Here is a 123,143-nt window from a genome sequence, read left to right as displayed (position 1 = left end):
GTAAGTGACTGTTTTGCAAAGACAGGCACAGATCCTTTCTGCTCCTGGAATCCGTGACCTCTCATTTTTGCCCCCTTACTCCCATCTATAAACAAACCTTTCTAGTCTGGGGATGACACAGGCTCTCTTTCTTTAATCTCCCCCACAATGCCACACCCTGAGGATTTCCTAAGGGCTTAAGATTTCGGAACAAGGAGCAAAATTACTTTCAAACTGTATCTCTTTTCTTCCTTGCTACATCCGTTCCCCAAGGCAATGAGATCAGAGCCTCCTGGGATGGAAGGAAGAGAAAGGGGCCCTACAGAGGAAAAGGAAGAAATCCACATTTTCAAAATGTTATGTGGCCATATATTTTATTTGCCTTACTTCCCCTAGTATATTTTAAGCTATCTGATAGTATGTTCTCTTGTGTCCTCCACAATACCCGTGGAGTGAGAAGGTGTGTCCTCTGACAATCTCTTACTGTTCTTCCTTAAACCTTCGCCAGTTTTGAGGAAAGCTCTCGAGCAATCCTGTAGGGTCATGATGGTCACATCCCTGCTGCTAAATCGTAAGACTTCCCTTCTCAGTCGATGCCAACTATTACATTTTTGGTTCACCTTTGGAGATATTGGGTATATCTGAACATAGTTCATCAGAATGGATGGAATTTTAAAACTGTTTTTCATCAAGTGGAACAGTTTTGGTCCAAATCATTAAATAGGGCGGGAATAGAAATCATCATATTACTACTACTGTGCTGGGGGTGGGGGTGGAGAAGAGGCAGAAACCTTAATGCATTGAGGCTGCTACACCAAAATGCCACATCCAAAATTTTCACATCCAAAAACCTTTAGGCTGAGGCAACAAAGTCTATCTTAAAATGTAAATGTGCTATTTGGTGATGTCTTAGATTACCTTGGTAGTTACTCAGCAGAGTGCAAACCCTGAAGGAATGAGATACTAGACAGTTAAGTTTTGATGGAAAAAATTGAAAATTGGAAAAGGAAAAGATCATAATCTCCCAAGGGAAATTAGAATTAGAAATGAAGTATAAGAGGTGTCTGTGTGGCTTAGCTGGTTAAGCATCCGACTCTTGGTTTGGCTCACGTCATGATCCTGTTATTTGTGAGATCAAGCCCCACATCGGGCTTTATGCTGATGGTGTGGAGACTGATTGGGATTCTCTCTCTCCTTCTTTCTCTGCCCCTCCCCCGCTTGCATGCTCTTTTTCTCTCTCTCTCAAAATAAAGTTAAAAAAATAAAGTATGAAAGGGCCTCAGAAACCGGTACAAAAGTTCATAATTTTGTCCAGGATACATAGGCCCTATTTCTGTGGAAATGGTATTGTATGAGCCTATCAACTTTCTTTTGTTGTGTTTTTTTTTAAGTTTATTTATTTATTGAGAGAGAGAGAGAACAAGCAGGGGAGGGACAGAGAGAGGGGGACAGAGGATCTGAAGCAGGCTCTGTGCTGACAGCACAGAGACAGATGTGGGGCTTGAATCCATGAGCCATGAGATCATGACCTAAGCTGAAGTCAGATGCTCAACTGACTGAGCCACCCAGGTGCCCCATATCAACTTTCTTTATGGGAGTTGTTCAATGAGAGCTTTTTTCATTCTCCACCCAATCCAGTAGGGGTATCTTCCCCAGTGTTACAGCTGGCTGGGCTGGAGTCCCAGGGCCCCTGGTGGCTGGCTCACCACTGGAAGGTGCCATGCTGATGAAGAAGGGAGAATAAGCTCTTTGCTTCGGCTGTCCACTCTTCTACCAGTTCTCTCCTGCTTCCACCAGCAGGGACTGAAGGTGTTCTCTATCACCCCCTGCAGCCCTAAATCTTGTCAAGGCCATTAACCCGTTCATTCTAAACTTTTCTATTCCTCTTGCATTTTCTCTCTAAAGAGGGGTCCATACTGCCACAGTTGGATCACAACAAGATATTTTGGTAGCCAGCCTTCTGTTGTGTGCTGAAAATGGAGAACTGGGTACTTGGAATGATCACCTTCCCCTCTCCAATTCCCATTTAAGTAGCTCTGGGGTGATCCCTGATCCCAAATGAGCTGTAGAGCAGCCAAGAAGATCTTGCTGGGACATCTCACAATGGGGTGAGCTTGTACACTTTGCACCTCTTAAAATCAAGGAAGGCAAAGACCTTATTGAAACCCTATCTGAGCTTCTGTCTGATCCTGAAGCTGAGTTCGGTTCTGAAGGTGCATGCAGACTTGGCGGGGGGGTGCAATTGTACTGTATGAGGTTTGAGTACATGGCCCTTGGGAGTTCAGCTGCAATGCTGGGGCTGGATGCTGGGCAATCTACCAAGGGAGAGCAGGTCCAGGATCATTCATTCCTGCACCCCAGTTTCCAGCCTTGTGTCTGCCACCTCACAGCCACTCAGTCAATGCTTACTGTGCTGAAACAAAACTGCCTTTAGTCCACATTTATGGAACCGGGTTCTACCTTACCAAGCTTTTTAACATCCCCAAATAACGTTCCGGCTCTGAAAAGACAGATTAATTTTAATTGACTCAAGGTTCAAATTCCTGTCTCTCCGTTTCTAATTGCTCTCCACTCCCCCCTCCCCCCCACACCTCCACCAAGCATTAAAGAGCGCATGGTACAAAGAAGCAGAAAGTGAAAGGAAAGGCCCCTTCTTATTGCCAGACCAGACACTCATGTGCTTTTTTGGAATAAGTATTTTGCATCAGGACTGGACAACATAGCAGATTCCTTATGAGAGAAGATGAAAGGAACAACAGTTGTCAAGGACAGGAATGCCAAAGGTTTTCTGTTCTCTTCAGCCAGCAGCTCAGCTCCTCAAAGGAAAACAACCCATCTGTCTGGGATTTGTGTTAGAAGTGACCCTGCTTTGGCTTTTCCCTCAGACAGTGTAAGGCAAGTTCCTTATTATCCTTATTTAGACTCAGCTAAATCCATACACAGAACCTCTTAAGTTGCTGCTCCTGTTTTGGAACTTTCTGGGCTTTGAAGATGGTCTATGATTTATTTATTAATTACAGCATCTCAAATTCTTGGTAAAGTTTTCACTCAGTAACCCTCACAGCTCCCAATTGTTGGTGCAAACGAAATGACTTAGTTGAAATAGAAGTGAAGTATATAAACCTGTAAGAGATTCCAAATAGTTACTGTTTGACCTCACGGTATATATGTGGTAGCCCTGTTTTCTGAACCCCAAACAGGACACATTCACACCATGAGAAAGATTTGAAATCAAGACTGCCATGGGAGCGAGTGATATAGTCACGTTATTTATTGTGTATATTATTTAGATAACTAAGTTATTTCTCTAACCTGGTCTTGCTTATGTAGATATAATTACTTGTATTCAGTAACTTCACAGTTTGAAGTAGTGAAAACAGCTGTGAATAAGGGGAAGAAGGGAAGAGAGAAAATGGTTCAGATGTTCTGAATGAGTGTTTCAGAGATACAGGTGTTTACTGAACTAAAATTAGTTACATGTAGTTTATTATATCATTCTATCATGCATATCATACATTATATTAAATATATGTTATATATCTTTTTGGTTGGAAATCCCATTAGTAAATAACACCACTTGTGTAGTGATGGCTCAGTGAATACTATTTGGCTGATCAGCTGAATTCCATTCACTTTAACTTTACAGGCAAGAGTGCTTTGCTGCTAGGTCTTTAGCTTAGTAATTTCCCTCATTTTGCCTTTGCAAAAAGTCATTGTTTGAGGTTTCTATTGCTATGTAACAAATTACCCCAAAACTCAGTGGCTTAAAATAAGTATTTATCATCTCAGCTTCTGGGAGTCTGGAATCGGGGTACAGCTTAGGTGGGTGATTTAGCTCCTGGTGATTTAGCTGTTGGCCAGAGACTTCCCTCAGTCCTTTGGTAGGTGGGCCTCTCCAGAGGGCAGCTCACAACATAGCAGCAGCCTCCCTCAGAGTGAGTAAGAGAGTGAGCAAAAGAGAGCAAGACAGTCATAGTCTTTTTGTAACCTAATCTTCAAAGTGACATCCCATCACTTTTGTGATAGGGTCCTGTCCACAGTCAAGGGAAGGGGTTTCCACAACAGCATGAACATCCGGTGACAGGGATCATTGGAGCCATCTTAGATGCTGCCTAAAACAGCTAAAGAAAAAGAAGTGACCATTTTACGTGTTATCAAAATTCATGTGACCTAGATATGACACAAAATACACAAGCAATGAAAGAAAAGGTGGGTGAATTTGACTTATCAAAACTGAAGACTTTTATGCATTAAGAAAGTGAAAACACGGGGCACCTGGGTGGCTCAGTTGGTTGCGTGTCTGACTTTGGCTTAGGTCATGATCTCATGGTTTGTGGGTTAGAGCCCCGCGTTGGGCTCTGTGCTGACAGCTCAGAGCCTGAAGCCTGCTTCAGAGTCTGTGTCTCCCTCTCTCTCTGCCCCTCCCCCACTCAAGCTCTGTCTTTCTCTCTCTCTCAAAGATAAATAAACATTTAAAAAAAATTTTTTTAAAAGAAAGTGAAAAGACAACTCACAGAATGGGAGAAAAAAAATTACAAACCATATATATGATAGGGTGTAGAATCCAGAATATGTAGCGTTCTTACAACTCAACAATAGAAAGACAAATAACCTCATATAAAAATATGCAAAGGATTTAAATAGTCATTTCTTTTTTTAAATAGACATTTGTAAAGAAGGTGTACACCTGGCCAATAAGTCCATTAAAAGGTGCTTGACAGCATTAATCATTAGGAAAAGGCAAATCAAAACCGCAATGAATACCACTCCATTCATATTATATTTACAAAAAATGGAAAATAGCAAGTTTTGTCAAGGCTCTGGAAAAATTGGAATCCTTATACACTGCTAGTGTAAAATGGTATAGCCACTGCGGTGGTTCCTCAAAAAAGTTAAATATAGAACTACCACATGGCACAGCAAAGCTACTCCTGGGTATATACCCAAGAAAAATGAAGCTATACACTTGCAAAAATACTTGTATGTGAATGTCCATAGCCATATTATTCATAATAGCCAAAAAGTAGAAGTAGTGCAACTGTCCCTCACCTGATGAATGCAAAAACAAAATGTATTTTACCTGTACAATGGAAAATTATTCAGCCATAAAAAGGGGTGAAGTCCCAGTATGTGCTACAACATGGATGAACTTTGAAAACATTATGATGAGTGAAAAAAGCCTAACAAAAAAGCTACATATTATATGATTCCATTTAGATGAAACATCTAGTATAAGTAAATCCATAAAAACAGAAAATTCACATTTTCCAGGAGAAACACTGAAGGAAGGGGGAATAGGCACTGAATAGATACTGAGGCTCTTTTTGAGGTAATGGGAATGTTCTGAAATTATATAGTGGTGCTGGTTGCTCAACTCTTTATATACGAAGATCCACTGAATTGTATGCCTTTAAAGTGGTGAATTTTATAGGTAAATTATATCTCATTGGTTTGTATATGTCTACATATCATTGGTTTTCAACTTCGGCAGCATATTAAAGCCAGGTGGGAGATTTGAAACATCCAGATGCTCAGGTCACACCCCAGAATCTCTGGGGTAGGATCCAGGCCTCGGAGCTTTTCAAAAATCCACACATAATTCCAGTGTGCAGCCAGGGTGGAGAACCAGCAGCCTAGAGGATCATGACTCCTTAGCAAGTTGCCTTCACTCAAAAAGTGACTGTTTGCCCTCTCTATCTTCCTTCCAGTAACGGGAATCGGCAAAGAAAGCTGCCTGCCCTTAAGGACAGGTCTTCTTCCAAATCAAGATGGTTCCTTAATCTCTCTTCTAATTCACTGCTATTTTCCTTTCTGTGGGTGACTCGGAATGTTCAGTACTTTAAAGAGGGCATACTTTAGGCTTAACATATTTTTTTCTCTCTCTGGGTTAGGTTACTGTGATTCAACTGTGGGCAGACAATCATTTTTCCACTTTGGAACAAAAGTTGGATTCTGTCCAAATGGGTTGGCACTTTTGCCCTGAAAAACCTGGATTTTATAGTTTGTGAAGTTCTGAGCAAAAAATTCAGATGCAAGGAGCTAGAAATGTGAGGCCTTTTACACTGGGCCTATGCTCTATTTTTTGTGTTTATTCTCTGACTGTAACACTCAGGTTTATTTAACCGGCTTTAATCTTGGCCTTCCGGAGTCCCAGCCTTTGGTATTGTAAATCCTCCACTGCTAGTGGATCACCAAGTTCCTCTGGCACCACAATCACTCTGTTTGGCAAACCTATCTGGGCTTGTGTCCCAAATCACAGTGGTCCTGATTAAATTCACCAACCAAAGCATTGGTATTTTTTTTTTCATTCACCCCGAAAAGCTATAGGCAATTTGTGAAAAAGATACAAATTGGTGAAGAAATAAAAATTAGAAGATTTAAAAGAACTATTGAAAAAAAAGATCAGCAACAGCTACTTTAGGCTATAAAGGCCAAGTCTGTGCTGTTCTAGCTGGTAACCTACTCTTGTGGGGGGGGGCGGGTGATGCCAGTAAACACCCAGGACCATCAGCCTTGGCACCATTCACGACAATAGCAATGACAGGCAACTCTAGAAAGGAGACTAAGCAGGGACTGACTACTTCAAGAAGCTTCCAGTAAGTAAGAACACAAAAAATTGCAGAGGCCTGTGGAGTGCAGGAAGGGTAGACAAGAATGGGTAGGGAAGTGGAAAGTGCAGATGTGTGGATCTGCTCCTGGAGAGCCATGGAAACCATCTATCTTTCTGGAATTAAATAAAGTAGAATGCACAAGTCTTAAAAAAAATAGCTGAGTGATTTACATATATAAAAATCTGTGAAACCACAGGCAAAATCAATATTTAGAATGTTTCCCTCTTTCCAGAGAAATTCTCTCATAACCCTTCCAGGTCAATAGCCCCCTTCCCTCACTCAGAAGTAGCCCTGTTCTTATTTATATTACCGTAGATTAGTTTTGTCTGTTCTTGAACTTTATATGAATGGGATTATACAGCATTTATTGGTTTGTGTATGGCTTCTTTTGCATAGGGTAATGTTTTGGGGAGCTATGTGTATTGTTATATGTATCTGTAGTTTGTTCTTATGATATTGCTGTGTAGTAGTTCATGATATAAATATGCCATAATGTTTATCCATTGTCCTGTTAATGGACATTTGAGTTGTTTTCGTTTGGGGGCTATTATATATAAAGCTGCTACGAACATTGGTATACATGCCTTTTTGTGGACAAAACATTCCCTTTTCTTGGGATGTGTCTAGGAGTAGAATTGCTGGGAGATAGGTCACTTATATGTTTAACTTTAGCAGACACTGCCAGATGGTTTTTCTGAAGTGGTTGTATCATTTTTCACTCTTACCAACAGTGAGAATTCCAGTGGTCATTTTTGAGATGAAAAAGCAGTCAGCAACTACCTAACCTGAGCCAAACTCCTTGCGGCATGAAATTTGTGAAGATCTGTAAGATAGCGGACCAGCAATGCTTTGCAGCTGAGGGATGAAAGAAAACGAATAAAAACAGAGGCCAGAGAGGGTGCCTGTAACTGTCCCACCCCAACCACTGCCAGCAGGAAGGAAATCCAGTAGCTGGTTTTGGGTCTTTTCCTAGCATGGACATTAGCTAGTTAAAGGGATTTGATGGAATGGAATGGGAGATGCTAAATTTTTTTTCCAATTAACATAGTGAAAAACAATAATACAAGAAAGAAAAAGCAGGGTAGGTAGCAATGTTTCTCCTGCTTCTCTGAGCAGGAGAGCTGGTTTAAAAATACAGAATTTACACTTTTATTTTTTATTTATTTATTTTTTTTCAGAATTTACACTTTTAAAGAGATACTCTAGTTGATATCATTGGTATTTCAAAAGCCACTAACAAATACTGTTTAGAGGTTCAGCAATGCCAGCACATATGTGTGCCTGGAATAACAGCAGGAATATTCCCTTCTCACTTGACTTTACATTAGGGCACCTTGTCGACATTGTCCGTTTGATCTTTAATGTTTTGAGTGTCCTTTTCAACACATAAGGGGCACCTGGGTAGCTCAGTCAGTTAAGGTTATGCATCTGACTCTTCATTTCTGCTCAGGTCATGATCCCAGAGTCATGGGATGGAGCCCAAGTTGGGCTCTATGCTGAGCATGGAGCCTGCTTAAGATTCTCACTCTTTTCCTCTGCCTCTCCCCTGCTCACACTCTTTAAATAAATACATACATACATACATACATACATGCATACATAAATTTTTTAAAAATTGAAGAAAAGCTTCCACCATTCACTTTATCCCAGGGTGGGGGTAGGGGGTGTCTTCTTCCCAGTAATGCAGTTTCAAAAGTTGACAGGCAGCTTTTTCTCTCCCTCTGTTGCTGCCAAGGAGGACGATCACCTCAGGTAACTCCATCCCCTTTTAAAGAGATTTACCATTAAGTTTCAATGTTGAGCTAGGAGGAGATACAAAAAATTACTAAGATAACATTACAAAGTTAAAGCAATTTTGGCACATAGTGGCCCCTTGATAACAAGTCGAAAGAATTATATTAATTTCATTTAAAAATGTACTAAGTGCCAATTACGTGACAGACGCTATTCTAGGCCAAGGAATACCCATATAAAGTGCATACAAAGTCCATGCAAAAAGTAGGAGACAAACACCCCTCTACCCCAGCTAGCTGAAACCTGCACAAAGCTATCTTCCTCTTCCCACCTCACGTTGACCTTCTGCCCCCAAGGCCCCTGGAGGCCCTTCTCTGGCCCTCTTCAGCCACCTGACTCGCTGCCACTAACTCCTCCCTGTGGATCACAGCCCACTTCATCCCACCTCTTTCCCCTCATCTCTCCCCATCCCCCTCCGCTTCATCCCACCTCTTGAGCCAAACAAAAAAATCAAGATGGCAAAGGCTTCTATTTTCAAGAAGCTTTCATTCTAATTGGTAATTGTATTTGTCGGGGGTGGGGGGTAAGTGCTGTAACAAAAGCACACACACACTCATGAGCACCTAATTCTTAGTGGCTTTAGCACAGTAATAAACCATACTCTTCAGCATTTCATCTCAGTCTGATTCAGGTTGGAAAGAGGACAGGTATTCCACTCCAGGCAGCTATTCCTTGTCCCACATTCCTCTGTGCCCACAGAGCCCTCTCCCTTCAGCCAGCAGGTGGGAAGGAAAGAACTAGGAGATCACATGGCTAATTTTTATGGCCAAGCCTGCAAGTGGCTCACACCACTTTACCCACATTGCCTCCACCAGACTGAGTCAGTGACCACACCCAACTGCAAAGGAGGTTGGGAAATGTAGCTGGGTGCAAAAGAAAGGAAACAGAGTTTGGTGTACCTATCATAGCTGCTACTGCAGGGGTGAAAAATAAACAGGAAGTATAATTGGTGTGGTAAGTGCTGTACTATGAGGAGGTAAGCAGTACTTGATAATACACAGGAAATACACCTAACCTAGCCTGGGTTTGGGTGGGCCAAGAGAGAATATGCTGAAGGAATTGAGGCCTAAGGTGGGGCAAAAAATAGAAAACCAATTTCCCTTTAGAATATGGTAACTTTTCTGCTAATGAGGTACCTCCTTGCATGAATGATTTGTTTAAATCCAAAAACAGTTGTTTTTTTTTCAAAGTAACCATTAGAAAATAATAAGCCCTTTCCTGGGTTGCTCTTATTCCCTGCTTTAAGAAGAAATGGCCCAATGTGGCATTCGCTATTGGCTTACTGCCCAAGAGTCATTCGTTCCCTCTTCCTTGATAAGAAAATGACACTTTTCTTGAGCCATCAAGTGACAATGTATGCTGCAAAAATGGATTCCAGGAGATGGACTGTAATTAGTCTAAGGCAACCATGGTAATCCAGTTCACCTTTCATTCATTCAACAAATATTTAATAAGCTCCTGCTATGTGTCATTCTGTTCTAAGTGCTGTTTTCACCAATTATAGGCATGGGGTTCATGGAGCATGTGGCCCAATTCTAGATAATGAGGGGAAAGGGGGCTTCTGGGAAAAGGCTTTCCTCTCTGATAAAGTAAAATGAGAGTTGTCTAAGGAGAAAACCAGGGCTTTTCCTTCTTGCGTTTGGATGATATTATGTGGGACATGATGCCTGGAACTAGATCAGTGTCTTGGGACCATGAGGTGATGGAGAAAAGATCCAAGAGAGGATAACCTAGAGCTCTAGCCAACTTCAGCTATTGAATTAAGCAAACCTGGAATCACCTGCCTTTTTAATACGAGACAATAGAAAGCCTGATAAACCACTTTCAACTGGATATTCAGTCACCTATAGCCAGAAGCATTTAAAGAAATACACATGATTTTGTTGGCGTTGTTTTGGATTAGAATAGGAAAATGTTTTTTTTAAGTTTATTTATTTATTTTTAGAGAGAGCGAGAACATGTGCACATGCAAATGGGGGAGGGGCAGAGAGAGAGAGGGAAAGAGAATCCCAAGTAGGCTCCTTGCTGTCAGCACAGAGCCCAACATGGGGCTCCATCCCATGAACTGTGAGATCATGACTTAAGCCAAAATCAAGAAGAGTTGGTCGCTTAACCGACCGAGCCACCCAGGCGCCCCGGAAAATATTTAATGAATGGATGAAGAATCTGATATTTTTCATTTTCTTCTCAACTGTGTTGTTCAATCATAGAGGAGTTTCTATCCCAGATCTCTTTCTGAATAAAAACCATCTTCCATAATCTTATTGGCTCCTCCTTTGGCCACTGCAGATGCCCCATTGGAAGTAGATGTGTTTGAAAGCAAAACCACTTTTTCTTCTAGGTCCCCTACCTTTGTGCCCTTGAGATGGGGCACATGAGAGGATTTTTTGGGGGGTAGGGGTTGGTTTTTTAATTTGGAAGAGGAAGCTCCTTATTTGCTGATGATGAAATTGATAGGCAGATTTCTTGCTTCCTTCTTCTCTTCCTCTTTCTTTGTGCCTTTTCCTTTCTCTCTCTCTCCCCCTTCCTTCCTTCCTTCCTTCCTTCCTTCCTTCCTTCCTTCCTTCCTTCCTTCCTTTTCTTCCTTCCTTTTCCCCTTCCCTCTTTCTCTTCCTCTCTCCCTCCCTCCATCCCTTTCTCTCTCTCTCTCTCTCTCTCTCTCTCTTTATTTTCTTCTCTCACCATGGAATAAGTTGGGCTGCAAGCAGTGTTCTTTGTGGCCTGTGGGATTTTGGAGGCTCCCTGGATCTTGTTGAAACAGAAACCTGGCAAATTCCATGTTCTAATTCAGAGCTTCCTGGCTGAACTCAATGGAACTCCAACTAAGGAATTAAGTTGGTAAGTCAGTGATATTTGAAATGAATAATGGAGATATTTGGGGATAAGCTTTAATTTTAGAATAAGTATGTCACATAGCTTTTTGCTAGAATGATTTGGGATAGTCACAAATATTTAAGATGCCACTTGGCTTTCACTGTGTTGATGATGTCAATAAAGGGGCTATCTCTCCCATGCACTGTAAGATTTGAGTGCTAATGTCTGTTTGCTTTGACTATTATGTCGTTGATCCAAAAGATAATCATCCTTTTGAGACTTTCATGTCTGTCCATTTCTTATGTCATTGGCTGTTTTGACTAATAGCTATAATTTGAGGGAAAAATGTATTGTATTGGTTGGGGTACTGGCAGGAAAAAGATGGCAGAAGTTATTGCAGATGATTAATGAAAGGGTTCTACAAAGATGTGAGAGTATCAAGAGAAACCAACAAGGGGCAGTGAAACATTAAGTCTAATAACACTATTTCTAGGGGTCAAATGAGTCAAAGGGAGAGAGACATTATTGGAAACTGGAGAGATTGATAGCTTTGGAGAGAGCCTCCTGCCAGCAGCTGTGGCCTTTGCTAGAAGAACATAGTCACTGTCAAACTGTGACTCTGGATATATAGGGAAAAAATACCCTGACATTACTCTACTCTTATACTCTGATCTTCCTACTAGTGACTATCATTGGCTAAACTCTACCAATAGTCAGAGGGAAAGGAGCTTGGCTGAGACAGTCAGTGAATGTCACCCTCCTTGGCCACAGAATAAGGTAGAAAAGGATGGACAGTAGATCTGGAAGAGCAAATAGGGCTACCCATTTGTGTGCCTTCATTTTCCTTGTCAATAACTTTAGAACCAGTTAATATGTAGGCAGGTCCTAGATCCATTCTTTAATAGCTATATGCTTTTATGTTTAGGATATTGCCCAGGCTCTGCAATAAGAGATCCCCAAACACTGCAACTTAACCAAACAAATGTTTATTTCTCTATTAGGCTCCTTCCTGGATAGGAGTCCAGGGCTGATGTGATTGATGGTGTTGAGGGCTTTGGTAGATATTAGTTCTGTTGAAAAAATATTCCCAGCCTCCTTTCTCTGGAAATAAGGGAGGATTGTACTTCTCTGCCCCCTTGGGGTTAGATGGTGTCATGCAACTTGCTTTGGTCAGTGAAATGTAAGTGTGGGATGTGCCAGAATCATTTACTTGCCCATGTTTTCCCTGTCCCTGAAATTTGCATGGAAGCATTATTAATATGAAGGACAGCCATCCTGAAAAACTTCTCAGAGCTGTAGCATATTTGTGGGAGTGAGAAATAAAACACTGCTTTTAAGCCACTGAGATTGGAGGTTGATTGTTAATGCAGCTGTACCAGATATTTTTGAGTAATATGGAGACTCAGGCTCCTTTTGTTTTGTTGCCTTCCAAACTCTAAGGTGCTGCTGCCACCTACACAATCTGAGACAGCTCATTACCATAGTGACATTCTAGTTCAGGGAAGTGGGAAGAGAACAAGAGGGCACACATATTATTTTTAGAGGCATTAACCAGAAATAGCACACATCACTTCCTTTGGCATACCTAGTGCTTTAGTTATCTGTTGCTGCAAAACCAATGATCCAAAATATTAGCATTTTAGAACAACAAATAGTTTTCAGGGGCAGCTTAGCTGGGTAGTTATATTTTAAGGGCTGCTGTTATCTGAAGGCTCGAAAGGGGCTGGTGGATGCACTTCCAAGCTCACTCACATAGTTGTTGGCAGACCTCTGTCCTCACTTGCTGTTGTCAGGAGGCCTTAATTGCTTGCCATATGGGCCTCTCCACAGGGCTGCTTCACATGGCAGCTGGCTTCCCCCAGAGCAAATAATCCCAAAGACAGACAGACACAGAGAGAAGCTGCAGTGTCTTTTAACCTAATCTCGGAAGTGACACATCATCACACAGACCAACACTGGTACAATGTGGGAAGGGACTATGCAAAGGAGTGAATACCAGGAGGCAGAAATTGTTAGAGGCATCTTGGAGGATGGCTAAAAAAACCTAACAGTAAGAGAGGTGAGAAAAGTTCATCTATAGCTGGGCGGCCATCTCCTCAGATAAAACTGGAAGGGGAGAAGGGTAAAGGGGACACACAGAATTCTCCACACTCTCTTCTAGCCACACAAGTATACATGTGCACTTGCCTTCTCATACATGAATATACAGTCTGTATCCTAAAAAAATTCTAGGCTTCTGGATCGTAGTTCCTATGCTCCAGAGGATTCTTATCCTTAGGGTCACTAGCCCCAGAAATTTGTCTTCTTCACTCCCAGACAAGGCCAAATTCCCATGTAAAAAGCTTTTTAAGAAACAAGTGGGGAGAGGGAGCCTCCATCTGGAAGAAAGAATAGGAAAATCCTTCTGCATTGCTAATCTGGAACTCTAAGAATGAGTCATATGAACTATGAGTCATTTTGCCATTATATGTAAGTAGTTGGAAGAGTTACATAAATTGAGATTCAAATCTAATGTTTCTTATGTTTTTCCAAGTTAAGGTGGTAAACTCATAAAAAGACACAATGAAATTTAAAAAATTTTATTTAACATTTGTATATTGTTGAGAGACAGAGACAGACAGAGAATGAGCAAGAGACGGGCAGAGAGTGAGGGAGACACAGAATCTGAAGCAGGCTGCTCCAGGCTCTGAGCTGTCAGCACAGAGCCTGGCACGGGGCTCAAACCCATGAACTGCGAGATTATGACCTAAGCCCTGAGCCAAAGTCAGATGCTCAACCGACTGAGACACCCAGGTACCCCGCTACACTGAAATCTTTTTAAAAATTTTTTTTAGTTTATTTATTTATTTTGAGAGAGCGTGGGGGGCAGAGAGAGGGAGAGAGAGAGAATCCCATGCAGGCAGGCTCTGTGCTGTCAGCACAGAGCCCAACATGGGGCTTGAACCCACGAACTGTGAGACCATGACCTGAGCTGAAATCAAGAGTTGGATGCTTAACCAACTAAGCCACCCAGGTACCCCCACACTGAAAATTATATTCATAGGAGCACATCCCCAGTGTGGCAGCACTTAAATATCTGTAAGCATACAAATGATGGTGAAGGAGAAAGGAGAAGGTCTCTAGAAACCAATACTTCTTCATGCCTATAATTGTTTATGAAGAGCACAACAACATAGCACCAGGCTTCATAAAACCCCAAATCTTATTCTGCTGCCTTGCCAACATAAGCAGTGGCTGATGTCCCAGATCCTTGCCTGACTTATGTCCACTTCACTACCTCTCAGTACTTCCATCATGGGAAAAGAATGTGAAGTTTCAAATTATTTTTCTTATTGCCATTGTTATGACTAGCTACTTTGGCATTGAATTTGGACAGGGACACATTTGGAACAGTTGGTATCAGGTTTTAAAGTGACCGTTTAGTGGACAGTGGAATATGTGGAGCAAAATTTCTATGTGGAGATGGCAAGGGTTAAGAGAGAGTAGCAAATTGTCCCCACGAAGGTGACTAACTCCTGTCTAATATACATTTGCACTTAGTTCAAAAAGCTATGTTCTGATGTCCATAAATTATCTACTTGTCATCTTGTCCTTTAATGTGCAAAACTATTTTTTTTCTCAAGTCCCCATCAATTGAGAATAATCTGGTACTCTGCCCAATTATTTTCAAGGTTTATTGGACTATATATTCCTGGTTAGTTTTTTACTTTGATTTCCTGTTTCTCCTGGACTCTTGATTATTCTAGTAGCAGATATTCCTTCTCCTATACACTCCTCTCTCCCTTTCTTCACTCTGGCATTAGTCAGGATTCTTTTTGCTGCAAATGACAGATATACTGCAAGAAGAGAATTCGTTAGTTCACAGAGCCAGGAAGGCTGGGTAGCCCAGGGGAAGAGTGGGAAACCAGGGCCTCAGGACCTGATCTCCCTCTTGCCTTCTCTTTGAAACTCCCATCTCTGCCTGGTTTCATTCTCTTCCACTACAGAGTGCCCTTCTCATATTGTTGGGTAGATGACTGCTTGCAACCCTAGGCCTCTATCCTCATAACTCTCCATGCAAGAGCATAATAGAGAACTACCCCTCCAGATCCAATTGGGAAAACTCTGGTGAAGGACTTTGGCCCACATGAGGTCAAGAGCCCATACCTTGTTTGGGTCCCGGTGTGCACTGGGGTATGGCATTGTGATGGGCCAACCTGGGTCACATGTCTGATTCTGAGTAGAGTGGGGATTCTGTGGTGCTGTGAGTAATTGGTCTACCAGGACCATATGAAGTAGGAGGAGTTCCCCAAATGTAAAGGGGTTCAAGAAGAAGAGAGCAGATAGAAGCAAATGTTTCTTCAGTCCACTGTGTGCCAAAAACACAGCTCAAGCAGCTCCTTCCTCATCCCCTAAGGGATCACCATTGCAAGGTCGTTTGTGTAATGGAGCTTTCTTGAAGGTTGATGATTTAATCAATCGTGCCTACATAGTGAAGCCTCCATAAAATCCCAAAAGTACAGGATTCACAGAGCTTCAGGATTGGTGACCACGTGGAGGTGCTGGGAAGTATAGTGTGCCCAGAATGGTCATGGAAGCTCAGCACCCCTACCTTCTATATCCTCCATATGGCTGCTCCTGAGATATATTCTTTACAACAGACTGGACATCTAGTGAGTAAACTGTTTTCCTGAGTTCTGTGGACTATTCTAGGAAATTAATCACATCCAAGGAGGTGACCCTGGGAACTTCTGATATAAAACATCAAAAACTTGGGGCGCTGAGGTGGCTCAGTCAGTTAACAGACAACTCTTGGTTTCGGCTCAGGTCATGATCTCATGGTTTGTGAGTCTGAACCCCATGTCAGGCTCTGTGCTGTGAGTGAGGAGCCAGCTTGGGATTCTCTCCATCTCTGTCTGTCTGTCTGTCTGTCTCTCTGCCCCTCCTCTACTGGTGCCCTTTTTCTCTCTCTCTCTCTCAAAACAAACAAACAATTTTTTTTTAATTTTTTTTCAACGTTTATTTATTTTTTTGGGGACAGAGAGAGACAGAGCATGAACGGGGGAGGGGCAGAGAGAGAGGGAGACACAGAATCGGAAACAGGCTCCAGGCTCTGAGCCATCAGCCCAGAGCCTGACGCGGGGCTCGAACTCACGGACCGCGAGATCGTGACCTGGCTGAAGTCAGACGCTCAACCGACTGCGCCACCCAGGTGCCCCACAAACAAACAATTTTTAAAAAACCACGTTAAAAACATGTCTCCCCTCAATATACCATAATATTGAAGTTAATAAGAGGTTACCTCTGGGTAGAGGAATCATGGGTAAATTTTATGGATTTTGTTGGTTTTATTATATGTTTCTGTTTTTTACTTATCTCTACTTCCACAATTAACAATTAAAATTGGTTCAAGGCAAACAAGGAAAAACAGAGCCTGCTGCCCCTGTGCTCTTTACCAAGAAATGCAAAACTCTTCCCACAAGCTTCCCACCTTCCCAACCGCACCCAAATCTTCATCCTAAGCCTCACTGGCCAGAGGGTATCACATGACCACCACAGCTCCAAGTGAGGTTAGAAAAATGAGTATTTCAATTTTCCAGCCTCTACAGCCTTGCCAGAGAAAGGTGGTAAAAGAGAAAGGTGTTTGGAGTATTACTGGTCTAAGCAGCCAACACTATATGCAATAGCAGAACTGGGACACCAGGTGAAGAAAGAGGGGTTGTGCAGTTTTTCTCAGTCTGGGGTGGGTGTTATCACTTTGGTGTGTGGCCCTGGGTGTCCCCATACAGGGGACACATACAGGTCTGGGTTCTCATTAAGACTTCTCTCAGGCATCAAAATGATCCTTGCCCCATTCTTGTTAGCACTTTATAGCAATAGTAATTATTATTACTATTTACAAAATGCTTTTTTTGAAGCAGAGTATTTCCATCCTTATATTACAGTTGAAAGAGTAAACTCAGGAAGGTTAGTATTATTAACAAATCTGTATTTAAAAGGGCACTGACTTTCCCTGTCACTGCTGAGCCTCCAAAGCAGAGGCTCTAGTACATTCAAGATTCACCTCTACCTCTTCCCCACCACCAGGGGCAAGGAAGGCATTGCAGCTGGTGGTATAATAGAGGTTGATACTGCTTTACCAGAAGTGCTGAAGACTGGCCTCATCTATGATGGCCTAGCACAGGGAATTCCCAAGCTGCCGAAGCCTTAGACAAGCACCAAGCCCATCTGGTGTGCTTGCATCCGACTGTGATGAGCCAATGTATGTCAAGTTGGTGGAGGCCCTTTGTGCTGAACACCAAATCCACCTAATTAAGGTTGATGACAACACAAAACTAAGGGAATGGGTAGGCCTCTATAAAACTGTTGGAGAGGGAGAACCAGAAAACGGTTGCAGTTGTGTGGTAGCTCAGGACTACGGCAAAGACTCTCAAGCCAAGGATACCATTAAGGAGTACTTCAAATGCAAGAAATGAGTAAATAAAAAACTTGGCACTTGTTTAAACAAACTAGTTAATTAATTAAAAGGACACAGAATTTCATTTTCTCCCAGCATTTGCCATTCTTGACTCTTGGGCCTGGTGAACACAGGAAGTGATCCTTCTGTCACAAATGGTGCTTCTTGGTGCCAAGGTATACTCTCTGCCCAACTGGTTAACACCTCTTGTCTTGGGTGCATTGTTCTTGAATCATGTCTCTGGTGTGTTAGAAAGACTTCTGACGTGGGTCTTAGACATGGTTTAGTGTCTCTTTCGGGACCTGACATGGGTAAATCACTATGCTCTGCATCTGCTTTGCCCAGAGTCATTTTTTTCCTCTCTGTTAGCCACTGTCTGTGAAAGTAAAGAAAGTTCTCTCTATGCAGGTATTTATTATGTGCACACATCCTTGCCTCATCTCCACCTTCTCCTTTTATTCTTTCCAGAAAGTGATGTCAGCATCCAGCCCTGGTGCTGAGAGATGCTGAGGGCACCACTAATTAGGTTGCAGGGGAACATGCCAGATGAGGCTATTCTTTCAGACCCTGGGTTGCTGTGTGTTGTTTACAGAAGAAATGTCTTAAGGTAAAGGGAGAGGAAGCTTGCCAAGGACGTTTAATGGGATCTTGTAAACATTTGTATATTGAATGACTGTTAGTGTTTCTTATTCTGGGCTCTTTATTTTAAAGATCGAAAAAAAATTGTGCCTGCATTGTGGGTAAGAGTTCAGAAGTGTAGACTACTGTCACTCCAGGTTGGGTTGGCCGACCCTGCTAGTGGTCTTTCTAATATCTACCCTCTCCTTCTTTCTAACCAACAGAACCCTGTTTTGTTCAAGGCAGCAATATGCCCAGTTAAAAATGTTCACTTTCCTAGCCTCCCTTGCATTTAGGCATGGCCATGTGACTCAATTCTGGCCAATGAGATGTAGGTGAAAGTTGCTAAGTGGGGGCCTCCAAGAAACCTTTTGTAAAGGGCAGAGACTTAGCTGGCATTTGCCCCTCCCCCTCTTTTTTTTTTTTTGTTTGAAATGCAGACTCAATGGCCAACCATCCACCTGGTATCCATGAACACAAAAGCTACATGTTAAAGATGACAAAGTAGGAAGAAAGAATGACCATAGGTCCTTGACAACATCAGGGAGTCACTTACCTGCTGCTGTCCCATATAAAAACAATCATGTAATCAATTAAATAAAAAAGCCTATTTGGTTAATACATCGTAATTGAGTTACTGGTCCATGTAATCAAATACACTCTTAACTGATAGACTATTTAGGTATTTAATGTGCTGTAATAGAAAATGGACACAAATTGCCTGTAGGGTCTGTGAGAGAATGTGCTGCTCACCCTCACGTGTGCATATACACCACTTGGGGACCTTGTTAAAAATGCGGGTCCAGATTCAGTAGGTCTGGATTGAAGTCTGAGATTCTGCATTTCTCAGAAGTTTGCAGCTAATGCTGATGATGCCAGGCCTGGACCACACTTTGAGTAGCAAGGACTTAGAAAATGACAGCTCTTTTGTCAGTCTGCTCCTGTGTTGGAGCTATTCTGTTTCTCTTTGATATGCTTATTTGGTTAAGAATCTGGAGAGGACTCAATGCATTTTCAACAAAAAGGCTTTTATTTAGAATATCATTTCAGAGACAAAAAGCAGTTCATTTTGTTTAGTAAAATACATTTAACAAATGCATTTAAATAAGGTAAATTCAAGACTTTTGTGGATTTTTTTTCTTACTTGATCTTCTGCCAGGTGGAGTTTCTGTCTTCCAGCCTAACTGGGTTCTTTCCAAGTTAATGCAGCTATAATCCAAGGAAGTGCTTTATGAAATCCAAATGACTCAAATCTCCCTCTGTATTCTCACTTAATTTCAATGTATTAAATGCAACATAAGGAAAACCACTTAGGAAAGCAGAATTGGAAGGAAATGCTCCCCCTCCTTGGTCATGTTATCTTTTCAACAGAGGCCTTGCCTACTCTGAAATGGATGGCAAAAATAAATTGGTACTGGGAGGTGATGGTCGGAAGCAAACCAGATGATTTTCACACCATCTATCATCAAGACCCAAAGGGAAATGCAAGCCCCACCACTTTCCAGCCAAGACACTTCTTTACACAGAAGCTACATATAGCTTCCTATTGTCATTTTCTTTTCTAGTTATGTACATTTAAAAAATACAACATTGTGTTAAATAGCAGGACAGCTAACAATGGAACACAGCACTACACTGAAAAACCAAAAAAGGTTGGTTAAGCTGAGGAGAGAGCTTAAGCGGATGGTCTTCATGGAGGGAAGCTGCTGGTGCCCACCATCTCCTTAGTCTGTCACGGATCTGCACTCTGAGGGTAGGCCTTCCGACCGCCGCCACTGAGCCAGGCGCTGCTTAAACCATTTCTAGAGGAGGGAAATGTATAAAATTACTTGTCACATACTAAACAAGTGAAACATCCCTTCCCTTTCTACAAGGTAGCCTCTGTGGTCTAGCTGGAAAGGAGGAGCAAGGAATGTGTCCGTGGGAATGGTTTTTCTCATTGTGATACTTGTCTTCCCTGCTTTGGGACCTTTGCACATGCTATTTCCTATGCTTAGCATGTTCTGTCTTCATGCTTTACCTGATGATCTCCCTCTCATCCTCAGGTCTCTATTTAAATAGAACCTGCTCGACAAAGGCTTCCCTAACCACCTGATCTAAAATGGGTTCTCCACTCATCTCCTTATTCTCTATTTTAATACTTTGTTACCTTCACAGAATTTTTAATATCTGGAATTACTATGTTTATTCACTTGTTTGCAGTCTACATTTCCTTCTAGAAGATCCATGAAAGCAGAGACTGTATTCATCTTATCATTGATTGCATACTTAGGCCCTTAGCACAAGGGCTTAACAGAGATTAGTGTTTCTTGAATGAAAGAAAGAAATTGAAGCATCTCCTTGATGCCCCAGATAAATCTCTATAGCCACTATGTCTCAGCCATGTGTGGTGATCTCATCAAGGACCCTGGTCATTAGAGGTGCTTAGTAAGTACTTGTTAAATAAAATGAATGGAAAGCAGAGTACTGGGCAACCTCAGGGCACTTCTTGGGGATCCATGGAATAGATTAGCCCAAACTTTCCTGCTGCAGGGCTGCTGAGCAGTGAGAGTAGAGTGGGCCCTCCCAGCTTACTCAGAATCTTCTAGCTCTGTGTGACCCAGATACTCTCATCTCACACAAGAGACCATGGATTTAGGGAAGGCCCCAGATGGGATGCTTCTAGACATGATACCCTGTGAGGGCTAAAACACTTAAATAAGTTTTTTTAATGTTTATTTTTTGAGAGACAGAGACAGAGTGTGAGTAGGGGAGAGACAGACAGAGAGGGAGACACAGAATCTGAAGCAAGCTCCAGGCTCTGAGCTATCAGCACAGAGCCCGATGCGGGGCTCAAACTCACAAACCGTGAGATCATGACCTAAGCCAAAGTCGGACGTTTAACCGACTGAACCACCCAGGTGCCCCTAAAACACTTTTTTATGTTGTGGGGCTGCCTTTTATTATGCTACTGAGGGGTGGAGGGTTCTGCAAAGAGAAGAAAAGGAGATAAGAGGAGATAAGAGTTGGGAATAGGCTAGGGTATGGATCAGGTTGTCCAGGAGGAAACTGGGATTTCTGAAAAACAACGTTGAAGAGGAACTAGTGAGGAAACAAGCAGCATGTACTGATCCTCATGGGAGAGGATGAATCAGAGGGCCCTGTGGGAAGTCAGACCACCAGGCTTTATTCTTCTGTCTCCCAGCCTTTCACACATCATGGCATACATTGAGAATGATGATATTTTCATGTCACGCTGGTATAAACAGGCAAGTTGCTTGGGTAGGTGACCACTGGGGGCTCTGTAGTCCCGAGTCCTATCAATAGGAAGCTCTATAGTGATCAACTGGCTATGAGAACTTGAGGAAGCTCCTTAAAAACAGTGCCAGTCAGTTCAACTCGAGAGGTAAGCTTAGAGGGTCTTTACTGTCCCTTCTGGGGTTTTTTAAATTCACCTATTCTAGAGGTAAGCACATGAAGGCACAGAAAAGAATCAGAAAGAACACAGCTATACGATGGACACCAGACCTGTGCTGTGCTGATGGAGATGGTATGGTAAGAAATATCCAGAGGGCTCAGACTTAGTATGGCCAGATGCAGATTCAACCTCAGGACAAATAGGGTGGGCTCTAGGGTCATGCTGGGGAAGGTCTCATCTCCGCAGAGATCTAGGGAACTGAAAGGCAGTTCAGCATAAGCCCAAGATCAGAAGAAAGGGTGAGAACCACTGGGGAAGGAGTGCTGCTAGGTGTCAAGGCCTGTAGAGCTAGAGGGAGTGGGGCCACAGAACCATTTAGGGCTCTGCACTAAAGCTAAGCTGGCTGAAGAGCATGGGATCATACTTATAACTTGCCCTAACTGTACAACAGAGTTTACACACTAAAATGCCTTACAAGGCTATCAAGACCAGTTGTCTTATACTTTGTACTGTGGGGTGGCAGCAGGGAAAAGTAATCTAAAACCAGGGGCAGCAGACTACCTGTAGGGGAGACTTCTCTTTGAAGGTTGCTCTCCAGGTGCCATTTTCTGTTCCTGGAGATCACTAACTTTAGGGAGAAGAGAACTCGTGTAACTTTGGTGGCTTTAACCAAAGTTCTATTGCTAATGGTAGGTGCATTTTCTTCTGTAATCTGCGTGTGTTTAGTTAACTCTGGAATCTGATGTGGGAGCAGCATGGCTCTAGTTTCACTAATGAGGTAGCTCTGTGGGGGTTTGGAGGCTACAAGGTCTGATTCAATAGGATTTCCAGTTACTAGGGCTGAATAAATGGCCACGTTTTCAAGACTGACTAATTAAAACTTGGAGGAGGAAAGTTTCATTTTCTATCAGGATTCATTTAAGACAAAATGATTGAGCTGGCCTTATTCAGAAGAGCCACCCATACCTTTCTACTAGTAATGAATATTAATGTACAGTTACCAAAAATAACTTCAGCAAGGACCACATTTGTCAATTGTAGAGTTGGCATCCAAATGCCTAACAAAGTGAACCCTAGTGTTGGGGCATGGGACGAGGTTCAAGAAAAGCTCAATGCTTTTCTAAAGATTTTATATTTTAAATCAAGTATGTTTATTATAATTTAGCAAGCCAGCTGCTCTCCAACAAAAACCACTAAACACCTTGCTTGCTTCTTTTCCCCTTAAGAGCTGAACCTTATCACATCTCACTCGCATCAATACTAATTTTCCACCTGGCTTTATCCTTCTCTTCCTTGTTTCAGTCATCCCCTGGGAAAGACATTCATCCCTCACTGGCTTATAAATGAATGCCCTCATTACCTCACCCCATTGATGGAGATTTATTTACTCTGAGTGAAGAGATGATAATTAGACACTGTGATTGGGAGGGGTTGAGGCAAAATAATATTGTTCCTGTCCTTTTCTCTAGTAACTAACATTTTCTTCTTTTCACGGGGAGACCTTTAGAGGTTTTTATTCCACTGATAAAATGGCCAACAACTAAAACCACTGAGTTCTGGGAATAGTCCCAGGGCATTAAGAGGAGATAAAAAATACTGGAAACCTCTCTAAGAACCAACGCCAACTACACTAGCTTGAATCAGTGATAATAGAAAATGGCAGATCTTCCCGACCTCCCACGGGACTGATAGAAGAGCTTTCCCAGCCCCTTCTCACACTGACTTAAAAATAATAGAGGCACAGGGGTTAGGATTCTGTAAGGTTTATCTAATTTAAATGTAGGAGATATCTTTTTACTATCATGAGAAAAACCGATCCTAGGATCCCAGCAAATGCAACTTAAAAAGTTAAACATCAGAGCACCATTCACCTCACTCTCCATTCCTACAGGTATCTCCCCATAGCAGAGAACATTGTCCTAGGATGGGACAGTCATACAGAGGTCATCAGAGCCCCCAGAGAATGGTTCAAACTTCTAGTCCCTCTTGCCCCTGCCAAAGTATTAGCAATGTGAATCAGCTTTACTTAACTACCTCACAGAAGCATCTCATGCTTCTTTGTCTTCTACTGAAGTAGTACTTGTTCTATGAAATTGAAGAATATGATTCCAATTCTGGAGGTGGGTGGTGTTAGGGGTGAGGGATCAGGCATGAGAAATAAATATTATTTTGGCTTTGGTGATCTTTCCCTGTGGAAAGGGGCAATACAGATAAAGAATAGAAATAGGGGATGTGCTGATACCAGACACAGCTTATATGTAAGCCCAGTAGACCCTGGCCTTCATGGAGTTATTTAAAGAGTCCCTGCAAAACCTTCCAGAAATAAAAATAATTTTATATACACCTGGAAGTTCACCATTCGGCATTATATCTCCAGAAGACACTTTTCAAAGTATAAGTGTTGTTTGAGAAGATTAAAGAAGAAACCATTCTTACCAACCAGTGCACACGGGGGTGGGGTGAGCTGGGAAAGAGTTTGGGTGGAAAGGATGGGAAGTTGGAAAATGAGACCCAACCAAGGAAGGAGTGACAGAGGGCAGACACCCCGAGGAAGACTCTTCCCCTGAACTTGCTAAATTTTATCTCCCTCTGAGCTCTGGGGTCTCAGATGCTTTGTGCATCTACACAGGAAGGCTGTTGGGGGGGTGGGGGTGGGGCAAGCAGAACTGTGGCAGCCTCAGGGAGGAAGAAGGTGGTGGCCCTATGGCAGGAAAAGGAAGCCAGAGGCCCTGCTCTGAGGTGACTCACCTCACACCCATTCATTTCAGGGTTGCATCTACCATTTGCTCATCTGAGGAGGGCAGAAGAGAGGCAATGGAGAAAAGCTGCCCAAGGGGGCAGGTGAACCTTCCATCACAAGTCTGAATTGACCTCAATCACAGAAAGAATCAGGTGCCCTTTCTTTCTTCCTGCCCCTCACCTGATTTCATTTCAGTTCTTTCATATAAGGTGAATCTCAAGAAAAGATTGAACATAGCCAGGATGACTGTGGTGTAATGTATGGTTTCCCACACCCCACCCCATCCCCCTGGCAAGAAATACAATGTAAATTGAATTTTCAGTCCTCCCCTCCCTCTCCAAGTTGGTTCTCCTCTCTCTCTCTCTCTCTCAAGACAACAAGGTAGTCAGGAGTCTGGATTGTGACTCAGACTGCCATGGTTCAAATTGTAGTTACTTCCTAGTTGTGGCCTTGGGCCAGTTTCTTCACCTTTCTGTGCCCTGGTTCTCTTATCTGTCCAACTGAGCTAATACTACCTACCATATAGCACTGTTGTGACAAGTGATTTAATACTTGGAGGGTGACTGGAACAATACCTGGCAAGTATCAGTCATCACAAAGGGCAACATAATTATTCTGCCTTACAGGTAAGGGTGATCTGTGGTGGAATTAGAGGCTGAGAAGAGCTCAGACCCCTAGTTGGTACAGTGCCCACAATAAATCCGCAGCCTTCTTTTTAATAGATGAGTTCTTATCTCTGTGATCACTCTTCTTTTCTACATATAGTGTGGGATTTTAAATGATAAAGCTTCAGCAGGCTGCCTCCTCAGGGGGTTCCAAGAAACATGAACTGTTAGACTTGGGTTACAGTAAGTCACCTTCCATTAAGTTCTGGTTAGTCAGACAGCTATTCCCTTTGCTAAAAACAGATACACTTGACTTTCTATCTGACCTAGGAACAGCCGGATTTTCTATGGGCAATTTCTCCAAAGTGCATCTGGCTTAATTAGTAAAAGTCATTTTAGACTTGGGGTCCAGGGTCTTGGTTTGATGATACACTGAAGCACCCTTTACAAGCTTTAAAGCCTCACCTAAGTATGGTTCGATATGAGGAGAGGTCAAAGTGCTTGATGCTCTAATCTATAAAATGGGAAGAATGAGAATGTCTCTAGAGTTGAGACTAGGAGTGTGGAAGTGCTTTGGGCTCCCGTGGGAGAGATGCTAGAGTGGTTCCAAGTAGTAGTATCTTCATGCATAACTAATTGTCTTTCCATGACCAAAGGGAAAATAGAAATCAGATAAACTCTGGACAGGGTTTTAAAAAACAGGCAGCTGAAGGGGTCAACATTGCACCTGAAGGTTAATAATCATGGGCATTATTGCATTCACCATCTACCCTAAACAAATTTCCCAATAACACAGGTGCTTTTAAAAATAGATACATCAATCTAATGCACTTAAGGGGACATCTGCTTCCACTCCCTTCAGTCGTGATGTCAGATGCTTAGCTTCTTGGAAAACTCCAGAAAAAAGACTGGAATTTTTTAAAATGTGAAATCTCCCTCGATATATGCAATGTTAGCTCTGCAGCTAAGGGGAAGCTGCAGTGTGACGGGGTAGAAAGAGCAAGCTTAAAGACCCTTGCCATCCTAGCGGTTCTCTCCCTCTTGGCCTTAGTTTCCTGGGTTGCCAAAGCCAGGACGGAGTTTATAGCTGATCGTTTAAGGTCCCTTCCAGCTTTGAGACTCTGGCCGAGAATACATTTGAGGGCGCTGGGCTCAGAGAGCGCAAGCAGGCACCTCTTCCGAAAGTTGCGCCCACAGCCCAGGGGAGAAGTTGAGTGGCGGTGCCGGGTTGGGGGGGCGGGGGGCGGTGAGAGTGGACCAGGGACGCAGCTCCTAACCTGGAGAGAGAAGAGCGCGTTTCTCCCGGGCTGTGGGGAGAGTGGAAACGCACGGAGAAGGAAGGGTGATCGTGAGGTTTCTGAATGGTTCCTGGGGGAGCTGGGACTGGGGGGCAGACGGGGCGCCCCCGGAGCCGGGAAGCTGGGATGCGGCGGTGGAGCGCAGCGGGGTTTGAACTCCCGGGGTGCCGGCAGAAGCGACGGAAGATAGGGGAAGGGCGGCGAGGTGGGAGTCGAGCGCGAGGGGGACCCCGCATTCGCGAGACGGCCGCGGCGGGCAGGGGGTCGCGGCGGGCAGGGGGTCGGGGCGCGTGCGGGGCTCACCTGGGTCTCCTCCTCGGAAAGGCCGGCCTCGGCCGCGATGAGGCACAGCGTGGTTGGGTCCGGGTGCTTGTTGACCTTGTTGAAGTTGTACTCCAGGATCTCCACCTGGTCCTCGGTGGGGCCGCTCGCGGTCTCCGCCGACATGGTCTCGGCGCGCCTGCGGGGACGGAAGGAGCGGCGGCGGTGAGCGAGGCCGCGGGCGGACGGGTAGTGCGGAGGGACGGGGATCCCGGGCGCGGCCGGCCCGGCACCTCTGCGCGCGGGGCTGTCCCCTTCCGCGGGCGCACGGTCGCGCGGGTCCCCGGGCTCCTGGCCGGGCGCGCCGAAGGGTCCCACCGCAGAGCCGCGCGTCCTCCGGCCTCCGGGCCTGCCCGGCGGTTCTCACGGCAACTTTCCGCGGGGCCCGGGGCCGGGGCGGCGGAGGACGATGACGCGCCCTCCTGGCCCGGAGGCTCCCAGGAACGAGCGGAGGAGGCTCGGCGGCGGTTTTGAAAATCGCCTTCAAAGGGACAGCCCTGACAGATCGCGGGGGTGGGGACACACCTCACCGGAACGCGTCCTTCTGTCTCTAACGTGGTTTAGCCTAGGAGGGCTGTACACCCCACCCCTACTACAAAGAAATGACCCGGACAGCAGTTACTTCTTAAAGGGCGGGGGGGGGGGGGCGCCTGGAGCAGCACTTTTCATCTCCCCCTTTCACGTCGTTCCCTCCTGGAGTTCTCAAGGCCGGTAGCTGAGAACATCAGGAGAAATGCTCACCTGAGGGCTTGTGTGAGTCACTCTGCAGTCTGCAGCCTACTTCGCCATCCCTCCCACCCCTCCACCCCCGTTTTTCTAACTAAAGCCGAGAATCCACAGCCTCCCCTCAACGCGCGGTTCACTGCCTAGCGCTGTCTGGACATTGTAGCAGGGCGTACGTGGTCGAGAGCCCGCTTCATTACCAACTTCAAAGTCTCTCGTATTTTCCTTACTTCAGAGCCAAACATCGCTTTAGCAAATTCTGGGTACCACGACTTCCTGCTGCACCCTTTCCATACTTAAATGGCCTCTGAGCTGGGGCAAAACGAAACCAAACCAAACAAACAAACAAGGCAGATGTGCACCCCTCCTCCCCCTTCTCACAATTTAAGATGTAGGGAGGTGTAGGAAGTTACAGTCTTGAAGACCTTGACTGAGGGTTTGGTGCAAACAGGTCAGGACTTAACTTTGCTGACAGTAAAAGACATGCACAAGTGTGGGAATCACGTTGGTTTGTTGTTTAAACAAACAATTGCAAAATCATCCAGCATAATCCTGAGTAGGTTTTGATGTGGTTGGTGCCTGGAGAGGAGCCACACTTCACTGATCTACCTGCATAGTGTACCTGATGCTGTTACAACCTTCTCTACTGTGACCTGCAGCTTGTGCTCCCTAATAAATGTCTTTACCTCTCCTCTGGGCCACTTGAAGAGGCTTTCAGGTAGGACAAGAAGCCATTCTACTGTAAGAGAGTCTTGGGCTCAAGGCACTTGTCCTATTACAGTGAAATCTTCCTGTTTTTAGGGTGTTATGTGCCCTCCCATTGAAAAATCTGTACCAATGGCTCCCGTCACAGTGCTCACAGGCTTAAGCCAGGTCAGACATGCCTCCTCTCCTGTTGGCACCTATCTCCCCTTTTCTTTGACCCAGAAGTTCAGTACTGGAGAGAACCTTGGAGATTAACTTCTCTGGTCCTCTCCTGGAACAGCCCAGGATGTTGGCACAGGGAGACTGAGGCACAGGAAGACTCACTATCCCAGCGTTGCCCAGTGAGTGACCAGCACCCTGGAGTTTGAAAAGCCTTAGCTTCAGTGTCAGTCCTGTGCTCTGCGAGACCCTTCTCAGCAGCCCATTATATCTTTAGTTTGGCAGAAAAAATCAGGAGGGCAACAGTTTAAAGGCAGGGGCTTTTGAATGAGCATTGACTGTCTTCTAGAATACCAGTTCCAGCCAAAGCTGCCCACTGGAACCACTCACCACTGTTCATTTTGCCTAAAAGAACACAGGAGAGGGGAAATGACAGCCTCTGATTTCTTACCCCAGAAAGTTTCCAGCTAATTCCATTGACACAATGATACTGCCTCTTCTCCGTGAAATTTTTGCTTCTTTGTAGGATCCTCAGTCCTTCAGAAGTATTAACCAAAGGTATGGATTTCTAAACTGGACTCAGGTTCAAGGACTGTTCTGCATGTACTTCTTTCTCTCTGTTACATATTTGCTATTAGATAACTCAAGGGCTGCTACTGTCCTTACATTTAAGCAGGTGCATTTTCTCTTATATTTTTGTGACTTCCTATTACAGGACTTTGTATGAGGTTTCATGGGTAGCTTCCGGTTGACTTTGAAGTACTCCTTGGGTTACTTGGCTGAGGGCCACTGGACTTGCTCGGCTGCTAAGGAGACTCGTGGGCAGTCCGTTTGAAAGTACGTATTTCTCCAAGGTACACCAAACAAACAAGCTTGATTTCTAGAAATGAGGACGAAAGATCTGACCTCTATAGTCAGATCTATCTACTGTTTCTCCACAAAACTCAGTTTCTGTTATCTCAGTCCTCTTTGGTGGACAAGTGTTTGCAGCCGGTACTGGTTTCTTCTCTCCCTCTCTTTTAAAGGAAATTTAAAAACCAAATCACCCCAGTAACCTTGGCTTTATAAAACTTCTCAACTCTTTCCAGTGAGGAAACTGTTGAAAAGCTTCTCTGAAGGTAGTCTAAACACTTGCAGATGAAAAGAACTAAAAATATTTTAAAGCTTCTTAAACTTTAATCTCTGCATAAGTTCTATTGTTGCTGTGATTATAGTTCTATCTTCTGAAACATTCAAGAGTAATTTGTCCTGTGGTTGTGTTTTCTTTTGTGGTTGGAAAGGCCATGCATAAATCTTTTCAAGAGGTTAAATGAAAACTGCTGGCTCTTTCCTAAATGAATTCCAACACCTGGTTAGACAGTTTTACCCTTGTCCCCTAAGCCTGTAGTTATTTATTTTAAAGGTATTTATTATATGAACTAGCTCACAGAGAGTGCTACAAACTGGTAACCTTCTGACATTGCTGTGGGCTCATATTTACCATTTTCTCCCTCTCCCAGCCATCTGGTCTCTTTGTAAAGCCATTAATATCAAACCAAATGGTTATCAGTGGTAGATACTCCTCAGAAACAGTCCCATGGTGAGCTGGCCAAAAGAGAAAAAAAGCCGTTGAATCATTTTTTAGGGCCATCTCCCAATTTTCTTTAGCCCAAATCCCCTTTATATTCACTGTGGACTTTCAGGAAGCAATGGGCTCTTGAAGCATTTAGTATTTTTGTAAGTGAGAAAAATAATGTGCTCTTCTATCCACAAGAGAATTGGAGGGTCTTTGGATGGGGTTAGAGTCTCCCATATTCATCAGTTACAGAACTACTCTGGACAGGGTGCAAGGGACATCATCCAAGCTGTCAGTGTCTCCCAGAAGTTGACAGATAGGAGTGGAATATTGATCTGCCTCCCAGGCTAACATGAGGGCTGCTTTCAAAAGAGAATTTTAGTTTGAGTATTTGTTTTTGTTTTTTGTTTGATTAATGTCCTTAAGCATGGAGCAGTAGTGCTCATGTCTGGTGGGGACTCAGAGTCACCTGTAAAAATGTCCAGGGTCATGGGGCGCCTGGGTGGCACAGTCGGTTGAGCAACTGACTTCTGCTCAGGTTATGAGCTCATGGTTTGTGAGTTCGAGCCCCACATTGGGCTCTGTGCTGACAGCTCGGAACCTGGAGCCTGTTTCAGATTCTGTGTCTCCCTCTCTCCCTGCCCCTCCCCCACTCATGCTCTGTCTCTGTCTCAGAAATAATAAATATTAAAAAAAATTTTTTTTAATGTCCAGTGTCACCACAGTCCTTCTGAATCAGAACAATTTTAGGAATCCAGGGTGGGAGAGATATAAAGAGTATTTCAGCTCCTATAAGATTTCACAATTCCATCATTAAAATCAATGATAAGTGTTTAGAACTTCTTATACTTTATAGCTGTAAAAATGCATTAAAATATCTTCTACCTCTGATGCTGTCAATCATCTCAACACTTGAGTGTAGGTTGAGGTAGTTTTAAAGGAATAAAGTTTTAAAAATAAAAAATATATACCTTGGGAAAAAAACATTTAGACACCATGCTATTAATCTTTTGTACGTATGGTCAGGAAAGGGGAAAATGCCTTTCAAATTATGAATTATCATGAGAAATTTTTCCCTGTTTTCAAAACTTTAGAAATAATATGAAACCATTTTAAAAATATTTCAGAAAAACGTATTTTTACATTGAAATCAGAGTCTAAGACAACAGATCATCGAAAGAAAGATTCCTTCCGTCTTTTCATATAAATATCTGTAATTGATTTAGAAGTTAAAAATTATAGTGGAAAGGACTGGGAAAACTTGACAAATGATTATCCTTCTCTAATTTCTTAAAGTTTCCAATCAGAAAAATGCTAAAATTAAGTTATCATTTATATGGATGAATTGTGTACTAGAACTTAAAACCGAACATTAGACTACAAATACACCAAATGTATATTTGTATACACAAAGCATCACTACTGTGTTCAGGGAAACAGGATTCCAAATAGAAATAGGAAAATGTATATTTTTAAGTGGTATATCATATTTAAAAAAACTAGAGGAAAATATAACAAAACGTTAAAAGTGATTATACCTAGATTGTGGGTCTACAGATGCTATACCTTTTTTTCTTTATGTTTCTCTGGTTTTCCCCATTTTCTATAATAAGCATTTAGTATGTTGAAATTAGAAACTTTTTTTTTCTTAAAAAGACATCCCTGATCAGACTAATGATCCATCTTGCCCAGAGTTTTATCTGTATTGGTACCAAATTACATTTTCAGGGAAAAGATGGAAGTTTTCCATCAAGTCTACCCAGAAGATTAGGGAAGTGTACACTTTTATTTTCCACTCAAAGATCATTTAGGTATCAAAAGGGTATTTGTAATATACATTTGAGTTATGAAGCACAAATTAACCCTAATAAACCCTGCTCAATTTAAGAATTAAATCATTACCAAGACTATGGAAGCTACTTGCATTGCCTTCCCAATCCCACCCTCTGGCTTATTTGCCCCTGGAGGAAATCAAAATTCTGATTTTTGTATTAATCATTCGTCTGACTTTTAAACTAGATTCTATCACTTATGTATGGATCCCTAAAAGAACATATTTGTTTTAGCTTTGTATATTTTTGAGTTGTATAAAAGTAGTATAAACTATGCTATATATATTTTTTATATATACTATATTTTATATATACCATATATTTTTTATATAGTGTATATATACTATATGTAATATAGTATATAGTGTATATATATACTATATACTGTATGTAATATAGTATATAGTATATATAATATAAAATATAGTATATTTTATAGTATGTATATAATATAAAATATAGTATATTTTATATTATATAACTATATATATTATTTTTTTAGAGAGAGAGAGCAAGTGGGGGAGAGAGGCAAGGAGAGAGAGAGAAGGAGGGAAGGAGGAAGAGAGAGAGAGAGGGAGAGGGAGGGAGAGAGAGAGAGAGAGAGAGAGAGAGAGAGAGAGAGAGAGAGTCTTAAGCAGGCTCCATGCTCAGTATGGAGCCTGATGTGGGGCTCGATACCATGATCCTGGATAGTGACCTGAGCCGAAATCAAGAGTCAGACACTCAACCCACTGAGCCACCTAGGCACCCCTATACTATACATAGTTATTCTGTGAATTGCTTTTTTCATCAACATGTTTTCAAGATGCATCCATATTTCTGCATGTAGAGAAGTTCATTCATATTCAGTAGTGTTTCCATCTTGTGAATATACTATATTTAGGCCCTTTCCTGCTGGTGGATATTTGGATTGTTTTCAGTTTTTTAATATTATGAACATTGCCTCTCGGAACATTTTTTCATATGCCTTCTGAAGCACATCCAAGAGGTTTCTCTAGGGTATACATGAGTGAAACAGGTCATAAGATACGTGGCTTTTAACTTTTCAACAGGATATCAACTTCTTTTCCAAAGTTGTTGAACAAGATTGTGCTCCTACAAACAGTGTCTAGCATTTCCTTTGGTCTACATCCTCATTGATACGTGTGCTGTCAAACTTATTTTTTGCCAAAATTGTTATGTATTCTTTTTATCCATGAGTAATATCTAAACCTCTCACAGCTATTTATGTTTTCATTTGCATAAGTTCTTGGGGCTAAAAGGTTCCATATGTTTACTGTTTACTGTTTAAAAGCATTTCCTGTTCCAGCCCAGCAGGAGATTTGAAGTATTTTTTGAGAGTTTACACTCTGTCTCCAGACTAGTTTATTTCCATGGGTCACAAAAAACAATACAAAAGATGTATGGAAAACCAATTATGGTAGATCTTTTGTCTGTCTTATGCTAGAAATGTTCCTATTTTCCCTTCTACAGAGCTCCTGGAAGTCAGGACTTGATTCTGAACTTAATACAAAACAAACCAAAACAAAACAAAATAAAACATGTTAACCATATCAATTATCCACTCCCCCACCGCCACCCAAAGTGAATATCAAAGTGTCTGAATGGAAACAACAGATATGGATTTTAAATGACTGAGTAGAAGAAGAAGAAAGGATGAAGGGATAGACAGGAAGTGTTAAAAAAGACTACTAGGGGGTGGATTTAAAATAGGTATAAACCTGTAAAACCAAATAATGTGCTCAAGTGTTTGGACTGCCATACCATGAGCATGGAATGCTGAGCTCCAGTTCAAAAGCAATTTGTTCTTTTGGTTTCTCTCACAATCCTCTCCTAGTAATCAGAATGGAATTAGTCCTCTTTTGCTGCTGAGAAAGGTTAACTAACTTGTCTGCAGCATTGGAGGAAGACTCAGAATTCTACTTTTAATTCTGGCTCTAGCAGTAAAGGCAGTTTGTGGGGTTGTGAGTAACAAGATTGATTTATGCCTTTAAAATATATTCTCCTTATGCTCTACTGATGTCACAGATTCTAAGATATCACTGAATCAACTATTTGCATCATTGAGTTCTAATGTGAGTCATTGTCTGTTATTTACTGAAGAACTGGAGCTGGCAGCAGCCAGTCTTTCCCAGCGTGGGACAGGCACTGCTGACCTGTTGTGGTCTCTCCAGCGTCATCCCCTTTGCTGCTACTGCAGCCTTCATGCAGACCTCCACGTGCCTCCTGGGAAAGCCTTAGTGTCTACTTAACACCAAGGTAACTCACCCCCCTCAACTTTTGTTCTGACTCCATTGTTTGAGGTGCAGATAAATTGGGGAGATTTGTTCAAGTTTGTCCATAAGATCGGAGCTCTTAAATTTTGACTCAGGGTAACAGCTTCGGGCACATGCAGAACCACCTGCCAGCTCACAATGACAAGCACGCTGTTCTCCCAGAACATGCTGCACTTGACTCAATGAGGCAGGAAGACTGAGATGCCAACTTGTACTTGAGTTCCTGCCATTCCAGCTAGTGGCCAGGGGCCACACCATCCCAAGTAACTCTTATCCCTACCAAGGTTTGTCAGGCAAAGGGGTCATCAGTTTGGTTTTCGATGTTTCAGCCCTGCTCTGGGATTACATCTCTCTTGGGAGCTGGAAACCCAAGGCTTAAAAATATGAAGGGCTGCCTTCTTTTAAGTTCTGTATATCTGATGTGTGCTTTTTAAAAAAATTTTTTTAACATGTTTATTTGTTTTTGAGAGACAGAGCACGAGCAGGGGAGGGACAGAGAGAGAGGGAGACACAGAACCCAAAGCAGGCTCCAGGCTCCGAGCTGTCAGCACAGAGCTAGATGCGGGGCTCGAACCACAAACTGTGAGACCATGACCTGAGCTGAAGTCAGATGCTCAACCGACTGAGCCATCCAGGCGCCCCTGATGTGTCCTTTTATGTGTGCTTTGTGTAGTTGCTAATTCAGCTTACAACTTTCCAGGCATTCCTCTTAATTCTCTTTCTTCTTGCCTTAGAAGCCCCTCTCTTCCAGGAAACCCAGCAGAATTAAGAGCAGAATGAAATTTGAGTTAATATAGTCCTGAGGACAAGCAGTTAGAAATCCCAAATACTGACTGATGTGGGAAACAAAGGCAAAAGAAAAAATTAAATTTTCTTGCTACTTACAGCCCACTGACAAGTCTTTGAAACTGGCATAGTGACCTTCCTCTAGGAACTCAGCTGCCTGGATGTTAATACTTTGCTCAGGGCCAAAGGCAATATTAGCTTAACATTATCCCGACCTCCAAGATCCTATAAGTCTCCTTTAATATATAAAAATTCCTTTGGAAACTTCCTTTATCTCTACCCCCCAAATATATGTTAGCAATCATCCTCCAAGCATATGGCCCCCTGATATATATCTGAAGGGTCTCATGACTAAGGTTTTTATTTTTATTTACTTTTGAGAGAGAGAGACAGAGCATGAGTGGGGGAGGAGCAGAGAGAGAGGGAGACACAGACTCCAAAGCAGGGTCTAGGCTCTGAGCTATCAGCACAGAGCCTGACACAGGGCTCGAACCCACACTGTGAGATCATGACCTGAGCCGAAGTCGGACACCCAACCAACGGAGCCACCCAGGCGCCCCTCATGACTAAGGTTTTATTAAACAGTAATAAATGACCTTTTCTTAACAACAGCTAACTCCCTCAAGGTCCTGAACAACTTGCTTCCAAAATTTCTTAGAGACCTAATGCTATCCCTAACCCCCTCCCAACTTGAAAGTATATAATTAATCATTTGTCACAACCCCAGTACAGCTTTTTCTGCCCACAGGTCCTGTCCCTGTGCTTTAATAAAACTGTGTTTTTGAACACAAGACATCTCAAGAATTCTTTCTTGGCCATCGGTTCTGAACCCCAACATTTCCACATCACTGATCATTCAAAACATCACTTTGCCGAGCCTCCATTTATTTCATGTAAAGAAGGGATATAGTAACACACACCTTCACCTAGCTCACAGCTTTGTTGTAAAGTTCATATGATATTATTGTAGGGAAGTATTCCTAAACTATAAAGTGCTTGCTTATGGAAGATATTGTTCTTTAAATAACTGTGAGCTAGGCATTCAGTGGAGTGTCTCTTGGGTGGCAAGTTGGTAAGAACAGTTTATAAGTTTCACTCTTTCTGAGTTGCAATTTCTTTTTATTTTTTTAAAGTTTATTTTGAGAGAGAGAGCACATTCATGAGTGAGTGGGGGAGAGGGAGAGAGAGTGAGAGAGAGGAAATCACAAGCAGGCTCTGCACTGACAGCCCAATGCTGGGCTTGAACTCACAAACTGTGAGAGCTCACAACTGAGCCAAAGTTGAACACTTAACCTATTGAGCCAATTTCTTTTAAAAATTTTTCTGGAATGGTAAAGCACAAGGGTTGAAATCCGAACCTTAAACACACACACACACACACACACACACACACACACACGCGCGCAAAGCAAAACCTGTCTATATTGCTCCATCATAAGATGTATCTCTGGATGGAACTTTTCAAAACTAACGAGGTGGGGATAGAAGGGTGGAGGATGTCATATCTTAAGCATGTTTTCTCATTAGCACTTCTACATTGTGCGTTGATTTGAATTTAGTTGTTGGTATTTTTTTTTTTTTTTTGCTCATTTCTCACCACCACTTCTCGATTTATCCTTTCATCTATTAATGAGGAAGCATTAATAGATCAGAAGATGAGTAGCGAGGAGTTAAATATAAGTAGGAACAAATACTCTATGAGTTGGTGGGTAGATTTTTCTAGGCTGTGTTGGTGTAAGAGAATAATGACTAAATTGAAATCATTTTAAAATAATTTGAGGGCACCTGGGTGGCTCAGTCAGTTAAGTATCTGACTCTTGATTTCTGCTCACCTCATGATTTCACAGTTCATGAGTTTGAGTCCTGCGTCGTGCTGTGTGCTGACATCATGGAGCCTGCTTGGGATTTTCTCTCTCTCTTCTGCCCTTTCCCCATGTGCACATGCTCTGTCTCTCTCGAAATAGATAAATAAACTTAAAAAAAATAATTTGTTCCTGGGCCTGTCTTCCCCACTAAATTATATGCTCTTCTGTGGGGGGGGGGGGGTATGTCATCTCTTAAACATTTATATCTCTCCAGCATTCATTAGGAGTATCTGGCACTTAATAGGGCTCATTATTTGCTGACCTGAACTTAACCAATTGGCATCTGGCATGACTTGATTTAGGACATAAGTTGGAAAAACACTGTTTTGTATTTTCAACAACCAGGACTGACCATGTTCAAAACCAAAACATTACATTGGAAAAAATAACTTTCCAGCCTTCTAATCTTTTGGTCCTTACTGCCTGAAATAGCATGGAGTAGAGTCCTATCTTTTGAATTGCATACAGAAATCTCATCCCTGCTACAACAATAACAACATATTTATTGATCAATTACTATGTGCCTGGCATAGTCCTACATCTTAGATGCATTAACTCATATAATCATCAGAGGAAGCAGCATTATGGGATAGGCACTCTTACTGTCTCCATTTTATACATGTAGAAACTGATGTAAATGGAAACTTCTATACCTTTCCCAAGGAGATGTATATAACTTTCCCCAAATACAAATGTAGTGAGTGGTAGAGCAGGGATTCAAACCCAGAATGTCTAGCTTCTGCATCTGTGTTCTTAGCCACTACACTGTATTTCCTCTCTGCATTAAGTAGCCATGTAGACCAAAGAACCTTGATGGTGGTTGTGGAAAGAGGAGCAGTAAAGCCAGGTGGTACCTCCTGGGACAAAAGTAAGGCAGTGCCCTGTGTCTACCCTGGCTTCCTGTGGGGTGGAGCCAGCCTGGAAGCAATGTCTCCCTCCCTGTGACATGTTTCGAAACCTTGGTGACCAACATGGCTCTGACCCAGTTAAATGGATTAGTGATTTCAGTTAATACCAGCAGCACCACCAACCAGGCTGGCTTTCTTTTCCACACATGCTCTTCTTTAATTGGTACAGACATAAATTGAAAGATGACATTATGTGAATAATATAGTGTACAAATGAATAGTTTTCGGCATCTGACAGGATGGAATATAAAGGTTGGCTTCAACCAGGCCAGCTGGATCTTAGTGACTATTGCTGCTACCTAATTGCTAGATTTACAGTATCACATTGAATTGATTAAGGAATCTCCTGAAGCTGTTGTTGAAACAAGTTCCTCAGTTGTCTAGACTTTCTACAGCTACTTACAGAAAATAGCAAGATATTATAAAGAGATATTGGAGGCAGTAGTGGGGGCAGGTGTGGGGAGTGTCTGTGAATGACTTCCAGCAGTGAATTAATCATTAACCCTGCACATACAATTCTTTGTGTACACATTGACTTCTTTTCATTGGTAGCCCAACTCATACTCTAAGTCAAAGCTTTGTATGTAGAAACATGGGGAAATAGTTCAAGATAATAATAAAACCTCAGACTTTTTTGTGATATGAAATAAGCAGAATATTGGTCTACCTCCTTCTAAATAAATGGGCAGAGGGCCTGGGTGGCTTAGTCAGTTGAGCATCTGACTCTTGATTTTGGCTCAGGTCATGATCTCATGGTTCATGGGATCAAACCCTGTGACGGGCTCTATGCTGACAGCATGGAGCTTGCTTGGAGTCCTCTCTCTCTCTCTCTCCCCCCACCCCAATAAATAAATAAGCTTTAAAAAGAAAGAAAGAAAGAAATGGGCAAATGAAAGAAGGCAACCCCATTTCTGTAATCTCCTTATAGAAGATCTCCATATTGTAAACAGATTGCTTTTCCAAAAGTCAATCTCTACCATGATTGTTACAAACTCAGAAGAAATTTTCTCTAGACAGAACATGAAAAATTGTAGGTAGAACTCCAGGCTAACCCACAAGAGTGAGTGTAACTAAAATGCTACATATTTGTTACAGAAGAAAAGTAGAAAATAATCCTGTTGAAATATCTTCAAGAAGTTTCATAAGATATCATTTCACTTTGAAAGCAAATACTTAAGAAAAAGCAGTTTTAATTAAGATTTGGCTTACAGAAATGAGGTTCTGTGCAGATACCGAAGGGGTTTTCAGGAAACTTTGAGGAAGTTAGAGGTTTATAGCACAACCCTGATGTATCTCAAGTATCCAGAATAGTCCCAGACACATTGTTGGATGTGCAGTGAATACATATTGAGTGCCTGCTGGTTGAACTTTATTTTCACTTCAGGAACTATGACTTTCCCATCTCTTATAAAGGCACAGTCATTAGAGCTATATTCATGTCATAGATGAAATAAAGAAGGGGAAAGAGGACAAAGGGGAATGTTGAGAAGCACTGATGTGACATGTAGGTTACCTGAAACATAATTAATGATCAATAAAGAAAAACCCAGAGATTACTTTGCATGGTCCTCTCCTCATCCTTTTACCCAAGGCAAAATAAAGAAGGGGATAGGAAAAGTTTTGTGCCTTGCATTTCCTGGGCCAGCCACCAAGAGGTGCTGGCCAGAGCTCTTTGCAGGTGGGAGAAGAGAGAAGCCGAAATAAGATTCTTTTGAGTGTATAGCCTTAGTTAGAGAGGGAGTGTTGTATATCTTTAATGGATTATATGTAGAGGATATATTTTAAATCTTCATTAATGAATGAAAATATTAAACTGGTATAGGATATTGGAAAGAGCACTGGGCAAAGAGTCAGACCTGCATTTCAACTTTTAGCTCCTCTACTTAATAGTCACATCACCTTGGCTGAGTTTCATTTTTTTAAAACTTACTTCTCTTTTCTGCAAAATGTGGTGAAAAACTTTCTTCCTTTTCTATTTACTGTAATTGTGATTCAGTGAGATTCTGCTCAAGAAACAACTTAGAAGACTGTAAAATGACATTTATATTTCCAAAAGTGTAATGATTTATTCACCCAGGAAAGTGAAGATGTTGGGCCAGGTGACCTCTGAGATCATTTCTCCTCTGAAATTCTGATGATCAGCACGGCCTGGGTTTAAATTATCATGTTATTCCTCATCAACAGTTTACTAATGTCACTGACCCAAGAAAGAGGAATGCTGTGGCCCATTACAGGCTATGCCCCTGGTTTGCTGAACAGTTTGTGCCTGGATTCTACTTCAAAGGACAACTGAGGAGCCCATGAAACATTTTGAACCAAGGTGCTTTTTTAATATTCAGCCTATCTGTTAAATTAACGTGACCACATAATTTGCCATCTAACCTAGAACACACATGTGTAAAAGGAGTGCTGTGAGTAATTACATCAAGGCAACAGCATACCTCAAGTGTCCCAGGCAAACCTGGATACTGGTCCCCTTATATGTAAAATGTTAAACTTCTTACTTAAGTGAGGGATAGTAAAAACATTCCTGTTGAATTTAGGTATCTGTACTGCTGTTACAGATAAGCAAGATGCAGTTCTGTTAGAATCTTAGAAGACAGAAACATACATACCTAACCATGGTAATGAACAGAAGGCTGCGTTTTGCTCTTAAGAAAACCTATTGTTGCAGCTTTGTGGTTAAAAATAAGAGGATACACTACAGTTTCAAATTTCCTGACATTTCCTTTTTATTCCAGTTTGAATGGGTAGGATACAAATTTGTCTGATGGGGTGAATATGCTGGGGCCTCTGCCTGCTTTGGGTATTGTTACTATGGTTGTGCTAATGCTTAGTAAGTGTGAATGTTCATTACATCTCAAACAAAGTTTGGCCCTATGATCAAATATAAACAAAGGAACAAATACGGCTTGCACTAGAGATTTCCACCAGGCACAGCCATGTGCTCAGAGCTTTTCAAACCAGATAATCCAGGAGGGGAGAGACTTGTGAAGTAAATTGAATTATCAAATCTCTTTGAAAATGTCTGATGCCCTAATGCACCAGAAATCAGACAAATAGATTTCTGCTAAGGCAGTGGGCAGAGGGAATCTCAATGTTTTCTAAAGAAAACTATTAAACATAAAGAGAAAGTTACACTACTAAGGTTAGAAGCAAATAACAAAAAGATTAACTTTCTAAACAGTTTGTGGACAGGAAAAATGGCACAAGTAAGTCAAAATGGAAGATAATAAATATGCTTTTTATGTGTTAAGTTATTTTACTCATTTGTGGTAACTTATTTGGCTTCCTAATTCTGTTTGATTTAGAACATTAATTAAATTAATTAGATGAATAGGCTTCAGGGTAGGGAGATGTATGTTTGTTACATAGAAGAGGAGGGGTGCTCAAAAATTTAAACACTGATGATAAAAATCATTCTGGTATTTTGTTTATTTATTTTGAGAGAGAGAGAGAGAGTGAGAGAGCATGCGTGTGTACAAGTGGGGGAGGGACAGTGAGAGAGAATCCCAAGCAAATTTCACAAACCAGGAGATCATGACCTGAGCTAAAATCAAGAGTCTGACACTTGACCAACTGAGCCACGTAGGTACCCTGAAATCAGTCCGGTATTTAAAATATCTAATACAGTGAAGGGCACCTGGGTGGCTCAGTTGGTTAAGCATTGGACTCTTGATTTCAGCTCAGGTCTTGATCTCAGGGTCATGAGTTCAAGCTCTGTGTTGGACTCTGTGCTGAGTGTTAAGCCTATTTAAAACACACACACACACACACACACACACACACACACACACACACACACACAAAGGTTCATACTGCAAAGCCACACACAGATAACTGAGAATCAAGTAGAATTGTCCTATTGCTCTGTAGCCATTTAGTCACTTTAGATTTTTTTTTTTCTGAAGAGGTTCTTATTTCTAGTGCCTGACTCTGAAAAGGGGCTGTCCATTTGTAATTCTGGGGACATTTCACCATGATTAATTTTTTGAAAATGTGCACCAGGTTCTACGATATTTTTGCCTGAGCCCTAATTACATAACAAGGAACAATAATTAGGGAGTTTCATGGTATTGCACATGTAGGCCTCTGTAACCTGTCTAATGCAAGCAGCTATAACTTCCTCAGGTTATTTGTACATTTTGAAATGTCTAGAAAAGACTCTGAAGAATGGAATTATCTCCTTGTGCAAACCTACTGGAATCAATTATTTTTTTAATGGTCCAACCGCCATTCTTATTTTATGACTGTAATTAGGTAATGAATAAAATGACATGCACTTGGTACTTTCTGGAGCTCCAAAGTATGCCAAAGTCCAACCATTCATGCTGCTTGTTGCCATGCAACTCAATTATATAGCCCTTATTTTTTTACCCAGTTGAGTTGTTTTTATGAACAGGTGTTCAACTAATGGGACAAACAGAGGGTGTGCGGCTACAGCCTTCTCATTAACATCACAAAATAATTGAAAAAAACAGATACTCCAGAAAGCCCACCTCAGGGGATAACTCTGAATCTAAAGTAGATCGTTTCTCTGAGCATTAGACATGATGATGCAGAAAGGCTGGATGGAACTTCAGAAGACCCACATTCTGCTTCCAGCAATGTCACTTAAATCACCAAGTGACTTTGGATAACTCGGTTGCTTTGAACCTCCATTTCTTCGTCTACAATTGAAGCTCTCCCTACCTACCTATAATAATCCTACCCCTACCTATCTCACAGGTTTTTTTGTAGGATTCAATCAGATGGATTATGTTTATGAATAGCACTATAAATTATAAACACTATATAAATACAATGTATCATTATTAAGGTTCTAATCCCTATCCTGGTGATTCAGGATCTAATGTCTGGCAACTGTGTTTTGCCGGATCTAATGTCCGGCAACTGAGTGCCATCAGGTTTTGCAATCATTAAAATATCAAGATTGAGCCCTGCAAGGGGCTCCTTACTGACAGCATGGAGTCTACTCGGGATTCTCTCTCTCCCTCTTTCTCTGCTCCTCCCCTGCTCATGCTCTCTTTCTCTCTCTCTCTCAAAAAAAAATAAACATTTAAAATATCAAACCATTTTAGGGGTGCCTGGGTGGCTTAGTCGGTTGAGCATTCAATTCTTGATCTTGGCTCAGGTCATGATCTCGAAGTTTGTGGGTTTGAGCCCGACATCTGTGCTGTCAGCATGGAGCCTGCGTGGGATTCTGTCTTTTCCCCACCCTGCCCCTCTCCTACTTACACATGTGTGCCGGCTCTCTCTCTCTCTCAAAATAAATAAATAAACTTTAAAAAATAGCAAAACAGTTTAGAAACTTTACTCAACCTTATGACTAATATGATTTCTTAGAACATTGCATTTGCTTTGTCCAGGTAATCAATGACCAATATAGAGAAATAAAATGCTCCCAGAATTGACTAGCCCAAGTTGAAGAAAATGACATTGAGAAGGGGAGATCACTGAAGATCAAACTCTTTAAGTTCCAGAATATTATTTCAGTCTCTTATTAAAGTCTTAGCAAATTACTAAGGAACTCAGAAAAGCTTCTAAATATTTGAAATACTAGATTAGACCTCGTGAGATCATGTGTCTCCATATCTTATGGACAATTCAGTATAGGTCATCTAGCCTACCCCTTTCCCTTCCCCTGCTCCCCGTCAACCAGATCTAAAGGGTGTTCAACTATATATATGAGTATATTCATTATGGCATGCTTTGTGAGAACTGGAGACAACAGAAATGTCCAGAGGATTCGATAAGCAAAGAGTGCATATAAATAAGAAACCAATAAAAAGCAGTTAGAAACAATGCATTAGAAATATTAGAAATATAACCGGCAACATAGGTAGATCTTAAGAATATGGTGTCAAGAGCAAGAAAGAGGGTGAATGAGAGAAAAAATAGAAGGAGATGTAAAACCTAAGAACCTAAGAAGGGTCTTGCGTGTACTACGAATTAAGGAATACGTTAACATGAGCCTCAAAACAAAACAAAGACTTTAAAAATTAAAGGGTTATTTGACTGCCCCATCTTTCAGACCTTACCTGTATAATTCTTTCTAAGGTATTTTTTTGCATAATGAGGGACTACTTCCTGACTCACTCAATACCCTTCATGCTGCAGCCCCCACCAATATCTGGGCTTGGTTTGTCTACTCTCAGCTGTCCAGGTGATGGTTGACCTCCATGACCACCCTCCATGCTTTTCAACACCATCATCAAATCGGTTTCTAGTCTTGTCCAAGTTAAATAACATCAGACCCTTTTGCCCCTCCTTATGGATTTGGTTTTATTATTATTTAGTCATCTAGGAGTTTTTCTGAGCTAGTTCCAAGGACTCTCCTCCTTTTTAAATTGTGGAACCTGAACCGGATATAATGTTAATGAAAGAGGAGAGGACCTCCCACTTTCTCCAGTCCTGCTTCATACACCCCAGTGCCAGCCATCTCCAAAGGATGCTGTTCTACCCCCCAGAAAGAGCACGAAGAATACATAATAAAGGGTTAGACACTTACAGGCATAAGTAAAATTAAATTAAAGTTCTTTTCTAAAATATATTTCACTCCTGGGAACCAGTAGACTAGAAATTTGGAAAGGAGTGAGGGGATATAAGAGCTAGGGACATTGTTTATATACGTTTTCTTAGGGAGAAACCACACAGGAAGGAAATGAAAGTACATCAGTGAAGACTAGACTATCTAAGCAGATCTGTCATTTCCTTAAGAATTCCAGGAAACTTCCATCGTGATCCTCTAGATCTACTGGCTAGAATGACAGCTATTAGTTTCGTGCCCAGTATATACTAAGAGATTAGAACAGATCAGTGTCTGCTTTAGATTGTTTCTGGTTTTGTTTTAACATCAAAGTACAGAGTAGTTCTGAAAGATCTGGCTGGGTTTTCATGTTTGGTCACATTGTATCAAAACTTCCAGAAACAAATTATAATAAGTTATATGAGGTTGGGTAAAAATTAACTTCTCTATTTTTAAAAGAGCTTCTATCATTATCCAAACATGGCCATAAGCTAACATTAGACCCTGAAGCAAATAGAGTAACTTGACCTTGTGATGAACAATCCCCTGAACCCCTAGCATTCATGTTGAACTTCTCTTTGGCAAGCCAGTATAAATCTACCAGCTCTCCGTCTGGGCTGTACAGATACAGTGCTTCCCACAGGGAACCTGAGTCACAGAGGGAGTGAGTGACTTGGCAGAGAGGCCAGAATGAGGTGTGGGGAGGCCTGGGTTCCAGACCCAGCTCAGCCACCAACTAATCCTGAGATGCAGGACAACTCACTTTACTCTTGATCTTTCATGTATTGTATTCACATATAGTTTATTGCTCAGGCCAAGTCTTTTTTAAAGTGAAAGGGGTGTTATTAATAATCCACTGGGACAACTGATATTTCCGGCTCCCTCTGGCTTTAAAATTCCATTACAGCTGAATTAGAGCTGAAAATAGGACCCAGGTTCCTGAACATGAGACCCGTCTTCTGCTCCCCAGGCCAGGCTGTCCTCTGCAGGACTTGTTTACACAGGGATTCTGTGAAAGAGTGTTCAACATATCGCTTGAAGATTGATGAAGGGAGTTTCCCAGCAAATAGAAAGGATGGGCTGACTTGTACCTGTTTGGTCATGTATCCACACATGTATGTTCAGAAACAACAGTACTGGATGCCAAATCCACATCAGGGGCATTGAAAGGTAGAGTGGTCAAGGGAGCCAGGGCCAGGAAGAGAGCAGGTGCACCACCCCCCTGCATCAGGAGAAGCCCTCTTTTTGCAGCCTCAAGCCAGGTCTCCACCAGCCTGCCCAAGGCGAGCAGACAGGATGGGGGACGGGTGTGGTCCAGGGGCTGCCTCAGGATCCTCAGGTGCTGGTTTTTAAGTAGACAGGATAGTACTTTATAAATCACTGTGGGCCATATGCCACCCTTCTGCCAACAACTTCATGTTTGCATACTTCTGTTGACCATCCCCATTCACTTGGCTTTTTAAAAGTTTGAGGAAGCCATCGACAGCATCTAAAAATTAATCTGGGTTAGGTCATGACACAGGCTTAAAAAAAATGTCCAAGTGAACTAAGCCATTCCACACTAAGAGGATTTGTGAAAACAAAGGTGAAATGTTCAAAGAAAACCCATCCAATGAAGCCAAAAATTCTGTCACTGTTATACAAAGCTATTTTACCAGTTGTGCAATCATGCCACTCATTTAAAAAAAAAATTATTTTTGGTGAAACTCTGAATGGCAAGAGGAGGAAACATCAGGCTTCCAAACAACAGCATTGGACCAGTGTTGGCGGCCACCCTGATGCCAATAGCCTAATCCTTTCCCCTGAGCTTGAGTGCCCCGTGTCTCCCCGTCTCCCAGGAGTCAGGATGGTGCTTAACCTTCTCCCTCCTCACCTTGCTGCTTCACTCACAGATGAAGCCAGAGGGCTCTGGACTCCTGGCTGCCTGCAGACTCTGCTTCCCCAGAGGAAGGTTAATTACATACCTGGCCACACCCCTCTTTAGGGACAAGACGTACCACATGCAGCTGCCACTTGCCAGCAAGAGCTTTCCAATTTCAGCTTTCCTAATGGAAGAAAGGGCTATGGAGGACCCAGAGTTACAGGAACTGAGGGCACCTCTTGCCTCAAGCTGCAGTACTGAGTCCCCAAGGAAGGAGGCCCTTGTCCCTAAGGCTAGGCAAGCTGCCCTGCCAGTGCCAGCCTTCCATGCAGAAGAGGAACTAGGTAATAATTATAAAGCCCTGTGAGCAGAATTTCTTGACATTTTATCTCCACTGTAGTGTCTTTAAGGTGGCTCTCTGTTTCCCAGAAAGATAAATGCTACCATCTCCAATGAGCACAAAATGCAGTGAACAAAGAATAGACAAATTCAGGAAAAGCATTCTGTGAGGCCCCACAGTCTGTAGGGAATTCCCTAAGGGATGTGATTTGAGGAATTCTACGGCAAACCCCCAATCTTGGTATATTTTCCCCCATCAGGTTGCTTGGAAATTTTTAGGGATTATATATTTCGCCTAAAACTTTGATTCTCCTGATTGCCCCAAATGGTAATTATGTTTATATAACATTTCAAAGAATTCCCAGATATGTTATCTTGCTAGAATCTAGTTAATATACTGGGCGGTGAGGAGGACATAACTCATTAAAACAATTATTGTGTATTAACATCATAACTTTAGTTAGTTTTCCAGAGATGGATAAGCAAAGCCCCAAGGGGATGAGACCCTGGAAATCAGACATGTTTGGATGAGAAGAGAGCTGAGAAACCACCTAAAACCTGGCTAGCTGGCCCAGGCAGAGCAGGTGAGATGTGTGGTCCCATGGGCACCCCTGCACCCACACAGGAACCAAGGTGAGAGACAGACAGAACAGCAGTAGCCACGAAGACAAACTTCACCCACTCACGCTTCTGCCTGGGGCCAACCTGGAAACCACAATGAAGAGCCCCTGTAGTGCCAGATAGACTTGTCCCAATGCTGAGAACTGTGCCAGTTTCTAAAGTAACAACTTGCCCCTGTCCCCCACAGAGCGCCTGGTGCCATCTGCTGAGATTCTTTCAGTAAGTATTATCTGGCTTATACCAGATATTTTTGAGGGAACAAAAGGAAGCTTTCGTTTTGAAACATCCCTTCTCACGTGTTAGCACAGTCCTTAAATAATGCACCTTTGAGGTTCTGAGTAATTCTTCCTGCTGTCAGCCCTGAGCGTGTCTGGATGCCAAGAATTTGCTTGAAATGCACGGGATGCCCTATCCTAGCTTGAGCTGAAAATGTGGTTTTGAGGACCCAGTAGCGTTGAGATCCTGTTGCTGTCCTCCCTGGGTTCTGGGACCCAGTGGCTGTGTGGTCAGGGGCAAACCCACCCTCTCTCTGGGCTTCTCTGTCCTCCTGTGTCAGGGAGGAGTTTGGATTTGACTGCTTCTCATTCCTGGCTGCACATTAGAATCACTTTAAAAAACAATGCCAGGACTGCGCACCCAGGAATCCTTACTTAATTGGTTGGGGTGTGGCCAGTCCTGAGTATTTTTAAAAACAGTTTTCCAGGTCTGCAATTGCTGAGTTAAATGATCTCTGGAACCTTCCAGGTTCTATAAAAGTCCAAAATCCTGATAGTCTTGTCCTCCATTGTATTTATTGAATTAATTTTTTCCCAGACATATTTTTTTTTAATTTTCAGTATGTTACATAGGCTAATTTTTAGAAATACCTTTAATCATATACAAATGATATATTATTAAAGTATTGTTTGTTGGGGTATAATGGCATATAATACTGCATGTGTCTAAAATATACGATCTGATATATTTTCACATATAAGTAATAGTTACCACAATCACAATAGTGAACATACCCATCACCCCCAAAGTTTTCCATGCCCCTTGGTGATCCTCTTACCCCTTTTCTCTCCCATCCTCTTCCCCAGGTAACCACTGATCTGCTTTCTGTTACTATAGTTTGCATTTTCTATCATTTCATACCAGTGGAATCATACAATATGTACTATTTTTCACTTGGCTTCTTTTTTAAAAATATTTTTTTTATATTTTAGATAGAGAGAGACTGAGCACAAGTGGGTGAGGGGCAGAGAGAGAAGGAGACACAGAATCCGAAGCAGGCTCCAGGCTCTGAACTGTCAGCACAGAGCCTGACACCGGGCTCAAACTCACAAATTGTGAGATCATGACCTGAGCTGAAGTCAGACGCTCAACCAACAGAGCCACCCAGGCGCCCCTCGCCTGGCTTCTTATTATGTCCTTATACTTCAGATATCAAGCTTTTTGAGAACAGGATCCACCTTTTATTTCTTTTCTCTTCCTCCAGGACCCCAGCTTATCTTTGCCCCAAGAAACCCTTTAGCCATTATTTGCTTGATGGGAATCAGACCTTTATGACCTTAGAAGTGAGCTTCAGTTTGGTGTCCAACCCCCTGCTGCTTCTCTGTAGGTTCCTAGTCAGCAGCTTCAGCTCAGTGTAAAAATAATGCATTAGCTTAAATGCATTCATTTGGGGTGCGTGGCGTTCTAGGGCTCCAGAAAATGAGTGTTGTGTGTCAAGGTATGTGTTGAGGCAGGGGCAACTACCTGGGCAAGGTCCTTGGCTTTCACCGATTCTTAATCACTAGATTTTTTTTTTTTTTCAGAGAGAGAAGAGAAAGAGAGAGAGAGACCGGGGTGGGGAGGGGCAGAAAGAGAGTGGAGCTTGACTTGGGGCTCGATCTCACTACCCCGAGATCATGATCCCAAGATCACCTGAAATTGGACACCCAACTGACTGTGCCACCCAGGCGCCCCACCAGATTCTTGACCCAAAAGGAGGAACTATAGAATTTATGTCATGCTTTAGTTCTATTATAATCCTATATATATTTTACAAATATGATGTCTAATCGTAACTCCTCTACGTCTGTCCCCTCTCCTCCCTAGCCCCTCTCCTTTGTTTTGTTCTCTGCCTGCTCTGATTATACTCTCCCTCCTTTGCTAAAGATCCAATAGGCCTGTTGAGTGGCAGTGCGGCTCCACAGGAACTTTTTGCCTGGCCCTTCTCTTTAAGACCTTCTCACCTAAGTCATGTGGAGTGTTGTGCCTCTTTAGTCAATGATTCTTATTCCCCTTTGTTTAGCGCATTCCCCGAATACCTGGATACCCATTGTGCTCAAATATCACAAACCTATATTTCCTCAAAACCCAGAGCATGGGATTCCTTTTTACCTTAAGCAAGATCAGTGTTTGCATTGTTGTAAATTAGTATTATAAGAACCGGACCTAACAAGAAATAGCACTGCAAATTCACAATTGAACCACCTCTACTTAATCCAGAGATAGCCCCTCTTATCCCCCTATATAAAACACACAAAAAAATTTTAATAATACTGTGTCTGATTTTAGACTGAGATGAATAATAGCAACATCAGCTTCTAAATGATAAATCCCTATGTATCTGGCACAGTCACACAAACAGTGGTTTCCAAGTGGCTTCCAGAGATAGGAGAGAGCAAGAAAAACATCTTACCTTCTGGCCAAAAGGCCAAAATAGACTCTACCTTGCTCCAAGTCCACCTCAACCCCTTGCATGTTTGCAAGGGTCTGATATACTACACCCAGCAATGTTCTCTGGCTCCCTGCTTGGGACTAACTCTTAACTTTTATTCTCCCTTTCACCTCTATGCTTCCCCAGCAGAATAGTGGCTATGGGAACTATAACATTTCAGTCCAGTTTCTACACAATCTCATTCCTCTGCAATAAAGGCAAACCTCTGAAAGTTACTTACGTGGCAGTGGCAAAGACAAGCCCTGGATTTGGAAGCTGAGTTTGCTGATGCCAGCCCGCTTAAATAGCTGGGTTGGCTGACGCAGGCTGTTGATAGCACGTTTATTTACGCCTGTGAGTGCACGCTCAAGCAAGGACCTGAAAAACCTGCGGTGTGGGCAGGAGGAAGGCAGCTGAAAGTATGCCGAAGTTACATCTCTCCTGGTTATTCAAGTTTGATATGCAGGCGGTGACTTCTGAGTTTTCATGGAACTTTCTCAGCACCACCTTCTTGTGCCTGATCTCTTTCTTAGCCAAGTAAGACTCTTCAACCAAGATTAGATGGGAGATGCTGCTGAGTGAGGAAGGAAGCAACAAAGGACCCTGAACCCCTGCACCAAGTTCCTTATTTTGAATGGGCTTCCAGTTAGATGTTGCCTCATTTTAAACCATAGGCTTGGTGAGGTTGATTTCACAGCCCTGTGGGCTGGATGCCAAGCTAAGAGCTTGGACAATTGCCCAATTGATGAAAAGTTGTTTTGTTGTGTTTTGTCTCCAGGCACAGAATGCACAAATAAAGAACAGTTATAGGGGAGGTTCAGCCTGGGATGATACAATTTTAGGTCCCCTTCAGAAACTATTTTGATTTCTTTCTTCTGCATCTGTACTTTCCTCCTGACTTCCCCTCCCCTTCCTTTGTTAATGAAATTCCTATCTAAGAGTTGAAAGATTCCCCATGAGAGCTCAAATAAAAAGCCAGTGTGTGAACAAGCCTGTGGGAAGATGCACTCCAAATGGGAGAGAGTGTGCAGTGGTTCGTGTGACCATCAGTGGAAATGTTTCTGAAGGTGAGGGTATGTGTGTGGGTGTGGGGACCTGGTTAGTCGATGTTTACCTGTATTTTTATAGCTAGATATGGCAGTTAATAGTCAATTTCAGCATGCTAAACACATTAGGTGGGTATGATTTTGAGAGGATGAAGGAAAGGAGACAGGGTTTGGTGAGATCATTTATGGGAGTATCTGTGTGTATTTGCTGGTACGTAGCACAGACTATAAGTGCCATCCAGATTTACACAGCCTATCTTCTTCACTTCACTGGAGAAAGAAAAAGCCTACTTGATTCTCTTGGGAACAGCAGCCGAATGTGAAAGAAGAACAGCAATCATTAAGAAAATTTCTTTCTCTCTTGAAAAAGGGGGTAATGGTGATAAAACATGTGTGGGAGAATAGTGGAGACAGGGGGCCTAGCCTATCCTAACCCTGGTTACCGGAAGAATTCTTTTGTTTCCTGCCTAATTCATTGCCTAACTTTTGACTGTTCTATGGCCAAATCTGGATTCTTGCCTCCCAGATTTCTTGAATGTAGTGTTTATCTCTTGTTCATCTTTTGACACCCATAGAGCCTGGCACAAATTATTATGACAGTGACAATGACGATAATGATGATGGTGTCCGGGTTTACACTTGGGGCTGATTTGTATCAATATTTAAAAAGTTGCTTCAGAATGTTTGCAACTATCCTTATTTATTTGTTTATCATTAATCTTCCAGAATGTGATTTCCATGACCTCAATGTCCTTGCCTGTCTTGCCCACTCTTGTAACCCCAACACCCAGCACTGTGTCTGGTGCATAGTAGGTGCTCAACAGATCTGTGCTGTTTGCTTAGTTTCTAAATTCTTTTGAAGGCTGTGCCACCCAAAAGACAGAAGTTCTGGAATTGGCAGTCTCATCTTGAGCCACACATTTTTCTTTTGCTCTTGCATAATGTGTTGGCTTTAAGCTATTCCTCTTTATCCAGTGTATCATGGAGATGAAACTAAAAGTGGCAGAAACCATAGGGCAGTTTTTACATCACTAAGAACTCTGCAGGTATGTGGTTTCAGGTTGCTCAGTGGTGCAGTGAGGTCACCAAGAACCCAGGCTTTTTCTGTATTTCATTTTGTAGTCTTCAGTGTGAGAGCATTGCCTCCCACCATGGTGGCAAGGTTGATACAGCAGCTTGGTGTATCACATCATTAAATGAAAAAAAAAAAAAAATCAAAGACAGGTAGGAAGGGAAATGAGCTTTCTCCTTAGTATCCCTCTATGTTTGTTAAAGAGAAAAATCTTTCCAGAAGCCATTAGCAGACTTCCAGTTATGTCTCCTTGTGGAGAACTGGGTCAGATGTCCACTACATGGGCTAAATCCATCATCTGCAAAGAGGAAATGAATCAGGCTGACCGTTGTTCATTTTATGGGCCCCAGGGAAGGACCTACCTTTTCCAGAAAAATTCCTGGTATCTGAACAAAATCAGGATTCAGTTAACAGGGTAGAAGTAGAACAGTGCTACCAACAATACTGCCAGTCTAAGAAATCCTTGAAAGTCTGATAAGCTGAACTGCATTGGTGCGTGGGTGCCAGTCCTGGCTGTGGCAATTGTGCTTCATTCTATTGGTTCTCTATCTCCGTGTGCTTTTTTTTTTCTTTAATGAGAAAAGCTAACTTTGACTCTTAGCAAAATTGAAGCTATTTCAACAACTCCAAATAAGGGAAGTAGCTGGTCACAGTGATTTTTTGTCTACAGGGTTAGATTATCAGTCTGTGTCACCACTGATTTTCTCCATAACCAAGGAATTGCATATAATCTAGCAGCCTCTTCTCCCATGTCAGATGGGATTGATGATGTTGTTGATTTCTTAGAAACATTGAGTCTAATACTACAACTCATCATAAAAAGGTTGCCACACAGTCTATGAGGGTTTAAGATTCATTTCCTGTTCCTCTTCTTGTCTATTATATTTCTGTGGGATTTCCACACGTTTGCATCTATCTCTGCCTGGGAGCTCCAGCTCCTGCTTCAGGTTTGTAAACTAGAAACATATGGCTGATATTGCAATTCTCACATAATTTTTTTTTCTCTCTCTCCTGGTGATTAGCAAACTTCAAATTGACACCTGCATGTGGATAATTTTGTTTTCCTGTTCTTCACTGTTCTAGACGTTTTCCTTGGTGGGCTTCAGGAACTCTTGTGTCCATTGTCACAGATCAAGAGAATTAGGACAGAGGATGCCGTGAGCTAGATGTTAAGCTCCAAGAAAAGAACAATGTATGGGAAATGGTAGGTGCTCCATAAGTGTTTGTTGAGTGACTGGAAGAATGGTGGAAAGGAAAAAGGATGGTCTTCTGAATCATGCAGGCTTAGATTCCAGTCCCACCTCTGCTACTTACCATCTCTATGAGCCAGAGCAAGTTATAAAACTTCTCTCAGACTCAGTTTCCTCATCTATAAAATAGGAATGATGATGCTTAACTCATAGGTTTGCCATAAGGACTAGAGATATTACATGTAGAGCACTTAGCATAATGCCTAGAACATAGCATATGCTTAATAAATGGTAATGGTTACACTATGAAGCCCAAGTCATTTGTAAGACCTACACATGGTAGGCACAAAATAGTGAACCTAAACCCCCAAGTGCTACAGCAAACAGGAGTGTTTGGAAGAGCTACATAGAAGGCAGTGATACCTGGACAGTGAGGCAACTACTCTTTTTCTACTCAAAACCACAGATCACCAAAGTGCACAGGCCCATTTGATGACTGAGGAGCATACAATGGTAGAGGGAGAGAAAAGCGATTCCCTGGGGAATAGAAAACTACCAAAGACATTTAAGAAAATTTGTCATAAGGGATATAAACCTCCCAAGGGCCAAAACTGACTTGTACAGAAACAAGTTAGGAACAGGGGTAACCAGAGCATAGAAGCATACCTGCTGAAAGTTCTGCCCCCAAGGTGTGAACTTGCAGACAGAGAGACTGAGAATCTCATCCCATGTGCAGATGGTGTGGAAGTGCCGACTCCCAGCCCCTTCCTGGGTCTAGCCTAGCTGGGAGGCAAATAGGGGAAGTAGCAGAGGATCAGCAATGACAGATAACTTGGATGCAGAAAAGGATGTCGGCTAACCTAGGTAGGAGATGTTTCCCTTGGCTGCTCCTGACAGGAAGTTCCACAAGTTCCCTGGTGAGGAGGGACTGGGAGTTCTAGCACAACCACACTCTGTAGTCTTTATAGTTTGCTGTAGACTGGTCATGATTACATCACTCTTTCAGTGAGCTGTAGGTATTTCATTCCAAGTGTGGGTTCCATCATCTTACCTAATCCACCTGTTGTCCTTGTGGAGTCCCGAGTCAGTGGATGGCTAGGACTTAGGATGCTGTGGCCCATTCACAGCACCCACTGCAGAAGGTGCCTGGGGAAGGCTGTTTCGACTGGTGTGGTCCATGTCACCTTTGCTCTTTGATTTGAAAATCACAATTTTTTTCACTCGAATTTGTTTCACCCAGAGTCTAATGAACAGGGAGGTCACAAGCACTGTTTCCCCTAGAAACCCCATTTATGCTATTGGTCAGAAGAGGGGAAGGCCCTTGTAATGGGGAGCATTGACCATCTATGGAAGGAGGGGGAGGGGGCATCAGTCCTCACCCACCAAAGCTCTGAATGCCTCTACCTCAGCTCCTTTCCCTCAGCATTAGGACTCACTGCTGCCAGCAGGAGCTGTGGGGTGACATTCTCAAGAGGGGTGGGGGTGGAGCCTCACCTAAGAGGCAGCTCTTCCATGAGTGACAGGAAGGTATTGCAGGTTGGGGCCACCTCAGCCTGATTGTCATCCCCTAACATACAGAGTGAGGAAAGAGAGTCCCCACGCCCATGAAGTTTCAGGGATGGGCCTTGTGCTTTTAGAAAGCAGCGGGTGGGGAGCTAGGGTGAAAAAAAAAAATCAGTCGGTAAAAACTTGCCTGACTGGGCATCAAACACAGGCACAGTCCATGCTACCAAGCACCACACAGCAAGACCTTTGTGGCCACTTCTCAGGGTGAAGACCTAAGCAGGAGGGGAAGAGTAGGTCCCACCTCCCCATGGGTACCCCCATGCCAAGTTCCATCTATGTGAGATACTTGAGTTCTGTGAATGATTTTACCTGGAAACAAAGAGGAAGAAGAAAGGAGAAAGGGGAACTAACAAAAATATAGAGCTTGAGGACAAACCAAAAAACAACCAAAAATTCATGTTTGACACAGTGGAGTAAGGGTTTGAAAAATACTTTGGGCTAACATTGTGGATTAGCTGAAGAAGGGAGAGAAGAGGTTTGATTAGCAGCTACAGACCTTTTCCTTCCTGCACCCTCCTCTCCACCTCAGAGGTGCCAGAGTGGACTCGGCATGTGACTCCAGAAGTTCTCATCTCCTCTCCATGCCTCAGCCCTTGTCTGTGTGAGGAGGGAGTCGAACTAGATGATCCCTCTGAGGTCCTTTCTGTTTTAATCTTCTGCCCTCCAAGGGGAGATAGTCAGGGGCCACTGGGTGGAGAGGAGGGACCCCTAGCAGCCACAGGGAAGGATGGATCCCGCCACTTAGGGCTGAGAGAAATAAAGGAAAGCATCAGTGGATAGGTAAAACCTGAGAAACTGTTAGGACACTGAAATACTCCACTCACTAACATTCAGAGACTCCCTAGTCCTCCTCCTCAACAACCTGGGCCTCCCCAAACCTGCTGGGATCCAGCAATTAGAGGGTATCATCTGGCACTATGTGTGTGTGTGTGTGTGTGTGTGTGTATCACGGGAACAACCAGAACTCAGTTCCAGCTACAATGCTTCAAGCATGTGTTTGGTTTTCCAATGCAGTCCAGGGAGTCATTCTGAAAGAGAACGCCCCAAGGTAGGGGAGATTTGGGAGATGGGGTTAGGCAGGTGGGTGAAGAAGGGAAGGAGGGAGGGAGGAAGGAACTGTATGTATATCATCCCTGAAAAAAAAATGTCAAAAGGTGTTGATTTCTGCTTTTGGCAAAATTATGCTATAGTCTGAGTTTGTTCACGAATTCAGCCCAGTTCTACTCTGCACATTTCAGCAATGCTCCTCCCTCCTCCATGGCCTTCTCTGAGGTTTCCATAATGAGGCCCTGGCAGGGCAGTGGGCAATGATTTAAGGCCACTTGTAAAATGGCTTCTGATGTGGTGAATTACATAAATGGTGATGTGCACTCTTGAATCTGACTTTTACCTCTCTGGAGAGTCAGCTCCTGGACTAGTCTGTCCAGTGGGTTCTGAGTGACCTGCAAGAGAGCCTGGTTTCCTGAGTTGATTTCCCAAAGATGACACTGATGAGGGAGCAAAAGGCAAGCTGAGGGTAAAACACAAGCTAACATCCTGCAACACCCCCTCAGCCTCCCATGGGGGTACGTGTGACATTCCTCAGGCACTCCTGGCTGCCCAAGAAAAAAGGAAAGGGAAAAACAAATGGTCAACCAATAGACATCACAGTCATGTGGGACATGAATCTCTATCAGTTTGCAACTGTCTTAATGACTTAGAAGAAAAAAAAAGCAATCTTATCAAGAGCCAGACCTCCAGAAACCTATAGATTCAATTCCCTGGGGCCCTAACGCCATCCTCCCCTTCATAGGATAGAAAACCTTACGTAATCAGTCACTGCTCACAACCCCAGTGCAGCTCTTTCTGCCCACAGGTCCTGTCTCTGTGCTTTAATAAAACCACTTTTTTGTACTGAAGAATTCTTTGACCGTTAGCTCCCAAACCCCAACATTTCACATCAATACCAATGACTTTGTTCTCTGACTCAAAGAGAAATAAACTCTGCATTTTTCATGGTGCTGCCAGTAGATTGCCCATTTGTCCCAAGGCCAAATCTCAGTCTGAGAAGAATTTAGGGTGGTACTAGGGTTCAGAGGGAAGGCTCTGGAGACAGTGTGGATCTAACTCAGCCTATGGTGACCAATTTTCCTGGTTTTCCTAGAACTGTCCTGGTTTAGCACTGGAAGTCCCATGTCCTGGAAAACCCCCAGTCCTGGGCAAACAAGGATGGTTTGTCAACCTATCCTAGTTTTCTCACATCGTCGCCAGTAATTTAACCTCTTTGAACCTTAGTTTCCTCATATGTGAAATGAAAATAATGATCACAACCTCATGCAATATTTGAGGAGTAGGATTGATACCCACTCAAAGATTGTTCAGGAAGAAAAGAGAGGATTAGGTGACAAAAGTAATGTGTTTCTGTCTCTGTTCCAAGGAGTAGATGTCTCCTCTCCCCAATGTGTTTTGACTTTTCCAAGTGAAGGTGTGAGCACAACACTTGAGGATTCTGTAACAATCCAGAAAGCCTTGCAGGTCTTAGCTAATGCAGAAATCCCAGCTAATGCAGAAGGCTGGATTAAGGCCTCTTCTAGCTAGCTCTGTGATTATCTGATTAAGTGTAAATGGCAGAGGCAGCTGCCTACTTGCAGAAGTCACCTTTAGCAGCTACCACTTAGGAGTCACAAATAAGGGATTATGAAGCCTTTTCTTTTCAGCTTCCTTGTTACCCCTCAGCTATTGTGTGCAGAGATTCTTAACTAATAGCCATTTTCTGAGTGACTATTTCCCAGTAACTACTCTTTCAGGGCTGAAAAAGGAAAAGAAGTTAATATTTTCAAAAGACTCCCTTGCAAGGCATTTTGCAGCCGAAGAGTGAATTTCACAGGCATCTTATTCCCTGGCAGTAAAGCCTGAAGGCTGTCTTGGAGACCAGAAGCAGCAAGTAAGAACTCTGATAACAAAGAGAGGCAAGGGAATTATTTATTCAAATGCCCTGATAGAAGAAGGCTTTAGTCAAAGACACCATAGAAAACAAGCTGCAGGCTGATAGGGAGTGTTTGGAACATGAAGGTGTCAAAAGGATCCAGTATTTTTCTGAACAGAAGGAAATGACTGGGGTAAATGGTCCTTCATAGTTGAGCAGAGCTATGTCAGCACTAAGGACAGGAGGGGGCTCTTATTAGGAAGATGCCAAAAGCTGGAGATTATTCAAAGTGCAAATATCTTTACCATCCCAGCCCTCCCATCCCACCACAAATGAAGTCAGATTCATTTAGAATTAGTGCCAGATTCTGGTTGAAACTAGAAGTTTGCAGAAGTTGGAAAATTCAGCATGCCAGACTCTGGCGCCAGTGATAACTAACTAGTTCATGTCCAAGGCAGTTGATGGCACAATTTTACATAATTAGGACATGTTTGGGAGGAGAGGAAAAAAAGACTCTCCGATCAGGAATTTACTGACTTACATAAACATTAGTGTGATCGCTGGCTTCAAATTCTATGGTACCACCTTCATATTTACATTCTAAATTAATGAGGGGCAGAATGCCAAGGACAGCAATACTGCCGGCTTTCACAAAACTGCCCACCAGACTCTGGGGAAACCTGCCAACTAGATGGTTCTAGGTTACCAAGCTGTCTTTTCTCCTGCGTTTTCTAACCCTTAAAGAAAATTAAATTCTGAAACAGTTAATTCAAAAGTCAAGAAATTTGATTATCTGAATAATGCATTAAGGTAGGACTGTTAAACCATTGCTGCATAATAAATCACTCCAAAGCTTAGTGACTTAAATTAACCATTATCATTTTATTACCTCTTCCAGTTTCCATGGTCAGGAATTCAGGGAGGGCTCAGTGGGGAGATTCTGGCCTGAGGTCCTTTATATGGTTGCAGTCAGACAGTGGCTGGAGCTTGAATAGCAGAGGAGTTGGGAGAAGCTACAGTCTTGCTGAGTATCTCTCTCAGTAGTCTCAGGGTCTCTCCATGCAGGCTCTCCACAAGCATTGGTTGAGCTTCCTCACAACATGGCAGCCTCCGGGCAGCTAAGTTCTTCAGTGCAAGTAGTTCAGCCCCTAAGGCAGCAGAATCAACTTTTATGACATGGCCTTAGAAGTCATGTAGCATCACTCCTACCACATTCTGTTGGTTCCAAGTGAGTCACAAACCCACCTAGACTCAAGGGGAATTAGTGGAGAATTGTTAATTCTTAATGGAGAAATGGCAAGGTTCCAGAAGAGCAATGTGGGATGGGGGATATTGTGGCCATCTTTGAAAAATACAACATGCCATAAGATATGAATAACTGATGATCATAATCTTTAAATTTTTATATTTTAAGAAAATAATGTTAACTCAATAAATCTCTTAATTAGTGAAATATATACTGAAGAACATAGTGTTAACTACCTTCAACCCCTTCTTCTCCACATTACTTCTTATTCTATAGGGTCAAACAACTGGGTGTAATGATGTACTAGTTTTCTGGGGGGGGGGGGCACCATAATAAAATACCATAAACTAGGGAGCTTACACAACAGAAATTTATTGTCTCCCAGTTCTGGAGGCTAGAAGTTTCAGATAATGGTGTCAGTAGGGTTGATTCTTCCTGAGGACTCTAACAGAATAACTGTTTCATGCCTCTCCCTTAGCTTCTGGTGGTTTGCTAGAACTCATTGGTGTTCCTTGCCTCATAGAAGTGCCTCTCCCATCTCTGCCTTCATCTTCACATGGTATTCTCTCTGATGCATATGTCTCTGTCCAAATTTCCCTTTAAAAAATGTTTATTTATTTGTTTGTTTGTTTATTCATTTATTTATTTTGAGAGAGAGCAAGAGAAACAGTGTGAGTTGGGGAGAGGCAGAGAGAGAGGGAGACCCAGAATCCCAAGAAGGCTCTACATTCAACATGAAGCCTGACATGGGGCTCAATCCCACAACTGTGAGATCATGACCTGAGCTGAAATCAAGAGTCAGATGCTTAACTGACTGAGCCACCCAGGTGCCCCCAAATTTCCTCTTTTTATAAGGACACCAGTCCTATAGGATTAGGGGCTCACCCTACTGTAGTGTGGCTTCATCTTAACTAATTATATCTACAATGACCTTATTTCCAAATAAGGTTACCTGCTGAGGCACTGGGGTTAGGACTTCAACATGAATTTGGGGGAGCAATTCAACCCACAGCATGTCTCTTATTTTTTGAAGGGAGGAGCTTCTTTTGATATGGTTTCTAATAGTATCAATTGGAGAGTAGAACCCAATCACAGGTACAATTTTCAAACTTTATATCTAGCTTCTCCTTTCCATGGCCCTTGCCATTCTCTCCTATCTCCTAAACACCTTCTTCAAATTTTAAGTAAAGGTTTCCATTAAAGCTATTAATGCCATTAGAGTATTTTAGGATTAAATGTGTTTTTTATTAAAATGTCATTAAATAAATAAATAAATAAATTTAAATGTCATGATCAGATGTTGGTTATGAAGTCTCATTCCCTCCCAAATTTTCTATAATTCTAATGCCACTTGTTATATAACTTCAAATTGCATAGGATTTTTCAAAACTTTATTCTCCTTGGAGCCTGGGCCTCACCTATGCAGCAACTTAGTTCATTTAAGGAGGTTCAAAGAGCAATTTATTGACTTGGGGAATTTGAGATTGTTCTCTGTCAGTATTGTGCAGACATTTAAAAATGTATTTCCTTTGGATATTTAAAGCAAAAAGAAAGACAGGCACATCCCGCTACCTCATTAGAGAAGCCACATGTCTTTGGCTTTCTTGACCTAGCACTTATCTTGTACTTGATGTTTTCAAAATACCATCCAATCATTAAACAGCCAGTTCCCACAACATCTTTGTGAGATGTGAGGATTGTTTCCATTTTTAGTAAAGGAATTTGAAACAAAAAGAAAAGGTGACCTGTGCAAGGCAGTATAACAAATCAGGACTGGACCCAAACGTCTGCCATTTCATGAACTAAAACTTTGTTTTTGAAAACCGAGGGACAGATTTTCATGACCACATCCCTTTCACCTCTTCCCAGAAGCCAAATGCCCTCTTTCCCCTTTGCTGTGAAGTCACTGGAGGAGCATCAGGTGAGGCAGGAGTTAGCAAACACAAGGATACCCCGTGGAGAGTCTCAGAAATCATAAGGGGAACCTTTGGGATATGAAGCCCCAGTCAGCAGGTGGGCATATCAATGCAATCTCTTTTGTGCCTGCTGGGTGGTGAGATCAGGGAGATTCAGGATATATATCAATAATAAAAATGGTATGGAAGGTGTTCCTTCTAGTCTTAGAAAACTGTAATCTTCTTGATCAGAGTCTCTATTGGAAACAAGCCCTCTGAAATTCTTTGGTCTAGTCTTAAGCCAACAAACCATAACAGCAAACTTGGAGGACTTTCCCAAATTCTAGGAAGGTGCTGCAGGACAGAATCCCAGACCTCTTATATGGCTGCCTCCCCAGGAAGACTGGTAACCACCATAATGTCCTCTAGTATTTCCAGAGTTCTCTGATGAAAGAAGATTGCAGATCATCGGCTGGTCCTATATCTGAGTGAAGGGAAATCAATGGCATGCAAATTAGCTTATTTAAGAAAATTCAAGACCCCACCTAGACTAGCATTTTGCTCTTAGGCAGGCCATTGAAGCAAAAAGCAAATCCAAATCACATTCTCCTCTCCCAAGATACCAAGCATACCCTTCCCCCCCCCCTTTTTTTTAAGTCTTTCATTTAAAAGCTGTGATTGCCTGTTTACTTGGTAGAAGTATAGCTACTAAGATATGTTTTGCCTTGATTATGGGATACTCAGGTGGAATAGTATATGACGTGGGCCTCTTCCTAAGCAAGAATAGAAGTTGAGGCTTCCCATCTTCATACCAAATGCCATGCTGGTCCTGCACACCTGAATTCTAAGCACAAGGATCTAAGCATTTAGGTCTATTTTCATAATCCATACTAGGAAATGCATTCTATTTCTCATTTCATCTTAGTTTAGATTTTCAGGTATAAAACTTCTACATTCACAATGTTTATTATTTATACATATCTTAATGATTTTTTAAAGAGTTTTTTACTATGAGGTACTTCAAATCTTTTTTTGAAAATAATGTAAACATGGTAGTAATAACAAATAAAATACATTTAAAAATCAGTATAATATTCAACACTGAGAATTTCCTTAAAAATCAGTGTGTTTTGGGGTACCTGGGTGGCTTGGCTCAGGTCATAATCTCACAGTTTGTGGGTTTGAGCCTGCTTGGAATTCTCTCTGCCTCTCTCTCTCTTCCCCTCCCCTACATTCTCTCTCTCTCTCTCTTTCAAAATAAATAAATAAACATTTTTTAAAAATCAGTGTGTTTGGGGACACCTGGGTGGCTCAGTCATTTGCCCACTCCCACTCTGTCTCTCTCTCAAAAATAAACATTTAAAAGAAATCAGTGTGGCGGCACCTGGGTGGTTCAGTCAGTTAAGTGTCCGACTTTGGCTCAGGTCATGATCTCATGGGTTGGAGCCCCACGTCAGGCTCTGTGCTGACAGCTCAGAGCCTGGAGGCCTGCTTCGAACTCTGTGTCTTCCTCTCTCTCTGCTCCTCCCCCACTCACTCTGTCTCTTTGTCTCTCTCAAAAATAAATAAACATTAAAAAAAATTTTTTAAAGAAAAGAAAAGAAATCAGCATGTTTGTCCACAGGTTGACTAGAAAACACTGGTAAAAGATAACTAGTTCTGATATTTTTCTGGGACACACTATACTGCCATACTGGAAATTAAGATACTGAAATCTCTGTATGAATTGTTTAAAGTCACTGCCCTGAACCTCCTGAGGACCTACCACAGGCACTGAACTCTGCACATCCCTCTGGGACCTCTCCCTCATTCACCTTCTCCAGGATCTAGCTACCAAAGGGGCCCTAAAGGACCAACTTCAAGCTATGACCAGTAGCCATTCTCTCATATTGGTAGTCTAGCCATTCTGGCTATGTAGTTTTATATTCCCCTTACAGGGACTGTTTTTGCTACTCTGGCATCCTTTCAGTGTATATAATAGCTTTACATTAATTGTTTGCAAACAATATTCTTTTAAGGTCCAGGTAGTGGTGAAGAATACAGATTCTGAAGCTGGACTGCTTGGGTTCAAGCTCTGGTTTAGCCTTATATTGGTCCCTGGGACGTTAGCAAGTTCTGCATCTACTTCATACCTCATTTCCTCATCCATGAGTTGGAGGTAATCGTGGTATCTCTCTCATAGGATTGTTGTGAGGAATGAATAGTGAATGTAACTCAAGCAGTTAGAAGGGTGTCCATAGTAAGCTCAACACATTAGCCATATTACTAAGCACCTACTATGAGCCAGGCGCAGTACTAAATGCTTTGTGTTTGTTATCTTATCCCCCCAGTACCCCCATCAAATAGGTATTTTCATACCTATTTTAAAGAGAACTGAATCTGGGCACCTGGGCAGCTCAATCAGTTAAACGTTTGACTCTTGAATTCAGCTCAAGTCATGATCTCACAGTCTGTAAGTTTGAGCCCTGCATCGGGCTCCGTGCTGCAGGTGTGTATCTTGCTTGGGAATCTCTCTCCCTGGCTCTCTGCCCCTCCCCCACTCATGTGTGTGTACTTTCTCTCTTTCTCTCAAAATAATTAAATAAACTTAAAAAAATTTTTAATTTAAAAAGAGAACTGAATCTCAAAGTACTGAGAAATGTACTTAATGTTACCATGCTGGTGATGGATACAGCAGATTTAAATTCCTAGCTCTTTGACCCAAAGTCTATGCTTTCTCTTCTGACCTAGAGTCTTCCCTGATGGAAGTAACACTTGGCAGCAAAGAAGAAAAAGAAGATGGCTGTCTGGTCCAGGTAGCTTTGGTGAATACCAACTATGTGGAGATGCTCAGTGGATACAGAGATCTTGCAAAGGATGGATAGCAAATGGAGTCCTCTCTGACTGGAAGTCCCAGAGCTTTGATTTACAACAATGTTCTCCCATCACCCCAGCTTTGGCAGGCATCCCTGACCCCTCCCATTCCCTGGCTCTCAGACCTAGTCACCAAGCCCCTCAATTCTGCTCCAGTGGTATCTCTCACATCCCTGCTGTTCCATCCATGCCTTGTGCTAACACTCCATTTCAAGTTCTCATTACCTCATGTCTAGATCATTTCAAAAGCTTAACTAGAGTCCCAGCCTCCGAGTCTGTAAGTCACCCCTCCCACAATCACCACATTATTCCTAAAGAAACTGCTTCCATCACATGATTTCACCGTTCAACCCCCTCCTTCCCCACACATCCCCTGTGACTACCCAGTGTCTGCCGATTATAGTTCAGCTATTCAGAAGGAAGTTCAAACTCCTTCTTAATCTAATTCTAATCTTCATTTCCAAAGTGCTTTCTCAGGATTCCTCTGTAAGAATCCTATGATTTAGCCAAGATTGCTTTCTTATTATTCCTTTATCATGCTATTTCCTTTCCCACCTCCAAGCCTTACCCACTCCATTCCTCATGCCTGGCACATCCTCCTCTACTCTTCTAAATCCTGTGTGTCCATCATAACCCAACTTGGACACCCTCTCCAGTGTGACACCTTCTGTGCCCACTCCAGGGAAGTTGATGTTCTCTTTTATCTTACACCTCTCATTTGACACCTAGACCCCATTGCTTTACATTACAAATTTGCTCTTTGGTGATACATGCTCTGTTTTCCCAGCTACCTTGTGACCATCTCACAGTGAAGGGAGTGAAGGAGATGAATGGTGGGAGGGTTTTGACAGGGAGGTGATGATGGTAGAGTCTGGTGGTTAGGCCTTTGGGCTGGGTTTGAATCACAGCTCTGCACTAACTAACTAGGCAATCATTGCCAAGACCCCTAATCTCTCAATGTCCCCATCTATGAAATAAGGACAACGACTGTCCCTTCCTCATAGAACTATTGTGAAAATTAAATGAGTTGATATTTCGAGAGCCCTTATCCAGGGCCTGACACATAGATAAAGCTCAACTAATATTATTTATTATTACTTTCATTATTGAACCAAAAGAATTTATAATGTGCTAGACTCCAAATAAATGACCTTCTTTAATATGTATGGGCCCCCTATGAGGTAATAGATCATGCCCTAGCTATGGAGCCTGCTGAGCAGCCCTGAACTGTATTTCCATGAGAGAGAAATACACCCCAGTAATGTTTAAGCCATGTTTATTTATTTTTTAAGTTTATTTATTTTTATTTATTTTAAGAGAGAGAGAGAGAGAGCATGAGAGTGGGGAAGGGGCAGAGAGAGGGGGGGAGAGAGAATCCCAAGCAGGCTCTGCACTGTCAGCACAAAGCAGGGCACAGGACTTGAAATCACAAACCGTGAGGTCATTATCTAAGCCAAAATTTAGAGTCGGATGCTTAACCATTTGAGCCAGGTGCTGCTAAGCCATGTTTAATGTCCCTGTTGCAACAGAACCTAATTCTAACAGGTACAATTCCTGTTATTCTGGTGCTGGAATTAGAAGTGCTTCTCTCTGGTGGCCCTTAGGAACTTTATTTCTAGTATTCAAAAAATTCTATTAGGAGGGAATGACCCAATTTAAGTCTTTCTCACATTGGTCGGCTTTCTCTTTAGAAGAAGCAGGATATGACACTGAAGAATAAAGAAAGAGAAACAGATACAGATTCTTTATAAACAGGTGGGGAGGAGGAAGGCTAGGACTAAACTCAGGGATCCTAGGCTGACACCACCCATAACACCTGGGGGATGCTGGGGCAGGTGCAATTTCACTGTTAGCAAAGTCTCTTCAGAAAATCACATGGATGTTTCGAGCTGTGTAGATCCTGAGTCCAGCCTCAAGCCAGAAACATGTCTGGAGCTAGCTCTGTGTTTTGTTTTTTTTTTTTTTTTGGTTACGATTTAGTAATTTGCTTTAGTCATGACCTTGATTTGTCCTTTATGCATTTACAGCTAAGAAATGAAGAAAAATAAAACATAAAAAGACTAGGTAGGTGCCCAAGTCAGTGGCTCAACACCACCTCATCCCACCTCCCTCTTGCTTGTTGGAAGAGTTTGTCCTTTCAACAGAGCTGTGAGTTCCAGCTACTCACATTCTCAAATTCCCTGTAGCTACAGCATAGACATGAGATCTAATTTAGTCTAATTGACCTGTATAGCCTGCTAAGGGTCTGATAGGAAATTCCTTCTCCACTGAATATAATCTTGTTAACACGGGATGTCAACTACTACAGCCATCTTATTAGTGTGAGGTAGACAGGGTTAAAATACTAAGGAAGGCAAACTCAAGAGATGGAAAATATCTTGATCCTGATGACATCATTGATCCAACCTTTTAAAATTAGACTGAGTCTGGAGTGCTTGGGTGGCTCAGTCAGTTGAGCATACAAGTCTTGATTTCTGCTAAGTCATGATCTCAGTGTTGTGGGATCAAGCCCAGCATCGGGCTCTGCACTGAGCATGGAGCCTGCTTGGGTGTCTCTCTCCCTCTCTCTCTCTCTCTCTCTCTCTCTCTCTCTCTCTCTCTCTCCCCCCCCACCTCCCCTACTCATATGCTCTCTCCCTCTCTAAAAAAAATAAATCTTAAAAAAATGGACTTAAAAAAACAAATCTTAAAAAAAATAAATATAAAAAATCTAAAAAAATATCTTAAAAAAATGGACTGAATCCAACTTATTGACATATGAAGTAATAAATGTCTTTATTGTTTAATTAATTATGGTTAGATATTCTGTTACTTGTAGCAAAAAGCATCCTTACTGATGCAGTGGCCAAAAACATTTTAACATTCAAAGCTGTAATGCTCTATCTCTATAGGTTATCCTAGTCAAAACAAATATATCTCACCCTTGCTAGCATGTTATTTCCCCATTTTTTAACTGGAGACAGGCTAGGGAAATATACTATCTCCACTTTATGGAAGATTATGAAGTTAGGTAATCTGCATTTGAAACCTGGCTTTACCTCTGTGACCTTTGTCAAATTAACATTTCCATGCCTCAGTTATGTCATCCATTAAATGGGAAAAATAATCATCCTGCCTCATAGAACTGGATCAAATGAGCTAATACATAGAAAATACTTAGAACAGTGCCTGGCCCACAGCAAGTCATTGATCACTTTATATTAGCTTTGCTTTCATCCCCCCAGCAATGTGCCCTTCCATAGGTTTCCAAAGCATTTTGCTGTCACACTGTCACCTACATTTTCCTTTGCCAAGCATTTCTGGGAATAGCTGAAATGTGGGACAGATAGCTCAATCCTCTTTTAGCATGCATACCACAAGATCATCAGAAAAGAAGTTTGACTAGCAGAAAGTAACAAATATCTTGTCTGGAAACACTATGGAGAATCCCAAATTCCCTTCACTCCCCAAATCCCATGCTCTGGATGTACTTGACCGCATGCACTGAGACAGAGGTGGCAAGGACTCCTTGGGTTTGATTTTCCCACAGGCCTCTGGGGTGTGCCCTTAGCACTGAACATGTCTCTCATAGATCTATAGCTCTAGTGAATAGAAATAGGAACCCCCCCCCCATGCTCTTATATCACTATCATTTTTACTTTTTTACCTGCCATTTCTTCCCTTCTTGAGCTTTTTTTTTTTTTTTTTTTTTTTTTTGCTGGACCAAGAATCTCATTTTGTCTTTTTCTCTTGGGAGACTTTTTCCCCATCAACCCATGATTGTACATCCCTTGTCTGGCTACCACCTACCAGGGACTCAGAGTCTGTTTCAGCTTCTTACATCTGCATTATGCTTGTCAATGGAGGTCGGCTTTCAGCCAGTACTTCTGTATATCTAATCTGTAGAGCCCTTGGCAGCTTCCAAAATACTTGGGCCCAAGTTATTTAATCCTCACAAATATCTTGTGTGGTGCATGTTTTTACTCCAAACCTGACTCCTTGCGCCTTTATCCTCTTCCTGTAGAGATCAAGGGCAGGGGGGAGATGAGACAAAAATATTTCACTTTTTTTGCAGTATAGGTTTGGAGTGATAAGGACTTCACCCAGGTTTACCGCAGCCAGGAGTGATTCAGGAGGAGAGAAATCCTGTGAAGTCCACCAGAAACTCGAAAACTTGGCTTTTGAAGGAACAACAAACACCTGATACTTCTTTGGGGAGAAGGATCAGTTTCTGACATCTAACTGGTGGTCCAATACGGAATTGAGGGAGAAGGAGGAAGAGGCTCCGGAAACTTGTTGGCATACCAAAGTACTTCCTGACATGAAATCTTTTACCTTTTGTAGGAGACCAAAGAAGCACAATGTTTGACCCCCTTCAGATTCAAGATGTTCTATTGATTTATTTATCAGAGAGCCCCTCAAACATTTATATTGGCAATGACTAGGCTAGAAACTGACCCACCCTGTCTCCTTGGGGGGGTGGTTCAGATTCTCTGTGAACAGTTGATGCCCAGGTGAGGTTTCCCTGAACAGGACTGCAGGTTTGTTGAGCTCTGGTTGCTGCGTTCCAGAAGGTAGGAGGAAATGGAGGCCTCTTGTGTGTGGCCTGGTACCACACAGCTCTGCCATCTCAGTATCTGTCTGAGCTGCCAGACTCTTGGAAAAGTTCCTTTGATTTCTTCAATTGTATTCAGTGCCAGGTTGGGAGGCCTAGAGAGGGGCCTGGGGCCCAACCATTGTGCTAACCAGAGCAGTACCAAGTGACAAATCTATGCTGTTCTTTCTTTCTTTTTTTTCTTTTTCTTTTCTGCCTTCCAGGAAGATTACTACAAAAAAAAACAAAAAACAAAAAAACTCATTTTTTTTATTTTCAAGCACACCCTGTTCCTTCACAAGGAAAAAAGAAGACCACAGAGCAACATTTATTCATAAAGTCTCTATTCAGCTCTCCTTGCTTATTATTGGCTCAGGGTTCAGCTAACTGGTTCCCACAGAGCACAGACCAGCAGGGGAGGTGGGGTTCAGAGTAGAGAACAGTAAAGAGACCTGCTCTTCCAGAATGCAATGGAAAGCCGCAATATTCTGGATGAGTGGCATGAACACAGTGGTGACTTTATTCTCTATTTCCCCCTTTGGACTGGAGCCTGCCTACCTCAGGGCTGGCCAGACTCACCCACCCGTTCCTGCCTGTGTACACTCTGTCTCTGAAAGGGGCTTCCTTGCAGGGGAAACTGAATGTGCTCTTCGAGTGGCTTTCATGGTAGAGCAATTCCCAATCTTAGAAGGAGACAAGTGAGCCATCCTTCTAGCAGCTCAGGAAGAAAACTTTGGAATCATCCCTGATCCCTCTCTTTCTCCCATCCTACTTCCAGTCTGCTGCTACATCCTGTTGGCTTCACGTTCAAAATTTCTTTAATATCTATATCAATCAGTATCTATATCAATAACAATCAAAACTATAAAATTAAGTCAGTATCTATACATATATGTGGTTTAACAAGAGAAACAACCAGTGGCAGATGCTTATTAAGAGATTCATTGCAAAGAATTGGCTTACACAATTGTGGGCTGGTTAGGTGAGTCTGAAGTCCCTAGGGCGGGAGGGGGTCCTTAGGAAAGGCAAGCAGAAATGCCGAGGCAGGAGATGAAGCTGCTATCCACAGGCAGATCTGCTTCCTCATCCAGGAACCCTCAGTTCCGCTCAGAAGGCTTTTAACTGATTGAATCAGGCCCACCTGAATCTACCATAATTTCACTTACTTAAAGTCAACCCTCTAGGGATCTTAATCACATCTACAAAATATCTTTACAGCAACACCCAGATCAGTGTTTGATTGAATAGCTGCTGACAGTAGCCTAGCCAACTTGACCTACAAGACCTACCATCACATTATCGAAGCCACCATCACATCTCCTCTGAATTACTACTGCTTTAGCCTCTTTACCAGTTTCCCTGTCTCTTTTCTGATCCTCCCTGTCCCTCCCCCTTCCCCAACTGTTTTCAACAGAGCAACTAGAGGGATCATTGCTCCATTAACCAAAGCCTCCGTGATGGCAGAAGGATGGCCCCCCAAAGATGGCCATGTCCTAATCCCCAGAACCTGTGAGTGTGTTATCTTGCTTGGCAAAAGGGACTTGGAAGCTATGCTTAGGGTGTGGGTGTGGAGGTGGTCCTGGATTACCAGGTGGGCCCAATCTAATCACATAAAGCAGAAGAGGCAAGCAGAAGAGTGAGAGATCTGCTGTTGAGGACTTGACCCTCTACTACTGGCTTTGAAAATGCAGGAAGGGGCCACAAGCCCACAGCAAAGAGCAGAGGACCTCAGTCGTACAACTGCATGGAACTGAATTCTGCTGGCAAACCCAGTGAGCAGGGAAACAGATTCTTCCCCCCAGGAGTTTCCGGTAAGGAATATAGCTCTGACGATAGCAGAGCTATATTTTGTTGGGCTTCTGATCTATAGAACTGTGAGACACAAATTTATGTTTTTTAAGGTACTACATTTGTGGTAATTTGTTTTGGCAGCAACTTCCCACCCCACAGTGTAAAAGCCAAGCTGCTCAGAATCCCCATCTCCCTTTGTCTCTGACGTCATTTCCTACTACTCTCCCCTGGGCTCCCCTCACCCCCTCCATCAACTCCAGGGCCTGGACCAGAGTGAAACTTGTGAGGCATGGACCTTCAGATGCCAAAACATTCAGTAATCAAGATAAATAATATTTTAATGACATATCATCATTAATACAAAAGAAAAAGACAAAACTTTGGAAGAAAGGCAGGATCCAACCCTGCGTTTGTACGCCTCGCCTTTGGCTAATCCTAGACCTGATCTTTGTTGCTCTGAACCCTCCAGGCACACTCAACCCCCAGTGCTTTGCCGTTTGCTTTTGCCCTAAATATCTGCAAGCCTTTCTCCCTCACCTGCTTCAGTCTTTGCTCAAATTTCCCCCTTCTTAATGAGCCTTCCCTGACCCTCTATATAAAGTTGCAGTGCCTCACGCCAGCACACCTGGGCCCCCCTTGCTTTGTATTTCCCCTAACATGTTACATGTCTAATATTCTATTTTATTAATTTACTACTGTAGGGGAGATAACATTTCTTCAATACCCATTGAGGGTTTCTGGCAGGGATGTCTTAACAGGTGAAGAGGAGGAGAGAATACAAATTTCATTTAATAAAAGTTTGCCCATACATAGGAGTCTTCACAGGAAAAGAAAGATCCAAAGAAGCATCTAGGCCCCAGGGCTTATGTACAACGTTGAAAGGAGGGTGACGATTGTGGAGAAGTAACTAAAATATATGGGGAGACTAGAAAAAGATAAAAGTTATTTTAATAAGGTCTGTTTGTACAAATTTCCCTCGACCTTGACTCCCCATCTCTGGTGATAAAAATGTTATTTTCCTCCTGGTGTTAGGAGGGCATCTTTCACATTCGGAGTTTCATCTCCTGTTTTCAGGAAGAAGAGGAAAGGTCAAAGTGCTTTCTTTGCACCTGTTGGTTTTCAAGTGACTTTAGCTCAAAATAATATGTCAAAGCAGCATGTTTTGAGGTGGCATGTTCTGAGCCCCTTTATTTCTTATTGTTTGTTGCTGTTTCACCAAGGCCTAACAGTATGTGGCGGGTGTAGGCCTTCAATTGGGAAGGAATGAAGGAGGCAGGGAGAGAGGGGGAGGGCAAGAGAGGAAGGAAGGAGAAGGAAGAACAAAAGTGTGGCTAGTGTCAGTGGGGGAACAGGGCGGGTATATGTATTCAAGGAAGAACTTTCCCCTCGGTTTATTGAAACCTAAAATCCCTGAAGAACTGTAGTAAATTTCAATCTGTCTAAGGAAATATTGATTTATAAGCAGGGTTATTTTTTCCTCTCCCAAAGGGGAAAGCCATCCAGAGCCAGTATAGTCTATTAGGTTAATTAGCAGATTTGGATTAGCTGTGTGCTTTCTTTTCTAGGACATTAGCTAAATTCTGTTTCCACTGAAATTCTGGGAAATGTTTGAATCCCATGCAGTTTGCCCCAAGTCCTTTGAGACAGAGTCTCTGCAAGCTATATTTAATGATCCCTAGAGGTTTTATTCTTGTCTAGTTTACTCTCAACAAATAAAAATTCAATTTTGATGATCCCTTTCTCCTATTTTTCAGTGGCTTCTAATGAATCTATTGTCAAAGATTAGTGATAACTTGCATTATAAATTGGTCTTTATGCCATAGTAACAAAGAACATTGTAACAAATGTATCACAAGGTTGATTAGGTTGGAAAAGAAACCCGAGCTTTACCACCATTTTCACTGACTGACTGACTACACCCATGAAAGTCAGGGGTTGACTAGAATATCTGAGCTGGGAGTAAAACGGAGTGAGGTTACAATTGGTGGCACATGCTGACTTATGAGGATTGTGGACCAAGGTGGCCAATGTGGGCATTTGTAGGACAATTAAGCTAAGGAAATAGGTTAGGAGAGAGAAGAGAGGTGCAGAAGGAGGCAAAGAAGGGCAGGTGGGGAGTAGAAGGGAGAGACTCAGAGACAAACTGGAAATAACAGACTCCATTCCTGACAGCTCTTCCATTTCCCATCCTAGAGTCTTTACTTCCTGCCCATGAATTCCCATGGGCTCTCCCCACATCTTACTTGAACCAAGTTGAGGGGTTCTTTGTTCCTCATACTTGGACTGTATATTCTTGAGGATGGCCGTTGAAAAAGCAAAAATTTCCTTGAGTGCACTTGGAAACCACAGCCAGATTTGTGCAGTCTTTTCCACTGGAATTAAAGAGTGGGTTTTCATGTTTTTAGTGTATGAAAGAAAAATGAGTTTCAACTAAATGTAGTCTCTTGGATTGGATCCTGGAACAGAAAAAATGATCTTGGTGAGGGAAACTGGTGAAATCTGAATAAAGTCTGGAGTTTGGTTAATAATCATAGTCATTGTGATTTCTTAAATTTGACATGTATCATGGTTATGAAAGATGTTAACATTAAAGCAAACTGGGAAGAGCATACAGAACCTGTACTATCTTTGCAGCTTTCTTATAGGTCCAAATTTATTCCAAAATAAAAAGTATGTTTCAGGGCACCTGGGTGGCTCAGTCGGTTAAGTGTCCAACTTTGGCTCAGGTCATGATCTCGCAGTTCTTGGGTTTAAGCCCTGCCTCAGGCTCTGTGCTGACTGCATAGAGCCTGGAGCTCACTTCCAGTTCTGTGTCTCTCTCTCTGCCCCTCCCCTGCTCATGCTCTGTCTCTCTCTGTCTCTGTCTCTCTCTGTCTCTCTCTCAAAAATAAACATTAAAAAAATTTAATAAAAAAAAATAAGTATATTCTTAAAAATAGGTTTCAATTCCTAGATAGAGAAGAAAATAGAATGGTGGAATGGAAATAGCAACAATAATAGGGGTCAGGAAAACTAGGGTCAAACCTGGAGAAGCTTAGTTTAAGTCCATGTTTGGCTTCTTCCTAGCTTCGCAGCCTTGGCCAAAACACATCAACTCTCTGATCTTCAGTTCCCTCACAAATTCATAGTGCCATTTGCAGAAGCAAACGACGACACTGACAATGACAGCACAGCAGGATGAGCCAGGGCAGTGGTGTAGGAGGTAGAGGGAGCTGGTCTAGCCTGGACACCTGGACTGCATATGAATGAGTTCAACCCTTGGCTTGTTGTACTTACTTTATGCACTTTGACAAATAAAAAGATCACTGTCATCCATGCCATGACTATAACCCCTTCAGGGATACACATTATATATATAGAAAATTACATATCACTGTGTACACACATTTCCTGGCTCACCTTTCAGGTAATATTCTGTCACTGGCACTTTTAGTGTTTGTAATCATCATAAATATTTTAACTGCAAATTAAAACACATATATATGCTTACATTTATGTCTCCAGTGCTTACAGTAGGTTATATATAAATATAAATATATAAATATATACTTTTATATATTATATATATATAACATATACATATAAAACATACTATGGTAAATGTGGTGGTTTGGCATATGTAATAGATGCCAATATAACATACTGGTCAAGATGGAGGCTACAGAGTCAGGCTCTGGGTATGAATTCTAACTCCACCACTTACTGTGTGATGCCCTGTGCCTCATTTTTCTCACACAGGGAAAAGATGGAATGTACTTCAAAAGACAATTGTCTTTTGTCAAAAGACAACCTGCATGGCTCAGTTGGTTAAGCTCCAGCTTTGGCTCAGGTCAAGATCTTAAGGTTCTTGACTTCAAGCCCTGTATCCGGCTCTGTGCTGACAGCTCAGAGCCTGGAGCCTGCTTTGATTCTGTGTCTCCCCCTCTCTTTGGCCCTCCCCTGCTTGCACTCTCTCTCTCTCTCTCAAAAATAAATAAACATTAAAAAAAATTTTTTTAGGACAATTGAGATAAACTGATATAATTTATGCAAATAGCAGAGTATAATGTCTGACTGCAAATACTCAATAAAATATTGGCTTTTAGGGGCACCTAGGTAGCTCAGTTGGTTAAGCATTCTGACTTTGGCTCAGGTCATGATCTCATGCTTTGTGGGTTCGAGCCCTGCATCAGGCTCTGTGCTGTGGTGATGGCTTAGAGCCTGGATCCTGCTTCGGATTCTGTGTCTCCCTCTCTCTCTCTGTCCCTTCCCTGCTTGAGCTGTCTCTTTCTCTCTCTCTCAAAAATAAATAAACATTAAATGTTAAAAGAAACTCTTAAAAATTGAGAACAAACTGAGGGTTGATGAGGGATGGGAGGGAGGGGAGGGCGGGTGATGGGTATTGAGGGCACCTGTTGGGATGAGCATGGGGGTTATATGGAAACCAATTTGACAATAAATTTCATATTAAAATAATAATAATAATAAAAACTATATCAAATAAGTGCAAAAAAAGGTTAAAAGAATAAAGATAAAATATTGGCTTTTATTAACCTAATTTTTAGTTTGTAATAATTTAAACATTACAGGAATGTGAAAATCCTCCAGAATTCCACCCAAATTATTCACTATAACAGTTTGGTGCCTATTTCTCCTTTCCCCCTTCCCGTTTGGGGTCTTTGTATTTTTCTAGTCCATTTATGTGGACTCCTTGTGTTAAAAATAGTAGTCTTTTGTCTTTATATTTGTTGAATATTTCCCCCAATCTGTTGCTTATTTTTTGTTTTGACTATTGGCTTGGAAGTTGCATGGAGGTTTGATAAACATGATTTCATAGCCTATGTGAGTGAGATTTCTGTCCATTCCCAGCCTGATTTCCTTTTCTTGAGGAAGCTGAGGGGCAGTGTAGATAGTATCAAGACCTCAAGGAAAAGGGCTGGATTTGGGTGCTCAGTGTCCTGTCCATCATGGTGGCACCTTCTGGGATGTCCTTATTCCCATCTGATCTGTAGTTGTGAGTCCATGCAGGTCCCATCCTGAGGCCTCTTCAGATCCGCTCTCTGCCAGTGCCACGACTGGCCACTTCCTGGTCACATCAGTGATCCTGTACTGTTCTGGCAGGTGTTTGGACCTGCGGGAAATGCTTAGGCCAGCTTGGGCCTTCTCAACCCGTATAAGCCCCACACTATTTCTCCTCTACTCTCCTGCACTAGGCTAAATTTCAGGAACTCTGGGGTCTTCTTGAGGTTCCTTCCAATTCTTTAGTTTACAGATGCATCTTCCCAGGAAGTACCAGGCCCTGTCTGAACAACCTTTTTAAGTAGATGAATATTTGTATGCAAGAAGCTGGTGGGGGTAGGGAGCCATTCAGAATGACCAACAACTATGATGGAGCAGAGGGAAAGATTGAACCAGGGCTCAAGTGCAGCAGAGGCTTCTACCAGTTCCTAAGGGGGCTCTGAAGCTGGATGGCCCCTCAGAGTCCTTCTAAGGTAAAGCAAGTGGGCCATACCTATGTTCTTTCACATAGAAGAATCGTTATTATTGGTTGTCTCTAGGGAGGGAGTGTACTCTTGTTCTGGGCAGCCTTTTGCACATCCTGGGGAGGGACTCAGGTGAGAGCCATCAGATGTCAATACTCCAGGAAGCTGGAGGGAATGAGCATTCAGTCCTGGAGGGGGGATGTGGGCAGTGATCACAGTGTTCCCCATGGTGCCTCACTGGCCTTTGAGCTTTCTTTGTGCCCCTGGCTCCTCTCTCTTCTCATTCCTCAGGCTACAGAATCTTTATCCAGTCTAGAGGGATAGCCTGGCTTTTTTATAGTCTTACTAATTTATTGTTTGCCCTGAGGCCTTGGATTTTGAAACTCTAAAGCCAAAAATGAGCGTCCTTTGTTATTCACATTCTGCTGTGTCATCCTTTCCTGAGCCAACAGAACAAAATGCCTAGCCACCTAAATGTGGGGCTGGGAAAGAGTGACAGGAAATACCAGAACAAAGTTTCAATATATTACCCCGCATCATGTGGAACACAATACACAACGTGTATTTAATATTTACATGATGCAAACGACCCAAAATGATGCTCCACAGATTCTTCTTACCTGGCGAGGACATAAGAGAGGGATTCTTAAAAGGGTACCAAAGCACACCTTGCTAGGGAAAACCTTCCAGAATCTTCAGGGGATGGGATGAGAAGGGATGGGTAAGGTCTTTATATTTAGCCAAAGGGAGCACAGATTTATTTATAAATTTTAGAACATTGCAAAAGAGTGAGATCTTTTCAGAGGCCAGAAGACATGGGATCCAGAGAACAGGATAATTCTTGACAGAAGGAGGGAAGCCTTTTCCATTTGAATTAGAGGGGAGGAGGAGAGTGAGAGGTAGATGGGGGTAATGGCAGGGCATGGTGGAGTCTCCTTCAAATGGTGTCTTTTCACTAAGAAGCTGGAGGCAAGGTTATTCCATGCAAGCAAAGGAGGAAATGCTCTCCTGCAATGAATTTTGACAAGAGAACTTTGAAATAGCTCCAGGAGAGCATAAGAAAGTCCTTCCCTGGGACAGGGAAGGAAGTGTCACTGAGCAACACAAGAGCTAAACATAAAGGCATTACTCACTGAGGTTGGGAGTTTTTCTCAAGCAGCACTGACCAGAAGAGATGTGGACCCAGATAAGGAAGAGTGATGATTGATAAATTAGTGGATTTTTTTTACTTCAAAATTGAAATATTGGGGCGCCTGGGTGGCTCGGTCGGTTAAGCTTCCGACTCTTGGTTTCAACTCAGGTCATGATCTCACAGTTGGTGAGTTCGAGCCCCAAATTGGGATCTGTGCTGACAGCACGGAGCCTGCTTGGGATTCTCTCTCTCCCTTTATCTCTGCCCCTCCCCTGCCCCCTCTGTCTCTCTCAAAATAAATAAACAAACTTAAAATTTTTTTTGCATTTGAGTTATAATTGACATATGTTAGTTTCAGGTAGACAACATAATGATTCTATATTTGTATATGTTGCAAAATATTTTTTACTTTAATTGAAGTATAACACTTATGGAAGATTGCATACATCATGTATAGCTTGATGAATTCACACAGTGAAGGCACCTGTGTACCCAGCATCCCAGAACGCCCTATATTTATTTTCTAGGCTGCTTCAACAAATAACCATAAATGGGGTGGCTTCAAACAACAGAAACTTCTCTCAGTTTGGAGGCTAGAAGTCTGAAATCAGGGTATCTGCTCTGGAGGAGAATCCTTCCTTGTCTCTTCCTGGCTTCTGGTGATTCCCAGCAGTCCTTGGGGCTCCTTGGCTTATAGTTGCTTTGGTCTGTGCCTCCAACTTCACATGGCCTTCTTGCCTCTGTGTGCTTCTGTGCCTCTATGTCTCCCTGACTTCACATGGCCTTCTTATAGGGCACTAGTCTTTGAAATTAGGACCCATCCTCACCTGGTATGCACTTAGCTAATTACATATGCAAAGACTGTATTTCTGAGGTTCTGGTGAGGTTTTGAATTTGAGGAGGACACTGTGCAACCTAGTATACCCTCTTTGTGTACCTTTCCAGTCACCAGATCCAAATTTATTTTGATTGTTGTGGGTTTTTACCACATGGCATAATGGAAGGCAAATGGAGTGAGAAAATTGGAAGTATAAGCAAAGAATTGTGAAGCATGGACTCTAAGTGAGGTTCAGAATAAAACAAAGACAAGAGATAAACAGGTAGATGCAGTAAGAAGCAGAGGGGTCAGGATTCAAGGTTTTGAGAAGGTCAAGGAAACAGGCCTACTGGGCTAACAAAAGAAGACACACAGAAGAATAGGGGATTGTGCCAAGTGAATGGCCATTTGAGTTTGACTGTTTTCGCTCCAGATGGCTCCAGTAAACTACCTGTTCCAGAGTTATTTGTACATTGTTTTAATCACTAGAACTTTAAAATATTTTTACTCTTAAAAATGCCTAGGCCCTTAGGGTTATCTTTTTTCAGAGCTTTCCTTGATATTCTGAAATATCAAAGTTAAACTTCCAGATTACTTTAAAATTGTGTTATGTTGGGATGCCTGGGTGGCTCAGTCGGTTAGGTGTCTGACTCTTGGTTTCAGCTCAGGTCATGATCTCACAGTTCATGGGTTCAAGCCTGGCATTGGGCTCTGTGCTGGCAGCACAGAGACTGCTTGGGATACTCTCTCTCCTTCCCTCTCTGCCCCTCCCCTGCTCGCTTGCATGCATGCACACATACGTGCTCTCTCTCTCTCTCTCTCAAAATAAATAAACTTTAAAAAAACATATAAAGACAAGGCTGTGAACATAAAAAGAAATCAAGGCTGATACATGCTACAACATGGATGTACCTTGAGAATATTATGCCAAGTGAGAAAGACCAGATGAGAAAGGCCACATATGTTATGATTCTATTAATGTGAAATGTTTAGAATAGGCAGATCCATAGAGAAAAAGCAGTGGTTGCCAGGAGCTGGAGGAAGAGGGGTATGAAGAGGTACTTCTTAATGGGTATAAAGCTTCCTTTCGGCAAGATGAAAACGTATTGGAGCTAGATAGTAATGATGGTTGCACAACATTGTAAATATACTAAATGCCACTGAATTGTACACTTAACAATGGTTAAAATGGTGAATTCTGTTATGTGTATTTGTGTGCAAGTGTACACATACACACATAACACGCTCAAGGCTGTGAAAACAGGGAAAGCAGGTGCAGGGTGTTCATTATAATTGCCCCCTGCCCAGGACATAGGCCAGGCCCCACACCCTGGCCAGGCTCATTCCTCTGATTCTTTTTTTTTTTTTTTTTTTAACATTTATCTATTATTGAGAGACAAAGCATGAGCATGGGAGAAGCAGAGAGAGGAAGAGACACAGAATCTGAAGCAGGCTCCAGGCTCTGAGCTGTCAGCACATAACCCGACACAGGGCCCGAACTCACAAACCGTGAGATCATGACCTGAGCCAAAGTCGGATGCCTAACTGACTGAGCCACCCAGGCGCCCCTCATTCCCCTGATTCTTGACCAGCTGTACCTCTGCAGGAGGGACTCATGTGTCCTATCCACAGGTATGGAGTGATGGCCTCTAAGTTTCCTTCGGAATCTGAGATCCTCTGATCTTATGATTCATTTGTGAGACACTCCTTCCCCTTCTCCTTCCCAAAGACTCTCCTACTTAGAGACATAACAGTATGATATACAAAAGAAGGAGCAAGAAATATGGAATCAACTGGATCCACAGTCAAGTCTCTGCTTTGTCAATGCACTTGCTGTGTGACTTTGGGCCCGTGATGTCACAGAGGTTCTCTGAGCTTCCTGCTTCCTTGGCTATAGAGAGAAGATTATGACTACTGCCTTGCCAGGGTGCTGCAGGGATTAGCAATGTGAGTGTGGCTGGCACAGAATAAAAACTAAATACATATTTCTAAACACTGACTTTTTTTTAATCAGAGAAATTTAGAAATCCCTATCAAAAAGTAGCTATTTAACTATTACTGACGTAGTGGGATCTAAATTTACAAATCAACTTGGTGAAGTCCAGAATCTTCTCAGCCCTATCAGATACTTATGGGACCAGAATTACCTTTGAGGCATACCTTGGCAAAGTTAGATAACAGCGAGGTAATAATAATTAAACTTTGTATATGTCAACCAGATTTGCCATAGATTAGAGCTGAAATGAGGGCATAATCTTATGTAAAAATCAAAGCCACACAATCACATCATCTCATCATAAAAGAAAAGCAATGGAATTACAAAATGCCACTGCCATTTACTTGAAGGCACTAAGCACTGGGCTGCCCTCTCAGCAAAACTCTGCTTTAACATAAGCCATAAAACAATAAATGGGAATGAAAAATAACTGGAGTAAAATCCAAGATGTATCCAGGAAGGAAGGAAACAAAGATGTTCTGGGACTCCAACCTATCCCAAGGGCTATTTGTAAAACCCCTGAGGCCTTAACTTGTAATTCTGTAATAGGTTCTCACACCTTCAAGTCTTTCCTTACCTCATGTTGACAAAGCCCTACAGCCTGCTGTTTGAGAACAATTAGTGTTCCCCAGATTTTCTATGAACTCTTGTCTCAGTTTGAACTCCCCACAAAGCAGAGTCTGCTAAGGAGACATCACCTGAAGGAGGAGTGAGGAAGCAGGGAGGGTGATGTCAAGAAGGAAAGTGTGTTACCAAGATGAGAAAGGTACAGAAGGCTTCCTACCACTATCAACCTAAAGATTAGAGCCTTTATCAGCCAGCTTCCATCTCACAGTGATTGGAAGTTACAGAGAGGGACATTGACTCCCCTGTATCTTTGGGTATTCTTACCTGTGGACTGAGCAAGTTCTCATGGTATTGGAGAAGGCCCTGGGGGGAGACTGCTAAGGAAAAGACCTCACACTTATAGGAGGGATGCTGTCAGTGAGAATTGCATCTGGGTTCACATAGGATGACTGTCCGCTGTAGCTGTGACTAAGATCAGAGGTGGCCAAGGCAATGTAATGTGAGCCACCAAATGTGTTTGTTTCAGCACTCCTACATTGCCCAGCCTCTGTTGAGTCATGTGGTCATGTGATCCTTGAGTCTTCATGGAGGCATCTGACAAACCCAAAACCATACTCTTTCTACTCCTATCCACTTCACCAGGGAGGCAGCAAACTCCAGGTAAGAGAAGGATGGGCAGAGGAACAGGTTTCTCAAAGTCAGGCAAGAGCTTCTCCATGGGAACTGTGAGGATAGGAGATCTTTTTTCTGTTCTTTTTCCTCTGAGGAGTTTGATCTAACAGCAGGCAGTTGACATGGGCCCATAGAACCTCTCATCTTCTTGTAAATGTACATGTGAGTTTAGGATTTGTTTAAAAAGTTCTGAATTTGAATTTCATTCATTTGGTTAAAATCACATGTCTATCCCTGAACTAATTACTGTGGCCAGAGTGTGGACAATTCTGGATCCTATGACATCTATATCAGTCTTGTCTACAGTCCCTGAAGGTGAAGGCCAGTGATAAATCAGGGTGAAATTACTTTAAGGAAAGGAGAAATAAACACTGGCTAGCAAAAGCAACAGATATCTACAGCATACTCTTCCTGTTTTTTAACTATTGTGGAATCACTTAAAGATCGGGAAGTATACCAATCTTAACCATAGAGCTTGATAACTTTTTATGTACACACTTGGGTAATGACCACCCAAATCAGTATTGCTTTCAGAACCCTCAAAATCTCCCTCGTGCCCCTTCCCAGTCATAACTTCCCAAAGATAACCACTGTTCTGACCTCTAAGACCATAGATTATTTTGCCTGTGCTTAAACTTCATATAAATAGAATCTTTTCTATTTGGCTTCTTCACTCAACATTATGCCTGTGAATATACAATGGAATATTAGACCAAAAAAAAGAAAAAAGTGAGATCTTGCCATTTGCAACAACATGGATGGACTAGAGGGTATTATGCTAAGTGAATAAATCAGAGAAAGACAAATACCATATGATTTCACTTATACATGGAACGTAAAAAAGAAAAACAAATGAACAAATACAAAACAGAAACAGATTCATAAATACAGAGAAAAAACTGATGGTTGCCAGAGAGGAGGAGCATGAGAAGGATGGGCAAAAAGGGGTTACGAAGAGTGGCAGATACAGGCTTCCAGTTATGGAATGAATAAGCCATGGAGATGAAAGTTACAGCATAGGGAATATAGTCAGTGGTATTGTAATAGCATTGCATGATAACAGATGGTAGCTACACTTCTGAACATTTAGCATAACAAATAGACTTGTCAAATCACTGTTGTATACCTGAAACTAATGTAATGTGTCAACTGTACTTAATTTTAAAAAATGGTTAAGGGCACCTGGCTGACACAGTTGGTTGAGTGTCCAACTCTTGATTTCAGTTCAGGTCATGATCCCAGGGTCATAGGATCACTCCCCACATTGGGCTCCACACTAAGAGTGGAGCCTGCTTGGGATTCTCTCCCCCACCCCCTGCTCTGCACCTCCCCTGCTCTCACACTCTCTCTCTAAAATAAAATAAAAATCTAAGATGAAAATAAATAGAATACGTGCATAATTGGGCCACCTAAAAATAATTACATTTAAAGACAAAAATTATGTCTGTGAGAGTCCTCCATGTTCTTGTGTATAGCAGTAGCTTGTTCTTTTTCATTGCTGTGTAACATTCTATTCTATAGAATATTATCCAATCCACTATTGACAGACATTTTAATTGTTTGCAATTTTTGGCTATTAAGAAAGTTGGCATGGACATGCTTGTACATGGCTTTTAGTGGACAGGAGCACTCCTTTCTCTTGGATGTGTATACCCAAGAATGGCATTTCTGGGTCAAAGGATATATAAATATTTAGCTTTAATAGGTATTGCAGAATAGTTTTCACTCCTAGCAGTGTACAAGAGTTTCAGTTGCTGCATAGTCTTGCCAACACTGAGTGTTGTCAGTCCTTGTAATTCTCTTTTCTTCTTGATTTGTCAAATCCCCTTCTTAGATACAGATATTTGCTAATGGACTGTAAGACTCCAGCCTTGGAAAAGCTTCCATAGGCCAACAGTTAAAGTCTGAACTTCAGGGGTGCCTGGGTGGCTCAGTCAGTTAAGCGTCCAACGTCGGCTCAGGTCATGATCTCACAGTTTGTGAGTTTGAGCCCATGTTGGGCTCTGTGCTGGCAGCTCAGAGCCTGGAGCCTGCTTCAGATTCTGTGTCTCCCTCTCTCTATGCCCCTCTCTCACTCATATCCTGCCTCTCTCTTCCTCTCTCTTTTTCTCTCTCTCAAAAATAAATAAAACATTTATTTTTTTTAAAAAAATCTGAACTTCAATGCTCAGCCCTGACCCTAAGGACACTAGGAACTCAGAAATGGGAGAGATTAGTATGGACACTGGAGAGATAAAACTTGGGAGAGGCTGAAATGTGGGGTTTTGACCTGTTGGTGGGACCTGAATAAAGGAAGGGTAACAAGAAGGGTTCTGTCAGAGTGCACAGCTTGAGCAAAGACAGAAAGATAGGAAAGAGCTTTGAGAGAGATCAGGGAGAAAGGTGACCTCACTTGAACAGAGAGTACTTCTTGAGAGAAGCAGTTCATGTGGCTGGATCAGTCAGAAGGAGCCAGGATTAGGCAGGGGCTTTGAGGTCAAGAACCACTTCTTGGGACCTGAAGTAGGGATGGTGAGTGGGGTGCTACAAATACATGAAGTCCTGAGTCCAGGCAAGATACATTGAATGAGGGTCAGCTTGTGTCTCATTCAGTCTCCATTTTCTCCTATTTCTCACAGTGAGGAGCATCTCACCATCATGAGTAGGATAATCATTTATCTTTCAACAAGGCCCCTGAATGTGAGCCAACTACTTCATTTGATTCTCAACTAAAGAGAGAGATCTATTCCTGTGCTGGAGAGAAAACCAGATGTACTGGATTGAGAAACAGTATATCTGCACAATGTACTTTAGAAACATTTTTTAAGAGATTCTCAAGGGGCTAATTTTGACTTCATGTGCTTCATACCATATGGGCTGAATTCACTAAATTAGAGAAGAATTTGGCAGGTGTATTTGTATAGGGTGATGAACATATGCCTGGGCTAAAGGCCCTGTGAATAGAGAGGAATAGCTGCACTTCCTCGGCTCTCCTTCTAGAACTCCCCATGGCTCAGCCCATTTATCTCCCACCTGCAGACTCAGCTCTGCACTGATCTGTTGATTCATTTGTTCATTCATTCACTTATTCATCAGCAAACTTTCGCTAGATGCCTAGCAGAAACCAGGTACTGGAGTTAAAAGTGAAAACACAGGGTTTCTGCCTTCAAGGAGCTCACAAGCAAGCAGGGAACACTGACATGAAATAATTGAATGCAAATGAGATGTGAAAAGAGCTATAGTAAAGGTAATGCAGAGGATAGTAGGAGACATTAATTCTACCTGAAGAAGTCAAAGAAATGTTTGAATTTGAGTCTCAAAGGATGACTTGGAGTTCATCTGATAAACAAGATCAGAGCATAGCCTCCCAAGCCAAAGAGAGTGAGCCACAGCATGGCAGAAGACTGCAAATTGTGTGGCCAGAATGTAGAGTTTGTGTGCAGAAGTAGCTGGACATGAGGCTGGAAAGTAGCTGCAATCAGACCATGAAGGTATGCAAACACCAAGCTAATGAATATGAACTTCACCCTGTGGATAATAGGGAATTGTTGTAGGGTTTGAGTCAGAATTATATAGCCCAGCAATTAGAAGCATCATACAGGCACTAGTGTGAAAGATGAAGCAGAAGGAGTGAGCACAAAGACAAAAATCAGTGTAAAGGTTAGTGTATCAGATCTACTAAAAAAAGTTACAAGCTTAAAATGAGCCCATCACACACATGATAGAGAACAGGAAATGACTATTTAGGAGGTAAAATCTATAAGACTTAGTGAGATTGGAGGAGGAAGAAGGAGGCCAGGTGGAAAGAATTTGGATTATTCCCATATTCATTCTGGGTGGATGATGGTGCTGTTATTTAGGAAAGGGAATATTGGAGAAAAAGAAGGTTTGGACAGGACAGGAAACATAAGGGGTAAAGGAAATCAATTTAATTTTGGTCATTTGTGAGCTTGAAGTGTCTGTGAGTCTGTGGGATAGAAGTAGCACATACAGCTGGATGTACGGTCTGGCACTCAGAGTTCTGAGCTAGATATGAAGATTTAAGGTCATCAACACACAAGTGATAGAAATCATTCAGGGGACATGTAAGATGGGAAGAAAAGAGACATGAGGACAATGCCATGGATAACACTATACTTTAAGAGGTATGTGATCAGAAGTCGCCCAAGTGAAGGAGACAAAGGTGCAGTTTAAAAGATAGGAATAAAGCTAAAAGAAACTGTAAAGTGTGTGAGGACCATTTCTTCTTGTCCATGGTGTATCTATATCACATAGACCTGTCCAGCTCATAATTGTTGCATGAATGAACACACAAATGGAGTGGTGTTATAAGGAGGTCTTTCCAGAAGAGTCCCCACTCAAGTGCTGTGAAGAGGTCACTGATGCAAGATGAGAACTAAGTGTTCCCAGACTGATGTACACTTGAAGCAGGAAAGATAGGACACCGCTAGCCACCCCATCCAGAAGAGCTCAGCCTGAGTCACTCTCCTCCACATGTAACTAGGGTGTGGGTTCTCCAGTGCTGACCATAGGATGCTCCTTCTTTTATGGCAGTCATCCTCAAGATCTCCTGAACTTCCACCCAATGTCCTACAGCTGGATTGCTGCCCTTGACTCAGTTCCCAAGTTTCTACTTTGGCACATTGCTATATTAGTTATCTATTGCTATGTAACAAATTACTCTAAAACTTAATGGTTTAAAACAAATATTTATTATCTCACAGTTTCTGGGTGTATGATTCTGGACATAGCTCAGCTGAGATCTTTGCTTCAGGATCTCTCGAAGACCGCAACCAAGTTTCAACAGATCCATTTCCAACTCACTCAATGGATATTGGCAGTTCCTTACAGACTATTGGATTGACAGCCTTACAGGCTGTTGGCCACAGGCTTCCCTCATTTACTTGCCATATGTGCCATTTGTGCTTGTCCCACAAGGCATCTGACATCATCAAAAGCAGCAAGAGAGAGAGTCTGCTAGCAAGACCCAAATCATAACCCTTTGTAACCTAATCACAGAAATGGCATCCCATCATTGTTGCCATATTCTGTGAGTTACAGACAAGTCACCAGGTCCAGCCCACCATCAAAGGGAGTGGTTTACACAAGAGTGTGAATTCCCAGAGATGGGAATCATTGGGGGTCATTTTAGAAATCTGCTTATCACAACCACCTAAACCTTCATTCTTTCCCAAAACTTAGAATCTGTTTGCTGAGATAATTCTCTGGTAGTCTTCACCATCTTGGTTGAACTGAAGCAGAAAAATCTCATAACCTTAAATTTCCTGTACTATTAATAGTGAATGCTTATATAGTGCTAACTACATGCCAGGATTTACATGAGCTTTCTACGAGCTTTACAAATATTAACTTGTTTAATCCTTACAACAACCCTCTGAAGTGGACCCTCTTGTTAACATGTTTTTCAAAAAAGCACCTAAGTTACAGAGAAGTAAGTGTCTAGCCAAAGGTCACATAGCTATTAAGTGGTAGAAATGGCATCTGAGATTCAAGAGTTTGGTTCCAGAATTCCTGCTCTTAACCATTCTGCTATTCTACAACCTGAATATAACTGGGATACAATGTTGTCCAGTCGCAGCATGTTATGACATTAAAACAAACATTAAAAACATTGAGCAACCAAAACAGAAATTCCAACATTTATTTAGCATTAAAAGATTCTGTCGAAACCCTACAGCAACATGTTTTGTGTCTCCAAGTCTTTTATGTGCCAAGTCTTCCCTTCAAATGTTCTCTGAAACCCAGCCCAGACTATTTTTCATTTTCTTTTTCCCTATTTCTCTCTTAGCTCCTTATTATATAGGTTGGCTTGGTCTTCTGGCTTCACTCTTTAGTGTATTTAGCCCATGACCTGAATGTTCCAGAGCAAAGAGTAATCCTGGAATTGGCCAAGCCACCAGGAATTTACCCCTTTTCCTCCTAACTGTCCAGTCTGGTTTCTCTCTCCCTGTTTCTATGTCATAAGGAGAGCATAGAACTCATAGACATAACTCTCCTTCAAGTGATGAGGGGAGAGGAAGAAACTGAGCAATCGAGAAAATTCTTGTTAGATGGTGGGGGGTGTGGAGGGTAGGAACACATAAGCTGATAATTCTTATCTTTGTCACATTCCAAAAGATGCATGACTGTTATATAATGTTCTGTCACAGATGAGGCTGCCAAGTGGAGAAGATTCCTTCTCAGATCTTGCTCATCTAGCTCTTTCCTCTGAGGTTGTGAATTGGGGTAAAGCACATGAATAACCAGGGAGAATGAGAGATGCTTCTAGTTCTCCAAGTCCCTCTGCCAACCAACAGACCCAGGGTCCACACTTTGCTTCCAAGCCTGGGGTCTGTTCACTGGAAGGTTGTGAGAGCTGGTCCAGGAAAGATGAAAGAGCCATGCTTCATTTTCTCTCAAACGACAGAACTGACAGTTAAATCCTGTAGTAGCTACCTCTCTGCAAAGCCCCTCCAATGGTCCCTCTTCTCCGTTCCTGCTGCCAACACCCCCATTCATAATTTCTGCTCTGATCTCTTCAACTGTCCTCCAAGTTATCCCCCACTTCGTTTTTTTCCACCTCAATCAAGTTCACATACCACTGCTGGTTTAACCTTCCCCAGTGCCTTGCTCAAAATCTCAGTTGCTCCCCTTTCTCTATAAATTCTCATCAAAACCTTCAAAACCCCAAAAGCCCTCTTTCCAGACATATTCTTCCACATGTAATGTATGACCCATCTAAAATAGATGACTCACTGATTGCCAAGGACTCTGCATTTCTCGGCCGCACGCCTCCTACCCCCATTATTCCTCCTGCCTCTGAACCCCCCTCACCATGGTAACAAATTCAAAGACCATCAGAAAAGACCACCTCCACTGAGAAATATATCCAGATAATTACAACCGAGTGTGGTTTCTCCCTTCTTTCATTCCCTATATCATTCATTTGATCTATATGGCATTTTCCTTATACTACTATATCCACATGCTACTCAATTATTAGAAAGTACATGCTTTGAGAGAAGAGGTGTTTCTTGCTGAACTTCAAAGATCCTACAGTGTCCAGCAAAAAGTCTTAAACATGTACATGTTAAACATTCAGTAAGTCATATCTGAATTGATTATCTAATTTATCATTTTACATCTTTTGCTAGAATAAGCAAGACATATTCCTTTGAAGAAGGAGGGCATGAAGAAAAGCACAGCAGTGGCCCTTGACCTGGGAGGTCATAGTCTTGTATATTACACAGCTTGAATTTCATCAAAGTTCATGAGCATTTAGTCTCTGGGTGTTACCTAGTGAGCAATGCTTTTAACTAACCTGACCTCATGCTTTTCAACCCTGTCACCTACCACTGTCAGAGAGAGAGTGGCACAGGGCATGTCAAACAGGAAAGACAGTTACATCAATTCAAGTCTGCAAATACCCATTCAACACCTACTATGAGCCAGCATTCTGCTAAGTGCTAGGGACATAGAAATGAACAAGAAAAATGTGGCATGGACATCCCTTAAATATAATTCCAGTAAGAGTAGCTACCATGTACTGATAGCTTATATACCAGGCCCTAGACTCAGTGTCTGACATGCTTTGTCTCACTTAATCCTCATGGCAATCCCTAGCATCACCCTCATTTATAGTTAGGAAAATGGAGGCTTAATGAGGTCAAGTATTTTGCCCTGGATTATCAGGCAGTGGACCTAGGATTTAAACCTGGGGTTTATGACATGAGTTCATTCTTAGAAGTACTTGCTTCGCTTCCTCAACACGTTTCTGTTCTGCTAAAAATAGATTCTTGCTCTTTTTATTCTTTGAGTCTTGCAGTGTAGCTTTAGGTGAGGGTATGTATAACATAAACAATTTTGCCTTGCTTTTCCCTTGGAGATTCCACATGTCCATAGAGCAGTCTACCCCTGGATTTCTCCAACATTCCTTCATCTGCAATACTCAGACTGAGAGAGCCTGTGGGCAGAGGCAATGTAGGTTCATACAGCTTAAAGATATCCCTCCCACCTTTCTCTGCCCTGATACCCTTGACTATGTGCTTTATCCTTTTCTATTGTATGAGTTTTTGCAAATCTCTTCAAATTCTTTGTGGAACAGGTAGTGTATAAGTAAATCAAATATGCCTTACACCTGTTCAGTATGTCACATGAATATAGGCTAATAGATGCTTGATGCGTGAAGAAGCCTGAAAGAATGTCTTACCTAGTTTTTATTTTGTTCCATAGAAATGCTTCCTTGGGGTTATTGGGACCCTCACTCCCCACTGCTTCTGGAGCACTCCCCCATAACTCTTTTGCATATAGAGCTTCCTGGAACATTTCGTCTGAAAAATGGATTCTCTAACCAATGAATGTGTAGTTTCTCATTGGAACCCTGTACATTGCTGATAGAATGTAAAATTGTACAACCCCTATGGAAAATGATATGGTGACTTCTCAAGACGTTAAACATAGAATTACCATATGATCCAACAATTTCACTTCTGGCTATATACCCAAAATAAGTGAAAGCAGGGACTCCAATACTTGCATACTCATGTTCGTAATAACATTATTCACAATAGCCAAAAGATAGAAGCAACCCAAGTGTCCATCAATGGATAAATGGATAACCAAAATGTATGTGTGTATACACACACACACACACACACACACACACATAAAATTCAGGCTTAAAAAGGAAATTCTGACACATGCTACAATAAGGATGAACCTTGAAGATATTATGCTGAGTGAAATGAACCTGACACAAAAGGACAAATATAATGTGACTCCATGTATATGAGATACCTATAATAGTCAAATTCATAGAGTAAGAAAGTAGAATGGTGAGTGTCAGGGGCTGAGGAATGAGGAGTTACTGTTTAATAGGTATGTAATTTCAATTTGGGAAAATGAAGAAGTCCTGGAGATGGATGGTGCTGATGGTTGGACAGCAGTGTGAATACATTTAATGCCACTGAATGATATATACTTAAAAGTAGTTAAAGTGGTAAATTTTATATAATATATATTGTACCACATATTTTTTTAAAGTTCCATTTCTTGGGGCACCTGGGTGGCTCAGTTGGTTGAGCTTCCAACTTCGACTCAGGTCATGATCTCGCGGTTCATGAATTTGAGTCCCACGTCGGGCTCTGTGCTGACAGCTCAGAGCCTGGAGCCTGTTTCAGATTGTGTGTGTGTGTGTGTGTGTGTGCATGTGTGTGCCCCTCCCCCACTCACGCTCTGTCTCTGTCTCTCAAAAATGAATAAATGTTAAAAAAAATTTTTTTAAGTTCAATTTCTCATTTAATGGAAGAGGAATCTGAGTTTCAAGGTGAACTGGCTTGTCCAAGTGAATGGCACAGTTGAGAATAGTAGAACTCAGGGCTACAGGCCATCAGACTGTGGCTTTCCCTGTTGTGACAGATGTCTCCTCCTGGGAATGAGGTGTCCAGAGGATACTCCTGGGGAACTCCAGAAATCAACATTCTCTAGAGTCAGGAAGTATTTCCACAGCAACCCACTTTCCTCCTCTGTGGCCTTGCTATCTTCATTCCATCTTTTGCTTTGTCCCATTTTTGTCTCCTTTTTCTCTCTGAACAAAATGCTCTTGATGGTCAAAGCAAGCAAGGTCCTCCTGGCAAGGCCCTGGAGAAACAAATGCAGATGGAATGGCCTCCGGTGGAAAATGTATGTATAGAAAGCAGTTTTTCTGTTTTCCCCAACTCTCTTGGCTCTGAACTGTTGGTATTTTACTCAAAGTGGAATTTTCAGCCCTAGCTAGGCTCCTAATGCAAGAGTTTTGTTTTTCCATGTGCGTCCCTCCTGAGCATGGATGCTCCTGCTGCTCTGCCTGTTGAGCTTGAACAGTGCCTCCATTATTGGAAAAGCATGCCCTGACAAGCTCTGAGGGCACATCCTATCCAACCTGAGAGAGGGCACACCCTTGGGAAACAGGTTGTTTCACCCACTGAGGACACATCTGCTCCCTTAAGAATGCTCAGGATACCAGGAGAGAGGCCTCAGTGTGACTCAAGTCAAGATTTTATTTGGTCTTTGGATAGACCAAAGGCTTAACCTAGGGTAGGAAGGCAAAGAAAGGTGTTGAGAGTTTGAAAACCACTCAGATAGCTAAGGTGAACCTTCCACAAGTAGATCAGCTAGTGCCATGAAGGGAAACAGTTTTTTAACTGTTAGTCAATAAATATTTACTGAGCATCTATCATGGGCTAGACATTATATTAGAAGCTGAGGACATCTGATGAATGACAAATAATCCTTTGCCCTCATGGATCTTATAGTGTAGTGGAGGAAGGAGATAAGTAAGGACACAACTAAATAAGAACATTATAGTGAAGTGCTGAGGAGGAAACAGTGAGATGATGGGGGGTAAGGAGTTATACTGCTGCTTTAGATGAGGTGATTGGAGAAGGCCACCATGAGAAAGCAAATCAAAGCTGAGGCCTGAAAGATAATAGGTATATATGAAAAGCCAGAACAACGTATGCAAAGGCTACAAGAAAGAGGGTGGCATGTGTGAATACCGGAGAGGCCACTGTTGTGGCAGGACGATGGATAGTGAAGGAAGTAAGAGACCAGGACTTATGGGTCTTGGTGGGGACCCTAGAGTAAGGAGTTTAGCTTTTTTCAAAGGGCAGCAGGAAGCCTTTGATGGTTTAAACATAGATGGAAATGATTCTTAACAGACCTCACATCCTTGTCTGAGACCTTCCTACTGTGATCATTCAATTCCCCAAATTACTGGGTCCCAGTTTTAAATAAGCCCTTCTCCACTCTCATGCTGAAGAGTAGAAATTGGGCTGTCAAATTCCAGAAACCCACAAGATTCCTGAATGGACTGGCCATGTTAAATCAACTTGCATATGTTTCCATCTCTTCATCTGCTTTCAAGGTGTTGGAATTCAGCATTAAAAGCCTCCTCCTGTCTGAGGCGTGACAAAGCAGAAAGAAGCTCAAGGGCGTATCATTGATCTCACTACATCTGGAGTAAAGATCAGTCCAGCTGATCTTTAAATTAAAAGTACAGATTTCCTTTCATGCCTCCTCGAACTTAACAACTAAAATTAAGCAACAGGCATTGAACTGGTGAACAACACATTCATCAAAATCTATCTGGGCATATTTATTTATCAAAGCTACAATTAACCTTAATGGAGTCTCACCCATCTCATCCCTGTGGCCCCACCCTCACCCCCACCTGTAACCCAGAAAAATAGAAACTGTTTTATGGGAGCATATGGACCCAGAGCCCTTTTACAGAGTAATCATCTATGTCCTGCTCCCTAAAACACTGGACTGGACTATGGGGCATGGAAAACAGGTTGACATCTGGAAGAAATGTAGGGAAAGTATATGTTCCAGCTGGAAAGGTGGGATTCTGGCCCATTTTTCTTTCCACTGAAGGACTGTCTTAACTTGGTCACTTACAGTATTCCTGGCTCCTGCTTGACTTCTTTCTTTTCTTTCATTTGTCCCACAGATATTTTTTGAGCAGTTAATACACATCATGCAGAAATGTCTTTATGAATCTTTTCTGGAATGATATAGTAGAAGAGCTTGAATTCTGAAGTCAGGAGACCTCAGTTTTGAGTCCAGGAAGATGTTGCTTGTCTGGAGCAAATAATTTTAGGGTTCCCAAAATTTTAGTATCTGTTTTGGCGATCTAAAACCTATTCTGAGGATCAAGTATAATAATGAGTATGAGAGTTCTGTAAATCATAAAGTGTTCAAAATGATAGTTGGTTTTTGAGGATATTGCATTTTCATCCTTGTGGTCACTCATTACCTCTCCAGAGGAAGCTAACAGAGGTTCAAAGTTTCATTTGTACATGCTCCATCCAAGGTCCACTGAGCATTCCTAACAATGTATTCTGATGGTCATATATATGTCTTTGTAAAATTTGGGAAATAATGATATTTTAATAGCAACTGGTTAAGATCACTATGTCTTTCCTTTGTGACTTTTCACCATCAATCTTTACCTATTAAACAGTGATGAATGACAATAGGCATTTTTGGTATCTGGTCAAACAGAAGTTGAGTTGGGGATGCATGACGTTTGGGCTGTGTGGCACATGTTTCTGTAGTTTGCAGCCACTTCCATGTTTAGGGTTAGGTCAGGTTATCACCAGGCCTATTGTAGGAATGGTTTCCATGAATATTTCTGACTCTACAAGGTCAACTCATTTGGCACCATAACATAAAGTGCAGGGCCAAGGGCAAAATTGTGATATGAACATGTCCCATGGTATCCAGCACCCAGTAATGGAAGAGCAATAAGGTTTGGAACATATGGGAACAAAAGATAGTCTTCAGAATGTTCTTTGAATCATTAGATACGTACAATTCTAAGTGGAAGTTTCAGTTCTCATTGACACCTGGTTAAAAGTTTGCTGCTATCAGAAATATACTTGAAAAAAAAGAAATATAGTTGATAGTATAGTGTACACAATTATTAAACCATCATATTTTTTTCTTTTTTGATGGGAATCTTGCAAAATATAATTGATCACAATCCCTAGGTTTATAGGTCATGAACTTGTGGCAGTATTACCAATGGAAGGCATATGTGTGTGTGAAGTCTGATTTTATGCATCATCACATCAAATAAGATCACCTCTTAGAATATCTGATACTCCTTGTGCTAACAAAAATCTGTTGGTTGATGAAAATGCATACAACGTTGCCTCAGATACAGCAAAATGGCCTGAAGAAGTAAATGTTCTATGTCAAAACTCCCATACATATTCATTAATATATCAATGTAAGTAATATAAAAATAATTTGATTACATGATTTTGCAGATCAATATAACAAGAAGCAAGTTAAAATTGCTCTTCTGTATGCCTTAATTTCAGAATAATTTTGTATGTTTTTTAGAATTACTGATCATATAAAAATTACCCCAAAACTTTATAGAGGCATGTTGGGTAGTGAATAAAGAAGATAATGTTACTTTTTTGAATTTGATGTTTGTAACATTTGCCAGCTTTTTTACAGTTGAAAATTACTATGATTTCTTTTCTCATTCTAAATATTTAATGTTTTTTATACATACTTAATTTTGTACTCTTTTTTTAAAGAGGGCCCCCAAATTGTATAAATTTCAGGCCCATCAAAGTCTGGATCCAACCTGCCTGATTTGGTGAAAAATGTGGTTCCTCCCACCCTGCTGTAAACAGAAGTCTAGTATCCCTGCCCCACTTACAGCTCCATCCTTCATGTAAGAGCTCTAAAGCCAAGAGTGCACACTGCAGATAGCAGGGCCTGTCACCCAGGAAAAGAAGCAGAGCCCGAGTCTGCCAATGAAAAGAGTCTAACTAACAGGTTCCTGTAATTTTGGGTTGGGGTAAGATGCCAAGAGAGGGGAAAGAAGGAAGGAAACTGAATTGGTTACCAAGGCAAATGCTCTCAGATAAAAGCCTTACAGAGCCAGCTCACAGTGAGGATATTAAAAGATTGTTTACACATCTCACCCCATACTATTATTTCAGTGACAATAACTAACCATAGGGAAATACCCCTGTGTGGTGGAGAGTGTTAATTGTCTGCCAAAACCCATCTCCTTCCTTCCATAGATGTTGATTTTAAGCCAGACAAATAGACACTCACATAGAGATTCCACTTCCCCGGGTCCTTTGTGACTGGCTGCACCCATGTGACTAAGTTCACCAATGGCATGTGAGCAGGAGAGATGTGTGGCCCATGTACCTGGCTTGCTTTTATTTTTTATTTTATTTTTTAAAATTTATTTTGAGAGAAAGATGTGAACAAGGGAGGAGCTGAGAGAGAGGGGTTGGGTGGGGGTGGGAATCCCAAGCAAGCTCCATGCTGTCAGTGCAGAACCTGACTCAGGGCTCGAACTCACGAAATGTGAGATCATGACCTGAGCCAAAACCAAGAGCCCAACGCTTAACTAACTAAGCCACCCAGGCACCCCCCTGGCTTGCTTTTAATGAGAAATTGTTTCCTTGGACTTTTTCGTCTTCCCTCCCTGCCAGTTGGGAAGTGACAGTCTTACTTTCAAACATGAAGATGAGAACAATGAACTGAGCCAGAAGTTTCCAACTTTTCAGTTCATAGTTACCCTTAGTATCTCAGTAATTTTATCACAATGCTCCTGAGCCAAGAGAAAGAACTAACAGCTCCGTTTATTAAGTAGCTTTGTCCGAACAACCTAATCAGTACTTACGTCCTAACAACTTAGTGTTAAGAACTGTGAAGGGTCTGAGATTTTATCCTATTTGCAAGCTAATGAGTTAGCCAGTCACATTTCATGGAGGTTGGCAGAAGACATGAGACTCCTGGGTCAGAGAGGCAGGAATGCATTACTCATGGCTGTAGCAATACCAAGAGTGTCAGCATTAGGTCTGGTTTCCCGAGCCTCAATTCCAAGGGACTATGTGAAGAGGGCTGTGTGAGACGTGTACCCACAGTGGCTTGTGTTACAGGAGAGGTAACCTGAATCTCAGGTTACCAAGCTTTGGCAATCTGAATCTTTTATATGAGCAATAAGCCAGCCTGATCTTTGCCCTAGAGGGAGATATTGTTTCTATTAGACTAGACAGTAAGTAGACCTGCTCTTTGTTCCAGAGAGAGTCATCAGTATTTCTATCTTCCAAGGCTATTAGCTATACAAATATACTTGAAAAATTAGTCTAGACCAAAGGCAATAAGTGCCTCTGCTTACAATATATGTAAAACCATAAGATACATGGAGAATCATCTTCCAACATTTAGAAGCCATTTGCAAATATATATATATATATGCATAAATCAAAAGAAAAATATTTTTACTTTAAAACAACTGTGAACACTTGGTAATGGGATTGTGCACCTGCTGGGCACTGCACAACTCCTCAAACCTTGGAATCAGATTGGACAACGCCACCCCATTCCCTGTCCCACATTGATTTTCTCATAGTACTTTTTCTCATTGCAACCATAGCCTCACAAAGGTATGATGTCATCAAAAGGAAGTAGTGTATTCCTTTCTCAATGTTGAAACTATAAACCACCTAAAGCTGATAGCAGATGTGGTGTCTGTCAGATGTTGAGGATCCTATTTTCCTCAAAAGTGGAACACATCCTGTGGTTCTCCTGTGAGTTCACTGAGGCTTTCTGGGACAATCTGGTGCATGGTTTGGGAACTACAGCACTAAACAATGGTGGAAGAAGCTCTTGATTCTGAGTGGCCTTGTAGAGTAGCTCTGTCTTGATAGCCTAGACTAAATGGAATGCTCTATCAAAGAGAAAAAACTTCTATCCTCTTTCAGTCAAAATTTTCAGGCTTTTTGTTGCGGTAGGACAGCTTTTATCCTAACTAATACAATTTCCTACATAATTTTGGCTATGCCTCATAATGTAGTATTTGAGGACATACGTTCTCACATTGTAGAAAAAAATTCCTGTGTGCTTCTCTTGTCTTTCCAGCCTCAATTATCACCTCAGTCAACATTTATTGAACCTTCTTACTATGCCCTAGCACCGGGCCAAGCATCCTTTCAAAGTCCGAATCCACTTCTGTTCCTAAGTCTCCTCAGTCTCAGGCTCAGCTGGTCTTTAGCCAAGTCTGAAGCAAGGCCACATCCATCCAGCAAGCAGAGTCTGGAAGTCACACTGATGCCTTACTCCAGGAGTAGCTGGTATACTTTTGTTGCTGGTCAGGCTTGGGCCTGGAACCCAGTGAGTACTCAAGTGAGCTGAACCGAACCACATGGATCAATCTTTTTTTTTTTTTTTGCCAATCTGATTAGGACTAAGACACTTCAGACCAAAACCCAATCTGACACACCCAGCAAGAGACCAGGAAAGAAGCACACCAGCAGCAAGACAGAGAGTGCTGGTTTATTCTAGCACTGAGCTGGCCTGGACTATTACTGGAGCAGTGAGCCCTGTGTACCTGTGGAAAAAGGCACAAGAAAGAGAGCAGGCTCAGCCGTCAGCAGCGGAAGGGAAACAGAGAAGAGGAATGGCTAGGTGGGCCTTGGGTAGCACTGGTAGAAGCAGACCCTGTGTCAACTTCTGTAACATGGGTGAGGTGTACATGCACACACACACACACACACACACACACACACACACACAGCCAGGAGTGAGCCCTGATGCCCTCCAACTCTACAGCATGGAGAAAGAAGACAACGCTGAAGAGTTCCAATCCTCTCACACCTAAAATGAATGACATTTTAATGCACATTGATCACTAGTAAATTTGACCCAATAAGAATCCTAGAATTTGAACAATCCACGCCAATTTTTCGTCTTTAAAAAAAAAATTTTTTTTTTAGTTTATTTTTTGAGAGAGGGAGAGAGAGAGAGAGAGAGAGAGCAAGGAAGGGGCAGAGGGAGAGGGAGAGAAAGAATCCTAAGCAGGCTCTGCACTGTCAGCGCAGAACCCTATGCGAGGCTGGAACTCATACACCATGAGATCAGGACCAAAGCCAAAATCAAGAATCAGACACAACTGACTGAGCCACTCAGGCACCCCACCAATTTTTCTTCTTGAGGATAGCACAGAGAGGAAGAAAAAAATGAAGGATAAAGGAGCTTTGGTTCTCCTAAAGCTCATGGTTTTACTACTACAGGAAGAATTTATGTACCTAAATATTTCAGAGGGGTTTAAAATAAAACAAGATTTTTTGTAAATTTTAAATAATCTAGAGAATTTATTATGATCTGAGACCAGATACCTGGTTTCAAAATCAACTTTTATATGTAATTGTTATTTTTAACTTGTAGGTTTGCTTAAACCATTATGTTATTGAAAATAATACCATCGCTTTACTGAAAAAGAAATATATACATGATAAGAGAATTAGACGGTACAACTCCTAGCCAATATGATGGGTGAAAAAGTGATACTTTGATTTTATTGGCACTTCTTTAACCATGAATGAAGTTGAGCATCTCTCCCAATGTTTAAAAGCTTTATCTGTGGGTTGCCTATTCACATCATTCACCTGTTTTCTTCCTTATTATGTTGTTGGTATTTTTCTTATTGTCTTGTAAGAATTATTCGTATATGAAGGAAATTAACATTTTGCCTATCATAACTGTTTTAAGTATTTTTCTAAGGTTTTTCTACTTTGTTAAAGGCATTTTTCCATGCAGAAATTTTTAATCATTTAATATTCTTTTTTTTATGAATTCAGGTTTTCATATCTTTTTGCATTCTGAGATTTTATTTTTTTTATTTTTTATTTATTTTATTTTTTTTTTAACGTTTTTATTTATTTTTGAGACAGAGAGAGACAGAGCATGAACAGAGAGAGAGGGAGACACAGAATCAGAAGCAGGCTCCAGGCTCCGAGCCATCAGCCCAGAGCCCGATGCGGGGCTTGAACTCATGGACCGTGAGATCGTGACCCGAGCCGAAGTCGGACGCTCAACCGACTGAGCCACCCAGGCGCCCCTCCATTCTGAGATTTTAAATAATTTGTCCAATGTTTTCTTCTAAAAATTTATGGATCACATTTTTTTAGGTTTGCATCTTTTCTCCACTTCAGATTTGTTTTGCTATACAGAATTAACTAGAGATCCAGCTTTGTTTTTTTCTGGATGGCCAGCCAGTTTTCCCATCATTATTTATTAGCAAACCCCTGTCGTCCTCTGATTTGAAATGCCATCTTTATCATACCCTATATTTTTGGTTTATCAGATGATTTCTGGTTGTTTTTTTTTTTTTACTAAGTCATTGGTTTGATACTCTATTCATGACCCAGTACTGACCTACTTTAATTAGCACCTATATTAAATTAAAAGTATTATCTATCTCCTATCAGATTTGCAAAAATTATAATAATTTACATTTGTTGGTGCTTGCACTGAACCGTATGTAATTGCTGGGTTTTTTTTTTCTGTTTTTGAATCTTAAAAATTGTTGATTTCATGGCTTAACCTGAGGCATTTAGATACTTTGCTAAGCACTTTAAAAATATCAATTCACTGAATCTACACAACAACCTATCAGGTAAATATTATTGATCCCATTTTATTTATTTATTAAATATTTATTTATTTTTGAGAGGGACAGAGCACGAGTGAGGGAGGGGCAGAGAGAGAGGGAGACACAGAATCCGAAGCAGATTCCAGTCTCTGAGCTGTCAGCACAGAGCCCGATGTGGGGCTTGAACCCATGAACTGTGAGATCATGACCTGAGCCAAAGCAGACATTTAACCTAACTGAGCCACCCAGACGCCCCTGTGATCCTATTTTAAAGATGATAGAACTGAAGCACAGAAAGATTAAGTAATTTGCTCAAGGTCACACACAGGTAGAAAGTGCCAGCCTGTGATTTTAATTTAGGTACCCTGATGCCATAGTCTGTGATCCTAACCACCGTACTTTATAAGCTCTGCCAGAAAAAAAAAATGGTGGGGGGAGGGAAGAAGCTGTCAATGAGCAGTATTTGGCAAGGATGTAAGGAAAACACATACACTCTTCTGAAAGGTATAGATTGCTACACATTTTCTAGAAAATAATTTGTTAATGTGCATCAACACTTTAAACATACATTCTTTTTGACAGCAACTCAACTTCGAAGAATTTATCCTAATAATCTTAGTGTTAAGAAAGAGAAGAGTGTCTATTAAAATGTTCACCACTGCATTGTCTGTAACAGTCCCCTCTTGATGGACATTTAGACTGGGAGTAATCTAAATGTCCATCAAGAGGGGATTGCTTAAATAAATTGTATTACTTCTATACGGTGCAGCCAACAAACAGGATGATGGGTGTCTAAATTCTCTGACATGAAAGCCACTTGGGTGCATTATGGAACCACTAGGATAAAGCTTTCCTAGTCACAGGGTTGGCCTTTTATGGAGGTAAAGTTGGTGGTTGTCTTGTAATGGCATTTGAGATCAGAGAAGCTCCCTGCCCACTTTCACTTCAAAATACCTTTCCACGAATGCCTGATATTCTCCCACACAGTCCTTCAGGTTGATCTTTGCTCCCTGTGCTCTCCACTGCAGTGATAACTAATCATGAAGGAAGCTATAACCAATTATCTCTAACTGCTTGTGATAAAGGTATTAGATGCTTTTCTTTGACAGGAGTTGAGAGAGGTAGCCTGAGAACATTAAGTACTTTAGTAAGAGTCTAAAACATAAAAACAAACACAAGGAAATAGGGAAAGGGAGCTAAAGTTCGTTGAGCACCTCCTGAGGACAGTAGAACCCCATGTCACATGTGAGTCAGATTCCAAAACAAGCATGTCAGGCAAAAATTGTATGTGATCAAAATGAATATTGAAAATTCCTTAAGTCACTCAGAAAATACTGTATATATAGCCATGTATATATTCTTTTATGGTAATATGTATATGCCAATGTGAGATATACATCTTGCATATATGATAATCATTACATATAAAATATTTCAGGTTGTTTTATCACATAAAAGAGGGCAATGTATAAAAAGGGCAAGTGTTGAATTTACCCAAGTTACTTGTGTACGTGATCTAGTTCCTACTATACTTTATGTAATTCAATTTAATACTTTCAACAACACTGAAAGGCAATGGCTATTAGCCTCATTTTGTAGAAATGTAACTGGGGCTCAAAAGGTTAACTGATTGTCTCAAAGTCACACAGCTAGTAAGTGCCAGAGATGGGACTTGAACCCAGATCTTCCTAGCTCCAAGGTCAGTTTTATCCACTTCATCACAATGCCATTCTTCTCGATTTCTGCTCCAATAAGGGTCAGGAGCCCCCTCAACTTATGAACTTCATGATTTTGCCCTAAATTGGCTCTAGACAGCCTCTCCAAAAAACCCAAGTTCACATATCACCTCAAAATTGGCATTTAAAAACAAAATAAAGCCCTTTTTAATATTCCTTTTGAGTTCACTATTTCTCATCACTTGCTTTCCATCCATAATCATTCTGGATGGATTTTAGGCTCAAACATGAACTCTAAAGACTAGGCTGGGGGCAGACAATATGATGTTCACCTATGTGGAATGGGAAAACATTAAAGAGTTGCCTTGTTTTAAACCATGACCTAGAAAACTCTTCCCACTGGCCTGGGGAAGCTGGCCTTCTGTCTGAGACTTCGAGTGTTACAAAAATATATCATTTGTGAAAAATCAAAGCCCAAGACCTGAGCTTTACATGACTTATATGTTATAGGAACCTTAAGCATATAAGGTAATGAATTCATATAAAAACTAATCAAAATAATTTAAACCTTCAGGGATCTGGCAGAACCACAGGAAACTGCTCAGTAGAGACAATTCCACCACCCAGGGCCCTTGAGAAATTCACAGCAAAAACCATTTCCACTGAAGATGAGTTCACAACCAAAGATCCACTTCACATGATTTGATTTGTAACACTCAGGAAGAGTTGGTGGCCACAACAAACAGGAGACTCACTATTTCAGAATTGGAAATAATTTCACAAAATGAAGGATGGTAAGAATTTAATTGTTGCTCTTACATAGCCTCATTATGGGACTAATGTATTATCTAACTGGGTTTCTGTTACTTATGGAGACTCACTGAATTCATGTAAGTGGGGAAATAGATCACAGCTCATATTTCAAAACAAGAGCACAGCACCTATGATCTGACTAGCCAAGGTAATTGGACTCTCACAATTTGGAAAGTGGAATTCAGGCTTCCTCCATACCCAGGGATTCTCTTAGAGTCAGAAGCATGGGTCTCAGCCATTTGCTATATCATACCTTGCTCCAAACGGATGGGAGTATTGTGATTAGGAAGGAATCATCATGATGCAGGAATGGAAGATTTTTCTCTCCATGTTTCTCTCCATGTGTTCTGTCAAAGGGAGGGTAGAAATGTATTTTCCAAGTTCATTTGTACCATTATTCTATGAACTGGAAAGAGAATCAAGCTATACTTGAACTAATGGCTTATTTTTTTAAAAATTTTATTTATTTCTGAGAGAGAGAGAGAGAGAGAGAGAGAGGAGCATGTACGCACACATGGGAGGGGGAGGGGCAGTGAGAGAGGGAGAGAGAGAATCCCAAGCGGCTCTACACGAGCCCAATGGGGCTTGAACTCACGACCGTGAGATCATGACCTGAGCCTAAATTAAGAGTCAGACACTTAACTGAGCCATTTAACTGAGGCTTATTTTTACGTATAAAAGACAAATACATGAGAATCACTTGGTTAATAATTTTAGTCAAGCTGTTTATGTATGATCTCATGAAAAAATTTAAATACATTGTTAATGAATTTGAAGAGTAAGTACTTTGAGAGCAACCAATATTTAAATTTACACGTGAACATTTCATTCCACAATCATTCTTTGTGCTTAAAGCATAACTTGCCTGGGTGGTTCAGTTGGTTGAGTGTCTGACTTTTGGTTTCAGCTCAGGTCATTATCCCAGGGTTGTGGGATCAAGCCCTGCATTGGATTTGGTGCTGAGCATGGAGCCTTCTTAGCATTGTCTCTCCCTCTGCCCCACTAACCCTGCTCTCCGCCATTGGCACTTTCTCTTTCAAGGCAAAACTTGCTATTAAATTACTCAGTTGTTTCCCACTCTGACAGCAAAGAATTAGAATATGTTACCAATGCTACCTGAGACAATTATACTTCTTGTTATTGCTGAAATGCTTATGACCCAAATATAGAAGAATTTCAACTTTTCTTCATTAGCTGAAGAACACTTAAATAAATTTCTCCATTCCTTCTTTTTCAATGACAGAAACTTAAAAACAATTTGCAGGCAAAGCAAATGGCCTTGGAATTGGTTCAGGATAATTGTTCAGTCATGGGATTAGATGGGCTAACTTGTTTTTTAGGGTCTGCACCACCCTCTCCATCCACTGTTCCCCCAGATCATGGGGTCATTCACGCTGCTTCCCTGTCCTCACAACCCCAACATATGAGGCATTTAGAGGTTTACTGAATCTGGTTTCCCTGCAAAAACAAATACATTTATTACTATAAGTAAATATTTTTTAAAATAAAATATCTTTAAATTTTTTTCTTGGAAAATATTTTACTAATTTACTGAGAGTACTGTAAAATTAGTCCTTGTTTTGTTAGAGGTAAATATTAGTTTTAAATATAGGTTGTGGCTACATGTCCATCTAAGGGGATAAGTAAAAAAAAAAGTTGTTATTTACATAATGAAATACTATTACTGGGCCTCCTGGGTGGCTCAGTCGGTTGGGCGTCCGACTTCGGCTCAGGTCACGATCTCAGGGTCCGTGAGTTCGAGCCCCGCGTCGGGCTCTGGGCTGATGGCTCAGTGCCTGGAGCCTGCTTCCGATTCTGTGTCTCCCTCTCTCTCTGCCCCTCCCCCATTCATGCTCTGTCTCTCTCTGTCTCAAAAATAAATAAAAAAAAAGTTAAAAAAAATTTAAAAAAATGAAAAAAAAGAAATACTATTAACTAACACAATGAAAGGACAAGAGCACTCTTAATATATGGATACAAAAATCTCTGAGATATATTGTAAAATGAAAAAGCAAAACAAGTTGCAAAAACAGTGTGTATGACAATAAAATATTAAGCACCGATGAGAATGAATAAATTACAACCACATTTGTCAATAGGGAAGAATCTCACAAACACAATGTTGAGCTAAAAAAACAAGAAACAACCTTATGGAATAATATCACTTATTTAAGGTATACAGACTACCGCATTTATAGAAAGTATACAGAAGCAGAAGTATGCTGTTAAAAGCCAGAAGAGAAGAGTGAATACCTTTGAGGGATGAAGTGACTGGAAAGGATATTGAGGGGGATGCAGGGGTTCAGATGATATTTCTTTTTAATTCCAGTATCATTAACATACAGTATTGTATTAGTTTCAGGTGTACAATATAGTGATTCAATAATTCTATGTGTTACTCAGTGCTCATCATAAGTGTTCTCTTAATCCCCTTCATCTATTTCACCCATCCCCCCATCCCCCTCCCCTCTGGTAACCATCAGCTTGTTCTCTATAGTTAAGAGTCTGTTTTTTTATATGTCTCCTTTTATCTTTCTTTTGTTTCATAAATTATATATATATATATATATATATATATATATATATATAATTTGTGTGTGTGTGTATATACACACACATATAGTACATATATATAAATATCTTCTTTATCCATTCATCTATCAATGGAGACTTGGTCTGCTTCCATACTTTGGCTATTGTAAATAATTCTACAATAAACATATGGATTCATATATCCCTTCAAATTAGTGCTTTTGTATTCTTTGGATAAATATCCAGTGGTGAGATTACTGGATCATACAGTAATTCAATTTTTAATTTTTTGAGGAAACTCCATATTATTTTTCACAGTGGCTGCACCAGATTTCATTTCCACCAACAGTGCATGAGGGTTCCTTTTTCTCTACATCCTCATCAGCACGTGTTGGTTTCTTGAATTTTTTATTTTAGCCATTCTGACAGGTGTGAGGTGACATTTCATTGTGGCTTTGATTTGCATTTCCCTGACGATGAGTGATGTTGAGCATCTTTTCATTTGTCTGCTGACCATCTGTATGTTTTCTCTGGAGAAATACCTATTCATGTTTTCTGCCCATTGTTGATTGGATTATTTGGGGGGTTTTGTGTTGAGTTTTATAAATTCTTTATATATTTTGGATACTAACTCCTTACTGAATGTATCAGTTGCAAATATCTTCTCCCATTCAAATGTCTTTTAATTTTGTTGGTTGTTTCCTTGGCTGTGCAGAAGCTTTTTATTTTGATGTAGTCCCAATAGTTTATTTTTGCTTTTGTTTCTCTTGCCTCAGGAGACATATCTAGAAAAATGTTGCTACTGCCAATGTCAGAGAAATTACAGCCTGTGCTCTCTTCTAGGATTTTTATGGTTTCAGGTCTTACATTTAGGTCTTCAATCTATTTTTAGTTTATTTTTGTGTTTGGTGTGAGAAAGTGGCCCAGTTTCATTCTTTTGAATGTAGCTGCGCAGTTTTCCCAAAACCATTTGTTGAAGAGACTTTTTCCCTTGGCATATTCTTGATTTCTTTATTGAAAACTAATTTTCCATATAATATGGGTTTATTTCCAGACTCTGTTTTGTTCTACTGATCTATGTGTCTATTTTTGTGCCTGTACCATACTGTTTTGATTGCTACAGCTTTATAGTATGTCTTGATAACTGGGGTTGTGATACCTCCAGTTTTGTTCTTTTCCAAGATTGCTTTGGCTATCTGGGGCCTTTTGTGATTCCATACAAATTTCAAGATTATTTGTGCTAGTTCTGTGAAAAATGCTGTTGGTATTTTGATATGGATTGCATTGAATATATAGATTGCTTTGGGTAGTATCGACATTTTAACAACATTTGTTCTTCCAATCCATGAACATGGAATGCCTTTCCTTTTCTTTGTGTCATCTTCAGTTGCTTTCATCAGTGTTTTAGTTTTCAGAGTACAAGTCTTTCACCTCCTTGGTTAAGTTTATTCCTAAGTATTTTATTATTTTTGATGCAATTGTAAATAGAATGGTTTTCTTAATTTCTCTTCCTGCTGCTTCATTATTAGTGTATAGAAATGCAACAGATTTCTGTACATTAATTTTGCAGCCTGTGAGCTTACTGAATTCATGTATCAGTTCTAATATGGTTTTTGTCTTTGATGGTTTCTATATATCTGGTTTTGGTATCAGGGTAATGCTGGCCTCATAGAATGAATTTGGACCTTTTTCTTCCTCTTCCATTTTGGAATAGTCTGAGAAGAATAGGTATTAACTATTTTTTAAATGTTTGGTAGAGTTCACCTGTGAAGCCATCTGGTCCTGGACTTTTGTTTCTTGGGAGTTTTTTGATTAGTTATTCAGGTTCATGCACTTTATGTATATTATATTTCAATTAAAAAGTTTTTAAAGTATCTGTAGGATGCTACCATTTGTACAGAACACATCTCTGGAAGTACAATAAGAAACAAATTGTCTCTCTGTTTCCTGTGAACAAGCAAACTAAATATTAAGGAGAAAGACTGAGCAGCAGGAGGGTAGAAATGAGAGGACATTTTCATGTTATACCCTTTCATACTTTTGGATCACTTTAATGTGTTCAAAAAGTTAACTTCTTTTCCAGTAGTTTTTTAAAAATTATTTTGTTAAGAGTAAATTTACACTGGGCATGCTGCCCAGAACAATTATGTTTTTGTAAATACAATCTTTTATTTGGGAATTTCCTAGAGCACTCAAAAGTGCATCATCCTAAACTGTGGCTTGGGGCATACCTTTATTTAAAAATTGCTGCACTCTGAGCTAACTTGTTCTCTAGGTGAAGAATATACTACAATACAAATTGTCAATGTAAAAAAAGATTTTCACAACAGAGTCTTAAGCTTCTTAAAATTGAGGAAGGAATGGTTCAGGCAATGCAGACTGTTTCAAGAAACTGAAAGGCAATTGGGATTCAATTTGTAATGGAATTTTACACTATGCCCTCTAAAAAGAAAAGCTTGGGGCACCTGGGTGGCTCAGTTGGTTAAGCAGCCGACTTTGGCTCAGGTCATGATCTTGCGGTCCGTGAGTTCAAGCCCCATGTCGGACTCTGTGCTGACAGCTCAGAGCCTGGAGCCTGTTTCAGATTCTGTGTCTCCCTCTCTCTGACCCTCCCCCGTTCATGCTCTGTCTCTCTCTGTCTCAAAAATAAATAAATGTTAAAAAAAATTTTTTTTAAATAAAAAGAAAAGTTTGCCCTGCTCTCCATATGCATTTGAATCCATTAGAAACCCTGGCAGACAAGTTTTGTACACTGTGTACACATGTCTGTGTATCCATGTTATTTCCAATTTGAGTCCAAGCTCCTTCCATCAACAAGATCTTCATGTACCATGTGAGTTGGTGGGGGGAGGGGGAGCCATCTGAAGTCTCCATGACTTCCATGCAAGGCTGAGGAATACTTTGGAGAGAACTCTTCCTATAGGAAGAAGAAACAAATGGATCAAGCTTATGCAGAGGAGAGATGTACTTTCAAGACGGGTTTGGTGGCTACTACTTGGTTTAGTGTCTCAGCCCAGGATCCCCACATATTTGTGTCTGAGTCTTCTGGGGGAGATAACCTAAAGAGCTTTCAATTAAAGAACACTCATCCAATTTAAAAAATAAAACAAAAGTACTTATGTGGGATGGTGGGAGAATATAAGCAACACTATTTGTATTTGTTTCCTAAGACTGCTGTAAAAAATCGATCTCAAACTGGTTGGCTTCATATAACAGAAAGTTATTGTCTCACGGTTCTGAAGGTCAGAAGTCTGAAATTAAGATGTCAGCACGACTGCACTTCCTCCAGAGGCCCTTGGGGACTGCCCTAGCATTTCTGTGCTTGTGGCTGCATCATTCCAAATCTCTTTGTCTTCATGTTGCTTTCTGCTCTATATGTCTGCATCTTCTCTATAGATCTATCTTATAAGGATACAAATGACTGTATTTAGGGCTCACTGTATTTAGTGCAGGATGAGTACTTCCTCTCAAAATGTTTAACTTAGTCACATCTACAAGTTGTGTGTAAAGACAGATCCTGCCTTTCTGTGAAAAATGATAATTTGTTCATCCTGGATTTTTTGCATTAATTTTGATTTGGTAAAATACTGCATTATTGTTCATCTTGATCACTGAATTTTTGGACCTCCGCTTACTTGCCTCACCTTAGTCCTTGCCCTGCAGGGATCTCGTTTTATAAAACCATCTGGGAAGTTTCCTTCAGTGACCTTGTCTATCGCATTGTGAACAGGAATCCGTTTAGGAATTTTTCACATAACTTTTCAGGGACATAGCTAGCATACAACAAAAAGCACAGCTCCTCTATTTTATTTCTTGGTGTTTGAAAGCCTGTAGATGCAATCTAGTGCCTCCCGTGCCTCAGGGTCCGGTCTCCAATTCCAAGACTACTGCTTCTTCTCTCCCAGTTCTGAAACTCCTTCTCAGCCGATGGGCAGTATTTATTCTGAAGAGAACTTTGTTTAACCCTGAGAGGGAATTAAACTCAAGTTCTATAAAAACAAAACATTTTTTTTTAAGTCTCCCTATTTTAGTTTCATCCTGGTCCCTGGTATTTACTCAAAGTGCTTTCTTAACAAACTGGTCTGACAGAAACTGATACTGCAGGAAGCTGAAGCCCAAAACAAACAACCATATTAAAAAAAAAAAAAAAAAAAGTCTCTTAGGTTCAGCCTGTGAAGAGCTGAACTGGCTTCCAGCAAGTAAAATCCAGTTCTTTGCAGGAAACCCACCCACCTCCCTATCTTATCACAGAACATCAAACCCTGGCAGTTAGCCCCTGCCCCTCCACCCCAGCTTTCCATTGTTAATGCTCTCTCCTACTTCAATGCCAAACCAAGGCTCATGCCAGCCTTCACTCTGTGCCCTGCCCTTGATGGCCTGAGCTGGGGTTTCACACTGACATGCTAAAGGAGACTGGTCAGGGTGACAGGACATTCCCCAGCTACTTGAATGTTTGGAGTGCTACGTTGAATTCTATCAAGCAGCAGATTAGTAAGGCAGGTCAGTGGGGGAAAACATGATAATATAATTTGTACTTGTACTTTCTTTTTTTTTTGAGGGCGGGGAGGGTAGCCAACAGAGAGAGAAGGGAACAGAAGATCCAAAGCAGACTCTGCACTGACAGCAGCGAGCCTGAAGTGGGGCTTGAACTCACAAACTGTGAGATCATGACCTGAGCTGAAGTTGGATGTTCAATCAATTGAGCCACCCAGACAGACGCCCCTTGTACTTGTACTTTCTTAAAAACAAAACAAAATGAAATGAAAAAAAAAAAACCATCAAAAACCCCAAAGCTCAGGTTCTGCTTAGAGATCTCAGGACTTGCCCAAAGATACTCATCCAGGTGTTTAACAATGTCCAAGCCCTGTCCAGCCCTACCTGCATCCCTTTCTCCACCCATGGCTCTCAGATAGTTTGATATGCTGGTGCTGCCTATAAGGCCTTGGTACAAGGGACCATGCTAGACTATGTCTTAATATGTACCTATGGAATAAGCCCCCAAAATGCCAGGATTCTGTCTCTGGCCTGTTACACATTCTGGGTCTTTGGTCATTTACATTCTATTGAGCCCAAGTTAGTGTGAGATACCATAGGCATGACGTTTGAAGCTGGCCCCAGGCTGGGCCTGGAACATACTGTGTAGATCCAGAACCAGCCTGAAAGATCAAGTTGGCTGGGATTGGGTGGTGAAGTCTTGACAGGCACTAAGCTGGCTGTTCTCCATAAGGCAGAGCACAGTGCACCACAAAGGGCAGGAGTTGGGTACCCTGGATGGGTTGACGTGTCAGATTATCAGTGAAACTAGAGGGTGTGGGAGCCTCTTCCCTGCCTCCTCCAAGCTAGCCACCAGGTCTGTGTACTGGTCTTGTATACAAAGCTGTTCAAATAGCAAGGTCACGGGGTATTTTTGCCCCCTCTTGCTAATGCAGGGTCCCAGCTCCCTGCAAGATCCTCCATGCATGTCTTTTTTTTTAAGGGAGGGAGAACATGTGCATGTGGAGGAGAGGGAGAGGAGGAGGGAAGGAGAGAGAGAGAGAGAGAGAAAGAAAATCCCAAGCAGGCTCCACACTCAGCCTGGAGCCCAACACAGGGCTCCATCCCATGACCCTGGGACTGTGACCTGAGCCAAAATCAAGAGTCAGACACTCAACCAACTGAACCACTCAGATACCCCCCTTTTTTTTAACTTTTAATTTTTTGTATATGTTTGTCATCTGAAATCTGGTCAACCACAGGGAGTTTCTTTTGGGTCCCTATGATCAAATCAATTCAGTTATAGTGTTACGTCCCTGAACTCTGTTGTCAGTGTATTGCACTGTTACCCTGTGCTGCTTAAGTGCAAGTAGGGGAGAGCACCTTGTCCTCCAATTTAGATTTTACTTTGCTATTCACATGTGGCAGTAGTGTGGTAGGCCAAAAAATGGCCCTGTGGATGGAATGGAATCTGTGAATTTACCTTATTGAGAAAAAAGGTTTTAAGCACCTACACCTGCAGTTGTATCAGGTGGAGGTAAGGCCACTTCTCTGAGATGATGAGAGATGGAAAGAAATTTGTAGGTAACAGCCCCCATGGTGCCCTCATCAGTCACCACTTTGCTAAAAACTACCCCATCCCTTTGTCGACACATAAACACCTTAATGACTGCCCATGAATTCAATGATTATCTAGAGGTTTTTGTTACATGTTCTTGATATCTCTATCAGTGTGGTCTGGATTAATTTGAAAGCCTCTCTGAGATGGACTTTCAAATGACATGGATGGTGACCCTCACAAAATGACATGTATGGTGACCCTCACAAATGATGGGGATGATGATCAGTGGCATCCTAGAAACCACCAGAAGTAGAGTAAAATTGTTTTCATCAAACCTACGTGCAGGACGCTGTGTGGTGAGCAGGGCAGGGACCTGGGGAGTACAGCGACAGAAAAGAAAATCGAAGGCTAAATCCACCTTGACCCTATGTGTGAGCTTAGATTGACATTCTCAAGAAGTACCTCTGACAAATTTACTTTCTTCTTTGTTTCCTTTTCCCCAGGGGATAGGAAGTGCCCCTCCCTGGGTAGACAGTGCTCCCCTGGAGTACCAACTATGCAATGATGAATGAAAGAGTGGCATGCTGGGTATTTTCCATTCTATCCCACTGGATCTGCTTTCCATCCCACTTCGGGCTTTAGGGGGGCTGATCTTTGAACTTGATATAGTTGAACTATATCAACAAGGATCGCTGGTGCCTTGACTTTGAGTTGGGTTAGGAAAGTGGGAGCCAACAGCAGAAGATCAGAAGTGGGAGAAGACAGAGGTTGAAGTACTTAGTCCACTGGTTCCCTTCCTGCTGGGCTTCATTGACTGTGTTCCTCTGCTAAAGGCCCAAGCTGGTTGATCCCTCTTCTTCTTTTTTTTTTTTTTAAATAATTTATTGTCAAGTTAGCTAACATACAGTATAGTCTTAGCTTCAGGAGTAGATTCCCATTATTCATCACTTACATACAACACCCAGTGTTCATCTCAACAAGTGCCACCTTCAATGCCCATCACCCACTTTCCCTGCCCCCCTCCCAACCTCCCACCCACATCAACCCTCAGTTTGTTCTCTGTATTTAAGAGTCTCTTATGGTTTGCCTCCCTCTCTGTTTATAACTTATTTTTCCTTCCCTTCCCCTATGGTCTTCTATTAAGTTTCTCAAATTCCACATATGAGTGAAAACATATGAAATATGTCCTTTTCTGACTTATTTCACCTAGCATAATATCCTCCAGTTCCATCCACGTTGTTGCAAATAGTCCCTCTTCTTAGCTGCTCTGTCTGAGCTTTGTAAATTTTTTAAATGTTTATTTTTGAAAGAAAGAGAGAGCATGAGCAGGGGAGGGAGAGAGAGAGACATGGAATCCAAAGCAGGCTCCAAGCTCTGAGCTGTCAGCACAGAGCCCATTGTGGGGCTCAAACTCACAAGACGTGAGATCATGACCTGAGCTGAAGTCCGGCATTTAACTGACTAAGTCACCCAGGTGTCCTTCTCTCTGAGCTTTATAACCCCTTTTCTTTAGCCTCTTTAGACCTTGGGGTGAAGTTCTAGGCCTGGGGGCTGGGCGCGGGGGTGGGGGGTGTTGTCTCAGCATCCCTTGTTGGTTTCCCTTAATGCTACCCACGCCTTTGTAAATAGGCTTGTATTAAATCTGCCTCCATTGCTCTTTGTTGGTGTTGCATCTGTCTGTTGCAGGATCCTGACTGATCTAAGTCATAGGGTGCCTATCACCCAGCAAAGGGAGGACATAGTCCAGGCCTCAGGACCCTTGGCTCTGGAAGTTCCCTTTCCAATTGGAGGATAAAGCAATGCTGCCTGGCTTTTCTTAGCTTTAGATCCTGTTCACAGTCAGGTACACCTGTGAATGAATGAGCTGCAGAAAGTTTTAAAAATGGACTATTGCCATTAGCATCATTAGCAACTCTGTCTCTTTGGATTTCAAATATTTGTTCAAGAATGAGAAGTTTGGCCTCTTTCCCTAAGATACCCAATCACATAACACTGAGAGAGGAAAGCCCATAGTGAGCAGAAATAAATACAGCTTGACCAGTTTTGTTACCATTAAACTTTCTGCCATGTTTTAAAACACTGAAAAGAGCAGAGTTTTCAGGCCCCAGGCAAGGTGCTCTGTACCTCTGCAGTTGAGAGGATGACAGGAGATGATAAAACATCAGAGGTCCCATCTGCATCCACCTATATCTTTAACTTGGTGTCCCATATCTAATGGCTCCTGCAACATGCTCAACACTTATGCACTAGTTCTCTTGCTGGCTGAGGAATGTATACAATCAACTTTTTACACTGGTGCATTAAAAAAAAAAAAGGCAGAGTGGTAAGTTTGACATGGCAGGGGGATGGTGGGCACCAGCCAGCACTGAAAAGCAGTGGAATCAGGTGTGTAGGGTCTGGGCCATCAGAGCTCCCTCATCAGTGTTAGCTCAACCTGAATGAAGGCAAATCTTCCGGAGCAGAAGCCAAGGAGATTCTGATCTCTCTCCAGAAACAGTGCCCTTCTTAGTTGTTTTCACTCTTTCTCTTTTTTTTTCTTTTTTTAACTTTATTTTTTATTTTTTAAAATTTATGTCCAAATTTGTTAGTATATAGTGAAGCAATGATTTCAGCAGATTCCTTAATGCCCCTTACCCATTTAGCCCATTCCCCCTCCAACAACCCCTCCAGCAACCCTCATTTGTTCTCCATATTTATGAGTCTCTGTTGTTTTGTCCCCCTCCCTGTTTTTATATTATTTTTGTTTCCCTTCCCTTATGGTCATCTGTTCTGTCTCTTAAAGTCCTCATATGAGTGAAGTCATATGATTTTTGTCTTTCTCTGACTGACTAATTTCACTTAGCATAATACCCTCCAGTTCCATCCAAGTAGTTGCAAATGGCAAGATTTCATTCTTTTTGATTGCCGAGTAATACTCCATTGTATATATATAACACATCTTCTTTATCCATTCATCCATCGATGGAAATTTGGGCTCTTTCCATACTTTGGCTATTGTTGATAGTGCTGCTATAAACATGGCGGTGCATGTGTCCCTTCGAAACGGCACACCTGTATCCCTTGGATAAATGCCTAGTAGTGCAATTGCTGGGTCGTAGGGTAGTTATATTTTTAGTTTTTTGAGAAACCTCCATACTGTTTTCCAGAGTGGCTGCACCAGCTTGCATTCCCACCAACAATGCAAAAGAGATCCTCTTTCTCCGCATCCTCACCAGCATCTGTTGTTGCCTGTCACTCTTTCTATCTTTTTAGCCAGAGTTCTACAAGCAATAATATCAATAGACTTGTTTTCTTTTTCTTTCCTAGAATAGCACTGAAAGTACTATTGAATATAAATAAAAGTGGACCATTTGGCAAAATTAATCTAAGTGATAGCAGTCAAAATAGTGAGTACCTTCAGCTGGTAAAGAGTATGTGTGTGTGTAAATTCAAGCAACACTAGATTTTTGCACTTTACTGAATGTAGATTATAACTCAATTTCTTTTTTAAAAAAGGGTCATACAAGACAAGCTACCTGATAATGATACTGTATATAAATAAGTCTTTCCTTCTACTTCTAGATCTACCACAGATCTCCCCTCTATACTGCTGATCATTGACAAAAACCCCAATATGTAATTCGCTTGATATAATTTTTAAAAAATAGTTATGGAGTCACAGGAAATCACAAAAAATTATATAGGGAAGTCCTGTGTGCCTTCCACCTTCCTCCCCCAATGTTAGCATCTTGCATAACTATAAGATAACATCAAAACCATGAAATTTACATTAGTACAACCCACAAAGCTCATTTAGATTTTATCAGTTATACATGCATTCTTGTGTGTATGTGTGTGTGTGGTTGTATGCAATTTTATCACATGTGTAGATTCATGCAACCACCACCACAATCAAGATACAGAACTGTAACACCACAGCACTTGATAGGATTTTATTTTTATTTATTTTTAAAAAATTGTTTTTAATATTTATTTTTGAGAGAGAGATAGAGAGACAGAGCTTGAGTGGGAGAGGGGCAGAGAGCAAGGGAGACACAGAATCCAAAGCAGGCTCCAGGCCCTGAGCTGTCAGCACAGAGCCCAACGTCGGGCTGGAACCCACGAACCATGAGATCATGATATGAGCTGAAGTTGGACGCTCAACCGACTGAGCCACCAGGTGCCCCAGTTGATAGGATTTTAACAGGAGAAAAAGTAGTATTTATAGTCCTCCTCCATCTCCTTCAAAGAAGAACGATCCCTTGGTTTATTTCCTGTTCTGTAATGATGACTGGAGAAAACAGAGACCTCTTGTTTCCCTTGATGACTGTTACTGCTCCAGGGGTAAGTGTGCAACCTGACTGGGTATTTGACCCAATCAAGCAGAGCAGAGGAGGAAGAGTATGTGGTTGGGAGAGACATTTTCACACCCCTCTTTAAGGTACACCAGGTAAGCCTCAATAACTGTGTAACTGTGTGCAATGCTGTGTAACTCTGATGATCCTGGCAGATAACTTAAAACCCTAAGGAAAGTCTACATTAGGATGAAGCTGAGGACAGCATAGTTGAGGAGTGGAAAGAGCCTGAGTTTTTGAGGACATCATTGAGAAACTGGACCACACCATTACTGGAGCCCATCCTAACTCTAGACTTACCCTCCAGGGACACTGTGAGATCTCTTATTGTTTAAGTCAGGGTGTTCTGTTATCTTACAGTCAGAAGCAAGACAGGGGCACCTGTCTGGCTCAGTTGAAAGAGCATGCAACTCTTGATCTTGGGGTTGTGAGTTCAAGTCCCATGTTGGGTGTAGAGATTATAAATATATAATCTTTATATATATATATTATATATAATATATATAATATATAGTTTACTATATATATTTATATATAATATATTGTTTACTATATATATTTATATATCTATAATATATAGTTTACTATATATATTTATATATATAATGTATAGTTTACTCTATATATATTATATATAGTAAATATATAAACTTTTTAAAAAAAAAACAAAAGCAAAATAGGGGCAGTCGGCTAAGTGACTGACTCTTGGTCAGCTCAGTTGGTTAAATGACTGACTCTTGATTTTGGTTCAGGTCATGATCTCCTGGTTCATGGATTTGAGCCCCACATTGGGCTCCACACTGGCAGCATGGGGCCTGTTTGGGATTCTCTCTCTCTCTGCCCCTCCCCTGCTTATGCCCTCTCTCTCTCAAAATAAATAAACTTTTTTTTAAAAAAAGGCAAAGTAATATCTAATAGTGAAAAACTGAATGCTATCACCCTAAGTTTAGGAATAAGACAAGGTTGTCTGCTCTTACTACCTCTATTCAACACCACTTAATACTGTTAAGATGGCAATACTCCCCAGATTGATCTACAGAGAATCCACCCATTCTCTGTCAGAATCCTGGCTCCCTCTTGCAGGAATTGGTAAGCTGATCATGTGGAAATTCAAAGGACTCAAAATAGCCAAAACAACCTTGAAAAAGAAGAGCAAAGAAGACTCACTGATTTAAAAACTTACTACACTTTCTATATATGTCTCCTGAGGAAAGGGGGGAAAAACAGAAATAAACTTTTGGAACTTCCTCAAAATAAAAAGCTCTGCACAGCAAAGGAAACAATAAACAAAACTAAAGGACAACCTATGGAATGGGAGAAGATATTTGCAAAGGACATGTCTGATAGGGTTAGAATCCAAAATATATAAAGAAGTTATAAATCTCCACACTCAAAAGTGAATAATCCAGTTTAAAAATGGGCAGAAAACATGAATATACATTTTTCCGAAGACATATAGATAGCCAACAGACACATGAAAAGGTGCTCAACATCACTCATCATCAGTGAAATACAAATCAAAACTACAATGAGATATCACCTCACACCTGTCAAAATAGCTAAAATCAACAACACAAGAAACAACAGGTGCTGGTGAGAATATGGAGAAAGGGGAACCCTCTTGTACTTTGGTGGGAATGCAAACTGGTGCAGTCACTCTGGAAAACAGTATGGAGTTTTCTCAAAAAGTTAAAAATAGAACTAGCCTACAATCCATCAATTTCATAACTAGGTGTTTACCCAAAGAATACAAAGTTACTAATTCAAAGGAATGCCTGCACCTCGATATATATAGCAGCATTACCTACATTAGCCAAACTATGGAAACAGACCCAGTGTCCACAGACTGAAGAATGGATAAGGAAGATGTGGTGTATATATATATACAATGGAATTTTACTCAACCATAAAAAATAATGAAATCTTGCCATTTGCAAGGACGTGGATGGAGCTAGGAAGTATCCTGCTAAGCTAAATAAGTTAGAGAAAGATAAATACCACATGATTTTACTTATATTTAATTTAAGAAACAAATGTTTCTTTACTAATACTAATAATACTAATAATGTTTTACTTATATTTAATTTAAGAAACAAATGAACAAAGGGGGAAAAAACATAGGCAAACCAAGAAACAGACTCTTAACTATAGAAAACAAACTGGTGGTTATCAGAGGGGACGTGGGGGCAGGGGGAATGGGTGAAATATGTGATGGGGATTAAGGAGTACACTTGTTGTGTTGAGCACCAAGTATTGCATGAAAGTGTTGAATCACTGTATTGTACACCTGAAACTAGTATTATACTGTATGTTAACTAACTGAAATTTGAATTAAAAACAAAAAAACCTGCTGCAAACTTCAGTAATCTAGACAGTGCAATACCAGCATAAGGATAGATACATAGATCAATGAAATTGAATTGGGAGTCCAGGAAAAAATGCTTATATTTATGGTCAGTTGATTTTCAAAAAGGGTGCCAAGACAATTCAATGGTAATAGAACAGGCTTTTCACCAGATCATTCTGAGACAAATGGATATTGACATGCAAAAGAATGAAGCTGAATGCCAACATCATACCATATACAAATATTAACTCAGAATTGATTAAAGACCTGAATGTAAGACCTAAAACTATAAAACTCTTTTGGGGCACCTGGATGGCTCAGTTGGTTGAGCATCTGACTTCAACTTAGGTCATGATCTCACGGTTCATGGGTTCAAGCCCTGCATCGGGCTCTGTGCTGACAGCTCTGAGCCTGCAGCCGCCTTCAGATTCTGTGTCTCCCTCTCTCTCTGCCTCCCCCCACTCATGCTCTGTCTCTGTCTCTCTCAAAAATGAATAAACATTTAAAAAAATAAGAAAAATAAAACTTCTAGAAGAAAACAGGTACATATCTTCATGACCTTGGATTTGGCAATGATTTCTTATATATACAAAACACAACTACAAAAGAAAAAAATAAATACACTGGCATGCATCAAAATTAAAAACTTTTACCTCCGCTTGAACCAGTTCGAGCCCTGCCAGTTCTGTCATGGCCAACATGGAGCACATCTTCATTTCCATCAAGTCAGTCTGTATGCAGCATAGGTTGGTGGGTAAGATCATCAAGCTCTTCAAGCAGAAGGGATTCCACTTTGTGGCCATGGTGTTCCTTCAAGCCTCTGAGGAAGCAGCATTGCAATGACCTGGAAGATTACCCATTCTTCCCTGGGCTGGTGAAATACATGAACTCAGGACTGGTGGTGACCATGGTCTAGGAGTGCTAAATGTGGTTAAGATGGAGTGAGTGATGCTTAGGGAGACCAATCCAGCAGATTCTAAGCCAGGTACCATTCACAGAGACTTCTGCATTCAAGTGGACAGGAACATCACTCATGGCAAGGATTCAGTAAAAAGTGCTGAGAAAGAAATCAGCCTATGGTTTAAGCCTAAAGAATCAGTTGACTACAAGTCTTGTGCTCTTGACTAGATCTATGAATAAGAGGTGGACAAAGCATCAGTTCCCTTTGGTACCACTTGGGAGGGAGCTCACACCTGAAGTGTGGAGATTACCTCTTCACATTCAGTGCATTAAAACTTCCTATCCAGAAATGTACCACCTGAGTTCCCTCCTGGATTGAAGGACTTAGTCTCCCAGATGCTGGAAATGTAGCAAGAAGACAGTGCTCAACTGTCAGCCCTATCTAGGGATTGCCTTTGATGATTAAAACTGCCTTGCCCAAAGTCAGCTTCTTTAAAGGACAGCCCACATTCAATGACTAATCAACACAGGGGTGTAAAGGCCTGACCCCTCATTCCAACTTGGGACAACTCTGCAGAATCATTTCAGATCCAGATCTCCCTGTGGGGTTGGTTTGAAGCCTTTTTCTGTGTCTGCATCACAACTCTATTTCTCCCTTTGTTCAATCCTGCTTCCTTTCCTTCCCTTTCCCAGGTGTTGATCCCAAGACTACTGTGATGTCCTACACACACACACACACACACACACACACACACACACACACACAAGCATTAGCATGTGGCCAGTGATGCTTCTTGCCCCTATTGCAAAACATCAAGGGCATTAAGGAATAGGTAGCTGAAGCCTCTAGATTGCAAAGTCAGTGGGACCAAGGTTGTCCTTATAGGATTTTTTCTTTCAATATTCTACCAGTGTATGCTGCATACACACTGGTTCCTTTACCAGTGAGCACATAAATTAAACCAATAACATCACACCCACACTAGAAAGGCAACATTCCTCTTTCAACAACTCTCTTCATGCAGATCCTTATTATCAGGGAAGGGAACACTTTCTTTATTCTTTGGAAAAGAATTCTTTCCTTGTTTGTAAAAGGGAATAAATAAACTCTGCAAGCAGTTGTAGATTCAATGAGTTAGTGTAAGTGACCAGCATGTGGTAAGTACTATGCTTACCAAAATAAGAAATGAGAGTATTTCTGCACAGCAACTTCCTTTCTTATCCCAGAAGGACTCCCAGACTTAATGGTTAAAGTTCTGCAGTTTCCCTCTGTGGGAGGAGAGTTGCCTTTGAGACATCATTCTTTGAGACATTTACCTGCATGTGTGGGGGAGGCTCTCTCCCATAAATGTGTTAGAACACTCTCTGTGCTCTATGATAATGCATATTGCATTCCTCCATGATGGGACCTATTACAACACCATCATAGAGGTATGTGCTTTGTGATTTTTGAAAGGGGCGGATTTACAGTACATGAAGTTTCTTAGGCTTATTTGTCCATGAAATCCACCCTCTCCCTTTGTTGTTGAGTCATATCTGGGAACTATTTATTGTACAGTGTCCTATTGAACACATTTTTGGAAACCGTGATCTCTTCAAGGTGATTGTTTTAATCTAGGAGAATATTTTTCCCAAATAACTGCAGGCTAGAAGTTAAACAGAGCCAGTTTGTGGCCATGACGCTAATAGTCTAACTACTCTTTATTGAGCACCTGCTAGGTGCCAGGTATTGTCCTGAGAGCCTTACAAGCATCACCTCATTTTACTCTCTTAACAGTCCTTATAGAGATGGCCATTTTAAAGATGAGGAAATGGAAGAACAAAAAAGTTAAATAGCCTTCCAAGGTCACACAACAAATAGTGGAGCCAAGATTCAAATCCATGACTTGAAAGTCCATGAGTTTCTATTTCTGGCTTGAACATGGTGGTATAAAGGTAGTTTTTCTCTTCTTCTCTTCATTGCAATCAGCCAAAAGCAACAAAGAGTTGGAGAAACAAAGATACAAAATTCTTTTTCTTAGAAAATAGGAGATAGCTAAAACCCCAGGTATCCACTTCATTCAAAGGATTGCCTAAAGCAATAAAGGTTAAGTAAGGGGGCATGTGGGAGCAAGCAGAGAAAAAAACCTACAGCAAGAGAACACAGTGACTGTGTATCTCAGAAAGAGCTGGATGCAACTCTTGAAATAGAAAGAAACCTAACTTGCTTGTTTGCAATATTGGGGCAAGCATGCCTCACTGGTACCAAGAATTTCCCTGGGACCCTGTTTGGTATTAAAAGACAAAGATGAGCCTTCCAAGGAACCAGATGCTAGCCATATTTGTAAGAATTCTGTCTCTGTAGGAGCACAAAAGAGTCTTTGGGTTGCTAGAATTTCACTGCTGCTTACCTTCATTGCTTCGGGAGAAGCAAAACTCAACAAATTCACTTAAAACCCCAAATCAAGAATAACTCCCCTACACAAACTTTCAGTAAAGAGTTCATCAAGACAAAACTCATCTCCTGCAATGATGCAAATTAGAAAATAAACCAGTACAAGGAATTCTTCTACAAAGATCCTCTAAGGAAAAAAAAAAAGTGAAAGAAGGCAGGAAACCAAATGGTAGACAAAGAAAATGCACTGGACTAAGTCTCTGTGAAGCAAATAATAATGGTGATCAAATATTCCATCATGAATCTGTCACACATAATGAAGCAATTGCCTCTATGGAACCAGAACATAAAGCAAACAACGCTAAAACTCAGGAAGGATACCGTGAGATGATAGGATGAAATGAAGTGGCCGAGCTCAGATGTCAGTGCCAGCCCAGAGACAAAGCTCATGCATTCATCTGCATACAGTACTGGTAGAAGCCAAAAAAGATGATGATAGCAAATGCAAATGGTAGGCTTTTCTTGTGAGCAGAGCAGGATTAAAAGGTATATTTGGGACTAGGTGAGCTTACCTCTAGAAATCCAAGGTGGTCTGCTCTCTATAGTTTTTGGTCAGCTTAAGGGCTAACTCTAACTACAACTTTCAACAGATATCATGTATTCATAGATTGTGCCAAAGTCCCTCTTGGCTGTCAAATTGTTGCATGGTGAATTTAATCTAAAAGAATCATTACTGAAGGGTGCCTGGGGGGCTCAGTTGGCTAAGCATCTGCCTTAGGCTCAGGTCATGATCTTGTGGTTCGTGAGTTTGAGCCCTGAATCCGGCTCTGCACTGACAGTGTGGATCCTGCTTGGGATTCTCTTTCTCCTCTCTCTCTCTGCCCCTATCCTGCCTGTGCTCTCTCTCTCTCAGAAAAAATAAATGAAAAAAAATTTTAATTAAAAAAAAAAAAGAACCCTGCCTGGAGTGCCTGGCTGGCTTAGTCAGTAGAGCATGCAACTCTTGATCTAGATCTTGGGGTCTTGAGTTCAAGCCCCACAATGGGCATAGATTACTTGGAAAAAAAATCATGCCAAGGAATGATTACTATGGGTAAACATAGGAATTCTTAAATCCCTTTACACACACACGTACGATAGACAGATGGATAGATAGACAGACAGTGAGACATAGGTCTTATGTATCCTGTAAACTAAATGCGTGGGCCTAGGCCTTTCCCACCAGAGACAACAAATAATGCTACTTTTCCTTCTCATTGCCCTATTATCTTAAGCCCTCATTTAGTTTGTCTTTAGGAAATCCAGTTTTGATACTCACCAAATACCATGGAAATTTCTAGAAAATTTTGACTTGCTTCCAAAGTCCATCCCTTGGTCCCACACCTCCTCAGCAATGATCAGTCCATCTCTGAACCATCTTGGGCTACTATTTGCTCTGCCAGATCCTTCCCCCCGAGGGTCCTAAAATGCCCTCCTTCTGGTTGTTACTACTTTCCCTTGAATTGTTTCATCCCAACAAGGCAGAGCCCCATCATTTCTACAGAGTACTAACTGAAACCAGGCTGTGGTGTTTAACAAAGATTTTCTGGAAGCTGGTGGTTAACTTGAGGGAATTGCAACATAGGCCTAGAATCTTCACAGGCCTTGAGGCTTCCACACAACTCCTTTGTGGAGCACAGCTTTGCTTAAACCCCAGCCTGCAATCACATAGTGAGGCCACTAAACTTTACTTCTCTCCTGACCCCATGAGTGAGTCTTTGGGTACATGTTCTTTGCCAAAAATCCAGGCCAAAGTAGAGGAAGGAGCTGCCCCAATTGCACCTGTATAAAGCCCCCTTCCAGCAGCCTTGTCTTATGTTCCAGGACCTACCTTTTCCCCAGACTGATTGACAATAGAAATGTCCCATTACCAACTACAGAGCTAAACTTGCCTCATCTGGGTAAATAGCTTCTTAGGAGGTCCAGGTAATTCAGTATTCTGTAGGATCACAATCTAGCTCCAAGTCAGGCATAACAAACCCAATCCATTTGTCTTTTTATAATCTCCTTTCATTCAAGAGAACAATCCTCCATCTATTTTCAGAGTCTTGTGTCCTGATCGCCTGTTTGCACAGCAATGCACATGCATACCTTTGCCAAACATTAAAAATGATATACTGTCTATCCCTTACACGTGATCATTCATGGCAGTTTAGCTCCTTGGAGCCACACATATCAAAACCATCCATTCTAGAAGATGTGGTGGCCAGTCTCTAAAGATAGGCCTCAAAGAACCATATCTCCTGATATTAAATACTTGTGTAGTCCTCTCTCACATGAAATCTGAGCTAACCCCATGACCCACATATCCAATAGAATGTGCCAGAAGTGACGTGCCAAATCTAGGCCTAAGCATACAGAAGACCTAACAGCTTCTACTTGAACTTTTGGAAGCTCTGAGCCACCACATAAGAAGTTAGGCTACCCTCCTGAAGAGACCACATAGAGAGGTCATGCAGATAGAGGTCCCAGCCTTCCAGTCAAATCTGCCAGGGGCTCCAGACATATGAATAATGCCATCTTGAAGGTTCCAGCCAGGTCACTATCTGACTGCAGCTGCTTGAGTGGCACGAAACCATAATTTTTTAGAATGCATTGTTGGGGCGTCTGGGTGGCTCAGTCGGTTAAGGGTCCTACTTCAGCTCAGGTCATGATCTGGCAGTTTGTGAGTTCAAGCCCCATGTCAGGCTCTGTGCAGACCTCTTGGAGCCTGGAGCCTGCTTTGGATTCTGTGTCTCCCTCTCTCTCTACTCCTCCCTGCTGGCACTCTTTCTCTCTCTCAAAAATAAATAAACATTAAAAAAAAGAGAGTGCATTGTTACACAACTATAAATAATTTAAATACAGCCTGTTGCCCTACATGAAATTCACAGAAAAAAAAAAAAAAAAAAGAAAAAGAATAGTTTGCCCCTAAGGAGAACTTTCTACCCCTCATCCTTTATCTGCTTAAGGTTGTAAAAGTGTGTTTTCCTTTTGCTATTTCAGATGTGTTAGGGACAGTTTATAATTACAGTTCAAGCCCAAAGTACCCATTATTTTCTTATCCTCCTAGCCATCTCGGTGTGGCTCATAACCTTCACAGGACAGTTTAGCCCTGACATTAGGGTACAGGAAGATCTCTCTCTTCCTTCCATCCTTAACTCCAAAGGTCGAGGCCTTTCTCTATTACAATAAATGAGTTGGTTAAGTTAAACAAACCCACTTATGAAAGAGCATGTATTACATTAAAAGTTTTACAGGTATATCGGAGTACCTGGGTGGCTCAGTTGGTTAAGTGTCCGACCCTTGATTTCAGCTCTGGTCATGATCCCAGGGTTGTGAGATCAAGCCCCACATTGGGCTTTGCACTGTCGGTGCAGAGTCTGCTTAAGATTCTCTCTCTCTCCCTTTCTGTCTTCCCCTCCTTGCTTGCTCACACACACTCTCTCTCTCTCTCAAAATAAATAAATAAACATAAAAAAAGTTTTATAAGTATAAAAAAAGAAAGAAAAGAAGTACACATATATGAAATTTGAAAATATTAAGCTAGAGATGTAAGCATGAAATGAGATGTAAATGTAGTAGAATAGAATACATAGTATACCTAAGTGCAAGTTAAAACTTTGTTCTAATCTGACCTTACAACATGGCATTTGGTAAAAGCCAAGTGCACCTTGACCACTGCCTAAGGGAATCATTACTGAATCAATGGTTATATCAGGTGGCTGTCTTGCCTAAAATATGTTCTTGCAACACAGAGCAAGAGGATAGTATTTTATCACCAATACCCAATTACCCAAAAGCGATAGCAAGGGTAGGCCATAGGTTGCTGATAAATTGTCTTCCACTAGTTAGCTCCCTCTCATCAGTCCTCACTTCACTATTTGGTCTTCATAATGGCCTTCTCCTGTTGGCCCACAATTCACAAGGTCTATGGGA

General features: G+C 41.6%; 1 protein-coding gene, 1 long non-coding RNA gene and 2 pseudogenes across 9 annotated transcripts; 3 read left to right on the top strand and 1 right to left on the bottom strand.

The window, feature by feature from the left end:
• The first annotated feature begins 17,184 nt into the window (after window positions 1-17,184).
• Window positions 17,185-19,270, top strand: LOC113592436 (40S ribosomal protein S12-like; annotated as a pseudogene).
• Window positions 19,260-50,003, bottom strand: HOPX (HOP homeobox). Of its 7 annotated transcripts, none has more exons than XM_027057289.2 (3): window positions 49,700-50,003; window positions 26,596-26,752; window positions 19,260-20,054 (listed from the first exon to the last, which is right to left on the bottom strand). In XM_027057289.2, exons 2-3 carry the CDS (start codon window positions 26,737-26,739, stop codon window positions 19,977-19,979), a joined length of 222 nt encoding a protein of 73 aa, XP_026913090.1. In that variant the 5' UTR covers window positions 26,740-26,752; window positions 49,700-50,003; the 3' UTR covers window positions 19,260-19,976. The 7 variants fall into 7 exon arrangements, with proteins under 7 accessions (XP_026913090.1, XP_053073299.1, XP_053073297.1 ...); XM_053217324.1 differs by lacking the exon at window positions 49,700-50,003 and adding an exon at window positions 45,810-45,968; XM_053217322.1 differs by lacking the exon at window positions 49,700-50,003 and adding an exon at window positions 27,567-27,600.
• On the top strand, window positions 35,969-97,364 carry LOC113598775 (uncharacterized). Of its 2 annotated transcripts, XR_008296310.1 has the most exons (6): window positions 35,969-39,742; window positions 46,616-50,525; window positions 52,660-52,780; window positions 63,109-63,173; window positions 69,219-69,615; window positions 84,945-97,364. It is a non-coding gene; the product is annotated as an uncharacterized LOC113598775 (long non-coding RNA). The 2 variants fall into 2 exon arrangements; XR_008296309.1 differs by lacking the exons at window positions 52,660-52,780; window positions 84,945-97,364 and having other exon boundaries at window positions 46,616-46,991; window positions 69,219-70,400.
• An 18,323-nt stretch (window positions 97,365-115,687) lies between these two features.
• Window positions 115,688-117,052, top strand: LOC106971655 (nucleoside diphosphate kinase B-like; annotated as a pseudogene).
• The last annotated feature ends 6,091 nt before the right edge of the window (window positions 117,053-123,143 follow it).

This window comes from Acinonyx jubatus, chromosome B1, assembly GCF_027475565.1.
Source record: "Acinonyx jubatus isolate Ajub_Pintada_27869175 chromosome B1, VMU_Ajub_asm_v1.0, whole genome shotgun sequence".
Taxonomy (NCBI): Eukaryota; Metazoa; Chordata; class Mammalia; order Carnivora; family Felidae; genus Acinonyx; species Acinonyx jubatus.
This window is presented reverse-complemented; position numbering and strand designations above follow the sequence as displayed.

What these genes read in the sequence shown, in the direction of transcription:
- HOPX (XM_027057289.2), bottom strand. Translation starts at nt 26,739, where the DNA reads ATGTCGGCGGAGACCGCGAGCGGCCCCACCGAGGACCAGGTGGAGATC. An exon ending in TTTCCGAGGAGGAGACCCAG is followed by an intron (nt 20,055 to 26,595) that starts GTGAGCCCCGCA and finishes TCCCTCCTCTAG; the next exon opens with AAATGGTTTAAGCAGCGCCT.